Source organism: Cavia porcellus, unplaced genomic scaffold (genome assembly GCF_034190915.1).
Source record: "Cavia porcellus strain 051 isolate PalLab524CR breed Dunkin Hartley unplaced genomic scaffold, mCavPor4.1 scaffold_33, whole genome shotgun sequence".
NCBI lineage: Eukaryota > Metazoa > Chordata > Mammalia > Rodentia > Caviidae > Cavia > Cavia porcellus.
The window spans coordinates 17,680,741-17,824,919 of record NW_026947516.1 but is presented as its reverse complement, the minus strand read 5'-3'; the positions used below and the strand labels follow the sequence as shown (position 1 = coordinate 17,824,919).

The following is a 144,179-nucleotide window of genomic DNA, read 5'->3' as shown; positions in this document are numbered from 1 at the left end:
CAGGGGCCGGGAAGATGGCATCACAGGTAAATTTCTAAGAGTGGGAGACATAGGAGCTCTTTGGTTCCGCCTTTAAGGCTTCACCCACCACAGTGTCCTGTCTGGGCCAAAACCCTTTCATTACAAACTGGGGAATATAAAGCATTGGAAACAAAGCAAGTCCAACATTAAGTCTTAGAGTTTTATGCTGAGAATTTGAAGCAATCTGATTGCAAGCTCCAAAAGTCTTGGATGATTCGACCCCATGACACTTTTAGAGACTTTAGATCTTGCAGCTTTTCTCTTAAACCCTCTCTGCTCACTTTTTGCAGCTTTTCTTGGATGATCCACGTTTTTGGCTTTTCTAAATTTTGGGGGTCTCCACTGCATCTTTGGCTTTACCTTTACATCTTTACAAATTGTCCTCTCAGGGGCACACTCCTTGGTGTCCCAGGCCCTTTGCAATCAAGGTGGAAGCCTTCTTACACTTAGAATTTGTGTATTTTCCTTTTTTTTTTATTTAAGAGGAAAAAGAGAAAAACACAAAACAAACCAAAGCGGCATAAGGGTACACGCAATACAGAACTACAAACAAAACAAAACAAAACAAAACAAAAAAACATAACAGTAAGAAATCACCTGCTAGTAGATTACACACTATCTTCTTGAAAATAGTTCCTCAAATCACAGTATCAAAGAACACAAGGTGGACATTCAAACAGGGATACTGCAAACAGCTGTGTTCAATGTTCCAAAAACATTGATAAAGTCAGCTATTTAACACCCCCAAACACACTTGCTGTTATATCCGTTAGAGCTCTTTTTCTTTTTTTTTCCCTCTCTTTTTTACAACAAAATTTACACATCTTGGATTTTATTACTTCTTAGTGCTTATTACTTTCTAAATTTGTGTATTTTCCTTGCATCATTTTGCACCATGTGGATGCTGCCAAGGATTGCTGCCATCTGGAGTATTAGACAGGCTTTTTTTCCTCTTGGCTGTAGGATTGATTGCCTAGATCTCTGGGCTCTGTGAATCTGATTGTGAAGAAAAGCTTTTCTATGTTACCGCCATTTTGGAACCTCATATGGCCTCCATCGTCTTTCTGGAGCATGGTGCTCTGCAGCTTTACCCTCTGAGCAAATTCTCTCACTTTTGCAGTTTTGAGTCCACAAAGGGTGGTGACCTGCTGCTTCCTGGGATGCCCCCTTGCCATATTTTGTATCTCTCTGCTTTTTCTCAGCAATCAAAGTGTCAGCTCTATACAGCTGACAATCTACAGTTTAACTGGAGTTTTCTTTTTGGCCAAACTCAAAGCATTTTAAATTATCCTCCTGGGCTTTTTGCTCTTGATTTGCAGCATAAAGCTGTTTAAAAGCCCCCAACAATAGCCATGCCACAGCCTCAACATTTGACTGCCTTAAACATTCCTTTATCAGATTAATCAGTCTATTGCCCTTAGTCTCAGTCTCAGGCAAAGTCTCTGGGCATGGGCAAAATGCAGACAAACTTTCTGTCAAGTCATACATACATAATAGGGAGTCCAACAATCAATGCAGTGCTTCTTCCCAGCAGAAACCTCCCAAGCCTGGTCTTTACCATGAGGTTTTCTGGTCTCCTGAGCTCTGACCAGAATCTTCTCTACAAAACAGCCTAAGCTGCTCCAGCTCTATGCATCCAGGTGATATACCTTTCCAAACTCTGCCCACAAGCCATTTCCAAAGCCTCTCCAAAAACATTCTCAGGTATAGTCACAGAAAATGACCCCACTCCTGGTACTAATTTTGGTCTTAGTCACTTTTTACTCGTCACTGAGACAAAATACCTGATGCCAAAGTTGGGAAAGGAAACGTTTATTTCTTACAGTTTTTGGAGGTTTCAGTCCATACTCAGTTGGCTCTAAGGCAGGGTGGCATAGTGGGGCTGCAGTTCATGACATCTCTAGACAGCAAGCCAGAAAACTTCAAGAGAGAGAGACACACCTTTTTCCTGGCATTACATTGTATGCTGGCTCCTCCCATATTTTGGTGTAGCACTGACAACATCAGTCTAAGCTCTAGACAATGAACCAATCACAAATGAGTAATGCAAACACATGAGGCCTGAGGGTCACTGACATAAACCATGACACCTTCCTTATACTGTATGCAGACTACCTTCCCAAGGGTGGGTGCAGCACTCACACTGCCAATCCCAGAGATAAACAATGAACGAGTCACAAATTTCAGAGTCAGCCACCTCCAAAAAGCCTATCCCCCACATGACTGCATAAGTCTTTGGGTGGCCATCCAGATACAGAGTATAACATCCCACCCCTGGTCCCCCAAAGACTCATGCATATCTTTTATGCAAAAGACATTTAGTTCATTTCTAATAGTTTCCAAATTCTTAATGGTTTCAGCATTGCTGAAAAGTCCAAGTCCCAAGACTCCACCAAGATGTAAGGTAAACTCTTAGCTGCAAACTCTATACAAATGTAAAGTTAAACACTTCCAACATTCAATGGCATGCTGGAAGTGTTTAACTTTACATTTGTATAGAGTTTGCAGCTAAGAGTTTACGGCAGACGTTTCCATTTCAAAACTTACAAATGGGGGATAAAAAGGAATGAGACCAAAGCAACTTCAACATCCAGTAGGGCAAACATTATGTCCTGTAGTTCCATGTGGAACATCTGAAGCAATCGGTGGCAAGTTGTGAGTTCCAAAGGGTTTGTGTGGGCCCACAACTACAACACTTCTGGTGATTGTAGTTCCCATGGCTTCTCTCTTTGACTGGCTTTGCTCCCGTCTTGCTGGTTTCCTTAGATGATCCACAATACTGGCTTTTCCAAACTTCACTGCATCTTGGTTTCACACAGCTTCACATGCTGCCCTCTCAGAGGTACACTGCCTGACCCACAGGCCTTTTGAAATTGGGTGAAAGCTTCTTTAATCTCATAACAGTTGCATTCTGCATGCACCTAAAACCAGCACCATGTGGGCTGCCAAGGTCTGCTGCCAGCTGGAGCAGTAGACAGGCTTCCTTCTCTCTTGGTTGTAGGGGTCAAGTGCCTGGGTTACTGTGCACTCTGAATCCAATTCAGAGAACAAATTCTCTAGGCCGCTGTCACTCTGGAACATGGTGTGGCTTTCACCATTCTGGGACAGGGTGCAGCTGCTTCCATACTGGAACATGGTACTCTGCAGCTCTCTCCTCAAAGCAAAGTCTTTCACTTTTGTAGTTTTGAGGCTGCAAAGGGTGGAGACATTCTTCCTGCTTCTTGTGATGTCCTCATGTCATCTTTTGTGTTCTCCTGTTTCTCTTCAACAAACAAACTTTACTCTGCTCTATCATTTCAGTCCACAGCTTTATTGCAACTTCCCTTCTGGCCAAATTTGAAACATTTTAAATTATTGTGCTGGGTTCTTTTCTCTTGATTCTTGGCATAAATCTGCCTAAAAGTCCCCAACAATAGTCATGCCATCACCTCAACTGTTGACTGATTGAAATCTCTTTTGCCAGATTAACTAGTTCACCACCTTTAATCTCACTCTCAAGCAAAGTCTCTGAACATGAGCAAAATGCAGACAAACTTTCTGCCAAGCCATAATACACATCGTCTGGAGTCAGCCGATGTAGTGCTATTTCCCAGCAGAAATCTCCTGAACCTGGTCTTTACCAGTAGAATTTCTTTCAGCTTTCTGATATTTTGAGCTCTGACAAAAATATCCCATACATAACAGCCTAAGGCATTCCAGCAATACCCTTTTGGCAATATCCCTGAAACCTTCCAAGCTCTTCCCACAAGCCATTCCCTAAGGTTCTCGAATCACACAGTCCCGTATAGTCACAGCAAAGATCCTATTCCTGACATCCAGTTCTGTCTTAGTTAATTTTCTCTCATTGCTGGGACAAAATACCTGATGCCCAAAATTAAGGAAGGAAAGGCTCTTTTGTCTCACAGTTTGTGGAGGTTTCAGTCCATAATCTGCTGACTCCAAGGCAGAGCAGCACATGGCAGTGGGGAAGCAGTTTATGGTAGTGAGGCAGTGGAGACAGCAAAAACAACCAGAGCTAAAAAGGGGCAAATGGGAACAGCACACCTCTTTACCTTCCTTGTCTTGTATGCAGGCTACCCATCCCAGGGAGGGCACAGCACTCACAATCTCTAGATTCAACTGCCACCAAAAAACCCACCTCCCATGACTGCATGAGGCTTTGGGTGAACATTAGGACACAGACCATAACAGATGGAAAAAGAGACTATGTTCATAGATTGGGAAAGCTTGATATTGTTAAGATGGCACAATCTCTATCAAAATCTCAATTGCCTGGTTGAATAAATTGACAGAATGTTTCTAAAATTAATTCAGAAGGTCAGACTCAGAATAGACAAAAATAATCTTGTAAAGGAACAATGAATTCCTATTCTGTAACTTAATTTTTCATATAAATTGCTCATTTTTCTATTTTCCTATTTTCTGTTTATTGATTTGGATATTTTCATTATATATTGTAGATATTAGTTTATCTAATTTTTGAGTTACAAAAATCTCCCAGTGAGCCACTCACATATCATTCCAAGAGCATCTTTAGTGTTCATGTAAACAACTAATTTACCTGCCAACTAGACAATAATTATTTTTATAAATAATTGGAAAAATGCATTTACTAGTAGAAAATCATATAGAAAGATCTTGAAACTGAAGTTCTCAAAGTGAACAAGTTCAATCCATGTTTCCTTAAGGTAATTGTGACATACCTTTAGGGTTTAGTGAAATCAAACAGCTTATGTGCTCTAATTATGCACTGAACAGTTCCCAGAATTTTATTGTTGCTTTGATATTTAGTTTCACTCTTCTTTATATAAAATAATTACTTTTTTCAATCACTAATTACACTTACTGACATATTTTGTCAGTTTGTTTGTTCATTGCTATTTCTTTTCTCCATAACGTTAGTAGTTTAATATAAGCTATAATTGAAAGATATAATTAATACTCTTTTCTTAAATGTTTGTTTTTATTAGTCTATGTTTGCAGTGCATGGTGATTACCTTCGTCATGGGGAATTAGTCCATGTACATAACACATTTTCATTTTTTTGACCCCTTTCTCCTCACTTTCCTCCCTCTCCCCCATCCTCTTTTCCTCTTCCTTTTACAAGAGTTATCTCCTTGTTTCTTATTATCTTTGATTTTGCTCTCTTATTGGGGTATTATCCTATAGTATTCTTTTTCTTGTGATACCTTTGTCTTGCTTTAGTTGTCAGGACCACATAGAATGGGTATAAAGTGTTTACATTTTGAAAGAAGTTGTAAAGAATTGGGATTAATTTCTCATTAAATGTTTAGAAGACATCTTAGTTTATAGGTTACTTTGTAGGAAGTTTCTACTTCAGTTACTATTTCAGTCTCTTAATATAAGTCTATTAATACTTTCTATTGTTTCTAGAGTCAATTTTGAACTGGGCATGGTAGCACATGACTGTAATTCCAGCACTTAGGAGGCTGAGGCAGGAGGATCACTGTGAGTTCAAGGCCAGCCTGGGATACATAGTGAGTTCAAGATCAGCCGAGGCTACACAGTGAGTTTAAGGCAAGTCTGAATACATAGAAAGACACTGTCTCAAAAAAGCAAGCAAAAAGAGTCAATTTTGATAGTTTGTACATTTTAGAATTTGTTCATTTATCAATTTTATCCAGTCTACCTAATTACTTATAGAATTTTCTTATGCAGACAATCCATGAGTTGCAGAGTTTCAGTTTGTCATTTCTTGACTTGTGTGTCAGTGAGTGACTGGTGCAGATGTAACCTTGTCTTTGGTCACTTTTGTGATACATGGTTTTAGGCTATCACTCAAAAGATTTTTCTTGGACAGCCTCTCAAACTATACTCATTAGCTGAGGAAGTAAAACTATTTTCTTGGAAGCATCTAATGGCAAAGGCTACAATTAGATATTTAAGAAAACTATAAATCTAATAAATGTAATAGAAACACATAGAAGCTGAGTTTTTGAGGACATTTAGCAGTGCCACAAGATGGTTTTGGTTATATGTGAAGGGTATCTCTGGTAGCTAGGCAGACGAGACCAAGGATGCTGCTCACCATGCTAAACATACACCTGCCCTCACCACAGAGCAACTTGGTTAAACATGGCAATAGTGCTGAGATTGATAAGACTTGCTTATAGGTTAAATCTAATCTGTGAGATCAAAATGGAAGAAATAGTTAAATTTTATTACCATATGTATCATGGTTACATATTTGAAGAGTCTTGAATTTATTTCACTGAGTAAAGAAACTCAGGGCACAAGATAGAGGCACATTTTTAAAGTGAATAAAGGACAAACTTGAAATGTAGAGTATATTGCAGAAATCTATGTAAAAGATTAACATAAGACAAATAATATTAATGGAAATTGGCCTTCGATTGGCAGTAATTATTTCATACAGGGATTAATCATGTGGAAGTATGTTGCTGCCTTTAAGAATGAGGGCATTTAGAAAATCAATCAGATGTATGTCTTCTTGGAGAAGTGGTAAATATTAGAAGACTTCTACAAAGTAAGTTTGTTTTAGGTTTCCTAGACTTTGTAAGGATGTTTAGAATTCTAATTTAGTTATTTCTTTGTCCAATTATTTGCCACCATTCTGTAGAATCCATTGATGTAGATGATTTTTTGTTTTGATTTGCTACGTTTAACTGTTTTGTTTTCTAATACTTGCCCAATATCCAGAAGAAAAGTCAATAAATTGGTTTCTTAAATATACATAAAGGGTAAATATTTTCTATCACTTGTAAGCAAGGCTTAGATCTATGCAGGGCCTTGGAGTTTACTGTGAGGAGTTATAATGTCAGAGAATTTTCTTAGGAAAACAAGAATTTGCACACCAAAAAATTTCAAGAATCAAGTTTTTAAAAATATTTTATGAAAAAACAAAACAAAAATTTTGCCTTGGTTACTTTTCCCTCGTAGCTGAGACAACATATCTGACACCCAAATTAAGGAAGCAAAGATTTACTTAGTTCACTGTGGAGGTTTCAGTCCATAATCAGCTGACTCCAAGGCAGGCTGGCATGACACAGAGGCAATACTTCAAGGCTGCAAAAGACAGTGAAAGCACCGAGAGAAAAAGGGGGATAGAGCAAGCCATTTTTCCTCCCTTATACTGTAAGTAGGCTATTCACCCTCAGGTGAGTGTAGCACTCACACTGTCTGCCTGCCCTCCTCTTTCACAGGATGAGGATGTTTACAAAGTGAGAACCCTGGCCCCTTTATGAGTCAGTGAAACTTTTAAACTTCTCAGATTAGCACAATGTATCAACCACTACAATTTTATGACAAAATAATAAAAGATTAGCAATTGTTAATACACTGTATATCATTATTATCAAAGTAGTTACTCAGAGGCAAGCAAGATTCTGTCTTGCAAAGAAGAAACAGATGATAGCACAAAGCTTTCTTTTCAGTAAACTAGGAGAAACTACTAGTATAGATGAAATGAATTAACATAGATATTAAACTACTTTTGAAACAGCAGAATAGGTAATTTAGGGAATTATTTGACCTTCTTTCTACTTTCAATTTACCTAACTTCTAATTTGCTCTCTCTCTCTCTCTCTCTCTCTCTCTATATATATATATATATATATATATATATATATATCTGTATATTGATATATGTCTCTATAGATACAGATATATTTTGAGTTTCTTATATAAGAGAAATCATGCGGTATATAAGCTTGAGTGTCAGATTTATTTCATCCAGCATTATGCTCTCAAGTTGCATCCATTTGCCTCATTTATCTTTCTTTACAGCAGAACAGTACTTTATTTTGTATAAGACATTTTCCTTATCTGTTCTTCTGTTGATAGACATAACTACTGTTTTGAAAATCTAGCTATTACATATTGTGCTGCTATATATACATGTATCAATATAATATGATGATTTTAATTCTTTTGGGAAGATACCTAGAAGGGAGATTTCTGGGTCAAATAGAATTTTTACGGGTTTCTATGATGGTTGTAGTAGTTTACATTCCTGCTAACAATGTAGAATAGCTCTATTTCCCCACATCCTTGTCAGCATTTGTTATTATTAGATTTTTTGGTGATAGCCATTCTTTCTCAGGTAAGATAGTATCTCCATGTGATTTTAATTTGTATTTCTCTAGTGGCCAGCGATGTTGAATATTTTTCATGTATTTATTTGGAGTCAATGTTTTAGCCTTTACTTGAAAAAAAAAAAGCAAGTGAGTGTCACTATGTTGCTGAGGTATTAAGTGGGTCTTAAACTTCTGGGTTCAGTGTCTCAAGGCGCTGGGACTACAGGTATACACCACCACACCTGGCTAACTTTATTTTTTTGAGACAAGATCTCACCGTGTTGTTCAGGCTGGACTTGAGTTCACTATGTAGCCCTATGAGTTCACTATGTAGGGTGGCTTCAAACTTGCAGTGATCCTCCTGCCCCAGCCTCCTCCGTGCTGAGATTACAGGTGTGCACCACAACGCCCGATAGGACTAACTTTTAGATATTTTTCATCTTCATCAAGCACTTCTGTCAAATACATCTGCTTGAGTCACTGCACTGTCCCATATATAAAGAGAACAAAGGCAAAGCGGCCCGTTGCATTTTCTTAAGCTGTAGCAAATAGAAGCTACAAGGTGTGCCATGCACATATCTCTTTCAGTTGTAGCTAATCCCTTTCTTTATAATTTTTTTCTTCTTTGATCAACAAGCTGTACAGACATATGAAATATTTTAAAAGTGAACTTGTAACAAGACTCCCTCTCACCCTAGCCTCCCAAAAATAGTCCCATCACAAACACACCATCAATGCCTGGTATGTTCTTCTGGAGTGTCATTTATATTAGTTTTTCTCAATGTTAAGAGACGCAATTGCTGTTTTATTTGACAAACATTTTTTAAATGCCATTTTAACTATCCCAAAATGAAGTTCACAGATAATATAACTTTTTAGATAAATTACAATATAATTTTAATATACAATCCTCACTGTGACATAAGAGAGAAATAAAAATAAAGTGATAAAAAATAAGAGTGTTGGCCGGTGAGCAGTGCAGGCAGAAAAAGTGAATGACACACCAGGCCATGTTTCTGCAGCTGAACAATGGACCTCAGTGCTCAGCGCGCTGCAAGTGCTGATGCTCATAGGGGCAGCGAGCTGCAGGGATCTCCAGAGATTCCTGTGCCGCTGCACAATTCCAGTGGTACTTAACAGAGACTCTGTCTTCCAACAGTACAAGCAAATCCAACCCTAGCAGCAGCATGATGAAACCATTAACAACTATGGTTTCCTTGGTCTCAATCAAGGTGATGGCTGTCACCATGAAATCTACCACTCCTAAAATAGTAACATCAGGAGTCTCAACCAGTACAACTCCCAGCACCTCAAAGTTTGCATCTAAAGCAACAAGTATTTCACAAAACATATCCCAGATGTCAAAACCCATGATGACCACAACCTAAAATAGTTTGGTGACATTGCTAACAACAACTGTTCATTCTAAGGAAGTAGAGGATCAAAATTTGATACTGGTGGTTTTTTTGGTATTGTATTGACACTGGGAATTTTTATCAATTATTTATATTAGATGCAAAATGTATTATTCAGTGAAGAACCATTGATGAACATGATGCCATCATTTAAGGAAATCGAAGAACCGAAGAAAGAAGAAAGATCAATGCAGCTCTATAATTTTGATTTATTAGTTTAAGACAATATTCTCTTCTTAAAATAGTATAAATGTGTCGGGTGTATGATGTATGATGTAATATATAAATATGAAGACTCCTCATCATTGCTAAAGGTAAAAATGTCTTAGTTTAAATATTTAAATGAATAGTTGGAGCTTACAAATAATTTATACAATGATTATATTCACATTTAGCAAATACATCAAAGTAAGACAAGTCCTATCTCATGTTTTTTTGTGGCATTGGTCACAGAGGCCCAGTAACTGAAGCATCACTGAAGAGCAGGATATCATCTGGGTTTACAATTAAGGAGCTTATTATAGCACTCAGGAGTTTGAGTCTTTGTTGCTCACACAAAGAACTTCGGAGCTTTTCAGAGCTGGATATAACCTAATTACTAAAACAGGAAGTGGAAATTACACAATTGAGTAAATCAGATCTGAAGCGTAATTTAAGAAAGGCTCGATATTTTACACTTTAAAATATGATATTTAGTCTACAAACAGAATCTTCAAAATAAAACCTCAAAGCAATACTGGTGCTTTTCTGTATTAAGAGATCCAATGGGGCATCAGAAAAATTTGTATTTTTATTAATAATATAAAGATTTTAACGTCAGTTGATATAACGTTCTTTTTCTATATAATTTAGGCAAACTTAAACATTAAAATTGATGTTTTAAGAGTTCAAATGTAAGCCTGGAATTATAGTAAAAACTAGGCATTAGAATCTTTGCTGCTGTGAGAATTTATCTCACTAGAAATTGCTTTTATTTCCTATTCATGTATTAATTTTATATTTAATGAATATTTTTAAAGAAATGTAGAGCTGCTTTCAATATGTAGAAAGTGTTAATGGAATATAAAAGCAGCATCTTTAAAAAGAGATTTACAAAACAATATTAGAACTCTGTATTGTCAGAATTATTAACTAATTTTGCTATTTATTAAATCAGAGATGATAAGAGTCTCTCTCCAAGCTACTCTATTTGCAGGGCAAAAATGCTGCATTTCATACAGTGTTAATTTAAGAGAGCTAGGGAAATGACATTTTTATAATTAAATAAATGCATTTGAGTAAATTCTTATTTTAAAAAATAAAATCAATGTTTTTAAAGTATCTAAATAATACTCATGAATGCCACTAGAAGATACAATGAAGTGTATCATTGCACCGACTTTTGAAGGCTTTAAGAGAAATAAGACAATATTCAACTGAACAATTTTCAGCTTTTTATTTATGTTTGACATTTTATAATAAAAGCAAAATAAATGTTAGGTTACATACCTATGATTACTTTAAATGAGATTCCTAGAAATGAGATGACTATATTGGAGACCCAAATTTAAGGAACGGTGATGAGATTTTCTGAGTTAACCACTAAATAAGACAAAATAAAACCTAATATAGTATTTCCTCATTCTAAACAGTAATTGCATTCCTGTAAAAGTTAGTGCAAATACTTTGTATTTCTATGTAAAATACAATTACAGTTTGGTGGAATGAAAGTCTTTCAGGATATAGGATGCTAGTATCCTTTCATGACCATTTGAATAAAAACAATTGTCATCAGTGAGCAAGGCCTGCCCATTTGATAACAGCTACTCAGTCAGTGCATGGTTGAGCTTTAGCTTAATTCTCAGGGCTGAGAGTGGTATATGACAAAGGTCCACACATTTTAGAAAGACAAGAAGGCAAAGCTATCTCAGCAGTCATCAATTCCAGCAGCAAGTAGGAGACAGCAAAAAGGATCCATCAAGAGATTCATAGTAATGTAGATCGTATGTTTAAGGACTACAGGACCACTCCCCTCCACTCACTTGAAACTGAGCAATACCCAGAGCCAATCTCAAACAAAGAACCCTGGAAATGTCCTAAATTCCAAACTAGGACACATGTGAGCTAGATCTGCTGGCATGACATACTCATCACTCGGTGCTCATATGGACTGCAACTCATACATCCGATTATAACAGAGTGAATTATGGGAAAACATATGCACAGTAGATACAACAGATAAGGCTTAATGGCCTCTGAATCATGTAGTTAATCATGCTTTCAAAGATCCAATGGGAGGTGCCCAAGATCTAGTGCAACATTTTAAATCTTTAAACCCTCCGCACACTTAGAGATGGTGCCATTTTCCTTTCTACCAGTGTGAGTCTACTCATTCTGAGTGTACCTTGGCCTTTTAAAATTCATTAAACCTAGTTGCTCTTTCCTTGCCATTGAGTGTCACGTCCATTTCTTTGTTGCACACAAGAATCTGAAAACCTGACCCAGGACCTCATCAATCACGATAGCAATAGGAATGAAGATTGTTGTGTCATTTCGTCTTCCATGTTTATGGAGATCAAAAAGAGGTGTTCTTCCTAACCATATTCCAAGTGAGGAGGCAGCAATACTTCCAGGGTGCACTGGGGAGCTAATATCATAATTCACTGATTGGATGGGTTTCAAAGGCAGAGCTGTGAGCTCTGCATTATTTGTTTCCTGGAGTTGAGAGACTCAAATCAGCATGAGCAGAGCAAAAGCAATTTAGAGAAAGTTGAAAGCAGTAGAGAACTAGGCCAGGCTGCAACTGCCAAAGAAGGCACCTGGAGTTGTCCACGCTTCCTCTTGGGAGAAGAATGGGTTTTCTCTATTCCCTGAGCAGACTTCACGGAAGCCCTGGTAATTAAGACCCAGCCAGTCTTTTCCTCTCAGCAATGAATTTTGCCAAGAATAATCTTGAGCTGTTACTTTTAATAGGCACCAATATTTCTTCAGGGTAGACTCCTAAAACTCATATTCCTAAGTCAATCAGGATGTGAATTTTGATAGCTGCCAAAGTATTCTCTTTAGAGGTGTTATTAGTTTCTACATATATTTCAGTTTACCCTTGCTAGCATGGTGTTATTGAACCATATTTATCTTTACCAACCTGATAGATGGAAAAATACTATCATCAGTGATTTTAACTTATGCTTCCTAAATTAGGAAGAAAAGTAACGCAGCTTTTCATATGCTTAAAAGACCTTTGCTTTTGCTTTCTAGGAGCTGTCCATGGGTCTGTGGTGGCTTCACATGATTAAGTTACTGTTCAGCCAATACTAGCTTCCTTCTCCTTCCTAGTAGGACATTCTCTTTCCTCCTTAATATCAATTTGTCTGTGTAACTTGCTTTGGCCAATAGAATGTCAGCAGATGGGATGTGAACAAAAGCTTGACTACATGTCTGTGTGGTTGGACCTGCTTCCCTGCCATCACTATGAGAATAAGAGGCCTCAGGGAGCCTATTCTTTCAAGAGGATTGCTAAATACAGAGTTGAGGCTGTCTCAGCCAAGAATTATTCCTACAATCTAAAATACATCCATCTCAAAGTTACCTACAGAGTCAAGAATATGAAATAGCCAAATGTGGTGGTCTATGGTCTGTAATCTCAGCACACAGGAGACTGAGGCAGGAAGATCACTATCAGCTCAAAGCAAGCCTGGGCTACCTAGTGAGTTGAAGGCCAGCCCGAACTACAGAGCAAGACTGTTTTTAAAAAAGTAAAATGGAATACTAGAGGCCTGTGTTTTGATGCCACCTAATATTGAATGGTTTGTTTTGTTACTGGCATTATTGTGGCAGTAGCTAGCTGATACATGTATTCATTGTAAAATTTTTGACAGTAAGTTTATCGTTTTGTTTTTGTCATATAGAAGCTATTTTGTGTTAGACACATCAGTCCTTGATTGTTATCCCTTCTATCTTTTGATTTTGGTTGGGGTATTTTCTTGTTCATGAAAATATTTTTATACTTATGAATCTTTTTAAAGTGATGTATTAATTAGGATAGCTTTAGGATCATATATAGAGAGATGTATAACTAAAGGTCTCTGTATTTATTCAGTATTTTTATGATATCAAGGTTTGGATTTAAAAGTTTATAGCATGTTTATATTTATTTATATTTTCATTTTGCATGCTGTTCACACATACGTTTCATGTTACAGTTATATTTTCATAGTATACATTTGTATTTATTTATGAATATGAGATAAAGAACCAAAATACATTTTAAAGACATAACTCAGCAATTCCAGTGTCTTTTGTTGACCTATATTTGAAATGCTATTTTTATCATATCTTAAATTCTCATGTGTACTTAGACCTACTTCTAAAATTTCTCACATGTTCAGTAGAACTCTATATACATGTACTGCTTTTAATGACTATACTTTTACAATATTTTAATGTTTAAAAAGGCTAGTCCCTCCTTTATAGCTCTTATGTTTCAGAAATTTACTGGATTTTCTACTTGTTAATTTTTTTATACATACTTTGGATTCAGATTATATACTCCCCCCCAAAAGTACATGAAAATTTTACTGGGATTCTATTAAACTTATAGATTAATTTAAAGAGAACTAACATTTTTATGTTATTGAATCATTCCTTTCTATCCAAAGATATGGTATATATTTCTTTTGTCCCTCAAGATCAAATTGTTCTTTATATAAATTTTACACATTTCTTCTTCTTAAGTTTGTTTCTAGGTGCTTTTTTTGTCATTGTGAGTATTGTAAGTAGGGTCTCCTCTAGTACATCTTACAATTGGTTGCTGTTTACTTGTATGACATTGTTTTCTATAGTAATTTTATACATGGAAATATATTAAAACTCCTTATCATTTATGATAGCTTTTCGGATTTTCTAAAACAATGCATTGAGTTTTCTAGTTAAAACTTCATTTTATTCTCTCCAGCTTTGTGTGCTTTTAGATTTATCTCTCTGTTTTGCCTAAATTTTTTAAAGTTAAATAATAATGATAACAAAGTTTGGTGTGGTGGTACATGCCTGTAAACCCAGCACTTGGGAGGCTGAGATAGGAGAATCTCTGTGAGTTTCAGCACAGCCTGTGCTACAAAGTGAGTTCAAGTCCAACCTGAACTACATAGTGAAGCTGTCTCAAAAAGACAGCAACAGCAACCACAACCACCACAACAACAATAATAATAAAAGCTGCCTTTATCTTGTCCTCATTTTAATGGAACTGCCTTAATATTTTCCCATAAATCACTATATTGACTTTTTGGCTATATGTTATGAGGATAAGGAAGCAAATTAATCAATTCTTGGTTGTATTAATAGTTCATTTTAAGTCATGGGTAGATATTGGATTTTATCAAATGCATTCTCTAATTCTATAGAAAGTATTAATATCCTTTTAATTTGTCAGTCTTCCAATCTCTGGATGAGTTCATCTTCCAAACAAGTTTTTTACTATACTACACATATAATTTGAAACCAAACATTACAGTTTCTAAGAAAATAGCTTCCAACCTCTGCCGTTGCCCAGTTGTGATTATAGCTTTAGCTGCCCACTTAAACATGATGTCCATGGGCTGTTCTCCAGTTCACATCCTCTTGAATCGAGTTCCCTGAACAGGATTCCTTGTGATATTTTACTTTTATTTATTTATCATGCTCTGGAATTTATTTCTTTGATGTCTACAATCCCAAGGCTGTTTCCAGCCTCTCAAACTGTCACTCACTAGTTTCATGGTGGAGAATATTTATCCCCGAGTGTCTACTTGCTCTCTCATTGCAAAGTAGGATATTTGTGATGGCTTTATACTGTGCTTCCCATAATTTCCTCCACTGTGTGGTTCCAGGTTAAGATTGGTCACAAGAGCAAATTGTATCAGTTTAGAGGGCAGACGGGGAGCAGCAGTTGCATCTAATCTGTCGCAGAGTGCCAGGGAGCCTGTGAATGATCTGCTGATTCACCGTGTCAACAAAGGACAGTTCCTGGGCGCACAGCTCACTGAGCACCTGACAGGTATGCTGTGAGCATTGTGCCAAAGCCAGCTTCTCCTGAAAGTTACCCACAGACTTGAGGCTGGAGGTAGTGAGAGAGGCAGGTTCCAGGATACATTTGTTTGCACTCATGCCTAGTCAGGGCCAACATCTGGTCTGGCTGAGTGGAGTAACTTGTGCCTTAACACTGATATAAGAACAACAGCTTTGTTCGGAGTGCCTGGCTTTCCCTACAAGGGCAGTAAGTCTAGCACCAGTAAGAAACCATGATATCTACCTCATACATGGTGTTTCTGCTTCCTTCGCTGAACCCTGGTACAATGTCTTTGGATATGAAATTATTGAAATTTCATGCATTTTCTTCCATCGTATTAAAGATGGAACTGAACCATGTTGAGGAAAATCCTTTCACCTCCCAAGTGCTAACTTTTCTGAAGAAAAGCGGCATCCTGAAATTGTCAGTGATGTATGTTGATTCAGTATCTCTAATAATTGGGTTTCTGTTAAATTACTACATGACTTTCTAGGAAGACCCTTGGTAAAATTTTTCTCGTGGAGGAGTTTAAATTGTTCTCAACTACTCTGATTTGTCTTAATATTCAATACACAATTAGTGATTTTTCCATTCTTGTGAGGAAAAATGAGACTGAAAAGTGGGACTTTTTTTCTCTTATAATTTATCTAAGTCACAGGGTGTGCATATCTCCACAAACAGTTGATGTGTATTACAATAGGTGAAACACATAATGCTTTAATACTCTTGTGGAAGGTTTCTCTTAGCGCAGAGATGGTAACAATTCCATGTGTTCATGTTGACCTTACATTACAAGAGATCTGGCAATTAGACCTTCTTCCTAGGAGGTAGCAGAATTGCATTTGGCTAAGGATGTAGCCCATATTTTCTGCCACTAATACTATTTGAGAAAGTTATCCTCTATGGACAAAACCTTCTGGGTTCATCACATCCTAGCATAGCTCAATTTGGCATTATAGATATTTGGGGCTGGATCATTCTACACCAATGGGCACCGTTTAGGACACTGTTTAGCAGTATCTCAGGCATCTGCCCACTAGATCCCAATAAGGTCCCTATTCCTAGTGCGACAATAAAAAATGTCTCAAGAGGTGGAGACATAGCTTGGTGGTGAAGCACTTAACTAGCTTGTATAAGACCCTAGGTTTGATACCCAGCGCCACAAAAAAGAGAAAGACCCAGGTGAATAAAAATGTTTCCTGACATCCAGATATGCCTAGGATGGGGAGATACTTCCCACTTGAGAACTACTGAGCATTTTATTTCTGCTGGTGAAGAGAAATGCTAGTAAAAAAAGGGAAAGATTTGGTTATACTTGGCTTGAGGAAGGAGAACTCTCACAATTAGGGAATGTAAGTTATGCTGAGCACAATCTGAAGACTACTAAATATTGTTGAAGGAAGAGAATAAGGAAGCACTATGGTCCACATAGGGACCAAGTCAGTGCTGAGATCTTTGTTAATATCTCTTTAGGTGAGCCATGACAAAATACGATGCTCTCCTTTCTTATGTACTAGAAAACAAATTATACAAAAAAATACTACGTTTTGACTTTGGTTGCCAGTAATAGGGCATGAGAGTTTTACAGGTTGATTTTGCTTCAGAAAAGAATTTAAAATACTAGATGAAAAATCATTACAAGAGCTGATTACTGGCAAGAGAGAAAGGAACATGAAGGTAATAGATTGAAGGAGGAAACTCAGAGGTAAGAAGACTAAGGCAGGCTTTGACATTTTGAGTTCTGGCAAAACTGAAGTGAACTTGAGTGAAATAGGCTCAGGAAAAGAAAACAAGGGCCTGCCTAAGGGGAAGAGTCTAAAAAAAGGCCACAGTCATAACAGTAGGAGTCAAAGGACTCAGTCTCTGTGGACTGCAAGGAAAATTGCTCTCTGTACCTTGCCACGAAGCAGCGAGGGTAGAGATACCCCAGGGGAGTTGTGACTGCAAGCTGCTCTTTAGAGAACTGGCAGCCCAAATTCACAGTTATTGAGTGTTCAACACAACCTGAAACCAATAATCTAGTGGTTTTAGACAGTTTGATAAGTGTCCACAGATAACAGATAGAAACAAAAGCTAATTCTCCTCATACTAGGAGCTGTATTCCAAATCTTTAAGGATTCTAGTCAATGAAACTGTGAAGGAATACAAACAGCAGAAAAAGAAAGGATTAAAAAATGCAAGAAGATATGAGTCGTCAAGTGAAACTTAGCAGAAAAAGAAGCAAAGAGAAGCAGACCTATAACAAATTTACATGTTAGTCACAGAATATAGAATAGCTAATTATTATATTTAAAGAAATAATGGATGATGCTAAATATCCATAAGGAGGGGATAAAAATGTGAAAAGTGGCTAAGAGGATTTAAAATAAAGGTTCTGGGTGGAGTTCTAAGCAAGCAGGCGGGCACCTACTTTCCCCAGAGCCCAGCTTGTTTGGGACCCTTGCACATTCTGGGTGCACTGGAACAGTTAGGTGGGTCTGGTGCACCTGTATTCACCTCCCCATGTGCTTGGAGGACTGTGCAGTTTTAAGCAAGCAGGCGAGCGCCACCAGATCCAGAGGCCTAGCATCCTGGGGTAAGTGCCCTGTGCACTTTCCCCCCAGCCCAGTTTGTTTGGGACACTCGCGCCTTGCGTGTACATTGGAACAGTTAGGCGGGTCTGGGGCACCTATATCCATCTCCCCATTCCAGCTGTGCTTGGAGAACTGTGGAGTTCTAAGCAAGCAGGCAGGGGCCCTCTTTCCCCAGAGCCCAGCTTGTTTGGGACCCTTATACCTTCCAGGCGCATTGGAACAGCTAGGTGGGTCTGGGGCTCCTCCCGGTTCCCAGATGTGCTTGGAGGACTGTGGAGTTCTAAGCAAGCAGGTGAGCACCACCGGTTCCATAGGCCCAGCGGTTGGGTGAACTGGGTGCTAGAGTCCCAGGAGCTGAGGGCATAGAAGAGGATTTGCAACAGACCCTAAAGAAGCTTTAGAATAACACTTGAAACACAGAAATATAGGAAAATGACAAAATAAAAGACCAAATTACAATCTCAAACCTCCAGCCCATCCCAAGAAACCTTAGGAGTGATATATATAGAAGAAAATATATGCTATACACCTCAAATATCGGACATAATAGCAACTGAAATAAACAAGGAACTCCAGGAAGCTTTAAAGGAATTCAAATTAGAAATAATCTCCCAGGTAAAAAGAAATGATAAAAGAAATGAAAGAGATTCTAAATATATCTAAAGAAAACACAGTTAAAAAATTGGAGGAATGAGACAATAATATAGAATGCCTAGATGAGCAATACAAGAAACAAACAAAATACATAAAGTAGATGCACAGAGATACTCAGGAAATCAAAAATTCCACAGAAAGCTGTAAAAACCGTCTCAATGAAAGTGAAGACAGAATTTCAGACCTTGAAGACAGGATTGCAGCTAGTGAACAGTAAGGAAAGATCTTTTAAAAATAACAAAGAATCAGGAAGTAACAATTCAACAACTGCAAGATGACTCAAAGAAAAACAACATAAGATTGATAGGGATTAATGAGAAAGAAGGGGATGACATAAAGGACGTCAAGAGGATATTTAGAGAAGTAAGAGCTGAAAATTTCCCAAACATGGGATTAGAAACCGACATCAGGATCACTGAAGCATATAGAACACCAAATAGTCATAACCAAAATAAAACTACACCCAGACATATACTAATCACCATCCCAGAAATCCAACACAAGAATAGATTATTAAAAGCTGTCAGAGAGAAAAGACAGATCACTTATAAAGGAAAACCTATCAGAATTACAGCAGACTTCTCAGCACAAACAATAAAGTCAAGAAGAGCATGGAGTGAAGTATTCCAGATCCTAAAGGAAAATGATTTCCAAACTAGACTGATGTACCCTGCAAAACTATCCTTCAAAATTGATGGTGAAATAAGATACTTCCATGACAAAGAACAGCTGAAGAACTTCATGATCACCAAGCCAACCCTGCAAAAAATATTGAAAGACAGGTTAGATACACTTAGGAAAAAACCACTAAGCAAAGCAGATAATTAAACAGAACAGAAAGATAAAGATGCAATAGCAGAAAGAAAACATGTCAACAATAAAGCAGTATTTAACAGTTATAACCATTAATGTAAATGGCCTCGATGAACCAATTAAAAGAAACAGACTGGCAGAATGGATCAAGAAACAAAATCCAACCATATTCTGTCTACAAGAAACCCATCTAACCCAGAAAGTTACTCACAGACTGAAAGTCAAAGGATGGAAAACAATACTTCACGCAACAGGACCCACCCACCCCCCCAAAAAAGCAGGCGTAGCCATTCTGCTTACAGACAATGTGAACTTTAAACCAATAATGATCAGAAGAGACAAAGAAGGTCACTACATACACGTTAGGGGAAAACTTCAAGAGGAAGAGATAACTATCTTAAATATATATGCACCAAATTCCAGAGCACCAAGTTATATAAAACATTTATTAACAGAAATGAAAAATCAAATTATCAGTAACACAATTGTAACAGGAGATCTTAGCACACCATTGACAACAAGGGACAGATCAATCAGACAGAAAATCCACAAAGAAATAACAGAACTCATTCACACATGTGAACAAATGGACTTGATAGACATATACAGTGTTCCATCCAACAACATCAGAATACACATTCTTCTCAGCAGTACATGGGTCATTCTCTAAAATAGAACATATATTAGCTCACAGAACATACCTAATAAATGCAAAACAGTTTAAATTATCCTTGCATGTTATCAAATCATAGCACTTTTAAATTAGAATTTAATGATAAAAGATACTGCAAAAATCCCACAAGCACATGGAAACTGAACAACACACTCTTCAGTAATCAGTGGGTCACAGGGGAAATTAAAGAAGAAATTAAACAATACCTACAAGAAAATGAAAATACGAATACAACTTACCAGAATCTGTGGGACGCAATGAAAGCCCTCCTCAGAGAAAAATGTATTGCACTGAGTTCCCACATCAGGAAAACAGAATGAATGCAAATAAATAACCTGATGTTACACCTCAACAGCTAGAAAAAGAAGAGCAAGTCAAGCCCAAAGCCAAAAGTAGAGAGGAAATTATAAAAATCAGAGCAGAAATCAATGCAATAGATACTAAGAAAACAATCCAAAGAACCAATGAATCAAGGAATTGGTTCTTTGAAAGAATAAATCAAATTTATAAGCGCCTAGCCAACTTTATTAAAAAAAGGGAAGAAAAAGCTCAAATTCATGCAATAAGAAATGAAAAAGGAGAAATCACTACAGAGTCTATAGAAATTCAGAAGATCAACACCTATTTCAAAAACCTCTACTCTCAAAAGTTTGATGACACAGAAGAAGTAGACAGATTCCTAGAAACATGAAGTACCAAAGCTAGGTCAAGAGGATGTAAAACTGCTGAATAACCCAATGTCTATTAATGAAATTGAAAATGTAATTAAGTCCTTACCTACAAAGAAGAGTCCAGGTCCAGACCAATTCACTGCAGAATTCTACAAGAAATACAAAGAAGAGCTAGTGCCGACACTCCTCAAACTATTCAATGAAATTGAAAGGGAAGCAATCCTTCCTAAGTCATTCCTGGAAACAAATATTACTCTTGTACCAAAACCTGAGAAAGACCTAACTAAAAAAGAGAACTAGAGACCGATCTCTCTAATGAACATAGATGCAAAAATCCTCAATAAAATATTGGCAAATAGGATGCAGCAAATCATTAAGAAGATTACACACCATGACCAAGTGGGATTCATCCCAGGCATGCAGGGATGGTTCAACATACATAATCAATAAATGTAATCCACCATATCAATAAAGCCAAAAGTAAGAATCACATGATCATTTCTATAGATGCAGATAAAGCTTTTGATAAGGTCCAACATTCATTCATGATAAGAACTTTACAGAAAATTGGAATAGATGGTCTTTACCTCAATATAATAAAGACCATCTATGACAAACCAACAGTCAGTATCATACTAAATGCCCAAAAATTGAAGGCCTTTATTTTAAAATCAGGTACAAGACAAGGATGTCCTTTATCACCACTCCTATTTAATATAGTACTGGAAGTACTAGCCAGAGCAATTAGGCAAGAAAGAGAAATAAAAGGGGTAAAGACAGGAAAAGAAGAAGTTAAATTATCATTGTTTGCAGATGACATGATACTCTACATAGAAGACCCATTAAACTCCATTGATAGACTCTTAGATGTAATAAATAAATTCAGTAATGTAGCTGGACACAAAATCAATACTCAAAAATCAACAGCATTCCTATACACTAACAACAAAATCACAGAGAGGGAAATAACAGAAACCGCACTCTTCACACTAGCAAGCAAAAAAATGAAATATTTAGGAATTACTCTTACAAAAGAAGTGAAAGACCTATACAGGGAATATTAGAATACATTGAAAAAAGAAGTTGTAGATGATCTCAGAAAATGGAAAGACATCCCTTGCTCATGGATAGGAAGAATAAATATTGTGAAAAGGGCCATTATCCCAAAACTCTTATACAGATCCAATGCAATCCCATAAAAATACCATCAACATACCTCATAGATATAGAGAAATCATTCCTAAAATTCATCTTGAGCAAGAAGAAACCTAGAATATCAAAGACAGTTCTAAGCAACAAAGGCAAGGCAGGAGGCATCACAATCCCTGACTTGAAGTTATACTACAAAGCAACCCTAGTAAATTCAGCATGGTACTGGAATCAAAACAGAGCCAAAGATCAGTGGAATAGATTAGCAGATACAACCACAACTGCAAACACACCCAACCACCTTATCTTTGATAAAGGAGCCATACAGGTTCACTGGAAGAATGACAGTCTTTTTAATAAATGGTGTTGAAAAAACTGGCTCTCCATATGCCAAAAACTAAAACTAGACTCATGCCTATCACCATGTACTAAATTAAAATCTAAATGGATCAAAGATCTGAATATTAAAACAGAAACACTAAATCTATTGGAAGACAAATTGGGTAGAAACCTTGAAGACATAGGGGTAGGTAGGGAATTCATGAACAGGACTCAAACCGCACAGGAAATACTTCCCAGAATCAATAACTGGGACCACTTCTTATTAAAAAGTTTCTACATGTCAAAAGAAATCTCCAGCATAGTGAGAAGAAAACCCACAAAATGGGAAAAGATCTTAGCAAACTCCCTCTCAGACAAGGGATTTTGTCTAAAACATACAAAGAATTAAAAAAACTCAGACCCCAAAAATTCAAAGATCCAATCCAAAAATGGGCATCTGCGATGAATACACACTTCTTCGAGAAGAAATACAAATGGAAAATAAATATATGAAAAAATGTTCATCATCATTTGTCATTAGAGAAATGCAAATTAAAACCACACTGAGATTCCATCTCACTCCTGAAAGAATGGCCAGGATCAAGAAAATCAACAATAACAAATGCTGGAGAGGCTGTGGGGAAAAAGGAACTCTCCTGCACTGTGGGTGGGAGTGTAGACTGGTGCAACCATTGTGGAGGTCAGTCTGGAGATTTCTCAAAAAGCTGGGATTGGAAGTCCCATTCGTTCCAGCTAGTCCACTTCTAGGCATAATCCCAGAAGAACTGAAAACATCATACCACAGTGATATATGTGCACCTATGTTTATAGCAGCACAATTTGTAATCTCCAGATCTTGGAAACAACCCAAGTGTCCATCAACTGAGGAATAAATTAAAAAGTTGTAATATTTTTATACAATGGAGTACTACTCAGATATAAAGAAGGATCACATTGAAATATTTATAAATAAATGGACGCAGCTTGAGATCATAATCATAAGTGAAATAAATCAAACTCTCATGTATGAATACCGAATAGTTTCCCTATTGTAAGAAATGATTCAAATATATAAAAGTATGTGGTAATCATGATTTCCCATTATGTGGCTTTGAAGCCTTATAAAGTTTTCACTCATTAATTGGAATGGCTTTATTCTGGTCTGTTTGCTATTATTGCCTGTGGGAATATAAACAGCAATTTGAAGAAAACAAGACATCATAATAACTAGTGCTGATTTAATATCATCTTGTTTTGAAGTCCCACCAAACTGTTGCTTTTCTGTCTCCATTGGTTTTATCATGTTGTATCTTACTGAATTTTATTATATGTGATAGTATAAACAAAAATTTTTATAGGCAAAGAGATAATATAGAAACCATTGTTTGTTTTCCATTAGCTGGTCCTAAATACCCTGTAATACTTTCATCCTCTTGAATGGTTTCACACTGTCTTGATATGTTTGATGCCATAATATACGAAATTATATTCAAATATTTCAAGGAAAGAGACACTATGGTAACTACTATTAAGTTGGGTTATTTAGTGGTGAAGCACTAAGTTGCTGAAATTGTCATGCTTTGACCTGTACTGTTATGTTACTATGTCCTCCTTTATCTCAATCTCCCCCTTTTTCATAAAAAATTATTTTTTATTATTGCTTTTTTAACGAAGAGAAAAAATAAAAAAAATAGCAGAATATATTATGGTAACTTTTTTGATTTCCTATTAACTTGGTTTGAAGCCCTGTATTACTCCCATTATTTTGTTTTGACTCATTCGACTCTGTTCCATTCTGTTTGATAGTATCAAGTTTGAGGGTATAGGCAACTACTTTGAAGGCAATAAGATTCACTATGATGCCCATTCTGGTTTGACTATTATCTTCTTTTGAAGTCCTGTAATGTTTACAATGTTTAGGTTTTATTGGTTTTGTTCTATACTGTTTTGTTCAATTTTATTATACCTGATGATATAGCAATTCTTTTTAAGGTAGCAAGAGGCATTATGGTAACCACTGTTGATTACCTTGTATTCTGTTTTTACATCATGTGCTATGTCCATCCTTTGTTTTGATTGGCTGCTTTGTTTTGTCACGTTTAGATGTTATTCTCTTCCCCAAAAAAGTAATAAGAACTGTGGGTGCAATAAAACCCAAAATGTATAAATGTTATTGCAAAAAAGAGAGGAAAATAAAGTGCTCTAAATGACACAACTGTAAGTGTGTTTAGGAGTGTAAGATAGATGACCATATTACTAAGTTTTTGTTGGATCGTTGAACACAACTGTTTGCAGTCTCATTGTTTGAATGTCCACTTTGTATGCTTTAATCCTGTAACTTTAACTACTATTTCTAAGATGACAGTATGTAATCTATTAACTAGTGATTTCTTACCATTTTTAATAATTATGTATTACTTATACCCTTATACTGTTTTGTTTTTTTTTTCTTTAAATAAAAAATAAAGGCTCTTAAATTTAGAAAGAAAGAAACATCTCACAGAAATTGTACCTATTTGGAGGCAAAACTAATAAACTGGAAAATTTACCTTAAGAAATTTACTGCAGTGGGCCAGAGAAAGGCAAGCACTTTCTCAACAAAATAAAACCAAGCAAAAAACAAAAACCAAAAAAATATATAATGATCAGATTTAGAAATGACAAAGAGAGGGCACATGCGCATAGCCAACATATAAAAATAGACCATAAGACAGTAAAGTCGCGGGATTATTTCATTCTACAGCATAGATACAAAGTACTAAACAGGAAATATTAATTTTCATTCAGAAATACAACACTGACTCTTAGTATTTAGAAATCAATCATTGTAATCTACTCCCAAGCCTTAAAATACTTTATATAGCAACTCAATAGACACAGAAAAAACATTTTAAATAATCAGCATGATTCATAATTTTAAAAATTCCAAATTAAAAACAAATCAGAATGGGAGGAAACTACCTTAATATGAGATAATCAATAGGTTAGAATGTACTAAATTGCTATTTTGCTAAGTCAAAAGTCACTAATTTTATACCTCTTGACCTTATTTTTTAAAAAGCTACAGCAAACATCATCATGAATGGGGGCAATCTGGATGTTTTCTTCACAGTTTAACTCTAAAGTGAGGGGTTCAATCATTCTTTCCATGCAACTCTGTGCTAATAAAACTGGTTAGCACAGTAGGCAAAGCAAAAGAAACATAAAACAGAAGAACTGAAAAGGAAAATACAAAATATTATTCACAGGGGATGTGATTACATTAGCAGAAAAGACTCTGTCTTAGTTACTTTTTACTCATTGCTGAGACAAAATATCTGATGCCCAAAGATGGGAGTGGAAAGGTTTATTTCTTACAGCTTTTGGAGGTTTCAGTTCATACTCAGTTGGCTTCAAGGCAGGGTGGCATCGCAAGGCCACAGTTCATGGCAGCTGCAAACAGCAAGGCAGAAAACCAGCAAGAGAGAGAGAGACACGCCTCCTTCCTGCCATTACATTGTATGCTGGCTCCACCCCTATGTGGATACAGCACTGACATCATCAGTCCAAGCTCTAGACAATGAACCAATCACAAATGCATAATACAAATGCTTGAGGCCTAGGGGCCACCCACACAAACTATGACAACCTCAGTAAGGTATGTATGAATATCAATAGGAGAGTTTAATATTAATTGAATATATATATATATATACATACATACATTTTCTAATGGATTAACCTTAGTATATTCTTTTCCTGTCTTCTCCCCATTTTTAACTGATAAAATGTAATATATATGTTTATACTTCTCTCATATATATACAGTATACTTCTTATCAATTAAAAAATTAAGAAGGGCAGGATTCTCACATACAATAACATCAAAACCCTCTGCACTACAAATTCAATCTAACAAGCAGAATGAATTATATAACTTGAGTGAAAATTATTAAAGAAGATTTAGATCAGAGTGGTTCAGCAAAGTCATGGACTGGAAAATTCAGTATTGTAAAGGTTTAAGTCTTTTCAAATTTATCTGTAGTTTAATTTGTAGCAATAAAAAGTCCAGCGACTTTGGAAATGGTTTTCAGTGTGTCAAAGGCCAGGGGGAGGAAGAAAACTTGTAGAAGCAGAGGGAGGAAAGGCCTCGCATTGCCAGACAGCAGAGCACACAGAAAAGAAACAGTGACACGGACAATGTGATGCTGGCCTGGAGACACAGATAATACCCAGAGCTCTGTGACATGCTCATGTATGTGGATTATTAGTACAAAACTAAAAAGCCAGTAGGTCCCTGGAGGAGGATAGATTTTCAAGCTACCAAGCAGATGTGATGGGGAAAGTATACAGAAGAAAACTATTATTTCAAAGTAGAGAAACATTTTAAGAACAAGAAATAAAAATCACCAAACAGGGGCTGGGGATTTAGCGCAGTGGCATAAGCGCCTGCCTTGCAAGCAGGCAGTCGTGAGTTCAATTCCCGGTACCGATAAAAAGGAAAAAGACAGAAAAAAAAATCACCAAACTTCAAGGAAGGTGCTAATAAATTTAAGAAGAATCCTAAGGACCTCTTTAAAATCATAGAAAGTATGAAAAGCTAAGCCATATAGTGTTAGACAATATTTGCCAAACATATTAGCTAACTCTGTGAAGATAATATCCAAAATACATAAACAACTTACATAAAAATCCATAAGGAAAAAAATCCAACCTAACAAAAATTAGTGCAAACTTTAAATAGGTATCTCTCTAAAGGCTGTCTGCATCATTCGGGAAAAGTGAGACCAAACCAAACCTTCAATGAGCTATCACTACATATTCCAGGGTCTCTGTTTTGAAGGAAACTGTCTCATTCCCAATTTGGTTCTCAGAGGTTTTTCTATTTTTATTTTTCCTGTGATTGTTGCTTTACTTTAGTTTTTGGTTTTGAGACAGATCCTTGCTATGTAGTTTAACCTGGTCTAGAACTCACTATCTATAGCCCAGACTGGCTTCAAAGTCATAGTGATTCTCCTGCCTGGGCCTTCTGTTGACCGGGTTTAGGATTACAGGAGCACACCACCACACCTGGAAGTTCTCAAGTTTTATTTTGCTATTTTGAGTATTTGTGGGTATAATAGCCTCCTCAGTTGATTTAAAATGTCATAGCTGAGCATGGTGACACAAGCCTGTGCTCTCAGCTACGAGAGGCTGAGGCAGGAGATACACAAATTTAAGGCCAGCCTGGAAAGTTTAGTGAAAGCCCTTCTCAAAAAAAAAAAAAAAAAAATCTGGGGGAAAAAGATCTGGTATATAACTTGTTGCCAGAGCACCACCACTGGTTGCAATCTCCAATATTGCCAAAAGAAAAAGTGGTGCTATGAATCTGTCCTTTATTGGAAAAGCGAAGATATCTCATAGCATGTCTGCTTTACCTGGCTCCGTACAGCTGCTTTAAAAGGACTTCCTCACTCCAGTAAATACTGATGGGATGTATTATTACTGACTGGTGGGCAGGGTACAGTGGGGTGCTTGTCCTTTCCTCCATTTTGCTCGACATCCAGGCTGGGTCCTGTGTAAGAAATAGTGGCAGCATTAGATCTCCCCACAGCTCCTGAAGAGTACTTTGTAATCTGCAGATGTTCTGAGGAGCATTCCTAAAATAGGGAGGAGCGGGACAGGACCTTTTTCCCACTGCTGCAGTGGCCTCAGCCTGATGAGTGTGAAGTGGACCTCCCCAGTTACACATATCACAAAGCCCCTACCATCCATGCAAAGGACCAAAAACCCCACTCTCTCTTAGCCTCCCCTGCATTTAATCCATTTCTAGTTTCATGGATTTCACCACCAACAAAAATAGAGATCTTGCATAAAGTTGGCCGCATTATTCAGAAAAACAACTAATTTGAGTTCCTTTCGATCCTGTAGCAATGCTGTTCCCCCAAGCTACACCTTGAGTGCTGAGATGCCACCCAAGCGTCACCCTTGCCCTCAGGAAACCTCACACAAAATGCACAAAATACCTGCTGAGTGCACTGCGTTCACCCACAAGGGGACGGAGCACAGGGGTCCTTCTCAGCCCATCCCAGCTCAGATTCCACTCTGGTTTACCCTAAGGATATGAGCAGTTTTCTGTGGCAGTTGTGCTCTCTCTACTCCAAGACCCAGTCTGGGAAAGTCTAGTCCCACTGGCAGCCTCATCTACCCCCACTGCCAACCTACTTCAGCTCTCCCTTGGAGGGCAAGTAGCTTCCCACATTGTCTACTTGTCTTGTCCTGGCCATCCATACTGGGTTGCTCCTATCTGGAATCTCCTCCCTCTTCACTCCTTCCTTTGCCCATCCTTCAGACCTTCAGTTTCACTGCATCGCTCACCATGTTCAGTTGACCCGGAACTCTAACATGGGCATGGGTAAGGATTGCCAGGGCAGGGTCTACTACATGTTTGTAATATGTAACATGTACATTCCTGGTGAAGAACTGGTAAATGTACATAATACATTTTTGTTGTTGTTGTTGGTATCGGGGATTGAACTCATGAACTTGAGCTTGCCAGGAAGGCGCTTATGCTGCTAAACTAAATCCCCGGCCTCTACATAATACATCTTAGATCCTTTTTCTCTTCATCCCTTTTCCCTTACCTCCCTCCCCTCTCTATCCATTTCTGGATCCTCTCCTTTGTCTACACATCCTACAACCAGCACAAATCCTTTCAGAGAATAGATGCTTTGGAGAACAAAAGAGGCAGGGAATGCGTATTCTCATTTATGACGATTTATTTCCTTCTACATTCTTAAATAAGCTAAACAAATCCAGGTACATATCTTTTAAATTTATCAAAACACTAAATGAGGAAAAAACCCAGAAGTTTACCCGTTTTTACTTTTCTTCGCCGTGCTCTGATCCCAACTATTTCGCTGTGAGACTGTTCTACATTTTAAAAGCAAATCTCTTTTCCAATGCTGTGTTTGCTTGTACTGGGTAACAACAAAGGATGTTAGGTCTTTCAATTTGTTTTACAATACAGTAAACTTAGTAAACAGAAATAGGTGATCCATGTCTTTTACAAACTTAGATCCTAAATTTAAATAAACTCTTTAAAGAGAACACTATGGAAAAAAGTACATAAAACTACAAGTGTTTATGAATAACAGAAACACAAAGAAAATATTCACTGTGGTCTACCAAGCCCCACCTCGCTCTCCACTATTTGGAAGTGGGAACTAGGTCAGAGCACACTAAGACTGGGAGAAGGCTCTGGCTCTGGCCTCAGCAGCAAGAAGTCGGCCAGCTCTGTGTGCAATTCTGGCTTGGGCTCTCTCTTCTTGTTCTTTCAGCGCTTCTTCGTAGTAGGACTGGAAGTTACTGGGAACCATATTAGTGAGCTTGGCCAAAAACTCTAGGACTTGCATCTTGCTGGTTTCAGCATAGGCTCTGGGGCCCCACAGGAATTCATAGCAGGGAGGATCACTACCAGCCATCCGACGGTACACCAGGTACTCTTCTTGCACTAGATCTTTGGTGATGAACTTCCTGGGCTCCCCGAAGATGAAGTGCTCCTTGCCATCGTATACCCCCAGCATACTCAGGAATTCCCACACATCTGGCTCAGCTGCACAGTTGCCATTCATGAAGATCACACCCAAGAGCGGCATCAGGAGCCCATTCTTGGGAAAACCCTGGCCTTTACTCACATTTTCTTGGCCAGGAAGGGCCAGTTTGCTGATGAGGACATAGTATTGACCAGTGGGGCCAATTGTCTTCAGGTCGAGACCGAAGATCATCTCCATGCGCTCAGTGGCTCTCCGGAGGATTTCGGGGAAGTTCTTCCTAAACTTTCTGTCGATGACCTTCAGCAGATCTGCCTTCACAATGACCTCTTTTGTCTTGTACTTGCCCAGTAGGAAATGCACCAGCACATTCACCACCCGATTCAGAGGATCTTTTCTGGCATGCTCCAGCACAGACAGCCTGGAGAAGACTAGCCTTGGCTCCTCTGGGCACTCGGCTCCTTTATCGAAGCTCTGAGTTATAGCAGGAGAGCTGGTGGCTTGGGTGCTTGCTGGTCCCTGGGGACTACCTGCAGCATGGGTGCTGCTGGGTTTAGCACTCTGAGGACCTGAAGAAGATGAGGATGACTTTTTCTCTTCTGCTGCAGGGCTTTGAGCACCTTGGATAACTTGGTCTTCCTCTCGGGCCTGGCGGCGTTTCTCACGGGCACGGAGCTTACTCTTTTGACCACGAGGCATGGTGACTGTGCTCAGGGACAGCAGTGGATACCTGGAGTTGGAAGACAAGGAGTGAGTCCCTTGCTTTAAGAAGGTCCCTATGGGAGGTGTACCTTTTGCAGTTGGGAAGGAGACCTAGCGATGGAGAGAGAGGGATAGTGGCAGTAACAAGAACTAAGATGTGATCTATACATGTCCCAGCTCCTCATGATGAATGCATTTATTATGTATGACAAACATGTATGAGTAAGATGAAAAAGGCCCCTGTACAGGCATTCTCCTGGGCCCTGCTCTAGGATGCCACAAGGCTCTTGATTTGATTAGCCACCGCTTTATGAACCCTGTGAAGGAAGTGACAGTGTGCCTTAAACTGTAACCTAGCCCACCCCCCCCCCCAGCGGCCACTCTTCTCAGATCAAGACCTTCCTTTCACTATTTTCCCTGAAGAAGAACTCAGGGAGCCTTGGCCTGACATCTATGCCTGGAGGGCCTCCCAGGGCAACAATAGGAAGGGATCTTGCAGCGCTTCTGCTAATAAGGGACAGGAGGTCCCCACACTTTTAAGGGTCCGGCTTCCACCTGCAAAACGCCCTCTGCTCATCTAAGGCCTCTCCCTTCAGGTGAACATCTGCCACTTCCTGACAACCTCCCCCAATACACACAAGATGAAGACAGCAAGAACGGCCTCTGTCTCTGCTCATGGTTTCTTTGGGTTGGTAGCAAGATCTAGACTCCTGGAGTCTTTTCACATCCTGAAGTCGGTGGCCTTGTAGTCCTCACTCAAGGAGTATACAGGACTTGTCCTTCAGCCCACCGGAGTCCGCACAACCCTCTCACGTCCATCAGCTGACCTGAAGCAGATGCCCTGGAACCTAAAATTCTCTGCCTCCCTTAAATACCCAAAAGGAACTGAGTGTGTCTCACCAAGTCAACATTTCTGGAGCTCCCAGATAGAACAGAAGAAGTGGGCTTTTCATAGCTACTTCTAGCAGGGAGGGGTTTCCTCATCTCATACAGCATTCTCATCTTGACCCCTCTTAAGCACTAAATCTCCTCCCTCTGGTGAACCCAGCCTTATCCACTAGTGCAATGAGTCCATCTTTCTGAGACACCACCTCTCCTTCAGGAAATGAGGGATCACCATATCCTCCTCCCTCAGTCTCCTGGGTGCTGAGATGTCACACATGTGCCACCAGGCCTGGCTGTGGCTCCCTGTTATGAGAAGTCCCATTAATATTTAACTCCTGTCAGGGCGTTAGGTTTCTTTCCCGCTGCGGAACCAGGGCTAACCCTTTATAGTAAGCTCTCTGCTTTTAGAGCTCCTGCAGCCAGAAGTCAAACCCATAGCTTCCCCATAATCTCATGATAAAAGCGGCAGCAGCAGCCATGCTGGTGGCAGTTAGGTGCGAGGGGGGAGGGGAGAGAGCGAGCAACCGCAACATGGTGGTTCGAGCCGGACCCATTCCATTGGCCATGTGAGGGTGACCCCTTTGGTCCACATTCGTAGTCATTACCTTGACACCTGACAAGTCCTGAAACCTTCTCAGTCACTGACTTGAGGTCCCACGTCTTGGACCTACTTCCTCATTGTCCGATGATTTCAAGATGGAAGGCAAAGAACAAGTTACATCCGGGCAAGACTTTGGGGCATGGGCAGGGAGCTACGGGGCCCCATGCATGTCAGTCTGACCCTGAAACCTTGCCTTCCACTGAAGTGTCACCACCATCCAGTCACTCAGGCTGCTGCATCTATGAATCACTAGAGCGGCAGCTTGTACCTACCGCATCTGACAACCAGGGCTGGCATGAAGGGAGGGATTCCGATTAGACCTCTCTTTTGATAGGTAAAGCCTCATGTTAATATTCATGTTCTCCTTAGCCCTCTGAGTAGGGCCAAGGTTTTTTCCCTCTGCAGAACTGGTACTGTCACACATAGACCAAGGCTGTCCCCTCCAGAATGCCTTTACGGTTGTGTAAGCTTAACAGCTTTGTTCTGGTTTTCCAGTGTTAAGCCAGGGCAGAACTTTGTACAGTCCCCCTCCTCAAAGGCAATGTGGCCTCTTTGGCCCACATCCAGGATCCTTACCTTGTTACCTGAGCAGCCCTAGAATTGTACTGACTTAATGTTATGCCCCACCCCCACACCTGACGGATGTCCTCTCCGTTCCAAAACTCACAAAATAGAAATCAAAATCAACCATATCTGGTCAAGACTTCAGAGTATCCCAGGACAGCCCGAAGGAGTTGGATTCTGTGGAACTCCACAAAACCCCATTATCCACACCTGGAAAATTTCCCTCTTGAACTTAAACTGCCAACATCAATCCTCTATGCCTCCTTTGATGGAAAATTCAGAGGACACTAGATATGAATGCACTTTTCTGGGACTCCCAGTCATGATGATGGTGGGTAGGACTCTGATTGACTCCCTGTTTTGGGAAAGAGACTCATTCATCTTCAGGATCCTTACTGGCTCTTGTTAGTCTAGGTCTCTCAGCTAAACTCTTTGATAGTTACTCCTCTCCTTATACCTTCAGGCAGAAATAAGGAGCATTCTTCTCCATCTGCCAAGACTAAAACCAACGTGTTGGGAATGTATGACCCTGTCTTCTGGCGGTGGTTCCCTCATATCATTCAAGATACCCAACTGGGGGGCCACCCCCATTAAACAACTGGGAGGCCCAAATCCTTGAGACATCCTTGGCAGAAATAAGAGTCTCTAAACCTGACAGTTCTGCCAGAATTTCCTAGATCATAGGAGGACATGATCCAATAGGGTGGGGGGACTGTGAGTTCATGGTATTTCCAGGCAGGTGATTCTCTCCTTCCTTCTTAAGATTTCCTACCTTGACAGCTCACTAGTCTTGAGACACTTACCTCAATGACCTGAGCTAATCATCTCTGACTGAAGTCGTAACTTTCCTGGGCCCACAAAGCAAGAGCCAAGAGTGAGTCAAATCCAGCCCAACTATTCCAGACCTCCAAGGGCTAATAGTCAGGGTTTGTGGTGGCAGCAGTGTGTGTGTGAGGGGTTAGGGTTAGTGTCTATAAGATCTTGCTATGCTGGCTGAGTTCATTCCTTAGTCATCTGTGGGACTGTCACTTTGGTATCTATCAGATACTCATGGTACTTCCTTTACTGACTTGGGTGCTTCCTCCTTAGATCAAATCTCTTATGTCTCTGAGGTTAATTGGGGTGCTTGGCCTCACAGCTGTGCCTGTAGCTATCAAGATCTGAAAACAGCAACAAGCTGGTGCCTGGGACCCCCCTATGTGTTGGGATGTTGACTTCCCTCTCTTTCTACTCAGAGCCCACATCTTGGTGCCTGTCCATTATTTAAAAGCTTTCTGGGAAATGCCACATGCCTGCAAACTCTTGAGCAGTTTCCTCACTGTAAATCTTGGGGAGCATAGTTCCTGTCCAAGGTGTGGGGACAGATGAGGACATTGTATTCCAAGGCAGGGTGCCCAAGACGGGTAACAGACTCTCAAGGCCAGCTGATCTAGTTCTCTTCACCAGCCAGACTTAGCCTAGGCTGTAACTTCTGTTCTAGGAAATTCACTTTCTACAGAAAAATGGCAGAGCCACATGATTTTGTGAGGTCTTATCTTTTCAGGTGATCTGACATTCATATGCAGATGAGCTTCTGGTCACCAGATATGCCTCTTTCTTTTTGTTACTCAAATCTCTCATTTGTTTTGTTATTCCTATTGCTCTGGCTATGGATTCTGGGCCAGTCATTTTGATGCAATGTCTTTCTTCTCAGCATCTGAGATATAATTTGGAGTAAGGAACAGAAGAATGAGTGAAGAGACACAATTCTGCCTCAGACTGGCATGAGTGGGAAAGGATGGGACTAGTTTTATTTTACATCAGCAATACATGGGGGCTCCTGGCCAAAAAGTAATTAAACTAAACTAAACTAAAATAAAATCTTTCCATGGCTTTCCCCAGAATATTTCCTAATTAAAATGTATCTCATTGACAGAGTTGAACACTCACTAGGATGTACATTAAGGAGCTCTCAGAGCAGTCCTCTGTGTGTGGTGACAAGCCAGGGAGCCATGGCTTCTGTCCTCCTGTCTGCAGGGGGTATTATCTTTTTTATGCTGGTGAACTGGGGCAGACTTAGTTGCTGCTGCCAGTCATTGCGTGTTCCTGCCGGTTGGCTTCACTAATTGGACAGCTGCCTTTTACAGACACTGACTTCTGTTCAGTTGCTTGCACCTCATTAACCTTCTTAAGATACTCACCAGCCCCCAGCCCTGGTCCAGGGATCAGGGGCAGCTGGAAAATTCATCCTGGCATGGGAGAGTAGTTTCACGGTTGAACAGTGAGTCTGTGCACCGCAAATACCAGATATGGGAGGTTTTTTCCTATTTGTGGAAGACATGATCTTTTAAAAATTTTTGTTAGCACATATTTGCAGCTCAGGGAGCTGGTACAGGTACATCTTGATTCTTCTTACAACCCCTCTCTCCATCCCCTGGTTTGCCAGTTCCACTGGGAATTATAAGCAAGGTAAATATTAATATTTACCCAAAAGACAGAATTGATGAGCTTTAGCTCTTTCTGCTTCACCTTGGCTACTTGTGCAGTAAGCTGCAGTTGTGAGAACCTGACAAGACAGAACTCCAGAAAGGGCATTTTATGCTTTTCTCTCATTAGTTCAGGCACTGTAATAGATACTAGGGATGAAAAGAATGCAAGAACCAAAGCAGGAAGGAAAGAAGAAAGAAGAGAAGGGAGAGAGGGAAAACTGAAGGAAGGAAGAAAGGAAAGATGGACTTAAAAAATCAGGACTTGAACTCAGGGCCTTGTGCTTGCCAGGTGGGCATTTATGCCCACTGAGTTATATCCCCCATCCTCACTCTTATTTTTGCAAATCCTGATTTACTGGAGCACAGCTATTATGGTTTTTTTTTACATTATATCTATAGCTGCTTTCTCTTTTTAAATGTTTTGCTTCTTTTAGTACATGTTTGTGATCTACAATAATCCCATGCATCTTGGGGAATCATCTTGGGGAATCCCATGCATACTGAGTCCTCATTTTTACTTCCCCTCCCCCTTTGCTTTCTGTCTGTCCCTATCCTTAGATCCCATCACCATCTCTGCATAATCTACCTCCTTGTTTCCTGTCATATTTCATTTTGCTCTTTAAATTATATAGTTTGGGTCTCTCATATATAAGAAACCATGTGATCCTTAACCTTCTGTATCTGATTTATTACATTTAGTATTATGGTCTCAAGGTGCACCTGTTTTCCTACAAATGATTCAAATTTATTCTTCCTAGGGCTGAGTAGTATTCTATTGTGTATCTATGCCACGTTTTCTTTATCTATTCATCAGTAGATAGGCCTATTGGCCGTTTTCATAATGTAACTATTCAGAGTTGTGCTGCCAAAAACATTCATCTTTGTGAATATTGAACACAGTTGTGTTCATATTCAAGGGGCAGGAACCTGCTTTTGTGTGCGTGATGCTTCCCTGACAAGATGTTATCCTCTCTTTCTTGTATTAGAAGGCATCAGTTACCACTATTGAACCCAGGGAACAGAAAGGGTGCCGAGTGAGCTACAACCTTGCCCTGATCAATTCCCAGAAAGGACTGGTGACTCTGTCCACTTCATAAACACCATTTCCAAGCCAATTAGCTTTCATTTTCCCAAACTCTGATAACTGAGCAGAGACACAAATTATGATATTTTCCTATACATTTTCATTTATAAATTAAGAGGTGTGTCTGTGTACTCTCTGGGGTGTCTTCCAGCTCCAATAATCCATGTGTCTAAGAGAATATCACGTTTTCTATATTACAATCCTATGTGAACAAATCTTTCTTTTCTTAAATGGTCTGAAGAATGCTTCCAAAGAAAGTCCACACTTACTAATAAAAAAACTCACTTGGCTTTCAGCAGGAACTCTGAGTAATTAAAATTAACATGGACCAACTTTAAATGTCAGTTTGGATTTTTAATTCCTGAATATTTTCAAGATTTCCTTTTGTTTATCTTTCTATCCAATTCATGTAAACCAGAGATACAAGGTTATGACCACCTTTGACTGTTTAAAATCTTGACCCTTAGACATGCCCCAAATCAAGAGTAGAGTGTACGGCAGGGGAAGTGGTAAGATACTAGGGGCAGAAGATCTCTCTAAATGACCCCATTGTGGTGACGCTCAGAGCTCCTTTGTGTAGTTGTCAATGTGGCCCTCCAAGGAGTCTGTTGGAGTCTGTTGACTGCATTTGAGAGGCACCTTTGTGTTACCTCTACTTGCTTGGAACAGGGAGCCTTGACAGTCTCTATTTGGGTTCACTGAAGTCATGTTGTTTTTTGGCTGTCAATCTTCTTGTATTAGTCCATTAGAGTAGGTGAATTATAAGGAAAAGAGATTTATTTTAGCTCATCTATCTGGGAGTCCAAGGTCAAGGGGAGCAGGGCATCATTTGGCAAGAGACAGAGTGCACACATGTGTATGTGTCCTTTGGTCTCATTTCTTCTTATAAAGCCACTGAGATCCAGTCATGGGGGCTCCACCCTGATGACCTTATGTAATCCTTATCACCTCCCAAAGGCCCTGCCTCTAAACATCACAGCTAGATTACATTTCCATCCTCTTAATACTTCACAGAAAAGGTGAAGTTTTGACACACAATGTCTTGGGCAACTCTTAAACCACAGAACTCCTTCATTCAGAACTTCCTGACTGTGGTATTTCTGGGGCTGCCCTATGCTGGCCCTTGAGTAATTTTCATATTCCCAAAATCTTGATCACTGGCTAAGTAACTGCATACACTTCATATAGTGGGACTGGAGATGCAGGGAGAAAGAATTTGCTCCCTGGCCACTGACCCTGCAGGCATGGATAAAAACAGTTTATAAAGTAAGTGCCACTTGTCCTCACTATCTCTCCAGATCCCACCATACAGTCCATTCCTTTTTCTTCATAATAAACAGTTTGTTAGGTGTAAAGAAATAAAAATAGCATGCAGATAGAGAGTAGGCTAAACATCTGGAACTATCGGCTAGATTTCCTTACTTTGATTCATAATTTTTAAGAGCTTTCCTGCTCTGTGATTCTTAGCATAATCCCCAAAGCAAGAGCTCTCAAAATTTAGCATTCAAGTCCTAAGGAAAGTAATTTAGAATGACTATCAAAATTACAAAAGCATATAGTCCTTATTTCTTCAATGCTATATTCAGGGTTTTTCCTACAGCAATACTTGCTCATGCATGAAATGATATGTTATTCATCATGACATGACATGGTTGATTATAGGAAAATATTGAAACAACCTAAATGCTCGTCAAAGAGGACTGAGTAAATAAATCAGGATGTATTGTACAGGTGCAAGAAGGTATGATAAAGCACTTTATATACTGGTATAGAAAGATCTTCAATATATAATAGTAAAGGGATAAAACAATGAATATGCTACTGTTCCTCTAAAATGGTGACAGAACACAGGAAAATACATATCCATATTTAACTGCAGATCTGTAAAGAATATCCCAGTATTCACAGGAAGGAACTTATAACAGCTTATAATGGTCACCAGCTGTATAGAGGTGTGATGAGTTCTAAGAACTTTGAGGACAAGGGATGATGACAGCCAGGTAAGTTTTCACTGGATAAATGTCCATGCTTTTGATTTTGAACCATAAGAATAACTCGCTTATTTAAAAGGTAAATGCATATTTTAGAAATGTGACAAAACAAAGTAAAACCTTAGTTCTGAAAAATCCTCGGAGTATTTATTTTTAAAAGCAGACTGTTCCAAATCAATAGAACATTGGAGAATATGTGTTTTGCAACAAGTAGCCTGACTGACTGTGAAGCAGACAGCCCTAGGAATCCAGGAACTGAGGGACACATAGCCACAGAGTGCATGCATGCAAAACTTGTTTTTTATTGAACATTAGATACATGCATCAGTCTGTTTCATAAATTAAGCTTTATTATTTGAAGTAATAACATCAATTTCTTATCTTCTACGATGCAAACATTCAGCTTACTACACTGGATTTGACTTAATGTCACAGACCACATACAACGTGATAGAAGTATTGGAAGCATTTCTTGAAAACTAAAAAATTCAGTTCAAGGGGATACTTTGTAGAGTTTAACACAGTCACACAGGTTTTCACATTTAAAAGGGTCTGAATCATTCATATTAACATTGCAAATTTCTTATAAATTTGTCCAAGGACTCTAGGCAAAGCCAAGTCATGACACTATTTACACTAAGTACACACCTGGAACTTGTTCTGAGTTATTTAACAGAGTACATTTTCAATGCAACAAATATTTATGGCTAACAACAACACATACAATTATACTTTACAAAATATTTTTTAAAACAAGATATAAAGTGACATTAAAGACATTTGTGCTATTTATTTTTACAACTCATTCAATTGACTGTTTCAACCATCCATATCACTGCAAACCCTACCAGCTTGAATATAAGAAAGGTCATATTCAAATCAGTAAAACCTAGATCACAGCAAAAATTTTTAGAGAGAATCAGTTTCACTTTTGAAAATGTTGTAAGTGTATTGTCAATGTCGCTAGCTAAACTTGAAACAAAGTGATGAAAACTTAGGATTTACAAGAGGCCTAAATTATATGATGTACCTTACTTAAATACTGAAGTCCTGAGTACTATCAGAATTTTCAAGCTTGTCCCAGACTTACTGAGGTCTTGAATGCATAAGGTTTTCTTAAAATTATTCTTTTAAAAGACCATAACACATGTAGAGTCCTTTTATGTCACTATATGACTCTGGGAATGAATTTTAAATCTGGAGGGGAAATAAATCTTATCTTCTAGAAACATATGAGCTCACAGAAGGCAGAGGGAGGGCAGAATCTCAGTCTATGACAGGGCACCAGGGCTGGGCGCTAAGATTCCAAATTCCATACCTGAGTTCCTCACCTGGTACCTTAGTCCAAGCAGTATTTTCTAGTCTTGACACAACCATCCGTATCTTACCCTTAAGAGGCTGGGGAGAGGAGTAGGCAGTTCCACCTCTTCCTGACACTGTTTCTCCAAATGAAAGATATGGGTCCTCTCTTTCAGTCCTTCACCAAGTTTCATTTCTCTGTTTAGCTAGTCACAAGTGGGAAAATTTCCCCCAAGTGTTTGCTCCCCACTGAACCGAGTCTCTGCATGGAGGTGAGGGCACAAACAACTATACCAAGGAGCATTCCTGTTCAACAACTTTGTACTGGTTTTCCACCTCAACATCAAGAAGTCCTTAACTTATGTGTTTGGATGCATGTTGTGTGTATTCTTGGACTTCATCACTGGCTCAGGCAGCTGGACCAAATCTAGAGTAAGAAACAGAGTTTTCCATTAAGTACTGTGAACAGAGTTTCTGTCACAGGCTGGGTTTGAGAAGCAGTGCTGAGCAATAGTATGCATGTCAACTCATGATTCAAGTTCACACTTACATTGTGCCATTCAACTATTCCATATGACCTTATGATCACTACGTAATCTCCCTGAGCCACCACTTTATATGTCCAGTACTGCACTTGGAATGATGATGCTTGGTAAAATTGAGTCGCTTCTTTCCCAGTACTTCCAGAGCCACATGACTCCATGTAGGTTTGGGACAAATGCAACACATTTTGTGTCCTGTGGTGTTGCCCCCAGTGGTCCCACCTTTCTGGGCCTTTTATTTCACTATGACGTGGAGTACTGTTCCTACCACTATGCCTCTCCTGCAGCAGCCAGTGATGACCCTGTTCCTCCCTTGTGCCCAGACTCACTTCCAGGGGCAACAGAATATCCTGTGTACAGGGAGACAGTGATCAGCCCTGTTCTTTCATATCACATGTCACAAAACGGGCCATGAGAATGAAGCATGACGAACAAAATTAAATTGGACTAAATTGAACTAGATGAAATTGCCTTTTTGTAAATCAAATATGCTCTAAGATTGACGGTTTCAGGTTTCAGGCTCATAGGTCCATGGGTCTTTTAATCTAATGGTCACTAGTAAGTGAATTTAATATTTATAGATGCCCATAGTAAAGGATGTAAAGCAGCTCTTTGGCGGTCAGGGAAGGTTGGATTAGGCAAGGTAATAAGTATAACAGTGCTTTATAGAGCATGAACACTAGGTAAATGTAATATATTCTTTTGAATTAATCATGGACATGTAATATTATGACCTAAATGCTCTTAAATTTAATACACGCATCACACTGAAACTTTAAAAAAATTATTTGATTTCCACTGAATGCATTACTAATATGAGGTTTTAGCAAAGTTTGTTCTCAGAGTGTCATTTGTTGATTGCTCTGGATATATTTAGCTAGAGCTAATGCTTATCCCATCATCACCTAACAAAAGATTTCTTTGGAGGCCAGAATTATAGGAAGAGAGAGCACAATATTTCACTGTGGTGGCAGTGTTCCTGAGTGGGACTGGAAGGAACACTCAGACACAAAATGAAGTAAAACTTATGAAAGACTCCCTTCATTGAATAAATACCACAGAGAGTCTGGCCCCAAGAGTGAAGAATTCCCGTTTTTAGCTATTAATCCACTTCATGAAAATGTTGTTAGAACTTATACAAATGTGCTCCATTCCCTGAAGAAACCCAGGGCTAATTCTAAGTTCTTCTTCCAACCTCAGCCTCCCAATGTGAGGGGCACAAGCAGTGAGAAAGTTTGTATCACTGCAATTTTATCATGACACAAATAGATGTTACTCATTCAACTCTCATATAGTCAGGTTTGCCAGGGATTTGTTTCTGGCTTCTAAGAAAAGTGACACAGCCACCTTTTGGTCCACAGATGAGGATACCATTCAGTGTATCTTCCCCAAACCAAGCTAGCTCTTACAGGAACCATCTGATATATGAAGAGACTCAGAAACCAATGACTGACTGCTACTCCTGGTGCAAACAAGGAATTTGTAACCTGTTCAAGTTCATTTACTTCTGTTCATCGTGCATTTTCACAAACCGAGCTTGGTTCATTTGCAGCCTCCTGTAAGTTGTTTGTGTTTACCTAAGGGTTTTCCATCCTCCAAAGGAAACCAAATTGTTTATGGGGCAAAGAGGGAAACCCAGGGCTTGTTAATGAGGCAGAAAGCCAGTTTCGGTAGAAAGGTGAGAGCAGCCAGAAGAACAGGGCTTAGCCATTCATATTTATGGGGAATCATAAAATCATTCATCAGGGTAGGGCCTTGTCTGCACAACGCAGGGAGGATCATCTCACTGTGCAATATCGCTCCCAACAGCAGCTGCACCTTCCCTGTCTGCAGCAGTCGTTGGTGGGAAGACTGCTTTGTTTATTGCTTAATCTATCACTGTTGAGCTTCCTGCCTCAGGGAGGCTCAATTTAAGATAGATTGAAAGGTTGTATCTGTCAATTGAATAAACACAGATGGTTTTCCACAGAAAAATTGATTTTTTCCCTCACCAAAGACACAAATGCTAAACGTGATTATGTTTGGAAGCCAGGCGTGAAATGTGTTAATTCCAGCCCTTGCCACATTCTACCCTGTTGAGAGGTGCCACTACATGGGTCTTGGGGCTCTCTCATGAGATTTTAAGTTCTTGAGGTGAAATAAAACTTTGATTTCCCTAGATAAGGGCCCAATTAAGTCCTTCCTACTACGAAAATCTGAGGGAAGCCAGTAGTTAATTGACAAAATTAGTTTTGCAAGTTCTTGGTCAATGGGTGACAAACGTCTCCTCCAATACTTTCACTTGAGAGTCTCAAGGAAGTAATAAGATTTGCCTGAGGACACACAGAGCTCAGTCTTCTCACTGTTTTTCCAGATGTTGGGAAAGAGACACACAATCTGAGCCAAAATGTTAACTGCAGGAGGCAAGAAGATGAGTCTTACTCCCAAAATATCCCTGGAAGCAGACAGATCAGAGATGTGTAAAATAGTACCCAGATTCTGCACACCAGATATCTAGGTATTCAGAATTCTGTGTATGTGAGCAACTAACCAGGTATGGAATCATTTATAGCCATGAGTTTTGAAAGGAAGCCAAGGGCAAAGTTATGAACAGTAGTTGAAGATAATAGATACATGAAGTTGAAGAAAGGAAGTAGGAAGAGTACTCTTTGAATAATGAGAAGATGTAGCAATATGTTCCCTTATCTTTCTTCCCACTCCAACTCCAAAACATTGCAAGCTCATGGAAGGAGCATCATTCATGAGCATGATTCCAAGGAGTTCCTGGAAGCCACAGAACGGTCTGTCCCCTTTTATAGTGCTAATGTATGCATGAGTAGGGAATGGTGGTTGAAGAATTCCAAGAAGTTAAGTGTTGCAAGGTAAGCAAAAACAAGGTGATCACAAGCAAGTGGGCTATATAAATGCTTCCGAGACAGAATTAGAAAGCAGACTTGGTGGTGCATGGCTATAATTCCAGCACTTGGGAGGCTGAAGCAGGAGGACTGCTGTGAGTTTGAGGTTGGCTTGGGCTACATAGTAAATTCAAGGCCACCCTGGAATACATAGCAAAATCTTGTCTCAAAAAACAAAGCCAAACCAAAGAAACAGAACTAGAAACAAGGAAGAGACTCAGAGAATTTTAGTGATTGAGGGTATTTAACACTGTCTTCTTATTATCGAGAAGAGAAAATGAGTCCAGAGAAGGGAAATTGAGAGCCAAGGTCATATAGCCAGACACATTATTGGCATGTCAAGAACTTGTGGTCTTTTCAGCTATACTGTCTGTCTTGCTTTTCAAACTGTGTGATATAATTATAGACTACTGGGAAAGCAGATGTCTGCAGAATATAAGAGCAAGTGGAAAGGGGGGTCAAGAGGTTTTGTGTCAGCTAATACAACTGTAAATACATCTTTGCAACTTGTTTGGGTCCAAACTCCTAAAGTTCCACAAGCAACGAGAATTTCCTTGACGGAGACAAAAATCTTTTTATCTGTGTCATGTGGAAAAGAGAGTTGATTGTTTCTTTCTTTTCTTTTTTTTTTCTTCTTTTTTTTTTTTTTTTTTTTTTTTGAGAGTTGATTGTTTCCATCTCACCTACAGAGACGAATTCTGAACTAAAATTGCATACGATGTAAGGGCTACATTTTGGGGCACACTTGCAATATTTGGATTCATCCAAAAGTGACTCAACAAGTTTGAAATCTGTCAGAACGTGCCCATCTTCAAATCAAGAAAAATATGAAATGGGGCTTCTACAGCAAGATAAGCTAATCTTTTTAGAGCCAATTTTATTCACTCGCAGACAGAAAACAGATTTCAGCCCAGTCTTTTTCTTCACATAGGCTATTTCATAATTACTTTTTTAAAGTAGAAATAAATCTGTACCTGTTTATTAACCAGTTCTTAAAATGAAACCCCTCACACCCCTCTTATATATATTTAGACAAAAATATATGTTATTGAGATTGTGTTCCTTTTCTCCCATAAGCTTTAGGAGAAGCACAGCTTCAAGGTAAACAAGTTTCTGTTTTCCTTCAGATGTGATTCCTTTCTTATGTTAAAGGCTGTGCCTCAACATAGTAGACAAAGATAGTCAAATCTAAGTAAACACACTGGGCTCAAAACCTGTACACCAAGAATAAATACTATTCTTTATGCTTTTATAAACATTTGATGAGTTGATTGCATGGTCAAGTTTTTTTTTTTTCCTAAAGGATTTTTCTTCTATGGTAAAATGGCATCATCATGATTAAAACTGGTAACAGCAATCAAGACTTTAAGAAATAAGAAGTTAAAGTGTGAGATATCAATCTAGAGTCACTTGTGAATCTTTATGTATGTGGCTATGTATTCAGTTGTATTTTCGCCTTAAAATTACACATTGAGTATTTCTCCTGCATTCCCCATTACATCTTTTAAAAACTCAATATTTAGAGATTTGGCTTACATTAAACTGGTTTCAATTATTATAAATTTGGAGACCGCTTCTCATCCATGAGGCACTTTCAAGGAATACAGATGAAGGTTATTTCTTGGTTTATGTACAATGATATTCCTGGAAAAAAGTGTCAAGTCAGCTTTTTAAAGTATTACCTTCTGCTTAAAGCAATGAGAAGGTGAGGTCATCACAAAGTAGTCAATGCATGGTTTCTCTGCTACACAAGCTGGTGGTTCTAATACAGTGTCTGTGACTTAATTGGTCAACCCTGTAGTATCTGGGCTTGAAGTTTAAAATAATAATTTCCTATTTGTTCCCTTTTCTAAAAAAAGGGAAAGTTTGTTCTCTATTAGAAGAAGCATTCACAAGTTGAAAGGGAAATCCAACCCTTAAAGGCTTACTTTGAAACACAACAGTGATCCCCTTGGGCTGTTCCCACCCACCCACCACACACTAGCACAGCTCCAGAGCTTTCTGAAGGCTCTTTGGAGGGCGCCAAGACTACAGACTCAGGGCTCCTGCCCAGCCAGAAAGCAAAATGCGGAGCTCCTAGGGGCCAAGGTCAAAGGTTAGTCTACACGTACCCCTCATGACAGATGTTTCCATTGATGAGGCTGAAGGTAGCCACCGAAGGGTTGGTGCTCTTGAAAGAGGTCATACAGGTGGTACTTCTGCCGGTGCTGTGGGACCGGTTCATCAGGCTCGGCCGGCAACAGAGGAGCTGGGTATTGAACTGTTTCCTGAAACTCTTGCTCAGCAGGTAGAGGGCAAAGGGGTTCACGCAGGAGTTGGTGAAGGCCAGGAGGCGTGCACAGATGCTGGTGACGAAGTGGAGCATGGAGGTGTCCACTTCAGAGTAGTGGTAGGAACGGTATAGATAGATAATGTGGTTGGGAAGCCAGCAGAAAGCAAAGAGGCACACAAATACCAGCACCGTCTTGGCAAGTCGCTTCCGGGATTCAATCTGAGGAGAGAACACACAGAAGTCGGGTGAGCAGGGAACAGTATCTGAGAAAGGGAGCTAAAGAGTCAGACCAATAAATAAATAAATAAATAAATAAATAAATAACAGACAAGAAAAAGCATTAAGCAAAACAAACACAAGCTCATACAGCCACAGACAAAGAACTCAGCAAGGAAGGAAGAGAGAAAGTATAAAAAATAGGAGGAACGCAATAGAGACAGAGAACAAGTCAGAAACACACAGATGGATGAGCAGGGAAACAGAAAGCCATGAGGTAGAACAGAGTTAGAGCAGGCTGCTGAGACCAGATCTTTAAGCAAAGTTGATTACATGCTTGAATGGGTTGCACAATGAAATTCTAGTAAGTGCTCTCTTTTCCTCGGGAGAGTGGGGATGCAGTTTATCAGCCATAGAACTTCATGCCTTTTGTTGCTCCACAGTTAATTTCTTCCTTCTGATGCTCAAAATAGCACCCAGTTTTGTTCTTCCTCATAGGCCAAGCCAATGTAAATTTCATTATTAATGTATAATCTCAATTTATTTCTGGACTATATAAGAAGATTAGACAAAGTAGGATGAATATTTCCCTTTGCTCCCAACTCCCTATGTGACCTCAAGGGGAAACTTGTTTCTCATTAAGGAATTTGGGGTGCAATGCATGATTGCCAGAGAGAGCACTTTCAAGGAAGGAAACAGTTTTGCTGACAGCTGCCCACTCTTCCTTGACAATTGGGACAAAAACAAAAGTGAAAAACATTCTGAAAGGTTGAAGACTTCAACTGAGTTGGCTATTCATCCTATTTTTTCATCATAAATATCACAAGATCTGCATCTAAGCTAAAAGCAAGAAGACCTGACAAAAGAAAGCCAGAGCTCTCAGTTTCTATTATTTGAACAGAAGAGTGAAATTATTAGGGTGCATAGTGGGTGAGGGTCTAACACATATGGAGGGCATCATGCTGCTGCTAGGCATTGCATATGCTGTCTCCTGTAATCCTCCACTCACCTTGATGTGGAAATCTATGCCACAGGTAAGAAGACTGAGGCACAGAGACAGTAAGAGAGTAAGTCATGTTTAGATTTGAGCTCAAATCAGTGTGAACCTTTCTTAAGCAATTTACTGCTTTTTTCTTCAACGGACATGATTTTCTCCCTCCCCCTACTTTGCCTCCATATGGTGATAACTCTTCCTAGCCAAACAATGTGATTGGAATTAAAGAAGCATCTGGCCACAGATTCCACCTCATTTTGTTGCAAAATCAAGCAACTGGGTTACCTAAGTACTGTATTTGCCAATGGGGAACAAAAGAAATGCAAGGGTTCAAGTTTCCAGAAGGAAATGAATCTATCCTTAGTACCCACCTGCTTCTTGACATGGATATTTCCTTCCACAGGAAGATTGTAAGCACTCTGGATCAGATTTTTGGCAATGAAGTAGTAGTAGATGGAGATGATTGACAATGGGATGATGTAGAATACCAGAAAGGAAGCCATGGAGTGAATTTTGGGGTGCAATTCATTTGAATGTGGGTATGGGGCACAGCTAATGAAGGTCTTGTTGGTGCTTTCCTCATGGAATGGATGGAGGTCAGAAAACACAGCTTCTGGGATGGCCAGCAGCATGGAGATGACCCAGATCAAGGCGGCTTTGAGGCAGATCTTCAACAGGGCATGGGATGCCTGGATATCCATTGGCCGGACAATGGCTTTGTACCTGGAGCAGGAAAGAGGAATGTTTTTGCAGAAGATGCTTAATATTAAGGATGCCAGGGCTGGAACGGAGGGAAAGCAAGTTGGACTACTGAGGTGCCATAATCAAGGAGGCGTCCACTCTCAGGTTCGTGAACACTCTGACTCTGAATTCATGAGTGCCTCCTTAAATTCAGCACCCCAAGCTTGTCTCCTGCCCATCCTACCTGGGCTGTGAAAGGCGCCTTCCTCTTTCTCTACCAAAAACATTCTGTCCACATTCTTGCACTTTCTCTCTCTTTTTTTCTCAGCTTAGAGGTGTCTTTAATTTTTTTTTCATTTTTTAAAATCCATAAATAAAAATTATACATTTTTGTGTACAATATAATATTTCAAAATGAATGTATACATTATAGAATGGCTAGTTTGAGCTAATTAGCATATGCACTACCTCACATACGTATCTTTTTTTATGGCAAGAACACTTAAAATACACCCTCTTAGTGTATTTCAAGAATACAATATATTGTTATTAAGTATAGCCACCTGTTGTATAATTCACAATGGCTCATGACTCTAAGAATACTTCTAGAAAAGCTCATGCTCCTTTCATTTTCCTTATTAGAGAGATAGCAAAGCACATATCAGGAGAGATATGGAGACAAGGAACTTGTTGTTTTTTTTTTTTTTCATTTTTGTAAAACCTTCGCTTTGAATATTCAAATAGAATGCAAAGAAATTTAAGGCATTGTGTGTACTTTAATAGGCCTCCTCTTTCTTTCAAAGGATGCAGAAAAAAATTGCCCATTGAAAACTTTATCCTTCAGGAGTAGCTCTAATTGTCAAATTAATCTTTCCCTTGCCCTCCTACTCTCTTTCAGCCTTATCTTCACTTGAAGTGCACATTTAGGTCCTTATTGGTTTGTAAGCTATTTGTGCCTTTATCTTGGTTTGAGTGTCTGGGAAGCAGAAGCAGAAGCAAAGTTAAAAGCATAAAATGTTTATTAGAGAGTAACACCTGTGAAAGGAAAAGGAGAAGGAGGCAGAGTTGGGCAGAGAAACTGTCAAACATTAATGCAGACCTGAAAAAAAGTCCATGTACTATGGGTGACCAACCTTTGCAGATTTAGCATTAGAAGTCCTGTCCTGAGAAACTGTCAGTCCTGGTAAGCAAAGTGAGGCCACTGGGTCATCCTTTACCAGGCCACTTGGAAGTCTGGGAGCATAGATTGCCCAGTGGAGGAGTCCTGTTTTAGGTGGAAATGTCCATCTACTTGTCTTACTGCCTTGGCTGAGATCACTCCAAGAGTAGTGTGACTTCTGTTACTGCCTGACCCAGTCATTGGCAGAAACCACCCAAGAGATTACGGCCATGGCTTGAAAGCTGAGGTGAACTTCAAGAGAGCTGTTGCTGGCTGGAGGCTCTCAACTAACCAGTTCCCTGCAGCAGGGGACATCTCTTCTTCTAGAGTTCAGCATCACACACAGGTGCCTGATACAACTCCCTTGTTCACCTAGTCTGGTGGGCCACACTCTTATCTCGTATGCATTAGCTTAGAAAATCACAAGGGAATGGGGCTTTTCGTGGGCAGTGTGCCTTTTTTTCATTTTGGCATCCACAGGAACTGGGATGGACACATACCCAACAAATGTTTGCTCAGTGGAATGTGAACTGCTATAAATCTTAATTGCTGCTAGCAATCTTAAGGTGGTTGGGACCAACTAAATGAAGCTGTTTATTGCTAAAAAGGCTGTGTTTAATGCGGGTTCTACTTAAGTGAGCATGACTTTAGTGAGTCCCTGTACTTCCACTTGTTTCCGTATTGACTAGACAACTGTCAGATGCACCCAGACTGCTCGCTCACTTTGCTCCTGCTGCCAGGGAAGTGGGGAATGAGTTGTTAAGTAGCAAATTTGGGGGAAAAAATCTGGCTTGTGTATTGGGCTCAGGGAGGCCTGAGGTCATCCTAAATGTCCCTCAGAGGGGAATGGTATATCTACTATAGATTATTGCTATAGACCAAGACACACTCTCCAAACATAGAAGTCATTATTTTTATTATTGTCTATCTGATGTCTAACTAGAGCTGTGTTTCTAACTGAGGTAGGGAAGAAAGGGCTCTGATTCTTTGAACACCCCCCAAACCCCTGATTCTGTGTGCCCATTTGCTTTCATTTTAAACAATTACAAAAGAATATAAAAGTTCCATTTTCCTCTAGTTTATTCTCTATTCATTAGCCATTTCAAACTTTTTTATTTCTAGTTTACAATGTAGGTCAGACAAGAAATCTACTTTTTTTATTAAAAGTATGTGAACATCTTCAATCAAAGATACATATAACTAAAGGCATTGTTAATAAATTTCTAAAAGATAGAATGGTAACTGGCTTCTGTCTGCATTTTCTGACAGGTAGCAATCATAAGCACCACTGAATCTCTTGAGTAAAGGTGAGTCACTCATGCATGAGTCAAAAACCAGAGTGAACAACTTACTGTCATCGATAACATCAGCCCAATTCTGTGGTGCAAAGCTCTATAGCAATCATGACCCCATGATTAAACACGTCATAGAAAATCAGAAAGCATAGTTACAGGCAGATAAAAATGTGAAAGACATAACTCAATGCAATGTGTGAACTCTTTTTTGGATTTTCACCCAAACTAAATAACCATAGAAAGGTATTTTTGAGACTGCAAAAGAAAATCTATCATAGAGGTAGTATCGGTGATATCAAGGAATTATTTAAATGTATGGAGTGAGATAATGGCACTGTAGTTATGTATTTCTTGAGAGACTTTTTGTTTATTAAAGACATATAGTAAAATATTTCAGTGGAATATATATATATATATATATATATATATATATATGGTTTGCTTTATAATACTGATATGTTAATTATTATTTGTGCAGTTAAGTAAAAATACATTGCAAATAATTTCCTATGATAAATTATTTGTAACATATCAAAAGAATGAAAGCAATCTTAATTACTACGCCTTCATCTTGAACAAAGCAGGGAATGACATCTACATGATCTCATTTATGGTCCAGACAATCCCAATAAGTAGGTTTGATTTTCTCCATTCTGCAGGTGGGAAATTGAAGTTGTAAGATAGTGGAATCAACATTAAATTTAGGACAAATGCTTTTCTGAATCTCACAGCTCTTTCAGAAAGCAATGTGGGTAAATCCTTTCTAGAAGCAGAGAAGCAAATCAGGACTTTCTCAAAGGTATACAGAACATATTGAATGTTTCCTGCATGTCTAATGGTTCTGGGAATTTTCAATTTATTTCTTTTCTAGTTTAGACTGCTTTGCCTAATCTCTCAATACAGGGAGAACCCTTGAGTGGTTCCTGTTTTAGAATATTGGTTGATTGAACTGTAGTGGATACTCTGCCTAACCCAATTAATGCATCACCTGACCAGGCACTTAAGAGTTTCATTTTTTCTTAAACATTTAACCAGAAAAGGAAAAAGAGTGTAGTTAGTGAAGGATTGATGTTGAAAATAAAAATCTTGATACTAAAGAAGGAAGCTGAGATGATGTAGCTCTAAGTCATCCAGAGGGTCCTTGTTTTCCTGCTCATGAACTAGTCTTGAGTGTACAACAGATCTCCTGCTATAATATTGTAATTCTCTTATCCCCTTTTTCTTTGTGGTAGTTTGAGTGGAGTCTGTTCATTTGCAACCAAAAAGCCCTATCTAGAATAATTACATATGATTGCCATTTAACACTGTCACCAGATTTCAGGATTCTTTCACTATGTCATCCCCAGCTTGTTGCCCCTTGAAAGAATGATCAACCTACTTCAAGATGTGCTTGAGTGATACACAATTTCTTAAATATGCATCACTTCCTTGCTTCCCTCCTTTCTTCATTCTTGAACCCAGAGTCTCCATTCATATAGATCAAATCCTTCCAAATTCCAGGCTAAGTTTCATCTTGATAAAATTTTTGGTCACCAATATAGGCCTCAAACAGTCTCACCCTGTCTACATTTTATGATGTGAATATCAACTCCTTTCATTTTATGATTACTATTCACTGTTTTAAATTAATCTTTTGCTAGCTTCCTATGGGTATGTCTTTCCTACCTGATGTTCCTGTATGTTTCCATAGGTCATAGACATACATCTTTTCTTCTCTTTTATCCTATCTCATTAAAAATGTCCCACGTCCCTTGTTCTACATACCATCATTTTAAATTAGAGGCTCAGCAAATACTTGCTGATTAGTTGATTAATAGTATATTACTTAAGGATATTTTTCTTATTTGCAACATCTCACAAATGAGAGAGACAAGATTCACTTTTACATATTTAGTAAGAATTATTCTTTCAGCCAGGTATAGTGGTGCACACCTGTAATTTCAGTACTTGATGTTGAGGCAGGAAAATTGCCAGGAGTTCAAGGCCAGCCTGAGCTACATAGTGAATTCAAAAAACAGTCTGAACAGCATAATGAATAGCAAGATCCTATCTCAAAAAAATATTATTCTTTCAAAGACTGACAGATTCACTCCTCTGATAATATGGGGCTCAGGGAAATTCTTTCTCACTTCTGTAAACATCTGTGGTTCACTTTTCTCTTGCAAACATTGGAAAGATCAAAAAATATTCTAGCTATTCTGTCTTGCACTGTGGGACACAGGACTGTCAGAAGCGTGCAAGGCTGGACACACCCCCAGCCTGTTCCTTCTGTACCCCCACTGTTTTGCCATGCATCATGGGACACAGGACTGCCAATGGTGCACAAGGCCTTCCCCCCAAGCCTACCCCTTCCACGCCTCTGCTGTCCTGCCATCTGCCTCAGGACACAAGACCTCCAGAGGCATGCAGAGCCAGGCCAGGCTGGCCTCTTCCATGCCCCTACCACCCTGGTGCTGCCCTCTGGGACCCCTCACCTCCTGGACCTAGTATTGCTGTTGATCTTCAGCTCCCACTCCTCCCCCTAGAACCTTGGACTGCAGTGGATTAACTGTGCTGTGCTAATGAGAGACTCAGTAACCCTGCATTCAAACAGAAGACTTCAGCAGGCTTCCATCATTGCATTGAGTTTGCCCCTAAAATAGGAACACAGTTTGCCCCCTTCAGTGAGTAACAGGAATAATAGCCAAGCCCCCTCCAGAAGTAGAATCTTGGAAAGCTTGGCAAGGGTGTGGATGAGTCCTGCCTCCACAGAGAAAACATCAGGTAGGTTGAGGAGGGTGCCAATAAGGCCTCCTCCAACCTGGAGAAAATTAAAACGGTTTATGAGACACCCAGTGACACAATAGGGTCCCAGTCAAGACAAACACTATAGATAGGGAGATCTGGTGACCTGGAACAACATGAAAATATAGTAACAGCAGGAACTAAGGGCTGATTTACATCAATGCTCCTAGGTTTTTCAGCCTAGGAAGAATATAAGACTCACCCAACAGGCCCTGCAGGAGGAATTCAGGTGACTGGCCCACCTCTTCATTGTGGCACCTAGCAATTGGACAAACATCAAACTTACAGTAGGATCTTAAGATACAAATATTGGCCTGAAAAGTGAAAATGACAAAATTGAAAAAGCAAAATCCAATCTCAAATATCTAGCCCATCAGGAGCAAGTAAAGGAGACATTGAAATGGAGGACTTTAAAAGTCACACACTAGAAATCTCTGAAAAGATAGCAAGTGAAATAAAAAAACAAACCCATGAGGTTATAGAGGAAATCAAATTAGAAGTAATCTCCTATTTAAGACAGAAATAACAACCTTAGTAAAGGAGTTGCTAAGCACAGCTAGAGAAGAAATAGATAAAAAAAGTACAAGATCATGGGAAATTGATTGAAACCTTGAATGAATAATAGAGAAAACAAACAGAATTCATGAAACAAACTCAAAGAGATATTCAAGAAACAAAAAATTCTATTGAAAAGTGGCAAAACTGTTGAAATGAAATGAGGATAGAATTTTGGGCCTTGAGGACAGGATCACAATTAATAATCATGAAAGGCTAGAACTTTTAAAAACAACAAAGCAGCATGAAATGACAATAGAACAATTTCAAGATGATGCCAAGAGAAACAATATAAGGTTAATAGGCCTCAGTGACGATGCAGGAGAGAGTCAATGCAAATGACATAGCTAAACTATTCAGAGAAGTAATAGCAGAGAATTTCCCAAACATGGGGGAAAATCTGATATGCGGATAAGTGAGGAGGCATATAGAACACTAAACAGTCACAACTAACATAAATATACACCCAGAAATATAATAATTAAGATATCAGACATAACATAAAAACAGCATACTAAAAGCTGTTAGAGAAAAGACACAACTCATCTATCAAGGAAAACCCATTAGAATCACAGTAGACTTTGCAGCACAGACCCTCAAGTCAACACGAATTTGGAGTGACGTGTTTCAGGCCCTGAAAAAAAAAAAAACAGCTTTCAACCCAGATTGATGTACTCAGAAAAACTTTCTTTCAGATTTAATGGAGAAACAAGATACTTCCACGACAAAGAACAACTGAAGAAATTTATGTCAACCAAACCAACCCTGGAAAGAGTATTGAAAAACATACTAGATAGAGATAAAAATGACCACAGTCTCCAGAACAACAACAGAAAGAAACCACTAGGCAGGACAAGCAAATCAATAAGGGGGAAAAGCAGAAAGTAAACAACTGGAACATAACATGGCAAAGTCATACATGTCAGTGCCAGTACATATCAGTGATATCCATAAATGTAAATGGCCTCAATTCACCTATCAAAAGAAATAGGTTGACAGAATGGATTAAGAAACAGGATCCCATAATATGTTGTATACAAGAAACACATCTGACTCAAAAGGAAACTCATAGACTAAAAGTCAATGGATGAAAAACAGTATTCCAATGCAACAGGAGCCCAGAAAAAAGCAGGGGTAACTATTCTGGTTGCAGACAATGTGAACTTCAGCCCTAAAATGATTAAAAGACATAAAGAAGGTCACTACATACTTGTTAGTGGAAAAATTCAAGAGGAAGAACTAACAATTATAAATATATATGCACCAAATACAGGAGCACCCAACTATATAAGACAGATACTAATGGAGATGAAAAACCAAATACACAAGAACCTTATAACAGGGAACCTTAAGACCCCATTGTCACAAAGAGATAGGTCAACTAGACAAAAAGTCAGCAAAGAAATAATAGAACTGAATCATACCTGTGAGTAATTGGGTTAGTAGATGTTTACAGAGTGTTCTGTAAACCACATCAGAATATACATTCCTCTCAGCTGCATATGGAACATTCTCCAAAACAGACCAGATAATAACTCACAAAACATTCTTAAGTAAATGCAAAGGGACTGAAATTGTCCCATGCATATTATCTGACCATAGTGCACTGAAATTGGAAATTAATGGCAAAAAATTACAAAACCTGCATAAATACATGGAACTTAAATAACAACCTTCTGAACAGCCAGTGGGTTACAGATGAAATTAGAAAAGAAATAAAACAATACTTATAATTCAATGAAGATACAGAAACAACATACTGAAATCTGTGGGATGCAGTGAAAGTTGTCTTAAGAGGAAAATATTTAGCAATAAATTATCATATCAAGAAAGCAGAATGAGCATAAATAAACAACCTAATGCTACATCTCAAGTTTCTAGAGAAAAAAGAGCAAGTTAGACCCAAAACTCATAGAGGAGAGGAAATTGTAAAGAACAGAATAGAAATTAATGTAATTGAAACTAAAACAAAAAAAGCAACCAGCTCTCCCCCTTGGTAAGTGGCTGTGGCTCAGCAAGCTACAGCCACCCCAGGGCAAGAACCATCAGCGACTTCTAAGATATGCCCCATGTTGGAACTTAGGGCACTGGGAAACTAAACAACCAACTCGCCTCCCTGGTATGCAGTCATGAGCCTACCAGTGCCCGGCCTGAGAATCAAACATCCCACCCCATCCCTTGCTAGCAAGTAGAAGCCAGAGATCTGAGCATCTCTTGGGAAGTTGACCATATGCAATATAGCAAATAAGGGAATTTCCTTCTACCGTCTCTTTGAAGGCAAATATTTTTACCACTGTTTTGCTTTATTCTGATTAATGGTATTGCTCTATTCAATATTCTGTTTTCATAAGGTCTATAATGTTCTGAATTTCATTTTATTCTACTATATGTGATTGAAAGAATAACTACTGTGAAGATAACAAGATATACTGCGGTACCTATTACTGTTATCCCAGTAACCTGCTGTGAAGTTCTGTACCAATTTCACTACACTGTCTAAATTGGCTTTGTTCCATCTTGCTCTGTTGTATTTTACTACCTTCAAAATAATAAAAAAATTTAAAAAAGAAACTAAAAGAATACAAAGAATTAATGAATAAAAAAGCTGGTTTTTTGAGAGAATAAACAAAATTGATAAACCTCTGGCTAACATTATCAAGAAAAAGAAAGAAAAAACACAAATTCATGCAATAAAGACTGAAAAGAAGGAAATTACCACAGATCCCATGGAAATTCAAATTGTCACAAATACCTACTTCGAAAACCTCTACTCACATAGGATGGAAAACACAGATGAAAAAGTCAGATTTCTCGAAATGTATGAACTACCAAAGCTCAATCAAGAAGATACAACAATTTTGAACAATCCAATATCAGCTATTGAAATTGAAAATGTTATTAAAAACAAAGAAAACTTAACATAATAATACAGGTTACCAACAAAGAAAAGCCCAGTTCCTGATGGATTCATGGCTGAATTCTACAAGAAATTTAGAGAAGAGTTGATGCCAATATTTCTTCAATGAAATTTAAAGGGAAGCAATCCTCCCTATATAATTCCTAGAGGCAAGTATTACTCTGATACCAAAACCAGAGAAAGACCCAAACAAAACGGAGAATCATAGGCCATTCTCACTAATGAACATTGATGCAAAGATTCTCAGTAAAATACTGGAAAATTGAATGCAACAAATCATAAAGATTATATACCACGAGCAAGTGGGATTCATTCCAGGAATGCAAGGATGCTTTAACATATGCAAATCAATAAATGTAATACACCACATCAACAGACCCAAAAACAAAAAACCATATGGTCATCTCAATAGACACAGAAAAAGCTTTCCACAAAGTCCAAAACTTGTTCATGATAAAAAAAAACCCTTCAGAAACATGAAATACATGGTGTCTACCCCATTCTCAAAAAGGCTATCTGTGATAAACCAACAGCCAACATTATATTAAATGGACAAACACTGAAAATCAAGAACAAGACAAGGAAGCCCACTATCACAACTCCTATTCAATATAGTTCTGGAAATATTAGCCAGGGCAATCAGAGAAGAGAAAGAAATAAGAGGAATAAAGAGAGGAAAGGAAGAAGTTCAATTATCCCTATTTGTAGATGACATGATACTCTATATAGAAGACCCAAAAACTCCATTAAAAGACTACTAGAAGTAATAAACAAATTCAGCAGTGTAGCTGAATACAAAGTCAATGCTTAAAAATCAATACCATTCCTATACACAAACAAAAAACGTCATGAGAGAAATTATGGAAATGTCACATTTCACAATAGCATCTAAACAAATGAGATACTTAGGAATCAACCTAACCAAGAATGCAAAAGAGCTACATGCTGAAAATTATACTATGCTAAAAAAGGAGATTGAAGAGGATATTAGAAAATGGAAGGATAGTCCTTGCTTTTGGTTAAGAACCAACATTGTGAAAATGGCTGTACTCCCAAAACTGTTATACAGAATTTATTTATTTATTTATTTATTTACTTACTTTATTTGTTAATATTAAGAAGAAAAGGTAAAACAAATTTTCACAACAAAATAATGAAAAAGTAACAATTATTGATAAATTACACATCATTATGTTTAGTCACTCAAGTACAAAATATGGGCATAAAAGTTTCTTCAATCAATATTAGCACAACCTTTCCTATTCAGTGAACTAAGTGACACTAATGGTATAACTAACTTGCATTTTTTTCTTTTCCCTTCTATCCTTTCTCTTTTCCCCTATCTTAGTTTCTTCTTTTTATTGAACAGTTTCCTCCCATTTCACAGTGACTATTGTATATTTTGAACATTATGGTTGCACATATGTCACCATGGTGTGATGTTTTTCAATCCTTCTGGGAAGATACACAGAAGGGGAATACCTGGGTTGAATGGGACCTCTAATCCTAATTTTTTGAGGAATCTCCACACTGATTTCCACAGTGTTTGTACTAGCCTATTCTCTAACCAACTGTTGTAAAGGGTTTCTTTTTCCCTACAGACCCAGCAGCATTTTTTATTGGTTGATATTTTTTAAAAATTAAATAATTTTTTAATGAATAAGGGAGAAGATGAGATAAAAGAGGGCATAACAACATAACAATACAGGTTAAAGCATGACACTTTCAGCAACCTAGTGATTCACCACTAAATAACCTGACTTAATAGTAGCTACCATAGTGTCTTTTTCTTTGAAATATTTGAATATAACTACATATGCTATAGCATCAAACATATCAAGACTGTGTAACACCTTTCAAGTGGATGAAAGCATTGTAGAGTATTTAGAACCAGCTAACAGAAAAAATGATCGATGGTTTCTATATTATCTCTTTGCCTGTAACAATTTTTGTTTATACTACCACATACGATAAAATCCAGCAAGTTACAATATGATAAAATCAATGGAGACAGAAGAACCATAGTTTGGTGCAGCTTTAAGACAAGATGATATTAAATCGGCACTAGCTGTTATTATGTCTTATTTTCTTCAAAGTAACTGTTCATTGCATCACCGGCCATAACATCAAACAGCCCCGAATAAACCAATTCCAATTAATGAGTGAAAATTTTATAAAGCTTCAAGGCCATATGATGGGGAATCATGGTTACCATGTACTTTTATATATTTGATTCATTTCCTACACTAGAGAAACTATTCGGAGTTCACAGAGGCGAGTTTGATTTAGTTCACTTATGAGTATGGTTTCAAGCTGCACCCATTTATTGATAAATACCCCAATGTGATCCTTCTTTATAGCTGAGTAGTACTCCATTGTATAGAAGTACCACAGCTTTTTTATCCATTCCTCAGTTGATGGACATTTGGATTGTTTCCAAGATCTGGCAATTACAAATTGTGCTGCTATAAACATAGGTGCACATATATCACTTTGGTATGATGCTTTTAGTTCTTCTGGGAAGATGCCTAGAAGTGGAATAGCTGGAATAAATGGGACTTCCAATCCCAACTTTTTGAGGAATCTCCAGACCAAACTGCGCAAAGGTTGTACCAGTCTACACTCCCACCAAAAGTATAGGAGAGTTCCTTTTTCCCCACAGCCTCTCCAGCATTGTTGTTGTTGGTTTTCTTGATCCTGGCCATCCTTTCAGGAGTGAGATGGAATCTCAGTGTGGTTTTAATTTGTATTTCTCTAATAACCAATGATGATGAACATTTTTTCATGTATTTATTTGCCATTTGTATTTCTTCCTCTGAGAAGTGTGTATTCATCTCATATGCCCATTTTTGGATTGGGTCTTTGAATTTTGGGGGGTCTGACTTTTTTTAATTCTTTATATATTTTAGACAAAAGTCCTTTGTCTGAGGGGGAGTTCACTAAGATCTTTTCCCAATTTGTGGGTTTGCTTTTCACTATGCTGGAGATTTTTTTTACTTACAGAAACTTTTTAATAAGAGGTGGTCCCAGTTATTGATTCTGGAATGTATTTCCTGTGAGGTTTGAGTCCTGTTCATGAATTCTCTACCTACCCCTATGTCTTCAAGGTTTCTACCTAATTTGTCTTCCAATAGATTTAGTGTTTCTGTTTTAATATTCAGATCTTTAATCCATTTAGATTTTAATTTAGTACATGGTGATAGGCTTGGGTCGAGTTTTAGTTTTCGGCAAATGTAGAGCCAGTTTTTCCAACACCATTTATTAAAAAGACTGTCATTTTTCCAGTGAACCTGCTTGGCTCCTTTATCAAAGATAAGGTGGTTGAGTGTGTTTGTAGTTGTGGTTGTATCTTCTAATCTATTCCATTGATCCTCTGCTCTGTTTTGATTTCAGTACCATGTTGATTTTACTACTGTTGCTTTGTAGTATAACTTCAAGTCAGGGATTGTGATGCCTCCTGCCTTGCCTTTGTTGCTTAGAATTGCCTTTGATATTCTAGGTCTCTTCTGGTTCCAGATGAACCTTAGGAGTGATTTCTCTAGATCTATAAGGTATGTTGATGGTATTTTTATTGGGATTGCATTGAATCTGTATAAGAGTTTTGGGAGAATGGCCATTTTCACAATGTTTATTCTTCCTATCCATGAACATGGGATGTCCTTTTCTGAGATCATCTTCAATTTCTTCCTTCAGTGTATTATAATTTTCCCAGTATAGGTCTTTCACTTCTTTCGTAAGAGTAATTCCTAAATATTTCATTTTTTGGTTGCTAGTGTGAAGAGTGTGGCTTCTCTTATTTCTCTCTCTGTGATTTTGTTGTTAGTGCATAAGAATGCTATTGATTTCTGAGTATTGATTTTGTACCCAGCTACATTACTGAATTTATTTATTATATCTAAGAGTCTTTCAATGGAGTTTAGGGGGTCTTCTATGTAGAGTATCATGTCATCCGCAAATAATGACAATTTAACTTCTTCTTTTCCTATCTTTACCCCTTTTATTTTTCTCTCTTGTCTAATTGCTCTGGCTAGTACTTCCAGTACTGTATTAAATAGGAGAGGTGATAAAGGACATCCTTGTCTTGTGCCTGATTTTAAAGTAAAGGCTTTCAATTTTTGGCCATTTAGTATGTACTGGCTGTTGGTTTGTCATAGAGAGCCTTTATTATATTGAGGTAAAGACCATCTATTCCAATTTTCTGTAAAGTTCTTATCATGAATGAATGTTGGACCTTATCAAAGGCTTTTTCTGCATCTATGGAAATGATCATATGATTCTTACTTTTGGCTTTATTGATATGGTGGATTACATTTATTGATTTACGTATGTTGAACCATCCCTGCATGCCTGGGATGAATCCCACTTGGTCATGGTGTATAATCTTCTTGAAGATTTGCTGCATCCTATTTGCCAATATTTTATTGAGGATTTTTGCATCTGTGTTCATTACGGAGATTGGTCTGTAGTTCTCTTTTTTGGTTGGGTCTTTCCCAGGTTTTGGTACTAGAGTAATATTTGCTTCCAAGAATGACTTGGGAAGTATTGCTTCCCTTTCAATTTCATTGAAGAGTTTGAGGAGTGTCAGTATTAGGTCTTGTTTGTATTTCTTGTAGAATTCTGCAGTAAATCCTTCTGGACCTGGGCTCTTCTTTGTAGGTAAGGAATTAATTACATGTTCAATTTCATTGATAGAGATTGGGTTATTCAGCAGTTTTACATCCTCTTGATCTAGCTTTGGTACTTCATATGTTTCTAAGAATCTGTCTATTTCTTCTGTGTTATCAAATCTTTGAGAGTAGAATTTTTTGAAATAGGTGTTGATGATCTTCTGTATTTCTACTGAGTCTGTAGTGACTTCACCTTTTTCATTTCTTATTGCATGGATTTGAGCTCTTTCTTCCCCTTTTTAAATAAGGTTGGCTAGGGGCTTATCGATTTTATTTATTGTTTCAAAGAACCAACTTTTTGATTCGTTTATTCTTTGGATTGTTTTCTTAGTCTCTATTGCATTGATTTCTGCTCTGATATTCATAATTTCCTCTCTTCTTTTGGCTTTTGGCTTGACTTGCTCTTTTCTTTCTAGCTCTTTGATGTGTAGCATCATGTTATTTATTTGTATTCGTTCTGTTTTCCTGATGTGGGAGCTCAGTGCAATAAATTTTCCTCTGAGGACGGCTTTCATTGCATCCCATAGATTCCGGTAAGTTGTATCTGTATTTTCATTTGTTTGTAGGTATTGCTTAATTTCTTTTTTAATTTCCTCTGTGACCCACTGATTACTCAGGAGTGTGTTATTCAGTTTTCATGTGTTTGTGGGATTTTTGCAGTATCTTTTATCATTAATTATTAATTTCATGGTGCTATGGTCCGATAGCATGCAAGGGATAATTTCAACCCTTTTGCATTTATTTAAATATGTTCTGTGAATTAATACATGGTCTATTTTAGAGAATGATCCATGTACTGCTGAGAAGAATGTGTATTCTGTTGTTGTTGGGTGGAATACCCTGTATATATCTATTAAGTCCATTTGTTAAGAGGTGCAATTCAGCTCTTTTATTTCTTTGTTGATTTTCTGTTTGGTTGATCTGTCCATTGGTGTCAATGGTGTGTTAAGATCTCCTGTCAGAATTGTGTTACTGCTGATTTGGTTTTACATTTCTGTTAGTACTTGTTTCATATAACTGGGTGCTCTGGAGTTTGGTGCATATATATTTAACATAGTTATATCTTCCTCTTGGAGTTTTCCCCTAACCAGTATGTTGTGACCTTCTTTATCTTTTCTAATCATTATTGGCTTGAAGTTGACTTTGTCTGCAAACAGAATAGCTACCCCCACTTTTTTGGGGGGTTCCTGTTGCATGGAATGTTGTTTTCCATCCTTTGACTTTGAGTCTGTGAGTATCCTTTTGAGTTAGGTAGGTTTCTTGTAAACAGCATATGGTTGAATTTTGTTTCTTGATCCATTCTGCCAGTCTGTTTCTTTTAATTGGCGTATTGAGACCATTTACATTAATAGTAAGAACTGTTATAAATTGGTTTATTGTTGACATATTATCTTTCTGGTGTTGCATATTTATCTTTCTGCTCTGTTCAACTGTCTGTTTTGTTTAGTGGTTTTTTTTCCTAAATGTATCTAGGCTCTCAGTATTCTTTACAGGGTTGGCTTGGTGATCATGAAGTTTTTCAGCTGATCTTTGTCATGGAAGTATCGTATTTCTCCATCAAATTTGAAGGACAGTTTTGCAGGGTACATCAGCCTAGGTTGAAAATCATTTTCCTTTAGGATCTGAAATACATCACTCCATGCTCTTCTTGACTTTATTGTTTGTGCTGAGAAGTCTGCTGTAATTCTGATAGGTTTTCCTTTATAGGTGATCTGTCTTTTCTCTCTGACAGCCTTTAATATTCTATTCTTTTGTTCAATTTCTGAGATGGTCATTATTATATGTCTGGGTGTAGATTTATTTTGGTTGTGACTATTTGGAGATCTATATGCTTCATTGATCTTGATATCAGTTTCCAATCTCATGTTTGGGAAATTTTCAGCTATTACTTCCCTAAATATCCTCTTGACATCCTGTATGTTGTCCCCTTCTTTTTCATTTATCCCTATCAATCTTTTGTTGTTTCTCTTTGCGTCATCCTGTAGGTGTTGAATTGTTATTTCCTGATTTCTTGTTATTTTTAAAAGATCTTTTTTTCCTGTTCACTTGTTGCAATCTTGTCTTTGAGGTCTGAGATTCTATCTTCACATTCATTGAGGCGGTTTTTACAACTTTCAATGGAGTTTTTGATTTCCTGTATATCTCTTTGCATCTGTTTTATGTATTCTGTTTGCTTCCTATGCTGTTCATCCACGGATTCTATCCTTCCATTTAGTTCCTCTAATTTTTTAACTGCCTCTTCTTTAGCTATGTTTGGTATCTGCTTCATTTCTTTTATCAATTCTTCTTTCATCTGAGAGAGTATTTCTAGTTTGAATTCCTTCAAGGCTTCCCATACTTGCTTCTTTATTTCAGTTACCATTATTTCATGTATTTCAGTCATGTGGCATGTGTTTTCTTCTATTCACATGGCTCCTGGACTTTCATGGGATGGGCTGGATGTTTGAGATTGCATTTTAGACTTAGGTTTTGTCATTTTCCTGTTTTGGAAGCTTCAAGTGTTGTTCCAGGTGTGGGAGAGAGATTCACCAGCCTTGGATGGGGTACCCTGCGATGGCCCCACTCACTGGACCCAGCAGGGAACTATGGCCTGCTCCTCAGGCCAGGAGGGGTGTCTCCTCAGGCTGGGTGGAGCTCCCAGCCGCCGCTGCCACAGTCTCTGATCTGGCCTGGTCCCTGGGTCTGGTGGGGAACTGGCCTGGGTCTCCAGGTCAGGGAGAAAGTTCCTGCAGGCTGGGCAGAGCTCCCAGCCGCAGCTGCTACAGTCTCTGAACTGGCCTGGTCCCTGGGTCCGGTAGCAAACTGACCTGGGTCCCCAGGTCAGGGCGGAAGTTCCTGCAGGCTGGGCGGAGCTCCCAGCCATAGCTGTTACTCTCACCCTTCCGGCCTGGTCTCTGTTCCAGTGGGGAGCTGGTCTGGTCCCCCAAGTCAGGGAGAAAGTTCTTGCAGGCGGTGGTACAAGCGCCTCCGTCACTGCTTGCATTCTGTTATACAGAATTTAATGCAATCCCAATCAAAATACTATTGGCATACCTCACAGATTTAGAGAAAGCACTCCTAAAGTTCATTTGGAAACAGAAGAAACCTAGAATAGCAAAGGCAATTTTGGGCAACAAAGTTAAGAGGCATCTCAATTCCTGACTTGAAACTGTACTACAAAGCTACTGTGATAAAATAAGCATGGTACTGGCAAAGAAATAGACCAGAGGATCAATGAAACAGATTAAAAGATGCAAACACAACTACAAAGACAATCAACCACCACCTGATATTTGACAAAGGGGCTAAATATGTTCACTGGAAGAAGGAATGCCTCTGTAATAAATGGTGTTGGAAAAATTGATTCTCTACATGCTGAAGACTGAAATTAGATCCATGCCTATCACCATGCACAAAGCTAAAGTCTAAATGGATTAAAGACCTAAATATTAAAACAGAAACACTAAATCTACTAGAAGACAAGGTAGGTAGAAGTCTTGGAGACATAGGGGCAAGCAGAAAATTCATGAACAAAATGGAAACCACACAGGAAATACTTCAAGGAATCAACAACTGGGATCTCATATTATTGAAAAGTTTTTGCACTTCAGAAGAAATCATCAACAGAGTGAAAAGAAACCCCACAGAATGGGAAAATTTTTAACCAGCAACCTCTCAGACAAAGGACTTATATCCAAAACATATAAAGAATTAAAAAACATCAGGCCCCCCAAAGTCAAAGACCTTCTCCAAAAATGGTCATCTGAGATGAACACACATTTCTCAGGTAAAGACATAGAAATGATGAATAAAAACATGAAGAAATGTTCAACCTCACTGGTCATTCGAGAAATGAAAATTAAAACAGCATTGACATTTCATCTCACTCCAGAAAGAATGGGTGCCATCAAGAAATCAACTGATAACAAATGTTGGAGAGGCTGCTGGGAAAAAGGAACACTGCTCCACTGTTGGTGGGAGTGTAGACAGGTGCAGCCACTATGGAAATCAGTATGGAGAATTCTCAGAAGACCAAGATGGGAAGTTCCATTCAATCCAGCTATTTCCTTCCTGAGTATTTTCCCAGAAAAACTGAAAAAGTCATGGCACAGTTACATATGTGTACCCATGTTCATAGCAGCACAATTTGTAATAGCTAAATCTTGGAAACAGCCAAAATGCTCATCAACTGCAGAGTGGATGAAAAAGATGTGGTATTTTTATTCAATGGAATATTGCTATAAAAAGAACGATCTTGAGACCTTCATAGGTAAATGGAGCCAACTGGAGACTATCCTCATAAGTGAAATAAGTAAGAATCATATTTATAAATATCACATTGTGTCTCTAGTGTAAAAAGTAATAAGAACTGTAGGAGTAATACAACTCAAAATGTGTAATTGCTATTGTAAAAAAGAGAGGAAAAGAAAGTGCTGTAAAGGATATAACTGCATGCATGTTTAAGTGTGTAAGATAAATAACCATATTACCAAGTTTTTGTTGGATCACTGAATAGAACAATTTGCACTCTCATTGTTTGATTGTCCACTTTATATCTTTTAATTTTGTGACTTGAACAACTATTACTAAGATGACAATAAGTAATTTATCAACTAGTGATTTCTTAGCGTTAATTTTTTTGAAATTCTATATTATTTCTATCCTTATTTGTGCTTTGTTTTTTTTTCTTTAAATAAAAGAAAGATGCTGCTAAGACCATTAAAAAAATATTCTATGTAAGAAGATGTATTTGCCTTGGTGAGAAGTAGCTGCTCACATCCTCCAGGTCAGGAAGTCTGGCCCAAAACAAGGTGTATCTTTTATTTAAACAAGGATAGTTAAGGTTTATTGCTAAGGATTGTGCATTTCAGCCGTTACTTCATAATTATCAGTGGAAATCTGCAGGAATTTTTGAACAATACTATTTTAAAACTTCCACTCCAATTCAAATGCATACTCTGTGGAGAAGACTGAGGTGAAGAAACTTAAGTAAGCAAAAGTGTCTCTAGAGTAACCAATACACTGTCTGCATTTAAATTGGGATTCTACCTAATAAGATTTCATAGAACTGTTTAACACTGGCTTTAGTTTCTCCTGAGAATAAAACCACAAACTTCTCCGAAGAAATGTGAGTTAATTACTTGCAGGCTTGTAAAATGACTATAGCCCACAACAACGGACTTTAATCTCCCTTTGAGCTAGTGTTCTGTAAATAGAGAACATACTGACCCTGGGTGCACAACCAGTGCTATCTGTGAGTATGTAACAGATTAATGTCATCCTTTTATTTTTGTCTTTTCCAGGCTAAAATCTCCAATGCTATTTTCTACCCTTTTAAATTATATTTTCCTCTGGGCTTTGACATGGACATGAGAGCAGACTTTCTGGTTAGATGGCACAATAGAAGGAAAAGAAAAGAAAAGGGGAAGAGAAGAAGATAAAATGGAAGTTGAAGAACAAGGAGAAAGAAGCAAGGGAGAGAAGATGTGAAGTAAAGGGAGAGTAGGGAGGAGAAGAAAGGACCTGAAGTTATTTCCCATCTGGCAACAGGACTGGATTGTAGAAGTTGTATTTCCAGCACACAAACTCATCTGGACCTTAAAGAACAAGCTAGGGCAAGAGTAGTGTGTGGTTGGAGAGGAATAGGACACATAGAGGGCTACACAAGTCATTTTTTTCTAAGAATTCTTTAAAAATAGACAGTAATCTATCCAAGTAAAACTATCTTGATGAAGGATTAACTTTCCATGTGAAAAGCATGCTTCCCAAGCCATGGGGAAGAGCAGATACTAGTACCATATACTTACATAACCTGGGGGCTTGTAGAATTGACACAGCTATAACCCTTGTTTCCCCACCCAGGATTTGGTGGCAATGATGTCATAACAAGGGTAATCATGCAATCGCATAAAACTTGGAAAAGCTGATAAGCAAGGAGTTGAAGCTTCCCTTTTGCAAGAGTCCTAATCCCTACTGCAATAATGTTGAATGTATCTTCTTTGTCATTTAAAAAAATGAGCAAAATGATCCAAACAACTATGTCAGGGTCCTGTGAGGGTAATAATGCCAAGGACTATGGAATTTATAGTCTGACTCTGATCAAACTTACCATCATCAATAGTGGGACAAACTGGTATAATGCACCTCTGATGCACTATAATGGGAAGAACATGCATGGTCTGAAGGTAAACAGTCAACTTGAATCTGAACATGAGTAAGCAATGCGACAAATCCAGATTCTGCCATATTCCATGAGATAACTGACTTGAGCTCATGAAAAGTATTGTCATTTTTAAAAGAAAATTTAGAGCAGTTATTGCTTTACCTTGAAGGAAATTAAGCAGTTACAAGAAATGTAATGCAAAAACCCTGAGTTGATCTTCAATTTTTAAAAAAGAAGTTATAAAAGACATTTTTGGGAGGAAAAATTATGCTACATATTAGATAATATTAAGTAATTATTTTTAATTTAATTAAATGTAATAATGACATTAGGGTTGTGTAGAAGAATGTGCATGTTCTTAGGAAATATACACCAAAATACTTAGGGGCGAGAGGTCAGCATGCTTGTACCTTGCTTTCCAAAGCTCATCAAAGCAATACAAATAGAACAAAATTTGGGAAATAGTAATTGTTGAATGTGAGTGGGTATTCTAAAATGTAGAATTTTTTAAATGAACTAATAATGGCAAAATAAAAACTCAAAATAATGTTACATATTTTATTCCCTTTTATTAAGTCAACACTTTGTCATAAAAATGTAATTAAAATTATAATTGTCATGCAACTAAATGTCATACCTGATTGACACCTATATTAGGAACAAAAGCTGTGTTTTCTCTGTTCTATTCCTCCTGTTCTCTTGGGCTTGTAATTCTAATATTGTCTCCAATCTGAGGATTTGTTTTGTTTCAGCAGGAATATTTTCAAGCCACTTGTCCACTTAACGTGGTTAACTTAATTGATTCTGGATTATGCACAAACACACATCACTCTGAAAAGCCTGCCAAAAATTGAAAGAGCTAGAAGAATAGGGTGCTGTGGTTGTCAACCCTTCACCAGGTGGGGCCTGTGCTCCTGCTGCCTGAATTGCACGACAGGGAACCCTTTGACACAGGTCAGTTGGGGACATGAGTCTCAGATAGGACTGTATTTTATTTATACATCCGTTTGTTTCATTATTAATGTTTAATTATCCTTATATTTGGATAAGAAGGCATATAAATATAAGTTTGGATACTTCTCTTCTTTTACTTGTCAAATCACACATATATCCGAGCTTATACTTTGGAATCCAATATCCCAGAGAAAACTTTTCAGAAAATATAGCTAAAATTTCCAGGGACTTTCTAGGGGTCTGCAGCAGAGACTTCCTGTCTCAGGAGGAAGCAAGCATTAAACTGATGTCATTTGCATAGAATTTGAAAACATGCGACAAAATACTATATAGCCATTAATCAGTGTCCTCGGGGGATTAGTACCAGGACACAAGATGCTGAAGTGGGAGATCAGAACTGGGGCAAACTGGACAGATAACTGGGTGAAATGTGTAAAATGTAACAAAGACTCATAATTAACAGGTTTAGTGAGATGTTTCCCAAAAATAAGTCAAGCACACAACAGTAGGTCCAATCAGAAAGTGATAACTGAATTCCTTAACTTGAATCTGCTGCTGTTGGCAGAACTAATCAGAAGATGCTATTCTCAGTCATTCACCTACACATGGAGGTGATCAATCAAAAGACATTGTTTCTGATCCTTCATTTATATCTGGTGAAAGGCCAAGCAAGTTTTTTGATAGGACAACTTACATCTGGCTGAAGCCAAGTGAGTTTTAGATAGACCCTATTATGGTTTGTGTTTGGATTCGCCTCCCAAAGCCTCCTGCAGTCATGGAGTCTGGCTTCTAGAGTTTGTGCATAATGCATGGTCCAACTGCTGGGATTATGACCGTGAGTGTCACATCCAAGTAGATGTGTCCTACATACAAAGGGACAGAAAGAATCTTGTCTCCATGCTTTTCTCTTTTTGCTCTTTCACTCTTGTTGCTTTGCAGCCGACATGAACAGTTGCCCCTCAGCCACAGCATTGTTTTGGAGCCAGCTGATTATAGACTGGAACCTCCATAAACTGTAAGCTAAATAAACCTTTCCTTCCTTAATTTAGGGTGTCAGGCATTTTGTCCCAGCAATGAGAAAAAAGTAACTAAGACAGGCCCAGTTGTCCCAGTGCCATATTTGCATGAGGGGAAGGCCAATCCAGGTATTTTGGTTCCTAAAGACCCCTTTTATTTCATCCTTGGGAGCCACTCTGGGCCTTTTCCCGGCCTGTGCACCTCCTACAGAAAGTAATTCCTTTTTGCCTTCAATAAATGCCCACCCTTGCTGCCTTTAAAAATAAAATAGGCCCAGGAAGTAGATCATGTTATGGAGTGTAATCATACATTTTATTTTTATCAATTTCTTCAGATAGATTATGAAACACATCATGTATCCAGGCAGTACCACCTCCCCTGAGTAAAATCTTCAAGTGGCCAATTTGGTAGCTGCAATTTCCTCTCCATCATAGCCTCTTCCTACAAAAGCCCACTCACTGCCTTCCTGAAAGCAACTGGGCTTGGGGAGAAGATACTGGTGATTTGCTCTGTAGTAAGGACTGGAGTCAGTGTGACCACTTTCCTCTATGGAAAGTGCTACCTCCCAAGCAAGAAAGAAAGCCTGGTTTCTCTATAAAGAGTTGCTTTCTTCTTTCAGTAAGTGGAGGAGACATTTGTGGGGCAAGGATGCAGGCAGCCTGACTTGTACACACTTTCTTCAAAGTCTCACTTTACAACTGCCCTGTGGGAATTTCTTTCTTGCATACATTACAGAAGAATAAAATCACTCTGTACCTGGGTGCCAATTAACTTGATTCTATTAACAAGAGTAACCATCACCACAATGGTTAAAAAGTATGAGACATTTACTATGGACTGGGTAACTGCTGTGAGCTTTGTTTAAAGTATCACTTTTCATCCTCACCACAATCCTCTGTGGCAGGTGTTAGAACTATTACTCTTTTCCAGAGGAGGCAATTGAGGCTAAGTCACTTTTGTAATGTCATCAGTGCTAAGCACTGGAGACACAGATTGAGCCCATGCAAGCTGTTCCCAAAGCCTATCACTAGGCCATATAGCTTCCTATCAAGATGGCCTTGTGATTGGCGAAACAACACAAGCTTTCTGGTATTGAAAGTAAAGAAGTAAACCCAGGACATTATCGGAAGGTCTGCCTTCCAACTGCTCCAGTCATTGGTGAAAACAGTATATTCCTAGGCAGGCATAAAATTTCTGCTCTTCCTTGAGTCTTTTATGTAGACTCTTTAGCTTTTTCATGCTTGTGTGTGTTGGGGAGGGGGCACGACACTGCCAGTTTCCTGTGAGAACTGGCAGTTCCCTGAGATCTAGAGTCAACAAGAGTGGAATCTGGGCTTTTTAATATATATATGTTTAGAGGCATCAGGATGAAAAGGACCATCTGAGTGATACATTAGTGGTTCTAGTGTCCAGTGCACAATTTTTCAGCTTGGCAAGGTGAAAAATCATGTCAGGGAAGGATTAGAAGCCACAGACTAGAATGAGGCTAGAGAAAGAAACACTGATACTGGAAAGGTTCCAGAAGCGAAAGTCCTAATTCTAGGATATGAGGAATGTAGAGGCTTAGAGATAAAATGGAGATATACAATCAGTTGTTGGACATTTTATGTGCTTTTACATACAGAGTTGGGCAACTATTGAGTTGGGCCACTATTGAGTTGGGCCAAAAATGAATTGGAGCCAGATGATCTAATTCCAAAGCTCGATGCTAATCCCATTAGGAAGCCTATCAGAAGAGGTATAAACAGGATGAAGTACTCTACAAGCCAGTAGGCATGTTTGCACATGACAAAGGGAAGCAATAACCCAGTTCAGTTTCAGTGGATGTGCAAGCATCCTGACACAAGTTGTTCATGGATCATTCCTCAAAACGTTATGGAGGGATGGACATATATTTATATCTTATTAGGCTTTTCCAGCAATTTATGAGCCAAAAATTTGAAGAACATTTATAGATTCCATTTGCAAATTGTACCTAAGACATAATATGCAATGACTACTGTGTAGCACTGAAGACACATAGAGAAAGGGAGAAAAAAGCACAAAGACAGAAGGCTACCTGTGCTTGAGGCTGGAAAGTATAATAGGTTCTGGGTCATAAATTGCTTTTGTAAATAGCATTCACCTCCAAACCGAATTGAAGGTAAGAATTTAGGTCCAGTTAATGGAGGGGGCCCCAAGGAGCACAGGGACAGAGTAGGAACTGAGACAAGGGAGGAGTGGAGGCCAATAAAATGGGCCACTGTAGGTGCCCGGGCACATTTGTGCTGGGGACCCCTTGAGAGACTTGTGAGCACATCAGGACTATGACCATCAGGGACAAACAGGTTAAGGTGTTTACTCACCAACTCTTGTCACTTCTTGGATGATGTTTGGGACCCTCCAGCCTGCCCTAAGCTTGCCCTTGGCCCAGCAATCACTCCTGGTCTAAGAAACACTGGAAGCTCTAAGATACCTCCAGGATGCCCCAGGGGATACTGATGCAAGCTGGTACAGACATTCATTCTGGTCCTTTTGGTTTATCAAACACATCTACAGAAAAGGAAACATCTGAGTACCATTTTCAGTTCTAAATATATTTCAAATTATTGATATTAAAATAGGATTTCTATATTAAGAAAATACATTATTTTTTTTTTCTAAAACAGGATTCATTAAAGCTTAAAAATACCATCATGGCAGATGAGTCATTGTCTAATTATAAAAACTTAATAGCATTGTATTTAAATACATTTGGGTGAGAGGTTCTAGAAATGGTGAAATGGTGAAATGGTGACCTGACTTGATACTTTATTGGTTCCACTAGAAGGTTGATGCTGGCAGTATGGCATTGAGGAGATGTTTAAGACAGCAAGAAATTCAAGAATGTCTTCATTTCTTTTTTTGTTATCATTATTAGTTTTGGTACAGGGAATCGAACCCAGGACCTTGGGCTTGCCAGGCAGGGGCTTATGTTACTGAGCTATATTCCTGGCCCTCTTATTAATTCTTCTTCTTCTTCTTCTTCTTCTTCTTCTTCTTCTTCTTCTTCTTCTTCTTCTTCTTCTTCTTCTCCTCCTCCTCCTCCTCCTCCTCCTCCTCCTCCTCCTCCTCCTTTCTTCTTCTTCTTCTTCTTCTTCTTCTTCTTCTTCTTCTTCTTCTTCTTCTTCTTCTTCTTCTTCTTCTTCTCCTCCTCCTCCTCCTCCTTCTCCTCCTCCTCCTCCTCCTCCTCCTCCTCCTCCTCCTTCTTCTTCTTCTTTTATTGTCTTTTGAGACAAGGTCTCTGTACAGTTCAGGCTGCCCCTAAACTCACTATGTAACGCAGCTTGGCCTCAAATTTGTGGCAATCTTCCTGCCTCAGCTTCCAGAGTGCTGGGATTACAGGTGTGCACCACCACACCTGGCTCCTCTTTTTACTATTGCTTATTATTTTTTAACAAAATTTACATAGCACTGACTATGTGCTTGGCACAGTTCTCAATACTTTTCAAGGATTAACTTTTTAAAATCTATCTATCAATACTAGAAGGTGAATATTGCTATTATCATCTTTTTTGGTAACAGGTGAAGAAGCTGAAGCACAGAGAAATTAAATAATTTGCCCACATCCACAAGTGGCAGAGCTGGGGTCTGAACAGAGGTCAGCTGTCTCCAGAGTCCAGACAATGAGATTTTAATACTTTCATTTTCTTCGTCTGTGAAATGGAACAAATGATACCAACCTGACTTACTGTGCCAAAGAACTAATTGAGATGCTTCAAAAGAACTGTGACAATAAGAAGCACTATTTAAATAAAAGATTGCAGTTGCATTCTCTGGGGAGGAATGACTGTCCACTAGTATATCAGCTACCCAGGATTTCCAGATTTTGGTAGCCACTTCTTGGATCCCTTCTGAATATAAATAGCAGTCTGCTGGTATGATAGCTCTTGCACTCTTTTAACTCAGAATTCCAATATTTCATAAAGAAGTTAACACCTAGTTCATCATTACAAAAAATCAGAGCAGTCTTATGACATATTTAAGGTGAGTATTCATCCCCATTTCATTTCTTTCAGTTTCATGAGTCCATGTCTGCATTACATAATAATCATATTCTTCATAAAGAGTTGGTCCACATACACAATACATCTCAATCCTATTTTTTTATTTCCTTTCCTTTCTCTTCTTTCCATCTCTAGATAGCTTCTCTGTTTCCAAAGATCTATCCCTGATTCCTATTATCATTTATTTTGTTTTTTATTTATACTTTGGGTTTCTCATATAAGATAAACCATGCTATCTTTAGGCCCGTGGGTCTGATTTATTTCACTAACATGATCTCAAGGTACATCCATTTTCCTACAGGTGACTTAAGCTTATCCTTCATTATGGCAGAGTAATACTCTACTGTGCTTAAATACAGCACACTCTTTCTCCATTCATCTGTTTCTTATCCTCATTTTAAGGTTAGAAAACTGAGTTTTATGAGTGATTTGCTGAAAGTCACATAACTGACAATTAAGGTTCAAATATTCTACAAAAGATCTGTTTAAATCCAATGCTTTTGAATTTATCTCCCCTATGAATAATTCTCTGTTAAATGTAGCCCATCAGAAAATTAATGAATAAAACAAAAGAAAGGGAAGAAACAGAAAAAGGAAGAAAAGAATTATTATCTAACTGGTGCAGAGCTTCAGCTTAAGAAGATGAAAAAGTTCGGGGGATGCACGGTGGTGAAAGTTGCACATCAACATAAATGTATTAAGCCACTGAGCTATACACTCAACATGATCAAAACAGTAAAATCTTGTAATGTGTATCTTACCACAACAAAATGAAAGAGAAGTAGTTTGTAAGCATGCAACTTTAGGGGTACCTTAAGCGCCAACTGCAGTTGTTGCCCTGAGTCAGCAAAGATATTAACAAGTAAGGTGGATGGGAGGCAGTTGGCTAACCTGAAGACCTCTTTTTCAATTAAAAAAAAGTTACTGCCAGACATGGAAGCACTTCCCTATAATTCTAATACGCAGGAGGACCACCATGAATTCTAAGCCAGTCTGGGCCACACAGTGAGATCAGAGCCAGTCTAGACTACATATTGAGACTCTGTCAAAAGGAAAGAGAGAGAGAGAGAGAGAGAGAGAGAGAGAGAGAGAGAGAGAGAGAGAGAAAGAAAGAGAGAGAGAGAGAGAGAGAGAGAGAGAAGTTATCTATAAGGGCTTACTATAAAAATTTAGACAGTAGAGAGTTATAAAAACAAAAAGCAATGTGTGATCTTTTGATATATTTCCTTCTAGTTTTTCCTTGCTTTTTGTACAGAATTGAGAGTATACAATTCTTCCCCCAGTACTAGGGATTGAACCCAAGGCCTTTGCACTGACCTACATTCCCAGACCATTTTTATTTATTTATTTTTAAATTTTGATGCAGGGTCCTGTTACATCACTAAGTTATCCAGGCTGGCCTTGAACTTGTGATCCTCTTGCCTCATCCTCCCAGAGTGCTGGGATTATAGGTGTGAAACATCACACCTACCTTGTATCTTTTATCAATGATCAATGACTCAAGCACAAATGCCTGTGACCCTCCTAGTTAGCAGATGGTGCTTCGCAGGTGGTAGCAAGTCTCTTGGGGAACCATGTCTTTTCAAAGAACACTGGGGCTCTGCTTTTACAGATTCTCCCCACCCTTAGCAAAGCACCTCTGCTTCCCAAAAGCTCCACACATAGCAACACAAAGCATATTTTAATCAACTAATTTTGCACAGCGCTATAGAAGGAACAGATGAATGCAAAATCACGTATCAAGCCAGACTCTGAGTGACCTTGTTGTACATTCCATTCCAGAAATAAAGAAAACTGATTCACTCTGGGTCCTAACAGGATGAATCTCTTAAGAATCGTGTCTATGTCTTGTTTACTTTATGCCTATTTTACTTATTGCATAAATAAATCAGTGAAACTAAGAATCCCAAACTACCCATACAATTTGGCTGGCCTGTGTTGGTGTACTTTCCAGTAAGGAAACAGATTTAAGATGCCTAGAATAACCCTTTCCTCCCCTGGCACAGCCCTACCCAAACTCTCAAGTCCTCTCAACCCAAATCTCTGACCATCATCTTCTTAGCCCTTGTTTAAGAGATCTCGTGTAGCCCAAAACACTTCCCATTTCTGTAATCATTTCAAATCTAGAAGAATCACAGGGAGTAACAGGAAGTACCCAGCCCCCCCCCCCACTTTTTCTTTTTTCCCATTTTACATCAGGTTGCTCAGTGAGCCTACAGTGGAAAGGCCTTGGGGGCAAGCAGCACTGTACACTGCTGAAAAATACTTGCAGGAGGTGACGAAGAGCCCAGAGTCTGTGTACATCAGAATAGACCCTTCCTTCATTTCCACCACCCACACAAGTTGCAATCTAGCTAAGCCTTGATTTAACACCTTCTCAACTGCTGGTGGCACAGAACACATAGGGCATGCTGGGAAAGACCTTGTTTTGAGTCTCACTTTTACTGTTTTTCACTCATGTATTAGAGAACCCTCATCCCACCCCTCCAAAAAAAAAAGAAAGAAAGAAAGAAAGAAAGAAAGAAAGAAAGAAAGAAAAACAGGGCTAGTGATTGGGAGTACTGAAGATTCAGAAAACTAAAGAGCAAGTAGGGCAGTGACTCATGACCCTAGATCATCAAGGAAATGAAAGATTTTATTTACAGTATCTTCCCCAAAGTCTGTCTCAGACACTTGGAGAGAGATGATGGATTCTTTCAGATCTACTCCATTTAACTAGGAGCCTGTCCTGCTCAGTGACCACCACAGAAACAGTATACACATCCTGCATCAGGGACAGCAAACTTGGACCCACTTACCAATCTGATACCCTGCCATGAGCTAGGAATGTTTTAATGGTCAGGGGGAAATCCAGAGAAAAAGATATTCTGTGACTTGTGAAAATGACATGTAATTGCAAATGCAGTGTCCTTACCAGGCTTGACTAAAACACAGACATGCCCATCTGTTTACACATCGATTACAGCTGCTTTCATCCTACATGGACAGAATTGAGTGGTCATCACAGAGCTCTCAGGGGCCCCAAGGCCTGCCATGTTTGTCATCTGTCCTTTTACAGAAAGTTTGCCATGTCCTGGCCTGTGTGCAATGAATGCACGAATATGTGTGCTATTTTGTTGTTTGCTGCCTGTTTACCCCAAAGCTTCTCATTTCTTCTTTGGATACAGGTGAGCCCACCTTCCATCTCGTGCTACCTGTTAGACTTAGTGGTTTGTGCTAATAAAGACAATAGTCCACTGACCCCTGTCACCAGTCTTCCATATTAAGTACTCATTGCTCAGCATTATTAGCCAATTTATCTGCACATTTAAGTATTAATTTGGGGACTTTTGGGAGAACATGGCGGACAAATAACAGCAGCCACGGAGGCTCTCTGAGATTACCAGTTTAGAATCCAGGAGTGGTGCCATGTGAGGAGTCCTACACGAGGGGAGATGTACCCTGTAGACCCAGGAATGAACTAAGCTGAGAGAAACCAACTGGAAATGCAATCCTAATGCTATAACAGGAACAGATAAAATCTCAGTGCAGAAGCTGGATCCCGTGCCATTGGAAGCCGTGATTTGAATTTCCTGCTGCCGATACTGTGTCCCAATCCGCACGGCAGGGAGAGAGACGCATGAAAGCTCTGAGAACTGGAATCAGAGAACCAAACGGCATTGAGAGTGGGACTGGCAGGGAGCCCTGCATCGACCTATGGTGAGTGAGAGAAATGGGGACCCTTTCATAGACTAGGAGGCTCCAACAGAGGACATTCTGGGAACGAGCAGACTAGCTGGAACAGGGCCCTGCAGTGACTTTAGTTGGATATTCCCCTCTCAAGCGAGAGTGGTGGGGAATGCTTGGCCTGGTGACGCTGCAGACTAAGATCCAGTAGGCGAGCCCAAATCAGGTCCCTGAGCCTGGCAGTGCACCCTAGCAGTGAAGCATTCAGTAGGTTGACCTGGAGGGGCGGGTCCAGCAGAGGCTGCCCAGGTCTGTGTCTCCCTAGTACACTGCAGTGGGCGGGAACACCTAGCCAGCGGATTCAAACAAACTGTAACAGACAAAGAGAAAAAAAAATAAAAACTAGGCCTCATACATACGCTTTTATGGAAGGAACAAAAAGTATGGGAAAAGGGAGCAACAAGAAAGGGTCCTCAGCCCCCAATCCTGAGAACACTGATCCAGGAAAAGTAAATTCAAAAGAGAATGAAGACAGAAAACATGCAATATCAGACACGGCACCTATAGACATAAAGCGGTATCTCCGGAGCCTCATAGATGAGTTCAAAATTGAAATATTTAATGAAATAAAGCAAGAAATAAGTAGAATAGTTAGAGAAATGCTGAGCACCACCCAAGAAAAAACAGATGATGGAATGGAAGAACAGAATAAAAGGGGAGAGTTGTTTGATGGAGAAATTAGAGAAAACATAGAATACATGAAGCAGGTTCAAAAGATTACCAGGAAACTAAAAACTCTATTGAAAGCTGGCATAACAGCTTGAAAGAAACTAAGGATAGATTATCAGAACTAGAGGACAGATTTTTAAGGTGGGAGCATGAAATGAAAAACTTCTTAAAAATAACAAGAAAACAAACAGCAATAATACAAAGACTAGAATATGATAAGAGGATCTATAACTTAAGAATTAAGAACATAAAAGAAGAAGTAGGGACTCAAACAAATGAACTACAAAAGCTATTCACAGAAATAATCCAGGAGAATTTCCCTAATTTAGCAAAAGGTAAAGATACTCAGTTGTATGAGGCATACAGGACCCCAGCCACCTACAACCCAAACAGATCTACACCCAGACATATAATAATCATCCAGAAATCCAATATAAGAACAGAATATTAAAAGCCATCAGAGACAAGAAACAGATCACTTACAAGGGAACACCCATCAGAATTACAGCAGGCTTCTCAAAACAAACCATCAAATCATGAAGAGCGTGGGGGAAATAATTCAAGCTTTGAAAGATAATAACCTCCAGCCAAGATTGATATATCCTGCACAACTGTCCCTAGAAATTGATGGAAAAACAAGGTGCTTCCAGGATAAAGAGGAACTAGGGGAATTTGCAACCACCAATTCAACTCTACAGAGAATACTGCAGGATATTCTAAAAATGAAAAATACCAAGATTCCAGAAACAGTGGCAGAGCAGCCACAATGAATGGAGCAGAAAGTGAAATGAAGAGGACAAACTGACAACTAATGACAGAAAAAGAGCTCAACAGAAATGAGGCAGAGAAGGTTGGATGGTAGGAACAGCCATTTTAGAGAAAACAAGACATCATAATAGGTAGTGCTGATTTAATATCCTCTTGTTTTGAAGTCCCGTCAAGCTTTTGTTCTTCTGTCTCCATCAGTTTTAACTGTTGTATCTTATTGGATTTTATTACATGTGATAATATAAACAAAAACTTTTATAGACAAGGAGATTATACACAAACCATTGTTCATTTTCTGTTAGTTGATTCTAAATACCCTGTAATACTGTTATTCTCTTGAATGGTTTTACGTTGTCTTGATATGTTTGATGCTACAGTATATGAAGTTATACCCAAAGATTTTAAGGGAAGAGACACTATGGTAACTACCATTATGTCGAGATAATCTTGTGGTGAAACATTATTTTGCTTAAATGGCTATGTTTTGACCTGTGCTGTTTTGTTGTTATGCCCTCTTTTTATCTCAATCTCCTTTTTATTATCTACTTTTTCATTTTTATCCTTTTAATTAAGGGAAAAATAAATAAAAAATAGCACTATATATTATAGTAACCCACTTTGATTTCCTATTAACTTGATTTGAAACTCTGTATTGCTCTCACCATCTTGTTTTGACTGATTTCCCTGTATTCTGGTATGCTTGATAGTAACAAGTTTGAAAGTATAGGCAACAACTATGAAGACAATAAGATTCATTGTGACGCCCATTCTGGTTGACTATGATCTTCTTTTGAAGTCCTCTAATGTCTCCAATGTTTTGGTTTTATTGGTCTTATTCTTTACTGCTTTGTTCAATTTTATTATAACTGATGATATAGGCAATTCTTTTTAAGTTAACAAGAGGCATTATGGTAACCATTGTTGATCACCTTGTATTTTGTTTTGTTTTTACATTATGTATTATGTCCATCCTTTTGATTTCACTGACTCTGTCCTGGTATGTCACAGTTGGTTTTACTTTCTTCAAAAAAAAAAGTAGTAAGAACTGTGGGAGTAATAAAACCCAAAATGTGTAGTTGTCATTGTACAAAAGAAAGGAAAAGAAAGTTCTCTAAAAGATATAACTGCATATATATTTAAGTGTATAAGATAGATTACCATATTACTGAGTTTTGTTGGATCATTGAACAAAACTGTTTGCAGTCTCACTGTTTGAAAGTTCCCTCTATATGCTTTAATTTTGTAACTTCAACAACTATTTTTAAGATGACAATATGTAATTAACTAGTGATTTCCTGTTTAATTTTTCTGAAATTCTGTGTAACTTGTACTCTTTTTCTGTTTTTTTTTTTCTTTTTTCTCCTTAAATAAAATTTTTTTAAAAAGTATTAATTTGGCATTTCAGGTTCAGCTTTTTTAATGCAAAAGTCCCTGTTCACTGAAGATGTGATGTGTGACTGGTGAAGCAAAGTACAGTATGCATAAAGGCCCTCCTAAATGACATAATGCTTTTTCCATATGCCTCATAAAAGCCTCCTGGTATAGAACTCACTACATCAGCATATGAAGTGCTGTTGTCTTGATCCAGACAAATGGGTATGTGCTTAATTACAAATCTTTTTTCTACATAACTATGAAATATGAAACATAGAGGTCATCAAGCAGCATTTCTTTAACTGAAGAAGAAACGAACCCAGAGGGGTCTCAGAGCTGGTTAACTGAGAACCAAGCATGGAGCCTCTGTCTCTGGATCCTCAAGTCAGTGGTGACTTTTGAATTTGACTATTGTGCTTTAGATTCCCAGAGTTTTTAAATGCACAAGAATATTTTCAACTAAAGATTGATGACACTTGCCTTCATCCTGTAGTATTTACATTCTCTAAGTCATCAGTTTAACTTTCAATTTCACCTCTACTAACAATAGAGAAAAGAAACAATACCAAATTCTGATTTTTCTGCTCTTCTGTGATACAGTCAATCATTTAAAATAAGAGAAGAAAAGATAATGATAGAGTTTTTAAAAGATCTGTTCCAATCACTATTTTTTAAAAGTATTTTTCGGTTTCAAACATGGCAGCTTGCTAGGGGACTGGGCGGAGAGTCTCTCCAGAGAAATCATATTAGATGCTAGAATATGACAACATGAAGAGGGCCAGATGAATGGATAATGATTCTTATTAACCAAGACAGCACGGCTGGAGGATTTAAAATTGTGCTGAGACTGTGAAGGCTGATAATGGGAGGCTGCAAATCCCGCACCTTTAATGCGGCAAACTGACCAGTGGACCCAACAGGAAAAGCTGTGTTGGCTTTTGGTGACTGCTGGAAATTGAGACCCGGGACCCTGCGAAGCAGCCAGGACTGCCCAGCTGCACCAGAGGAGATTGGAGCTAGAGCTCCAAAGCCGAACACTATACAGTTTTCTGACCATTCCATGCTGTGCCGGGAATGCAGTGAAAGCAAGCTGCATAGTGTGCAGTAGACTCAAGAGGAAGACTACTAGGGATGGGGTCCCGTGGCTGCTGTGGTTGGCGCGAGGACATCTTGGAATTGGGCAGAGCCTGCCACCACGGCGACATCAATAACACAGAGAGTCTGGTGGAAGACATCTTAGAGTTGGGCAGAACCTGCGGCTCGGTGATATCACTGAGTCGTCCCTGACATAGAGAGACCTGGTGGAGGACATCTTGAAACTGGGCAGAGCCTGGTGCCGTGTTGGCTTCAGTCTCTTCCAGAGAACTAGTGGAAGACATCTTGGAATTGGGCAGACCCTCTGCCCTGGTTCTCCTGGCACAGAGAGGTCTGGAAGAGAACAGCTGGGATTGGGGCAGAACCCTGTGCCACAGTGACATTAGTCAGCTGCTTCTAGCACAGAGAGAACTGGAAGGATCTGCTGGGGCTGAACCAAGCCTCTGCTTGGGGCCCAATAAGAAGATACAAAATAGTCGCAACTCTGTGACATCCAGAAAGTACAGCCTAATTTACGATTGACTGGCACAGAGGCTGGAGGCTAGCCTGCACCATCCCTGCATCCCTGCCTACCCCAGATAACAACAAATTGAGGAAGACAGCAAAAACTCAAGTCAGCATGCTTCTGAGAGGCCCTAAGCAATACAGAGAGGGCCAGAGACCCCCAAGATACTCCAGTCTGAAAGAAACCAGAAACATGACAAGAGATAAAAATAAAAAAAATCTCCAGCTGCCCAACATGAGAAAATAAGCCCAGGAGAAGTAAACACTGAAGAGAACAAGCACAGTAACCACTCAATACTGGACACAGCATCAGCTGAAATTAAAAAAATACCTCCATGACCTCATAGATGAATTTAAAGCTGTACTCCTGATCCAAGTGAGGCAAGATATAAAGAGACTAATTAAAGAAATGACAAGCCCTGCCCAAGAGAACACAGATGAAAGAACTGAGGAAATCAGAAAAGAAAGAGAAACTTCTGAAGAATTTAAACATAACTTAGAATACATGAAACAGATCCAAAGAGATTACCAGGAAACTAAAAACTCCATTGAACACTGGCAAAATGCCTTGACAGAAACTAAAGCCAGCCTTCTGAAAAACCTTGAAGAGAGATTTATGACATATGATCGTGAAAGAAAAAACCTCTTAAAAATAACAAGGAACCAGAAAGAAACAATTCAAAAGCTAGAAGATGACAAAAGGATACATAACTTAAGAATAAAGAATGTGAGTGAGGAAGCAGGAGCAACCAAAAATGAAATACAAAGAATATTCACAGATATATTGAAGCAAAATTTCCCATGTATAGCAAAAAGAAATGATATCCAGATAAAAGAGGCATACAGAACACCACTACCTACAACCAAAACAGATCTATGCCTAGACATATAATAATCAAGATTCCAGAAATCCACCAAAAGAACAGAATATTAAAAGCAGCCAGAGAAAAGAAGCAGATTACCTACAATGGGAAAATTATCAAAATAACAACAGACTTATCAACACAAACTCTTAAGTCAAGAAGGGAATGGGGAGAAATATTCCAAGTCCTGAAAGAAAATAATATGCAACCAAGACTCATATACCCATCAAAACTCTCTCTCAAAATTAATGGAGAAATAAGATGCTTCCAAGACAAGGAGGAACTGTGGGAGTTCATGGCCACCAATCCAACCCTACAGAGAGTGCTGAAGGACATTCCAGAGAAAGAGAGAAAGGAATACCAGGATTCCAGCAACAGTGGCAGAGAGGCCTGAATGAATGGGGGCAGACAGTGGAATGAGGGAATACAGTGGACAAATTATAGCAGAAAAGTGGAGTAGCAGACATGAGGCAGAGATGGTAAGCTATAGCCTTTAGTGTAGACAGCTCTGAAACACTATTAAAAAATGCAGAGGTCATTGTTAATAGTGTATCAGGATTTAAAAGACACAGTAGTCTTATTATCATATTTAGTTTGAATTTAATTTGTTCTGGTCTGTCCATTCATCAGATTTGAGGGCACAGACATCTTACCCAAAAATAGCAGGTTATATCATGGTAACTATCCTTACTTTCCTATTAACTTAAACTGAAATCCTGTATTACTTACATTGTCTTACTATGACTGATCTTAATTGAATCTGATTCATAAGACCATGGGTTTGCCTTGGCTGATTTTATTTGAATTGGGTATGCTTGTTAGTATCAACCCTAAAGTAGAGGCAACTACTCTGAAGATGACAAGATGTAAAGGATATCCATACTTGGGAGGTGGGGATTTAGCTCAGTGGCATAAGCGCCTGCCTTGCAAGCAGGTGTTGTGAGTTCGATCCCTGGTACCGATAAAAAGGAAAAAGGAAAAAGACAAAATTTATTTAAAAAGGATATCCATACTGGTATTAATCATTAACAGCTCTCAAATCCTACAATGCTTTCAAAGTTGTGTTTTTATAAAAATAGGTAATACTATGTTTAACTATATTAAGCCGATGATGTGGGCAAATCTATTTAAAATAACAAGAGAAAACGTAGTAACTATGGAAGATCACCTATATTGTGGTCTTATATGTCTTATCCATTGCATGTTTTTCTAGGAATTTGTTTTGCTGCCTTGTTATGATTTGTTTTTCCCTATAATACAGAGAGGATAGACATATATGTAGAAATTCACACATGAGATTTTTTATAATTATTTACGGGAACAGATTATATAGTGCAAGATGTAATGAACAGATACTCTGAGGAAGAGACACTAAGAAACTCAATGCTAATTTTGTAGCATTATGATATAAATTCTAGCAATACTATTATTCACTGTTCAGAATGATATTAGTCTAGTCTCTTAAGTTCAATTTCAGCATATGTAAAGATGGGGACGGCTACCACAAAGAGAATGTGAGATGCAATAATAGTTATTATTGTCTTCCCCGATGTTAGATCTTGAAGGCCTAAAAAGCCTTCATTATCCTGTAATGATTTGATTAGTTCTATAATATGCAATATGTATATAATGTGGGTGAAGATGGGGACAACTATTTGTAAGAAACTAGAGACAGTTAAACGGTGAAGATCTCCAGTGGTCTTGCTTTGAAATCTGTATTTCTTTAAATTGTTTTTTTAACTGTTTTGTTCTGTCTTGATATGTTTAATCTTACCCTCTTTGAGATGTAAAACAAGTGTGTAGGACTGATAACCATATTACTGAGTTTTTGTTCGATCATTGAGCAAAATTGTTTGCAGTGTCACTTTTTGAATGTCATTTTAAATACATTAATTTTGTAACCTGAACAGCTATTTCCTAGATGACAATATGTAACTTATCAACCAGTCATTTCTTACCGTTTATTTTTCTGTAATTTTGTATTATTTCTACCCTTTTTTATCTCCATGTATTTTTTTGTTTCCTTTTCTTTAAATAAAAAAAGTATTTTTCATGTTTTCCTGGGGGAAATAACATGATATTGTTAGTATGTAATTTTCTACTGTCTTATTTTGTTTAAAGTGCTTCTCATAAGAGAGCTCTGACCTGCGTATGACACTGCACAACTCAATTAATAAACCATCAACAAAGGGGAAAAAAATCTTGGAAAACTTAAAGTTGACCTGTATTTCTTCTATTTGTATATAGACAGCAAAAAGAAATATAAGTGAGTCACACGGACACATTGTCATCTTAAGTACTTCTCACACCAGGAAATAAATTACTTTATGTGCTGAATTTTGTGCAGATGTTCCTCATTTAATGACTAGCCTGTTACCTACTGTTTGGACTTATGATGGAGGTGTGCTGTTCAGACTTATGACCTGTCTTTATTTTTTTTGGTATAGCTTTGTATAACTTGATTATAGAGCAGCATGTCTTGTTTATATAGCACTGTAGTTGTTGCTGATTGTATTGTAAAGTACCACGAGTTTTACACTCTGTTCTATATTACAATACTGCATGTGAGAGTTATGCAAAGCAAAGCAAAATGATCAAGTTGGAGTTTTCTTTGATCACTTTTTTGTTCTGAATATTGTAATGTATATACTATATACAAATCCTCATTTAGCGACCAATTCACTTCACGACTTAGTCTAAGGGATGTGCCTCCATCATTAAATGAGCATGATCTGGTCTGTCTGTACTTTCTTCTCTCTGCTTCTTTCCTATGATACCTTTAGCTGGCCAATTGGCCTAAGTACAATGAAAGAGAAAGGAAAGAAGTGAAAGAGGGAGAAGGAAAACAGGGAAGGAAGGAAGGAAATGAACAAAGGAAGTTTTAAAACAATTCTCAGGACCATTTCGGTCCTTCTTTCCCATGAAATCCCAGCTAGTATCACTCGCTGCCTAAGTAAATGTCAGCTTTAGCTCCTGTTTCTTGGGGTTAAGAGCCCTTGCCTTGATGCAGATTCCAGCAGCTTTGATGTACCCACTGCTGTGGGTATCAGCCGAGATTTCTGACTTTCTCACTTTGAAGCTCACTTCTCTGCCTCTAAATTGCTGAGATTGTTTGAGGCTCTTGAATGGTGATCCCACATCCCGGAATAGGCAGCTCTGAACTTCTCTTTAAAAGAATTGGGGTGTGTGGAATCTCTGCATCAGATCAGGGCTTCAAGAGAAGTGGTTTGGGATTTTTCCCTCTTGCTAATGGCAGACTAGCCTGTTGCTGACCAAGTCTCGGAAAATGAAAAGTTACAAAAAGCTCTTTGAAAACATCAGAGAAATACCAAGGCGATAATGATGTGTGGAAGCAAAATCCTGGAGAGAATGGAAGTGCAGGGAGGAAGCTGCGATTCAGCATCTTTTTCTCTCATTAAGTCATTTACAAATTTCAATCAGCAGCAGAGAAATTAAAAGCTGAGCAGAGCTGCTGGCAGCTTTAAGCTGGAGAGGGACAGCAACTGTGGTTCAGGGCTCAGCGAGAAGAGGGTCCCAGGTCAACATCCCAGGGTGTGAGAAAAGACAGCCTGAGGGGTAAACTCTCCTAGCAAACGAAACAAGAAATAGAGCAACTCCCACAAGGACCAAAACCCAGCTTCCAATCTGCTCAGTCCCTGACTGAAGCAGATAAATGGTCTCAGAATATCTATAATTCTTCATATGCAAAATCAGTCACATAAACAAAAATTGCTTCATTTTCCAGGAGACAAGATGAAATGACCAAGAACAATCAAAGGAAATAAAAAGGTAAAAAGGAATCAGATTTCTAAAGGTTTCCACATGTTAGAGTTTGTCTGAGAGAGATTTTAAAATATATTGGGACTAATTTGAGAAACTGAGTAATAAAATAGAACTAAATGTAAATACTAAAATTGCAATATATACTTACCAAAAATGAGAATTAAATGGAAGCTCCAGGACCAGACTAGAAAAAGAGAGGACTAATGACCTGAAAAGGACCAAACTGAAGTACAGTGAGAAAAAAGGATGGGAAATACAGGAAGTGGAGTAGAGATTTATGGGATGCAGAAAAATGGTAAAATTAAAATGTGTTCAAAATAATCATCAGTAACAGAGGCTGACCATAGCACGAAATGACTTGCCTTAATAACAGCAAAAACAATCAAAGGAGGAAAAAATTTTCAAAGGCTTAAAATTAACCTGTAATTATTCTAGTCATATGTGGATACTGCAAAGAAAGAAAAGCAAAATTTAAAGTTGTACCGATTGAGAACTTTGTAAAATTAACTAAAATTTTTAGGTCACAGATTTAAGAAAAGCTATGAACATTCACATCAGGAAAATAGAAACCACCTCTATGCATATCATAGCAATACTACTGAAAACTAAAGCTAAAGAGAAAAAAAAATCTTAAATCAGTCCAAAAGGAAAAACAATCAATACTCTTAAAGGAACAACAATAAAACTGACATCTGACTTCACTGAGAAAGAGGACGATGAGTGGCCATTTTGAAGAGTTGAAAACTGAGCCTGTCTGAAGGGATTTGGGATTTTTCCCTCTTGCTAATGGCAGACTAGCCTGTTGCTGACCAAGTCTCCTAAAATTCTATGCCCAGTGAAAATATCTTCTAAAATGTACATGAAATACAGATATTTTCAGACAATCAGAAACAGAAGCTAGGCCTGGTGGTGCACTCTAGGAGACTGAAGCCAGAGAATCACAAGTTTGAGCCTCATCTGGGCAATTTAGCAACTTAGTGAAACTGTCTCAAAATTTTAAAAAGATCTGCGGATGTATCTCAGTGCAAAGGCTCTGAGTTCAAATTCCAGTACCATCAAAAACAGTAATGATGACAAAAACGGTCTGAGAAAATATATCACAATTAGGCTTACACTAAATGAAATATTGAAGGGAATTCTTTCGGCAGAAGTGATCTCAGATGAAGTCACACAGATGTAGAAAGGAGTGAAACAGAACAGAAAAGATACACGAATGGCTATAAACTGAAATCTAAAGTTAAATCTAGTGGTAAGTAAGATGGAAAATAAAGTATGGACGAACAATAAAGATATCATAAAAAAATTGTGGGTTTTAGAATAAGCAGAGAGTTAAAAGTTTCGGATAAGCAAATCTACAACCAAAAGGCAGGAGAGAATATGAAATGAATTTTAAGCGTCTTAAGATGGTTGGATCTTGCAGGAAGTAGGAAAATTTTAACTTATAGTAATTCTAATAAGTCAACTCTGGGGTAGGACCTTAAAGAACACTGAGAGCCTGCATTAATAAATTCATAGAGGGGGGAAAAGAATCATTAAAATATTTAATTAGTGTGCAAGAAAGAAGAAAGGGAAGGAATATGATTATGAAACAGATGAGACCCAAACTCAAACAATAAAATGGTAGGTTACATTTAAATATAGAAGTAGAACTGAATTTATCAGTGTCTGTGTTTATAAATCAGAAATTGTAGCTGGCCTCCAGAATCATGAGCTTAATAAATTTCTATTATTTGTAATTTGCCCAGTCCATCCCATTTTGTTATTGCAGCAGAAAAAGACAAACACAGTGGTCTCCTAAATCTTGATAATAATTCTAAACATCGATGTGACATTACCAATAGGCATGAGGCATGCAGTTGGAAGAAACGTTTCTAACTTCTAATTAATAAAAAGCCAATTTTAATAAATCATTCTAGAAGACTGACTTATCCTTCTACTTGCTCTATAGAAATGAATATTACCTGGGCTGGGCATGTAGTTCGGTGGTAAAGTGCTTGTCTTGCATGGATGACTTGGGTTCCACCTCCCACGTCAAAAAGAAAAAAAGAAATATAAATGAATATGACCAAATCAGGGTCACACTTTTCTGGATTTTGTGATGTTTGTGGAATGTATCAGCTTATTTAAATGTCTAAGCTTATTTAAGATTTCTAAATATGTGTAATTTATAAATATTTAAAACATTCATTTTCTTGCCTAGTTTTTATTTATTTATTTATCTTTCTTAACCATCCTCCAGGCTCCATAAAACCTGGATGACCTCTTGTCATCTATGGCTGGAACCACCATTTTTCGATTGTCAAATAAGCAAATAAATAAGTCATACACCAATATCCAGTACTCTAGGTTCACCTAGTAGAACCTACCAGGGTTTGTCCATTCCTTTATTCCTGGTTTCCTGCATCCATCAATTTCTCCATTCGACAGTGGTTTGATGAGCACTTACTATGGGTTACAAACTGTTCTAATGCCAGAAAACATAATGAATAAGATAATCTCCCACTTTTTTGGAGCTTACATTCCAATGGTCGAAAACAGACAGTAAAAAAATGAACAAAATAATTTTCAAGAAAATAATTATGGATGATACTTACTTAAGAGAAATGATGACGTATGTCCATATAAAAACTGTATGGGAATACCTCTGCTACATTTATTCACAATCGCCCAAAATTTAAAACAAGCCTAATGCCCATTAAGCAGAGAGGGGATAAACAAACTGTGGTATATCCAGACAATGGAATACTATTGAACAAAGAAAAGTCATGGATTACTTATCCATGCATCGACATAAATTGAAAGAAGCCAGACTCAAACAGCCACATACTGCATCATGTCAGTCATGTGACATCCTGGAAAAGATAAGTGGTTGCCAGTGGAACACGGTACGGAGGAAAGAGACAGGCATAGGGACATGAGAAAAGTTTGAGGGGGAAAGATGATAGAAATGTTCTCTATCTTGATCGTGGTGATGATGTGATTGTACACATTTGCCAAAATTCATAGAAATGTGCATCTAAGGATTTACTGTAGTTAGAGCACAATAAACCTGAAAAAAAGAAGAAGGATGATGGAATTGTGTTGGTCACTCTGCTAGGCGTGTGGCAAGGAGTCTCTTACAGGAGGCAACTAAGCTCCTTTTCTCATTGGGAGGTAAACATATATTTTTTAAAAAGAGGAACAGGAGCATAAATTATTTTATTATGAAAAATGTGTTTTAATTAAGAGAGAATTTATGCAATCTCACACACCAGCAGGGTTTATAAGTGCAAGAATGCAAATGTAGTCTATTTTTAAAGGATGATATTGACAGGCGCAGTTCAAAAAAACCTCACCAGGGAGCCCTTTAGGGCTGTGCTGCCTGATTCATGATCAAGTTTGTGCTTTTTGTGCCTCCGTGCATATTAAGTTGACAGAAATGATGCTTAACTAATCACATAAAAGCCTGACACTTGAAAAGATAATGTGCAAGAGGTGAGATCAAAGTTCTCAGCCTCACCTTTCCCCTTCCACGGACAGGTGCTCCCGTGAAGAGAGCAGCGGTGGGAAAGTGCACCTCCCCCGCCCTGCCCTTTGATCACGCCCAGAACACACAGAGAGCAGAGGAAGTTTTATTGCTGTGCACAGACATGAATTTAACTAGTGTTCTTCTAGAAAAGCAGTGTGTGCCTCAGAAACATCAGACCCTAGAGAAGTCTGGACTCAAGAAAACTGCTCCGACTGAGGGAGCTATAGGAAAGATGCTTTGTAAGAAATTATGACTTGTCTTCTGAAAAAGAAGTCAACCACTTTGGAATCAGTGAAGCTGGGTATACAATAGAAGAACCTTAGAGATCACTACGGTGACCCCTTCCAAGCCCCCACAGTGGTGTTCCCCAGGATAATGTCTTCCATTCACAGTGGTGGCGTTTGCAGTCTGTAGTCCGATTGGTCAGAGAAGTGAGATGGAATCAGACTCCAGTTTCCCTGAAGGAACCAGAATGAGGGGATTAGGGTTGCCGTTTGACTCTGATTTTGTTGTGAAGGTTAAATCCTGTCACTTCTTTTGGTCTCTGTCAAATAAGGGTCTGACTTTTAAGATGACTTCTACTTCTGGCTGTTGGGTTTTTTTTTTCTTTTTATCACTTTGTCACTGCCCAAACTTTAATCTAGCTGCAGCTATTATACCCTTTTAAATTTTTATTAGTACATGATTGTAGTACATGCTGATTATACTCATTGTGTGGAATTGGTACATCTATACAACACATCTCAATTCTTTTTTTTCTTTCCCTCCCCCTGACTTCTGCCAGATCAGATTCATTTATGTATGAGTCTTTATGAGGATGATTGCCATATATACAGGTCCAAAAAGATTCATAGACCAGAAACACAGAAAACACATAAGACAATTATATTAAATCAAGGTACGCTTTTAGATTGGCCAGCTGGATTGCAATAACTTTCATTTTCTGTCTCTCTTTTCCTATTATGTGTCTTTTACTTTGTACTTTATGTATTGAGTTTTTCATATAAAAGAAACCATGTGATATTTAAGCTTGTATGTCTGATTTATTCCACTTAACATTATGGTATCAAGGTACATCCATTTTGCTGCAAATGATTCAAGTTTATCCCTCTTCATGGTAGGGTAGTACTCCACTATGTGTAAATACATTTTCTTTACCCATTTGTCTGTTGATGGACACACATGCTGCTTCCAAGACTTAGCTAGTATGAGTTGTGCTGCTCTAAACATGGGTGTGCATACATTACTATAACATGATGTCTTTAACTCTTTCAGGAAGACACCTAGAAGGGAAACAGTTGGGTCCAAAGGAGTCTCTATTTTTAGTTTTTTTGAGGAATCTCCATTACGGTTGTGCTAGTTTACACTCCCACCAATAATGAAGAAGAATTTTCTAAAAAGTCATTGCACTCTTATTAGAAGTTGGATGGGCCAGGCTTTCATAGAAGACAGACACCATCAAGCTTCCTATGCCCTTTATAAAGCAAATCTGTGAAGTAACTCTGTGGTACAAAGCAAGGTAGGTTTGGTAACTGACAAACAATACAGGCAAAAACACCTTCAGAAAGGACTTGAACTGTGCCACGCAGAGTTCACAGGACATGAGCAGATGGAGGGAACAGAGCCTAACTGGTAGGGAGGGGAAATGTGACAGTGAGAGAGGGGAGAAGTCCAGTGGCACCCACGTGGGAAGAAATGGCAGGAATTTGGATAGAGCAGTGTTTGGTCTGGTTAGTCTTAAGACAGGACTGTATAAGGATAGACTCACAGGTGGGTGAGGGCCTGAAAAAGAGCATGGAAATGTCATAATGCAAAGCTTGGTGTAGTGGCATACACCTGTAACCCCAACACTCGAGAGGATGAGGCAGGAGAGTCACTGTGAGTTTGAAGCCAGACTGGACTGCATAGTGCAGTCTTGTCTCAAAAAAGAAGAAAAACCACAGCAAAACAAAATTCATAATGCAGGCCTTGAAAGTGAACTCCTTCACATGTATTCTTCAGAAAGTCTCAAAACCCTATGCATGTGTAGACTTCTAAAAAGTTTATGAGAATAGATAAATAATGCACAATGAAATGAGCAGCTACTTTGAAGAAAAAGAGACACTAAGGTACCCAGTGCTGTTCTGTAGCACCATGGTGTGAAATCCAGCAATACTATTATTCTTTGTTCAGAGTGATTTTAGTCTGTTTTTTTTTTTAATTTCAACATACATGAAGGTATGGACAGCTATTTTGAAGAGAATGAGAATCATTATAGCATCCATTGTTGACTTCCTTATTGTCTGGTCTTCAAGACCTAACATGCCTTCATCATCCTGTTCTGATCAGTTCTATACTATCTTTTGTATGAATTCATTGTATGCAAAGATATGGACAACTATTTGGAAGAAAGCAAGAGACAATATGATAGACAGTAAAGATCTCTGATTGTCTTGCTTTGAAATCTGTGTCTCTTACATTGTTGTCTTGTGATCTGTTTGGTTCTGTTTAATTTTACCCTCTTTAGAAATAAAAAAAAAAGTCTCAGAATCCTATCAAATTAAGTACTTAAATTCTCCATGCCAGTGATGGTATTGGGCTGCAGGATTTCTTCCCTCCTCATTTGTGCGTGTTTCCAAGAGAAAGCAGATGGGAGGAGCTTGAGCAACTGGAAGGCTTTGGGTTCTGAGGAAATCCTGACAGGCTATCTGAGAGAGAGCCACATGCGTGGGTCCCAGGAGAGATATCTGGAGCCCATACACAGGGCAATCTCATTTCTGCACTACCCAGTAGAACTGGCTGCAGGGATGAGACTACTCGGTGTCTGTGTTGCTAGGGGGAGTAGCCACTAAGCTCATGTGATGTTGAGCACTTCACATGTGGCTGCATCACTGAAGAAATGGATTTTATACTAAAGTATATGAAATCTCTAATCTCATCATTCTTGGAAATCTACAAAATGTTTAAGCAATGAATACATGAGAGGATTTAAAAAAGACAAGTGAAATAATTCAAAACAGCAAGATAAAAGGTGTCACAAGATTATTCAGGTCTAGGATAATAAATCTCAGGTCTAGGATAATAGAAAAGGACCAGGAAATCTGGGCTAGAATGATTCAATTTTGGACTTTAAGGAGGAGGCTTGAGCCAGACTCTGAATGAAGCAAGATGGCAGATAAAAATCACAAGCTTTTACACTTTGGAGGTATCATAGAAATAATCTAGCTCAAATGCCATCATTTTATAGATGATTAAATTAAGACCGTAGGAGCTAAGTAGCTTAGTCCAAGTCCCTTGTGGTCAGTGATGACAGAAAATTTCTGACATGCAGGTGCACAGATACCAATTCGAGGCCAGACACCAGGAGCTGAGAAGAGGGAAAAAGCACACTGGAGAGCAGTGCGACAGGAACAGGTCAGCTGAGCCACTGTGCATGGGGACACCTATGAGTGTAAGGGCAGAAGATCTGGGAGGAAAGTGAGGAAAAGGACTGACCCCATAGGGCTTGAATGTAAGCCTGCAATTGGCCAGTTGGGATAATCCCAGAATTCCCGCTTCTGAGATTGCCTTAAAATCTCCCTTTGCCACAGTGGCAGTGGAATAAACTTTTCTAGAAGCATATTATTCTTTTCATGCTGACAAACACTCAAGTTCTTCTGAGGAAGGAGAGGACTGAAGAAAGGGAGGTCAGAATGAGCACCAGCACTGCTGGCTCACCTGCAGAGGGCAGGGATAGAGGCTTGTCACTATGGGTCCCAGTCACATGTCAGAACCCCTGATTCAGTAGAGCTGGGTCCTAAGGAGCTGTATGATTTTTCAGTTCCCCTAGGATTCTGATGATCTTTCAGTTTGGAGGTGCTTTTAATTTATCTTTTATTAGCTTCAATAATATCTGCAAAATCTATACTCCTAAACCCAGTATTCCATACTTGGACATATCCCCCCAAAGAAATAAGCTTTTATTTCCCCAAAGGCATAATAAAAACATTCAGCATGATTATTATCAACACCAAACTATATATAACCCAGTGCCTATCAGTACTAGAATAGACAAATCTACTGTGGCATACTCATGTAACACTGTCTACATGCACCAGTATAGATGAACAGTACAAAATAATAAGCGTAAGAAGACAGACATCATGGAGTAATCACTATACGATTGCACTTATGTATGACTAAAGAATTGGCATAAATATTTGCTGGTGACTGATCAGAATTACTTCTATGTGGGAGTATTAACTAGGAAGAAGCAGAAGAGAAATTCTGGGGAAAACTCTCATGTATCTCAACTGGGTAGTGGTTATGCAATTATATAGACATATATGACAGTATTGAACTGGTTTAACTCACTCGATTAACTGAGTATAAAGATTACACTTTGTTCAGAAGAACGTATAATAAAATACTTATTTGCACTGCCAATCCCATGAGGTTTCTATAAGTATCCTGCAGCTTTAAATAATGAGATAAATAGTGAAGTATATATAGTCTTTATGTTCTTAACTAGCTCAATACCTACTCTTGTTGAAATTGATTAGATGTGCTGCCTGTAACTCAGGTGGCCATCAGCTTTATAATACCATAGTGGAGCACAAGAAGTTAGTTATACAGGAGCACACAATGATTTCTCAACTTGGGACGGACCTATAGTAACTATAAACTTACTGAGGATGCACTGCAGCTGCCAATGCGTCCAAGCCAGCTTTGGAAAGAGCTTTGCCTTTCTGCTGATGGTGAGCTGGGTCTGCTTTGAAACTCTGGGAATGAGGTGCCTGCAGCTGCATCTTTACATTCCATGCCCTCACTTTCCTCTCTGTTTCCCTTCCCAAGAAGACAGTAAACACCATCTGCACCACTGCATTCATCAACCCGGAAGCTGAAATCTCGCCTTCCCAGCAAGAAAATTACCCTCATCCTGAAGTGCCCTCTGCCATTGGTAGCCAGCCACAGAGCCCCTGCCAGTTCCAAAGTTTTCCAGCCCTGAATGTACACCGAAACTGCACTGGTAGGCAAATGTCCGGGCTAAGAGCACACTGAAGGCCAGGCAAGGGAATGTAGGGACCCTGTCCCGTGGTGCAGTACACTCACTTCTGGGCCATTTCTTTTCAGTCTTTGAAAGTGCTATGTGTGCTTAGCAGTGTGCCTCAGGCAGCTGAGCATAAACACGTCTACAAATACTGATAACATTATCTTTATTTGTCCATTACTCTACAAGGTCAGCTCACCTGAGAACTATTTGTTCCCCTACAAAATGAGAACCCAGAACCTCATGTATCAAAATGTGAGACATTTTCTTCTGAGTATAAACTTTTAGGAGCTGCTTCTTTGCTTTTTCTAGCACACTCTCGGGTTCTGTGTATCTCTAGCATATAAAATACAGCTGGTTTTGAGATTAAAAACGCACAGTCTCTAGTTCACTGAACTGTTTCTTTTTGTTGTTGTTAATTTGACCATTTTGTTTATGCTGTGTCTGAAAGTCTAATCATTACTGTGTCCAGTTGGCAGAACCCAGAAATACATAAGGTATGTTCAGCAATTTGTGTGAACAATCTGCAGATTATTTCCTGCCTTGTTAATTCAAGCAAAGTGCTTTGCTACAGGCTAGATAAATGTCTGATAAATGTTAAAGAGTACAAAAAATTTTAAGAATGAATACATGCAAATTTGTATGCAATACATCCACACAACAAATGCAGTTCACAAATATACATACATACTTTTTCCAGAATAAACTCCTACACCAGTCTCTGCCCCTTTGAGCCCCAAACCAACCCCTCAAAGATATTGTGTATAGAATAATGTCAATAAAGATATGAAAATAAAAAGTGAAGCTTGAATGAAGTTTTCTCCACACGGGGGAAAAATAAACCACTTAATAGAGACTTAGAAAAAAACAGCACCAACTCTTTAGTCATAGACAGCCACACAGAAAATCAGCTTTGAGAAAAGTTAAACTGCCTGAGGAAAATACATTTCAAAGAAATGAGGCTTATTTTCTCCTCTGGGTTACTTCCGAAAGAATATTTTTGAGATGCTCAGTGAGACTTCTTTGCTCTCTGAAGGGCTTGAATTGCTCCTAAAAAGTATTTGCCTGAGGTGGAAGCTATGGGGTGTGATGGTCAATTAATTTTGCAGGAAGAGAGAAGTTAGGAAAATGTACCTCCATCCTGTACTCAGATTCTCTTCCCCCCTCATTTGTCTCCTGTCTCTACCAGTTGCCATTTTCTTTCTAGAACCAGTATGTCAAACGCAGTAAACGATTCCCAGAACAGAAAGATACTGCCTGGAATATGGGCAGTAACTAGCCTGAACGGGAATAAAACTTGCCTTTGTATCAACAGCCCTGTGGGTCATGATGCAACATGGCAGTTCATTTCCCGAGGCCTCAGCCACCTTGAGAGAGCAGGTAACTTCCGGTCAGTGCTTACCTGTCTGCAGACAGCGCTGTGAGTGTGAAGACAGACACCCCCACGGAGGTAAGTTGGATAAAGGGGATCAGCTTGCAGCCCATTCTGCCAAATAGCCATCTGTCAGCCAGGTACCTGCTGGCATCCACGGGGGCACAGGTTACCAGGAGGAGCAAGTCTCCCAAAGCCAGGCTGGAGATGAACAAGTTCGGCACATTGCGCATGGACTTGACTGTACAGAAGATCTTGATCAGTGTGATGTTGCCAATGAGGCCTATCAGGATGATAACCCCATAAATCGCAGGGATGACATAGATCCCCGGGTGGAACCAGTCTTCGCTCACAGGGAGATCCACACTGTGATTGGAGGTGTTGCAGTGCATCGAATGTTTCCTTTCCAATTTCAGAAGGAAACAATTATTTGGATCCATCTTTAGCCTTCTCTTTACCTCAAAGTGCCCTGTAGATGCTGTTTCTAAACTTTTGATTCTGCAGTTAGGTGAAGATGCAGGTGGTGGCTATGCTTGGCTTTCTAACTTCTTTACTAAACACTCTGAATGCCTATCTACTATGATATTCAAAACCCCTTCGTCACTGTTTTGACGCTAATGCTGTTCTGGCTTTCACACAGCCAGTTCGGTCCCTCTCTGAATCCAGTAAGTTAACAACAAAAACTCAGCCCAAAGAAAGGCTTCCAAAGAAACCTACTCTGGCACCTCTTTCTCCTCTGCCCTGGCCTCAGTTCCCTTACCTGCAGTTTACTGAGAACTTTTGGCTATTTTCACACAGCATTCCCTGTCTTTCCTGATATTTAGAACCTAGAGGTTTAAAGTGGGTAGAAAAAACTGCACTGAGCAAACCTCAAATCCTATAGGTAGGATGCCGTGCGCGTCACAGGCTTCACCAGCAAACTGCCGCTCTGCTGAACCGAGGACAGACAGCGAATGCCAGCCCCCTGCTGGACACTTCAATCACTGCCCAGCTGCCTGCCTTCTCCAAATGAGGAGCCACCGACCGACCCGCACACCGCACTTCTGCGCGCTGTTGCAGATCCGCTGGGCTTCTCATTTAAACACACGACATCTAAGGGAGGTATTTAATAAACGTTGCTAGCATCGCACAGGCATTGGACATGTTTCTGACACTATCTCCATGGACTCAGATGGGTCTCACTTCCCATTTTCTCATCTTTTCTAATACATTGGAGTGGCACACGGGGATTACTGTAAAAAGTATGTCTGAATTCAGAACACACAAGTGCACGAGGTGTCGGTGTGTGGCTGTCCCACTCTGGCTTTCAGAGCAGGGCTGATACTGAGAACACAGGCACAAGACTGTCCCTCAAACCTTCAGCAAAGCAATCTGGGAAAACTAGAAACCCCATGCCCAGGGGCTCTAGCCTGGGGCTTTGCTAAGCCCCTCCTGCTCCCTTTCTGGGGAGCCAGCTAGTGTATATTCTTAATTCACAAAGATTATTACTTTATCCTGGAAAAATAGGTCTTTTCTCATCTGATTGAAAAATAATGTGAATTGGCATTTTGATGTAGCTATTTGTAATTTATTATTGAATGCATGCCACATTTCACAGCAAATTTCCCCTTAGCCTTGAGTGGCAAATGAAGGACTGCAAAAGAATTACAGGTGCTCCTAAATAACTGGGTCGGGGGGAGCTGACAGAGTTGAAGAGGTGTTAGGAAAGACTTCATCAGGAAACATATAAGTCTTCTAGCCAACAACTTATACATACATTATAAGGGAACAACTTCAAGACTTCCGTGCAGCAGGGTCTTGAGGCACTTTGCTATCAAAGGCCCCCTTTTGCAGGACTCACGAGGAATAAAGACACTTGTCCTGGGCTTCTATGTCAGAGCCCCCCAGCGCAGGCCCCCAAGTGTGTTGCTATGGACATTTCTAGTGTGATGCAACACTAATGTGGTCACTGTGTTCCTACGGAAAGCCGGGTGCTGCCTGCCCAGAGGTAGAAGTGCTTCTCTCAGGAATTCGGCATCACTGGTAATGAGTCACTGACCACGAGCCTGGCAGTGTCCATCTAAGGCTGGCAGGGTCACTTAATGATGCCGTCCATGGGCTCTCGTCTGTCTCGGCTCTCTCTTCTATTACCTGGGCAAGGAACTGAGGCCCTTAAAACCCAGGCTCCTCCTCTGTACATTGGAGATAACATGTCAAGTTAAATAAAATGATCCGTGGTTAAAAGTAAATAGTGTTTGGCCCACGGTGAGTACTCAATTAATAATAGTTATTTATTACTATTATTGTGATTATTATATGGATATTGAAAAGGAAAGATTTCCTTTGGAAATGGTCAGAAGAGTGACTGACCTTAGATTCACAGGCAAGGGGTCCCACTCACATAAGTAAGTCAACAACTCCTCCATTCACTTGACAGAAATCTACAGAGAACTGAACGTTGCCAAGCACTGTGTAAGAGGCTGAAAGAAAAATCATATGAAGATATGTGTATTTGCAGCTCTTTAGATCCCCTGTCCTTTCTGGAAGGAAGAAATTACCCTTGGTTCACAAAAGGTGGTACTTGATCTTAAAAGGTAAGTATTTGGCAAGGCCTTTTGAGTGGAAAAAACAGTATATGCCTAAATACAAGCATAAGGGAAAGGCAGGGCACTAAAGTCAAGAAAGGTCAGTCAAATGGGAAGAAAGGGGCGGAGAAGGAGTATGAAGGGCAGGTTGGCTGGGATTGTGATTCAGTGGTTTGGGGTTTTTTTTTTGGTGGTACAGGAGATTGAATATAGGATCATCTCACTAAGTGGTATTCCCAGCCCTCTTTTTCCTTTTTAAAAATTATTTTGAGACAGGATCTTGCTTAGTCATTTGGGTCTCTGGGCTGGACTTGAAATTACTATCTTCCTGCCTCAGCCTCCCAAAGTGCTGGGATTGTAGGCATGTGCCACCACACTTGACTGATCCTGTATTTTTGCTAAGAAGTTTGGCTTAGAGTTTTGGTTCACAAAGAGGACACAGTATGGTTTCTGTTTATTTCTTTCCTTGTGCTTGTGTGCTGCGTTAGTCTCACCTCTCAAATCCAACTGGGCAGTTAGGGTTTCTTTCCACATCAGCTAAATGGATGCTGATGGATGTTGCTTTCTCACAGCTGGTGTTAATATTGTGTTCCACAGCATTATGAAATGTTCTAATGGTATTTTAGGAGTAAAGGTATGCTGAGGTTGGACACCTACTATTTTCCGGGATCAAGGATGTTTTAAAAAGCTAATTAGATCATTTTGATGTCATTTATTTATTTATTTATTTGGTACCAAGGATTGAACTCATGACCTTGTACTTGCCAGGAAGGCACTGTGCCACTGAGCTAAATCCCCAGCCTGATGTCATTTCAACTAATTAGCTCTAATGACTCCTTCTGTCCCCACCATTATGGTCATCCTCCAGCAGGGTACAAACACATTTGGACCTTTGCTTAGCCTTGGGTTTAGTGATGAGTGTGATGCCTGTGACACATGAAAATGATGTGGAGGAAGTATAACACAGGGTCTCTGTTCTCGGGGACTCCAGTTCTGAATAGAATTGGAGCATGACTCAGCATTTTTCTTATATGTCAGGTCAAGGCTATTACCTTTACTTTTAATTTAGTCAGTAAAGTCACATTTTTCATTCTTGCAGAAAAATTGTTGCTCAGTGTGGGATTTTAATATGAAGGAGGTAGTGACTTGGGAAAATTCAGGAGGATGGATGGATTCAGTGGGGCCGAAGAGAGAAGAGATAGATTTGGCCCTGGCAACGTGTCTTCTAGTAGTTGGCATTCTTGCTGAACAAAGATGCACACATACGGATAAATTCATTACAGCATGGGTAGAATTTCTAATTATAACCAAAATAAAAAGAAAGTGATACTCTGAGTTGGTCTGACAGATAATCTGCCTGAAACAAAAGTTTGCAGAGGAGAGAGAGAGAGAGAGAGAGAGAGAGAGAGAGAGAGAGAGAGAAAGAAAGAAAGAAAGAAAGAAAGAAAGAAAGAAAGAAAGAAAGAAAGAAAGAAAGAAAGAAAGAGGAAAACATGTATCTACTGGGAAAGATTTTTGCATTCAAGGCTTCAGGTTGGACTTCAGCCCAAGAGACGCAGTTCCTTAAAGAAAAAAATCAAGATTGCCTGAGGTACTTCACAAAAATACAAATTCTGAGGCCCTATCCCATACCTACTGAATTGAAATGCCCAGGTGCTACCATGGCATGCAGGACAGGTTCCTATGCTTTTGTGTGCAATGATCAAAGAATTAGACATAGCTCACGACAGTAAGGAAAAAGCAGCACAGTTTGCTAAGGCGGTAGTACACTCAGAGTGAGGAGCTTCATGCCTGCAAAAAGAAAATAGCATGAACACTAACTAGCAGCATAAGATGTACAGGTTTAAAATGTTGCAGCTGCTTCTGGGGCGCTTCCCCTTGGGTCTTTCAGAGCATGACTGATCACACTATCAACAGGGTGCTGGGTCATATTAGCTGTGTCTCCTGTGCATGTCCTACACATAATTGACTCTGTAATAGTAGGATGTACAAGATGCAGTCCATATACACAAACCTCAATGAGCTCCAGATGAAGAAAGGTTACTGGAGGTCATACTGGTAGGTCTGGTGTGCATGTGACCTGATTTGGAATTTTGTAATTTTCAGGGGCAGGCTCAGGGGTCTTTACTTTTCTTATCTTTGTCTCCTAGGACAAGGATCACTGAACTGGCCCTGGGGCATTGCTCAGGTTCACATAAGTGGAGGGGAGTAGCTTGTAGTTACATTTACACTGTCTATATTACAGGGATATAACCCAAGAACCAGTATTTTTCTTTTTTCTTCAGTATTGAGGATCAAATCTCTAAGACTTTCACATTGACTACATCATAAATTCTTTGTTTTTTCTTAATTTTTTACTTTGAGACAGGATCTAAGTTGCCCAGGCTGGGTTGGAACTTGTGATCCTCCTGCCTCAGCCTCCCAGAGTACTGGGATTATAGGTGTATACCTATAGGCTTGGCTACAAGCCTATAGGTATACACTTCATGAGCTCCCAGGGGGCTCTGACATACTGTTATGCTGGAGACTAGTAATGTGGGCAGTGGTATCCAGAAACCATGACAATATGACAGTGCTTTTGCTGTCTTCTTTTGGGGAAGGAGAGTAAACAAGGAAGTTTAGGAGACTATTGCTATGGACTCTTGTTACTCAAAATGTGCTCACTGGTTGAGCCAGCTGTGTGGACATGATTCGAAAGCTTGTTAAAAATGTAGACTCTCAAGCACTACCCCAGATTTCCTGATCATCTGCATTTTTAAAATAATCTGGATTTAAAAAAAGATCCTCAGGGGATTCATGGGCACATTAAAGTTTAGAATGTACTGATTAGGGAGATCTAGCAGCAATGGTTAAGAAACCAGAACAGTAACTGGGAACAGATGGGAGACTAGAATCTTAAATTCACAGCATAACCAGCACAGACACTACCTCAAAGCTAAAGTAATAACCACTGAATTGGGGCTTTTGGACATCCCTGATAGTGGCTGAGAATTGTCCTGCACTACATGGTAGAAAAGCTGGTTTTGCCATAATACAGGGTCAAGAATTCCATCAGAAATACATAGAACACAGGCAATGGAGAAGTCCAAAGATGGTGCTATATTTTGTAAGGTTTATTTGTCAGAGGATAAACAGCAAGGGCAAGAGGGAAGTCATTCTGTAAGGAAATGCTGAGTCTGCTTTTGGGCATATTGAGCTCGCTGTATGAACAAGGAGATGTAAGTTAACTCAGCGGAAATGGGAGATGAAGTCTGAAGACAAAAAGGTAAAAATAATTAACAGGGCTGACTTAGAACTTGAATGCTGAAAGCCAACAGTTTAAATTGACAGTGAAAGACTGATAGAGAAGCCAGTGAAGTTAGGTTTTGAGAAGCTCATGTGGTGAAAGTTAGTGGGTACTGAATATGATTTCAATACTAGATTTGGGACAGCACCATGGAGAAGGTGCTTAAAAGATTGCAGCAACCCTTGCTTGAGAAGAATCAGAGATGTCAAATTTTAGGGCAGCAGCAGGAACAAACAAGGCAGATGACTCTATCCAGATCCTGTAACGCTGGGGTTATTTCAGGTTCCCTTTTCTGTTCTCAACACCCTGTAGCTTTTCATGGGGCTTGGGAATGTAGACAAAAGATGAAAGCAGTCAGGACTTATTTTGAGCCCCAGGAAGCTACAGAAGTAAATGTAGATGCCCAGGGTAAGTCGAGGGAAGAGGATTACCTTCTACATCAGCCCCTAAGGCCAGGAGCACATCAGAGTACTGGTTTTAAAGTATATCCAAACTTGGTATGCTGCTCTTTAAGAGGTAGAGATTAACCTCCTTTCTACAGCATGGGAGCTACACTTAGTGATTTACTTCTAACAAGGAGGTAGCAGGAACAGTGTGTAACTTTCAACAGTGGGTGCCAAAGAATGCTGTATCTTCCCTTTTTGGGACCCCTTGCTCTGGAGAAAGTCAGATGCCATGTCAGCAGGATGCTCATGTGACCTCATTGCTATGACTGCATGGTAAGGAACTGGGCTCTCTTGATCACAGGTATGTGAGTATATCATTTTGGAAGTGAATCCTATGACTGCAACCTCAGTTGACACCTCTGACTGCAGCTTCCTGAGAGCCGCTGTTATGATTTATATCTAGATGTCCCTCTAGAACTTCATTAACTCATAGACCTGGCTTTTGTAAGGTGACTGGATGATGGGGGCTTCTGGATGACTTGCTGTTAGGAGATGGGGCCTGGTTGGAGGTGGATCATTGGAGGCATGACCTGGAATGGTGTGTCTCCCTCCCTGGTTCTTCCCTACACTCTCTGCTTCCTGGCTGCCATGAGGTGAGCAGCTTTCCTCCACCTAGGTTCTTCCACCATGCTGTTTTGGATCCAGCTCACCATGGACTGAAACTGTGAGCCAAAAGAAACCTCTACTCCTGTAAGTTTAAGATGTCAGGTATTGTATCTCAGCTAAGACAGACTTGAGCCAGAGCCCCCCAGCCAAGCCACTCCTCAATTCCTGACAGAGATAGGAGTTAAGAAGTTTTGTTATTTTTAGACCACTGCTTTATGTTATACAGCAATAGATCACACTTGGTCAGTCGAATGGACAGAGAAGAGGAAGAAAGACAACCATCAAAACCAAAAATCACACACAAAAAATAAAAAAAGACAAGTTCTATAAGACTAAGCTGAATTTTGAGCATTTGGGCAGGGTGTGAAGAGAAGGACAGTATAGTCAAACCCAGAAAAGTTATGCAGACTAAAATCCATTTGTCATCCAGTATCATCAAAGTTTCTTATCTGTATTAAAGATATATGTATATATATATTATATATAATATTTGAAATATTGTAAATGAGCTGAACTTTCCTGCTCAGTTACCCTCAATCTGGAAATTAGACAATTTATATTCCATTTCCACATCTGCTCAGTGAGCTTGGGCAAGTCCAACTGATTTAATGAACATTACTTTTTACTGAAGGATTCTTTATCATGGCTTCTCCATCCATGAAGTAGAGGGACATGTCCCCCTTGCCTGTGCACCAGGACAACTTGTAACATCAGTACCACCCAGTAACACTGAAGGTAACCAAGAGGATGTTGTCCCTCTAGGGTCAATCATCTTTCTTCAGCTCTTTCTTCCTTCCCTCTGGAAAGTCCCATCACTGCAGCCCCAGACACCCTGTGCCACAGCCCTGTGTTATATCTCCCTGCAATAACAGATGTCTGACAAGACAGCACATTGTGTTGCTGGATTGTATCCTTTTTTAAACATTTGATTTTGAAATAATTTTAGCTGTACAAAAAAGTTGCAAATCCAGTACAAAGAGTTCCCATATACCTTACACCCACCTTCCTCAATTGTGAATATCTTATAAAACTAAAAAATTAGCATTGGCACAATACTATTTTCTAAACCATAGAGTTTATTCAGACTTTGATCTTTTTACTACTGTCATTTTATGTTCCAAGGTCCAATCCAAGATACTAAGTGATATTTAATCATCATGATTCCTCAGTCTCCTCTTGTCTGTGAAAATTTCTCAGAGTTCCCTGTTTTTCATGACCTTGATTCTTTTAAATGGTACTGAGGGGGTATTTCATAGAATGTCCCTTAATTTCAGTTTTCCTGATATCATTTCATGATTAGACTGTGGATAGGATTTTGGGGGAAAAAAGCTCAGGCATCTTATCATCATATCAGGAAATAAATATATAATATAAGCTGCTGTGATAAATTGCAACAATGTTAATGGTTTGAAACAACAGGAATTTATTTGCCCTCAATCGGGATCTCAGAAGTCTAAAATGTGATTTGTTGGCAGGATAGGACTTTCTGAAAGCTCAGAGAAAATTGATTCTGCTTCTTCCAGCTTCTAGTGGACCCGGCATTCCTTGGCTTGTGGCCCTGCTTCTGTCATCACATAGTCCTCTCTCGTTCTGTAAGCAGATCTTTCTCTGCCTCTCACTTCTAAGAATCCTCATGGTACATTGTGCCCACATAGATAATCCAAGAAAATCTTCCCATCTCAAAATTCTTAAGTCCTTTTTACCATGTAAGGAAACATTTCACAGGATGCAAGGATTAGGACCTGGATATCTTTGGGAGCTGTTCAGCCTACCACGGGGTACAGGATTCCAGGGACTTATCAATGATGATGTTAACTTGGATCACTTAATTAGGGTGGTATCTGCTAGGATTTGCCGCTGTAAAACTGCATTTTGGGTGACAAATTCCCTTTAATTACTAGAAATGTGGTTTTACTCACGCCTGAACAAGAAATGAGGTTGACATATGTAATCATGTAACATCGCTTACTTGAAGTGCTCCTCCCTGCCAGACCCAGTTCTAGAGCCAGGAAATGCAAAAATTACCAAGCAATAGCTCCTAGTTTTAAACAGCTAATTGCCTCACTAGGAAAAGGCTTTTAATATTTTGAAAGGAAGCTATTGTATAAGCATGAATGAGTGTTCCTTTAAACAGTCTGGAAGTTGCTTTAGCAATTACCATTGTCTACTGGGTTTCAGGGCACATAAAATTAAAAACTAACTTTCCTATAATTTCTGAAGTCTGATTGGACTTTCTGTCTCTACTTTTCAGTTTCACATGCTCTATTGGATTCTCTTCTCAAAGGCGGAGTCTTATCTCACACGCAAACCAATAAAAATGCCAGTAGTGTTCTCATGAGAAAGTCCAGCCTTTATTTAGTTCCAGCTAACTTTATGGGACAAAATAGCCAAGTATGCACCTCCAGAGTCCCTGTACTCCTGTAACTAAAGTGAATCCATACCTCACATTTCCCCTTTTTCCTGTGGCCTATAAAATATTACCAGGTGCTTCCCTAAGGAAAATGTTAGCAAACGGGCTTATCTGTAGATTTCTCTGCCCATGCCACTAAGACACTTCAAACTCGGAGTGGTTCCCTGGGAACTGTCACTCATTATAAGACTCTGTTATCTTTACTGCTTAGAGGAGGCTCACCTTAAATTAACTCCCAATCATACTTGAAATATATATTCCATACTAGGTTCTTCAAGTCAAATACCTTTCAAGGGAAATAGCTGAGAAATACACAGGGAATTTATCACCCACATACTGCAGAACTCAGGCTTCCCCTGGCCCCACCACAGTAAGTCAAGGGCAGAATCCTATTCAAATTGTTTGTTAGCTACCTGCTTTCAATATACTCATTTTAAAATTCTATGCTTACATTATTTCCTACATAAAAGGGATTTAAATGACATTAAAGTTTTCCTCTCTACCTCTTGCTGTGAGATTTGAATGAGATCATGAATATGAAGACATCTGAAAAAATATGAAGTCCGAAAGAACTTTAAGTGATTGTGTAGTAAGTTATCATTAATTTTAGTTGAGTCATGATCTGGTATTCTAGTTGTTTATAAAAGTCTTTGTCTTTTAAAGCAGGGGTCAGTACTTTTTCTTAAGGGACAAGATGGTAAATATTTGCAGCTTTGTGGACCTCAGGTTCCCTGTCTGGGAAGGAGACAATAGACAGTAGCAAAATGAACAAGTGGGGCTGGGCTCCAGTAGACTTAGTTACAAAACGAGAGGTTGGTACATGGGGCAGAGTTCGATGATTCTGCTTAAAAGAAACTTACTGAAATATTTAGAGATTAAATGATATGGTAGCCAGGATTTGCATCACACCTACAAAAAATGGAGACATAGAAAGGGGCAAAATGAATCAGACCTGAGTTGATAGGTGTGAAAGATTGGTGAGAGGTACACAGGAGTTCATGTTATGCATTTGTCTATCTTTGTAGGTGTTTCCAATTCCCAATATAAAAAGGTTTTACAATGTCAAAAGTGCCACTTATCATGAACATGGTTAATAATGCCACCTAGTATGTTCTCACACATCTTCGAGGCCCTGGCAGAGGGTATAAGGCTGAATAGCATTCCAGGATGGTGGCAGCATCCCAGCCATTGAGATATGCATTACCCTGCTCCACATCATCTTTCTAGAGAACAAGGAGGAAGTGCAAGGAAATGCATGTGATTGGGGGTGAAACTAGTTTCAGAGTGGCCAATGGAGTGCCAGCCTAGGAAAATAGGGACCCAATAGGGACTTGGACTGATTGGCTCTTTTGACCCTTCTCCTCCAATTCTTTCACATTCCTTCCTGTAAACATATGAGTGTATTTAAAATTCCACTTGTGTCCCTCAGAAGCCAAGATAGCCAGATAGATTAGCAGTAGTACAGAAACTGAGAAAAGAGGTGGGGACACAGGATGCAATGATAAAAATAGCCACTATTGGCTCCAGGCTCTTTACTTGTGCTCTCCTCAGGAGTCCTTACAACCACACTGTGACTTAGGCTGGTTTACAGGTTAGAAAACGAGGTGCAGGGAGGGGAAGCAGCTTGCCTGCAGTTCTGTGGTTAGAAATTGTGCTCTGGCAATTAGTTGCTTAACCACCAGACCACTCTTTTTCTCAGGGCAACAGAGGTAGAAATAGCAAGACAGCCATTTTTCAGAGGTCTCCTGGGTAGTGAAAATGGACAGGGAAGAAGAGAAAAAGTGTACTGAAACATGAGTAAGTAGAAACTAAGGATAAAGAATTCGGGAGCTGAAATACTAGTGGGAAAAAAAAGATGGAGAGCTCTACACCTGTGGTTTCTTTTTTTTCTTCAGCAATAGTGCCTTGTGTTTTTGCTTCCATGTGTGTGCATGTGTGTGTGTGTGTGTGCATGCATGGGCCTGTGTGTCTAGGATTATAAACAGGATGCTCAGTTCATGTCTCTTGTCTGCAGTGACATTTTATTAATATCAAAGTAATTTAAGATATAGAATAGAGAAAAGCAGAGTGACAGGACCTCAACTTGTGCTTCCTTTTTCAATAAACAAGATGGAAAATCCTCATGGAATCAGGAAGCAAATTTGCAACATTTTGTTGAAAGCACTACTAGGATTCAAGGTGACTCTTAGCAACAGTGATCATTCTCCCATTTCTGATCTCGTGGTGGAAAGACTTTTCAGAGAATTAGGGGCTTGCTACTCTGTTTTCTGTTATCTAGCACAGCCCATTCCCTGTCCTCAGCCCACTCTTGAGCTTCTCACAAATAATGATATGCCATCTTCCCAAATGAGCATCTAGCCTGTGTTGTTGGGATTAGAAATCCCTTGCTATAGTCATTCAGAAGCATCCATTGTGGGCTGGGGATGTAACTCAGTGGTAGAGCTCTTGCTTAGCATGTGCAAAGTTCTGGGTTTGAGACCAAGTCCTGGTGGGGATAGAGACAAAAATACCATCCATTCCTCTTCCTTCATTTATAAACTCTCTTTTTCTCCTAATTATGGTGAACAATGGTCTTCTTCTTTGGGTTTTATATCATTAGAATCAATCATCAAAGCACATTTTTTTTCTTAATCAAAGGCCTGAAAATGTGGCGACCCTACTTTTGAGAAGAGCTTGGCCAGATCCTGCAGGCTTTGAGGGTGACTGAAGGTGAGGACTCCTTATGTCTGTAGCAAAGAAAGCTTGCTTGCCAAGTATATAAAGATAACAGAATAGAATTTAGCAACTCTGAGGAAGGTAATAGCTGCCTATGTATTTCTGAAGCATTTCGTTGGAGATTCAGTGACTTCAAATGGCTGGAGAAATAAAACATAATTAATAATTAATAATTTTTTAAACTTTCAATTTGAAAAATCATTGAGGTGAAAACAAGACACCAGAAAAGGAATGAGGAGATGCTTTCATTACTAAGCAATCCAGGATCAATTTAAACTGTATTCTGGAAGAAAAATACCTTTTACCCTGCCCTCAGAAACCAACACATAAAAAGCCATGCTCAAGTTTTTCCTTATATATGGTATATGATATATGGTAACTGCTGTGAGCCTAATAGGGGTAAATTAGCTCTTAAATTCGTCCTGCAAGCTCCAGGTCTATTCAAAGGTGTTTGTATGTAGGGACATATGTATGAAGAAGAGTAGGGAGTAGAGTGAACATTTGCTAGCTGTTCTCCATGTGCCAGACACTGTTCTAAATGCCTTATATCTCTTTGTATTTTGAATCCCATTAAGTACATTCTATTGTTAGTCTGATTTTAAACATGAGGAAACTGAGATCCTGAGAGATTTTATAATTCACTCAAGATTATGCAACTAGTCAGTGTTAAAGCCGGATTTCAAACTCAGGTAATCTGTAGCAGATTCTAGTGCCATGGGATTTCTGAATAATTCTTGCTAGTTGAAATCATACTTTTTAGATTTTAAAGGGATTCCCATCCCTTCATAGTTGACAAAAATGAGACCCAGGAGGTTAAGAGATGATCACAGTAAACTACTGATGAATGTAAGTCAGAAACTGGTGAGTTCTTCTAATTTTCTTCTGCCATTCCCAACAACAATGCTCTCTCAGGAGACATTTCATCAGAAGAGGCATAGCACAGTTATTTCCCAGTGGAAATTGTGTGCATATTGGGTACTGCATGACTTCTCAAACCTTGGGTGCAGATTGGTCATCATCACCTTCTGTTTTATATTGATTTCCACTTGGTGTTTACTTTTTAACACAGCAACTGATAAAAAGGAGGCTTCACAAAGATACCATGTTAACAAAGCCATGCCACCAACTCTAATGTTGAAACTCTGAACTCCACCAAAGTAGTCGTTTGCACAGTGTCCAAAAGATACTGTGTGTTCCTCAAACATTTAAAATATATTGCTGTGTCTTTGTGAATTCGTTGCAGTGTCTCAGGATACTTCAGCACATGACTCAAGAATTCAGGATTGATTGTGCTGGGGGTGTGGCTCTGTGACATAGTGTCTGCCTGGCAAGTGCGAGGCCCTGAGTTCAATTTCAAGTAGAAAAAAACCTCAGGCTTAAACTATCACTATTTTCCAGGTGCTATCTTAGGCATTTTACATATGTTTTTAATTAAATACACACAATAAGGTAATTACTTTATATCCCCAGTTTTCAGATGATGAAACTGAGCTCACAGAGCTGTAAATTGATGAAACTGGATGTAAACCATATGTCGCATCTTTATTACATAAAAAGGACACTGTTAACATATTTTGGCCCATTTTCCCATTAAATTTGGAAGAACCTAATAGTAGAGATGATACCTTATATCTTTTAGTAATCAGTGTCAGGGTACCCTATCTGATGCCATTATCAAGGCAAGATGGCCTTCTTGACGTCATCTGATCAGTTTCATTTCCTCCAAGAGAATGTAGCACCTAGAGGCATAGATTTGATTGCACATAATTTATTTTTTAGAGAATCCAAGAAATCCTGTCAAAGACAGGGCCAAAGAAGGGAGGGTTATGATAAAGATTACACTATCAAACAAGTTTCCACTGTGGCAGTTGGAGTTCAAACATACTGGAAAATTCTGGGAGTCAGGGCAAAGCGATAGTTTGAGGATTATTCTTCTGGAGAAACAAGGAAGTTGGTATTTATACACTTTCATCTAACATTGAGAAGCAACCCCAAGAACATGGCACTTTCTTGGCACTTTGAGTCTGCTTTGTGTATGGACTGAGAGGACTTTAATGGTCAGAGAAAATCCGCAGGGAAGACTGACTTTAGCAGTAGAAATCAAGCCTACTCATTAAACCCAAGCAGATATGGGTGAGAGAAAGACAATAAATGCTTCACTGACAGAGTCTAGAAAGACAGCACTTACAAAAATGAGCAGAGGGCAGAAATTTTATTTCCATAATAATGAATCACAATATCTGGGAGGCACAGTTAGTTTGAAAAATGGTATTTAAAAAAATATAATTTTATGCGGATGAAATAAAAATGCTTTTATCTCTTTGGCTGTTGTATATATAGAGAAGAGAGCACATTTCAAGAAAAGTACATCACTGGGACACATGAATCTCAGAAGGGTCATGTGAAATGCTCATGTTTGCCTTTGGTTTAAAATGTTTGAGAAGAGCTAAGCTGAATCCCCCATTACAAAATGGTACTGAAAGAGAATGCATTTGAAGAAGTAAGCTTTCTGATTTGTTTTTATAACCAGAGGAAAGTAAGATACAGATCTCTCCAATGAGAAGGAAAGTTGAAATTGGGATCCCCATTTCATCTACATCTTTAGAATCATGATGAAATTGTATTTAAGCAAGGAAAAAACAGCCCTTGGTAATGTGGAAAAATATTTTGCTAAAGGCTCATTTTCTAATCACATCCTCAATAAAGTTGAATGCATTTGCTATGTTGCAATTCAACTTAGCTTTGCCTTATAAAATTGAAAAGTTTCTGATAAATTATATTTTGGAAATCATTTTTTAAAACTCTGAGTAATAATTTTCAGGGGAGAAAAATACAAGAACTAAAATCTACTATTCATCATTAATATCTCTTTCCCAATACAAATTACTCATTCTTCTGCTGAATTCCATTGATGACAACATTTATATTGATCTAAGAGTGGTCATTCTCCAGACAAAATATGTTGATAAGGTCTTAGGTTAGACCTAAACCTTGATTCCAATAGGCCAAATTGGTTTGCATTTATAAACTATTTCAATAAGTACACTTGGCTGAAGGAAGAGAAAGGCAGTGTTTGGGCACCTGGAGGAGGGTCCAAAATGGTCTTTTGAATATACAGCTGCAACTTGGTGTTCAAGAAAAAACAAAAGACACATTTTCTAAGATATTGCAAGCACACAGGTCATAAGTAGCATTGTACACAGATCTGCAGAGGATTGTGAATGAACGCAACAGGGAATAATGGTGTCACTTTGGTGACTTGAGGGTCCACAGTTCTGGGGCACCAGGGACATCAGTATTCTCTAGAGCTGCTGGCTGTGGTGATAAGCAGCAACAAATAGCAGATATTATTGGGAGATTTAAGGAAAAGATGGGAAAACTTGTCATAAACCAGCAAAAAGATTTTGCAAAACCGGTGAAATGTGGACTTTTTTTTTTCAATGTGAACACTTCACTGTCCAAAGGCTGGAGAAACATGTGTTGACAATGAACAAAAATAGTGCCAAGTGATGCATTTTAATGCATCACTCATCATATGTCTTTGCAGATAATAATTATAGAATCCTATGGACAGCTCTTAATAATTAGGAGGACAAAAAACAGTAAATACAGATAGTATCACTGTAGTCAGTAGTACAGTATTATGTTACTGGGTTGAGTTACATTTGCCAGAAAGATATTTTAAACCTATGTGTTGCTTGTTCCACAGAGGGTATGACCAGTTAGTAGGAAAAGTCCTGGTTAGGGGAGTTAGAATTCGTGAATTCTGGTGTCCTAACTGAGCCATTACATACTGTTCTAATCTTAAGCAAGTTTTGCTTGGATGATTAAATGTTGGCCCTAATTCTTTGGCTTGCCTCTAATCCAGTGAAAGAGTACCTTTTAAATACTGAATGTCCCAACTTTAACCCAAAATCCATTAATTTATCACAAAGTGCCAACACTGCAATTGAACCTGAATACTGAATTTTTCATTTAAAAAAAAAAAAAAACCCTGTTATTTGATGCTCAGCTGCTGGGGTTACTTGAATCATGTACCAATAGAAAGGGCTCTTCGTGCCCACTGTAGATTCACCACCACTGCTCTAATCCATACCTTTGGCTTCATGGTAGACAGAGAGTGTTTCTTTAGTTCTTGACCTTGGGCCTGGCCGTGTGATTTACTTTGGCCATTGACTTTTGGGCAAAGGTAATAATATTTCAGTTCCAAGTGAGTCATTAAGAGGCTCTGTGCAGGTCTCTTGTGTCTCCACTGCTTGATAAGAAAAATCTACTCCAGTTGGCCTATTCATTCAAGGAACATGCAACTCATGCAGAGCAAACTCAAAGATCTAACCTATGAAAAATAACTGCCATGGTCACAAAAGATTAGATCAGCCAAATCATAGCTAGCCAAGAGATAAATTAGCTCAATTATGTTTATTATTGTAAGCTGCTAGGAATCTGTGGTGCTTTGTTATGCAGCAATAGCTGACTGATATATTCCGCTATTTTATAGGTCTCAGTTTTCTCATCTGTAAATTAAATGGATTTACCATAAAACATCATATCTCTTCTAACTTTAATCACGTTTGTCCTAAAGTACATTCCTCCTCCTTTATATATAGCCAATTTTTATAAAATGTTGTTTCTTTTACCTCTGAAGCATACTGATTTCAGGAAGTATTGCTCCCGTGATGCAATACATCTGTTCTATATTTAATATTCACTAGGCAGTAGAAAGTCTTTCAACCAAAGCTGGAGAGCCATGTGGAATGCACAGAAAATGTCTCAGACAAGCAGTATAGGTTGAATTTCCAGCCTTCAAAATAGAAGTTTCAGAATGATCCAGTCTTTCTTTAATTGAAAACATGTAAGTCTCCTTAACAGACAACTATGAGGGGAAGGAAAATCAGTATCTCAACCATGCCTTGTGGCATATGTGTATAATCTCAGCACTCAGAAGTCTGATGCAGGAGGATTACAGGTTTACTTTGGGGGATCAGCAATCCCCAAAGCCTCCTCTCTACAAGGTATTTCTGTACTTATTTTTTTAAATAACAGTTTCATACCATATGATTTTATCATATAACACAATTAGTGTAGTCAACCTCTTTCAATATGGAAAGTTAACTTTCTCATTCTCTTCTCCGTTCCTTTTTTTTTTCTTTTGCTACATGAGAATAATCTATAAAAACCTAATTTAACATGGGTACCATTATTACAGGTAGAAAGCAAACAGAGCCTTAAGTTGGTAAGAGTTTAGGTCATCACGCTCTATTGAGAAAGAAGAGAGGAGAAAGGGGGAAGGGAGGGGAGGGGACAGAAACGGTGTAGGGTTGAACTCTGGAGGGACTAGGGGAAGATAAAGCAATGTTTTGTTACTGGAGCCCATTTATTGGACCCAGAAATGGTAGAAATGAGACTAGACCCAGAGAAATACAGGAACACACAAAGAAGGAAGAACCAGCTCTAAGAGCAAGTGAGTCCAGCATCTTTCTGAATACAAGATAAGGGGTATGTAGTATAGAAAAAGTTCCCGTCCAGTCCTCCAGGCAAATAAGGGATTCAAACTTACAGCGTGCACAGTCCTGGCTAGTCAGTGCTAAACTTAGTTTAGGCAACTCATTTCTTGGCTTTGACTGCTCAAGTGAGGTAGATTTTCAGGACTGTGGTCTTTGCATGAATGTGTGTTTCTAGGATGTTTATAGCTGCTATATTTTTAACTCTGGGACCATGGGTCCTTATTTATGTCTTTGGTTGGTTCTGTTGTGAAAGCACAAAACAGGCACACTCTATGCAGGGCGCCTTCCCAACATTTAACTGTTCTGTCCCCTTTGGGGTGACTCTTGACTGTCTCCATGTGGATATGTAGACTGAAGAAAGCGCCGCAATCAATATATCAGGTTATGATCCCTGGAATCTGTAAATGTTACCTTACATATGAACAGGGTCTTTGCAAATGTGATTAAATTCAGGCTCCTGAGATGTGAAGATTTTCTAGAATTATCAAGTATCACTAAATACAATCCCCCATACTGTGCCTGAATAAAGGAGGGGAGGGGAAATTTTCCAGATAGCAGAGGACAAAGCAATGTGATCAGAGGCAGATTGGAGTGATGAGGCCACCAGCCAAGGAAGCTGGAATAAGCAAGGACTAGACTGTCCCCTGAATTCTCTGCAGGAGGACTTGCTGACACTCTCATTTCAGCCCAGAGATACTGTCAAAATTCTTAGCTCAATTCCAACTGGAAAGATCTTATTTTCATAGAAAGTATGATTTCTCATCTCCTTTCCTCTCCTCTCCTCCTTTCCCTCTTCCTTCTTTTTTCTCCTTCCCGCTCTCCATTCCTCACCTATTCCTTCCTTCCTTCCCTTTCCCTCTCCTTCTTTCCTTTATTCCTTCCTTCTCTTCTTCCTTCCATTTCTCCCCCTTCCATTCTCTTCCTCCTTCTTTCTTCCCCGTCCTCCCATCTTTCTCTCTTCTCTGTTGTCCATACTGATGAATAAAATAGAGATTTTTCTCTATTTATAGCTACCACCAACTGTAGGAACTATTTTAATCCTCCCCTCCTAACATTTCACATATGAAAGAGAATCATTTTATAGTTATTTCTTAATCATCATTTCTAAAACCAGATTAAGAATACAGGAAAGAATTAAGAATGTATAATTAAGAATGTATAATTCTTCAACTGGTGGAACTTTCAATGCAAAGAAACACACAGATTTCTCCTTTCTGTGAAGAATCACCACCCATGCCCCAGCCTGGAGGCACCAAAGAGCTCTGGTTCAACCCACTTTCACCCATTGTAGGATCTAAATATTTCTCAGGAGCAATTTCAGTGCTGTGCAATTTGTTTGAGGATTATAAAAATTCAAGCTGGCCTTGTGTAACTCCTTAATTGTTGGAGAGAACAAGGAGCCCTGAGGCTCCCCTAAATTGCATGGTTGCTTAATAATCACTCCTGATGGGCTTCTAATCATTTTGGGGGAAGAGTTCAGTCTTGTCTAAACCAGCTACTGTGTTATAGATGTGTTACTCTCCTCTGAGTGCTCAAATCAACCTCAACAGCAAAGATTTGTCAAGGTTTAGAGGGAAAGCTCTGTAAGCTACCAGTTGTCAATAAAACTCTATTGAATCCATCTTCTTATTCTTCTGCTTGTCTTTAAAATCTCAGATTGATCTTTATAGAATTCACAGTGTCATTCAGGTAATGCTGCTTCTAGTTGTTGGCAGGGAGTTCTTAATGAAATAGCAATAATGAGGTGCTGTGTTTGCAAATTCAGCAAATGCAGCAAGTCTATTACACAAAAGGGAAACTTGTTTGCCCCCATTGTTCTTCAAGGAAGGTGTGTGAGTGTGTGAGTGTGTGTGTGTGTGTGTGTGTGTGTGTGTGTTTCTTAGTTTAACTCCTTTCTCTGCCTGCTCCCTTTTGGCTATACACCTGCAATTTGATCTTGCACTGCAATAAACTCAGTTTTGCTTGATCTGATTATACTTGACTGAAAATGAAAAGCAGTGTTTATATGATATATTGAAAGGTTTGTAAGGGGAAACTGCTTACCTTGTTGCAGATTGTAATAGTTTAATGCAGGTTTTATTTAGCCTGGTTGCCATTGACATTTGGGGCTTGCTAATTCCTTGTTGGAGAGGAAATGTCCTGCACATTATAGGACATTTAGTATCATCTCTGGCCTCTACATACTGGATGCAAAAGTATACTAGTAGCCTTCTCTTTTTCCATTTGCAAAAATGCCTCCAAACATTGCCAGATGTCCCTGGTCTGGGAGTAGGGATGAAGACCACTAGTTTTAAAAGCTGTTTGGAGCACTCAGAGAATGATATGTACAGACGTCCATGAGAAAGTTTGCTCAGGTCCCTGGCTGGGCCTCAGTGACCCTGCTCCCTATCATTTATCCTTTATGTAGTCTTCTCCCACACTAAGTAGTGCTAACCTGAGGCCTGATAGGATATCATGGGGCTGACAGAGTGAGGTTCTTTGAGTGGGGTCACAATGACCTTGCCCTTGGCATTATTTACTGCGGTGGGATTAGTTTCCATGTCATGAGCAAACTCAGTAGCCTCATGGAGGGGGTCCACCTGACAAGAATCTCATGACATCCATCTTGGAAGTTGCTACAGTTTGGATTTGGTTTTGTAACCGGCAGGATAAAATGGGACTTTAAAAGTTAGAATATTTTCCCTTTAGAGACAAGCTGCTTCTCCAAACTTTCTCAGATGTATGGCATACGATCCTGCTTCCCTCCTCAGTCCAGATGACTAGACAGAATATGTAGATGCTGGTACCTAGAGATTGGGGTCCAGTTTCCCTTCTACAGGGAAAGAAAGGGCAGGAAAAGAACCTGGATGGAGAAGAAGCCAGGCATTGTCTCTTCTCTCTTCATATTCCTCTTCCCTCTATTCCCTATTATAAAGTGCTTTGCATGCCGGGACACAGAGAGGTGGTGATTTATGACAATATGAGGGCCTTCCATGTTCTTGGAGTTACCTTTAAAAAACGTCTTTTGCTTTTCATGGTGCCTCCTGTGACTCATTTGAAAAGTGACAAGCAAAAGGAGCTAGGCAGCCCCTAACAATTTGTCCCCCATGGGTCCATACGAGGAAGGCTTGGTCGCCAATGTGGTGGTGTTGAGGTGGGGAGGCCTTTAAGAGATGGAGCCTAATGGGAGCTCCTTTGGTTATCAGGAGTCCTGCCCTTGGGCAAGACTATGGTAGCTCTCCTGCAATGCTTTGGTAGTTCTTGCAGGAGGGCTGTTATGAAAGCCTGAGTTTGATCCCACCCAGCTTTTTAGCTTCCTGTGTGGAGATGTAACATTGTGTCCCTGTACATGTTTCAGTCATGGCCATCTTCCGGGGCATAAAACAGACCAGAAGGCCCTCACTAGAACCAGTATCAGTGTCTTGCCTTTGATTCTGCAAAACTATGAGCTCAATAAATCTCTGCTCCACTTAAGTAGACTGCCTCAGGTATTTCACTATAGTCATGACAAGCTAATATGAAAGTAGGACATCCAGCCCCCATTGGATTATGAGATAACCATAGCCCAAGACAACTCTTGACCATAACCTCATGAGAGGTCCACAGCCAGAATTACCCAGCAGGCAAGCACATCCCAAGTCCTCATGAACTGAAGCTGCTTATTCTTTGTTATTGATTTAAGCCTCTACTTTTCGAGGTAATTCACTACATAGCAATACATAACTAATAGAATGTAGAAAAAGAATCCATTTCAAACAAATAAAATACCTCTATGTTCAATTTTTTAAAGTTATAGAGAGTGTACTACTTTTCAGGTTTTAAACAAAATTTTACAGTACAGTAATATTGATCACAGCATAGTGATTGAAACAGAGATGGAAGCAGGTCAAAAGAACAAAGCTAAAGTTTTGCTAGTAAGAAACAGAAAGTATTTTTACTAAGTCTATTGCTTTGCTTTGTAAAAGGGGAGGATTTAACCCAGGGCTTTGCCATGCTAGGCGATTGCTCTACCGCTGAGCCATACTTCCCAATCCAGCTATCTAAGTTTAGCAAGATTCCTAATTTCTGAAATAATGGAACTATGCCAATAAATACATAAATTAATGGATAAAAATGTTTTATTTTTATAAATTTTGACTTTTATTTAGTAATAAATTGACTTCCACCTCAAATGTCCTTTTAGGCTACTGCAGTGTTAGTCCTTGTTAAAACTTTTAAAATACCTACCATTTATCTTGAAAGATATTTATAGATGCAATTAATATACCTAGATTATTTTTCCATTGTTGTAAAAAACAAGCTAGTCTTCATCATAGAAGTCTGCGGGGTAAAATATCGCTGCTACTAAAATATCTTTGCCTACTAAACAATTTTCAGAGTATTAAAAAATGGCAACTAATAAAGATATTGAGTTGTATTCATACAATGGAATATCATTTTGTAATAAAAAGGAGTGAAGTACAGCTATATGAAAATCAGTATGGAGATTCCTCAAAACACTGAAAATAGAATTCCATTTGACTGTACTATCTTCTTTCTAGATCTTTGCAAAAGAGTTGAAAGCATCGTATTATAGGAATATATAATATAGCAATACAATGTGTAATAGCTAGATCTTGAAAACAGCATATGTGTCCATCAACAAATGAACAGAGAAAATGTGGTATTTATGCATAATGGAGTACTATTGTACCATAAAGAAAGACAAACCTAAAGCATTCACAGGCAAATAATACAAAGATAATGTTAAATTAAATAAGTCAAACACACGAGCTTAAATATTGCATGGTTTCTCTTGTATAAGAAACTCAAAATACACATGCACAGATACACAAAAATAAAAGACCAAAATAGAAGACATACAAATAAGAAATAAGGAGAAGTTTGAATAATTTCTCAAATTATCTATTCTATTTTAAAACTATCTTAATATATATGTAAATTTGTTTCATTTATACTGCTAGTTTCTCTTAGTTCAATGAAAAGAAAGTTTTGTGCTATTAGCTGTTTGTTTCTTCTTTGCAGGAGAAAATCTTCTTTGTCTATGTCTTGTATCTGAGTAACTTCTTTTAAAATTGTAATACAAAGTATATTAAATATTGTTATTTTCTTATTTTGTTTTATTTTTTTCATGGAAGTGGAAAGAGTGCTTTTTCTATTTTCTTTATTGATGTCTACTTGTCTTATATTAAAATAAGAAATAAAAAAATAATCTGCTGATATATGCAAAAAATTTGAATAATATCATAATTATGCTGCATGAAAGACCAGAAAGAGAATATGGCTTTTATGATTTCATTTATATAATTCTACAAACCAAAAATTTGTATCAGAAAGTGCATCAATAGTTGTTTGGGAATGTGGGTAGGGTAGGGTGGGAGGAGGCATTATAAAGGGGCAGGAGAAAATGCTTGGATTGATGAATATGCAAATTATTTTAAATATGGCAATGATTTCATAGGTTTGTACATTTCTCAAAACATCCACTTATATTCCATTTACTTGTTTTTGCAGTGCTGGTGGAAAAACCTAAGGCCTAAATATTCTAGGCAAGAGCTCTCAACTGAATAACACCCCAGCCCAACATACATATGTTAGGTGTGTATGGTTTAGAACATGTTTATTATAATTTTGCATTATTCGCAAAACTCTGTTGAAAATGTGGATAATGTGCTATATGATAAAAAATGTGGATAATGTGCTATATGATATGATCATATAGAAAAATGGAAGAAATGGGGCATAGATCAAATTAGTTACCCTGTTACCTAAATTCTTAAATCTCATCCAGTGAAACTGAATGCTTGTATTGTCTGGTTGATTTTGCAGGCCTGGGGCCAGCAGTCTGAGCGTCTATTGGGAGGATAACTGTATGTAGCAAATATGGGGGATTTGCTTCTGTCTTGTCTTTAAAGGCCAATGTTGTTCTCATTGTTTTGTTTCGATTACTTGCTTTGCTTTATTCAATGTTCTGTTTTGATTGGTTGTATTCTGCTTTGTTTTGGTTTGATTTTGCTATATCTGACTGAATGGACAGCTACTGTGAAGAAAATAAGATATACTATGGTAGCCATGGTTGTTTTCCTAGTATCCTGCTTCAAAATTCTATACCAGTTTCACTGGTTTGGCTTTATTTTGTTTTGTTTTGTTGGATTTTACTATCTTTTTTATTTTAAAGAGAATAAAACCAAGCAAAATAAAACAGGACAAAACCAATCAAAACAAAACAGTGTAAGTGACGCAGGACTTCAAAACAGTACGAAACCAGGGCTGGAGATTTAGCTCAGCTGCTCAAGTGTTTCCTGGTAAGCATGAGGTCAGGAGTTGAATCCCTGGTACCAAAAGAATAAAGAATTTTTAAAAATTTAAAAAGCATAAGTAAAACAATACAAAATTAACAATGACTACTATACTGCCTCCTGTTGTCTTTAAAACAGCTGTAGATACCTTCAGACATAGTAAAAAGCAAACAAAACAGAACAGGATAGAACCAATAAAAACAAAACAATGAGTGCAATAAAGGACTTCAAAGCGAGATAATAGTAAATCCAAAATGACTACCATAATATATCTTGTTATCTTGAAATAGCTGTGCATGCCATTGGATATAATAAAATCAAACAAAACAATGCAGAATAAAACCCAACCCAACAAAGCAATTAAAATGATACAGGACTTCAAAACAAGATAATAGCGAATTAACAATGGCCACCACCCTCAGAAGGAGAGACCCCGTAGATGTCACTCTGTGTACTGTTATACTCTGACTAGATGATCAAACCCCTGGCTCTAGACCTGCCAAGTCAGTGAAAAAAGAAGAGTGACCCTCTCCCCCCATAAGCAACCAGCCGATCCAGAGAAACACAGGCTGTGACATGGAGTTTATTATCTTTAAAATTAAAAAAAAACTTTAAAAAACTCATCCAGCTTAACAAAAATAAAGGACTGTACATGAACTTTGGTTTGCTATTGTACAATTTTGTACTTCTATTCAAGGATATTGTGGAACAAATAAGTCTCACTCTTATTAGGTTCCCAGAGATAAACAGAGTGTGTACTTAGACCCCAGGGCGTCAACCAGTTTTTCCTCCCTCTGCTTCTACTATAATTTCTTGGGAAAGACTCCCCACAAGACTGCCTATGGAGTGGGACTGGTCTCCCTTGAACCTCTGCTGAACTGTCACCTCAAGACAAGGATCGACATCTTTCTGCTGGGTTCAAAGACTTTAGTAGTACTCATGTGGCTAATCAGTGAGTAGAAGTTTCAAAGTCATACACTCAGTCATGGCTCTGTTTTTCCCCCTAGGTTTCTTGTGGGATGGTAGCTAAAAACCCCCTAGAACTTTCTCTGCTTTTGTTCTTAAACACAGGACATTAAACCTTGTCTCCTTCCTTAGTCTGTCTTTTCTCATCTTGCTCCAAAATCAAAAACCACTGACTTCTTACTGTATCAAAGACCCTCTTCACAGTCATTAGGCCCGAAGAACCAATCAGGGAGGAATAATTTTGTCATTTTGAGTCAACATTGTAGTGTGAATCATATTGTTGGGCCAGAATATTGTGGTGCTTCTCTCCCTGTGATTACACTGTCAGGGTTGTGTAGCTGTTAGTTATTGGCATGCAAATGCTGCCCAACATACCATCTCTAGACACAGTGATGTATAGCAGTGTTAATTTCTCATTCACCTACCCTGGGTCAGTTAGATTACAGCTGATCTTGGCTGGACTTGGCCTCAGATTGGTTCAGTTCCACTGCACATGTCTTTCATCCTTCTTACCTGAATATTCCAACACATCTTTCATCCAGGCAACCTGAAGCATGCTTTTATGCTGATGGCAAAAAATCAAGCGCATAGAACAGAAGCATGTTAGATGTCTTAGGACTTAGATGTCCCCACACCAACTGGTGATTCAAGAAAGTCATAAGCCAAGCCTGATACCAATGGGGAAGAGAAATACATTCTTCCCTAGAGCTTTGCAAAGGTAGCACAGGAAAGCATGACTACATGCTGAACAGTAGTCTCACCTGCAGATTGTTCTAGTCTTTTTTTGTCTGCCCTCATACATTTATCATGATTATAGTGTTACAGATAAACAGAAACTGGTATCTCACAATTTGTAAGCATAGCTTATGCTTCACGATTTACAAAGTTGATTTCATAGATTATAAGGTTTCACTTTCTATTACTTTTCTGACAGGTACAATATTTTTCTTTGTTTTATCAAGCTATTATTTTAAATCATTATGGGGAGTGGGAGGTGAAAATTATATCATGAGGTAGTATCTATTGGGAATGCATTCAACAATAAATAACATGAAACTGAACTTACAGTTGCTGAAACAAATAAGAATTTACTTTTCTCATATGACAAGCAGTTCAAGGGAAGGCAACCTTGCAATATTGTCAAAGACTTTTTCCGTGCTTTGATCCACACTGGTTTGTGCACTGGCTTTTGCTTTCATGAAATAAGATGCCTAGTGTGGCTCCATACATCAAGTATACACACAAGGTAGGGAGAAAGGGGGGAAGATCATGCAGCTCACTTGGTCTTCCCTTGCATTCAGAAATCAAGATTTTCCCAGAAGTTGTTCATATTAGTTTCTTGACAGGAAATAATATTTTGAGTTTTAGCCTTTAGAGAAAAAGAAGGTAAGGAAAAAGCATACTGGAAAGGAGAGTTGATAAAACCTACAGTATCTCCCACGAGAGGACACAGTCGCCTCTTGTGCATAGTCACCCCTGAGATATCCACTTGTAACAAGTATAAAATATGTACACCATGAATACTTCCTTGCTAAATGACAATCCAGTCCCTGGGCTTCTGCTCTACTAAGAAATATGCCTACAGAGAAGTTGGTCCTGAGTTCTCTAGATTGATTTAGACATTTTGATATTCTCAAGCAACATTATAATATTTGATGAGTTGAATGCCAAGAAAGGCTATTATTTTTAGGCTGTGTCTTTGGGCAAGTTACTTAACTACTCTAGGCTTCAATGTCATCGCCTAAAACAAAAATCTATCTTGCAAGGTTGCTGTGTACGATAAGAAATCTTGTTTGAAAAGAGCTCTATATTTGCTTGGCATTTAATAGGTAAATTGAGTTCTGCTATCTGCAGCTGAATGCTTTCCTAATTGGTGTACTTGCTATACATTAAGGCCCACCACTTCCCATCATATTTCAGTGTAATGCTCCGATGAACCAAAGGAGAAAACATACTTGTCAAAAAAGAAATGCACTGTGAAGCTTTATAATCATTAGCTGACATCATTGTCATTATTTTGCTAGGGTGCATCAACTCATTCTCATTAGACTGCTAATCCTCCTTTGCTTTGCCTATAGTTCGAGCATGAAGTGGTTCTCAGTAATATGTCAAGAAACTGTACCCACCTCAGCTTTTACCTAGGTGCTAAATCTGTGCCACCACTGACTATTTACATTCTAGAGTGGCTGGATGGAATACAGGAGACTTTTAAACTAAGATGGGGAAACATAAAGAAATATAAAAATATCTTCCCTAAAACTACCTCTTAGACAGGCAGAAATTGTTTTTTTCTTTCCTTCCTGGCCCCTCATTACCACATGTCCTCTCTGCTGCTCCTTAAGGCAAGGATAGGAAGCAAACAAGACAGTTTCTATCTGTACCACCTCCTTCTAGAGATAACAGCAGTTGTTTTATCTTTTCTTCCTTTTTCTTGAAATTCACTGATCACAGCACTCATAATTTGTTATTTTCCATTCACTGTCCTATTGAGATTCAGGTCCAGTCACTTGGCAGAAAAGTTAGCTAGAGTAAGAAACAACTAGGCTATATGGCATTAATTGCACTTGATATTAACCTAGATGAATGGAAACGTGATCTGTTGCAAGCTTATTGGTAAGTTGTGTACTTATGTTGAATGGCTCTTCAGTTTACACATTGAAAGCAATCATGGTTTCCCCTGTTTTATGGATTAAAACTCAATCCCAACACTTTTAGGAGCAGGAAAAGTAACCATAAAAATTATAAAAATGAAGTATTTCTCCCTGTTGTTACTAGTGATTACTTTGAGTGTGAGAGTATAACAGTGACTCAGAGACTAAAAGCACTGACTATTGTCTTGGGCCTGCAGATATCCAATGGGTAACCAGAAGCAAGATTAAAGGTTGGCATCTCGGCCTCCATTTGTATCTGTCTCCTTTGTTCTGAGTTATCTCTCTGGTAGACATCTTGGAGTCCAGAGCCAACAAGTCTGATCTATAAACATCTTGTAAGGAGTCGGAATTACCATGCAGCCAACAGCAACTTTCTTATCACTACTGAGGAGGGCTCACATGGCCAATCCTAAGATAGCCATCAAACAGACCACCATCTGATCGAGACTGCATGACTGTGTACTTCTGGTGCCCTTCCTGACATAATCTGGAAGCTCATATCAGTATGTCTAAGGACAGGCTGAGGATGCTGCTCTCCTTGTCTTCTTGGTATGGCTATACATACCATATTCTGGGGTGCCATATCCTGAACTCCACAGTTTGAGAATCATCACTGTGCTAAGCATCACTGATGATGTCTTCTTAACTATCAGTGAGTTCTCATTGGCCCATGGGTGTCTCAAGGGCAGTCACTGAAGATTGCCAATGCATTTCTAGCACCTAGGAATAGAAATAGACATGAAACCACTAAGTAAATAGTGCTTGAACCAATAAATTATTCTTTGTGTGTGTCTGTGTGTGTACAGGGAATTGGGACCTTATGCTTGCCAGGTAGGTGCTGTGCTGCTGAGCTATATCCCTAGCCTCCAATAAAGTATCCTTATGTCAGGCATGGTACTATGCAACTGGTTTTTGTTTTTGTTTTTGTGTCTTTTTGGCGCAGGGTCTCACTGTGCAGTTCAGGCTGGCCTTGAGCTCACTTTGTAACCTAGGCTGGTCTCGAACTCACAACAATCCTCCTGCCTCAGCCTCCAGAGTGCTGGGATTACAGGCGTGAGCCACCATGCCCAGCAATAGTCCCAGTTACTTAGGAGGCTGAGGCAAGAGGATCACTTGAAGCCAGCCTGGGCAACATAGCAAGTTTTTATCTGCTAAAAAATAAATACTATTCTTGTCTAAGAACCGGTAAATTCTTTTCCTAACAGCAAAATTCAATATGGTAACACTTTGTTGAGGGAATAAGGGAGAAGGTAGTGTTAACTGTAGAATATAAAAAGAATACCAACTCCACATTTCAGGCCAGCAGTACCCTTTGTTCTTTAGAAATAATATACTTAGGAATATCATCTTAATGGTAGCATTACCAGTTGAACAAGGTTATGCATACCTGCTATGTGGAAGACAGGTGGGAGGATCACAAGGCTGACCAGCCTGGCAACTTAGTGAGAACCTGTCTCAAAATAAAAACTAAAAAGGGATGAGGATGTAGTTTAGTGATAGAGTACCTCTGGGATCAATCTGTAGTACCACAGAAGGAAAAAAAAGTAATTGCTCTGGTTTGAACACTAAGTGTCTCTCAAAGACTTATGTATTGAATGTCTTAACCAATTGGAAATTAGCCATTAATGACTTCATAACTAAATAGACTTTCAGGAAGTGAGAACTGGCTGGAAGAAGTAGGTCACCAGGGACAAAATTTGGAACAGCATCTTCTTGTCCCTGGCCCCTTCTTTCCTCTTCCCCCTTACTCTGTTTTCTAGCTGTGATAAACTAAGAGCTTTCCTCCACCATGCTCTTCTGCCATGATGTTTCTATCTTGGAACCAGCCAACCATGGACTGAAACTGTGAGCCAAAATAAACCTTTTCTCCTTTAAATTATTTATGTCAGGCTCTTGGTCCCAGCATCCCTGATTAATAATCTGATAATAGTAATCTGGTTAATACTGTACTGTTACCAATTTGTGATGCCAAACTAGGTCCTTTTTTTCTCTTGAGATAAACATAATCAAAAAACAACTGAGCAGTGAAGCATACTTTTAATCTTGGTGAAGAATAGAAATGGGAGATAAAACCCACAGATCAACTATTCGACCCATTGGAAGTTGCGGTTTATAGCCACAGGATTGAAGAATGAGGAAGATAAGCTAATAAAGGGAAGGAATACTCACGTCTTTTCTGGGAGTGGGCCAAGATTTTCAGGAAATTTAGAGGTCACCTCTTTTCACTCCTTTTATGGTTCTTTCCGGTTGTTGTCACGGCAGTCTTCAACTGTCATGGCACTGAAGGTGCATCATTTAACATGCCAATGAGTTTATAATGAAATCAGAGGTAACTGGTGGTCATACTGGCAGCCTTCTTAGATTCAATCAGTTTCAGAGAGCTGACCTGCAGCGAACTTCTGGCTTACAGATATGCTGTCCTCAAAGATCACCCACATTAGCACGAGGTGGATAAACAAGATTAGCTAGGTCAAGTAGCTAGTACAAGATTAGGATGAGGTGATAGTAGGTTCTAAGTGTTACAGAAATATATTTTGATAGTCTTTCTCCTTGCTGTTTCCCAATAGGGTCTTGGGCAGCAGATTAAAATAAGAATCCATACATACAATTTGTAACCTGTCATGAAGTTAAGAAACAACATTTTAGATTCAATACCCTTTGCATAGGAGGAGTATTCTGTTCACACAAAATATTAATGTATATGGCAAACAATGATTCTACCTGACAGTCTTTATCATTAAATATTTTTCCATTAATGTATTTTAAATAGTCTTCTAGATATTGTCATATTAGTCGTGCAAAAGAATGAGGAAAAACAAACAGCAAATAAAAATATTCTTGCTTAGTTACATTTAACCATTTCAGCATTCTGGTAAAGCCTGCAAGACCACTGTCAAGATCACCATCTGGGCAGAGATCCTCGTGGATGAGTTCCCCCCGACAGGAATGTTGGGCAATGTTTGGAGGGTTTTAGCTGTCACAACTGGGAGGAGGCTGCTACTGGTATCCTAGTAGATAGAAGCCTGAAAGATGCTAAATATCTCACAGTGTAAAAGGCAGTATCACAATGAAGATATATCTAACATGAAATGCTGATGTCACCTTAGTGGAGAAATACTGCCAGAGTCAGGAGGTCTTGCTTCCGATGGTAAGGAGATCATATAATTTATCATCTAAAGTAGGATACTCTTGGAAGTGAAGAGGGATGCTGTTAGCAGTTATAAAGGACAGTAGGCATAAACAGGAACCATTACAGGCAAAGTCCTCAGACTCCCAATCTAAGTACTCCATGAATTAAGGCAAAGAATATTTTTATCTTTAAAAAAATGATCACATTATCTCCAGCATTCCAGTTCCAGAGACATAAGCATCTGGTGCCTTGAACATATATTATTCATTGTGTGTCACTTGTCAGTCCATAAACTATTCTAGAGTAACCCTTTGTCCTACTCAATTTTCTGTCTCTTTTACTCTTTTAAACCCTGCAGAAACAATGCTTGTTCAAATAAATTTCTTCTGGTAGATTTACAACTTCTCATGCCTACAAAATGTTAACATGAAAGAGTTTAATAGCAAATATATTTTGGTCGTACTTCTCCCTGGGGAAAACAAGGGGGCTTGATTTTTCTCTCTTGATTTATTACTTCTATGGTCATGTATTTTATCTTTTAACCTAGGACACTTGTAAGAGCACAGGGGATGCTATTAATAACTGCACCAGGACAACTGACTGGGAGGTTTGAAAAGCATTAGAATTCAAACTCTCCACTAATGATATATGTATGGCTGCCAGGTATTTTATGCCCATCTTTTCTAATTGCTGACCTCACTCAATTACTTGGCTTCTTTTAAAAATAAAACACAGCCTTTCCCATCTATACTTGACAGTATTCAAATCTCTCCACTGTTTTTGCAAAACCCAAAGCTCACCTTAATTCATATACTTATTCCACATTAGAACAGGTGATCTTTCAAAGCAAATGGAAAAGGCCCAGTTTTTTAATCCCACTGAATTTGATGCTATTCCTCAGGATATATTTTTGGGCAACACATCCTTTAGAAAAGGCTGGGGCCCTTTGTAAATCACCTGGGCAGATGAGGAAAAGGAAACTCTGACTGGATCATCTCCCTCATGCTGATAGAAAGGGCAAAGCATTTATCAGGGAGACTGACAGGTAAAAACAAGTCCTCCCACTTACATGCATTTGCTTATTGACTTTTCTATTTCCTTCTTCCACAGTGTTTTGGAGAGCATTATTTATCTGAAGATCTTGCACAAAGAGGATGCTTAATGTATATTTATTAAATGAGTGAGTAGATGGATGCATCACAGGAAACTCCTCCTTGTAACTGGAAATTCACAATCCTGTTGAGGTTCAGGATGCACCACTCTAAAGTGTATCTGTGGGAGACCAGACTATATCACCTCAAAATAAATTTCTTTGGCATATTTGGAACTGGTTATTCTGAAAAGCTGCAGATACAAGACTAGCTCTGGAAAAGCTGTTGTTTTGTAAAAGAAATGCACATCTATGAAGGAAATCTACCTTAGTAAAATATCTATGAAGGTTAATCTTGAAGTCAACTTGATTGCATTGAGAGATGCCTAGAAGGTCAGTAAAGCACATTTCTGGGTGTGTCTGGGTGGGTCATGGAAACGTGATCTTGAGGATTAGATCTGGTCCCTGACTCCTCTGATTCTTCCCTGCTCATTGCTTCCCTGATAAAAAGGGTTGCCACATCCTTCCACCATGGTGTTTCCACCTTGGAGCCAGCTAGAGACTGAACTCTCCTAAACTGTGTACATCAAAACAAATTTCTTCTCTATCTTGTGGGTATCAGTTTTTTGATCACAGTGATGAGAAGCTAAGCAACACAGTATCTGTATCAGGAAGTGGACTGCTCTAAACATTCCATACTTGAGAGACTTTTTAACATCTCCACAACAAGCCAAACTTTATTCACACTTCGCCTCCCAGAAATTGGCTCTCCACCATTGCCCAGAATCTCCATGGCCCTACTCTTTGCTGCAGCTCAGGGTGCTGTATGAGCTTCAATAGTTTTTGGTTTTTTCCCCACTTTAGTTGATTTTATATCTTGATTATTCTTTTTAAAAACATTTTATTGGTACGTTTGCAGTGCATAATGAATACACTCATAGTGAGTAGTTAGTCCACGCACACAACACATTTTTGTTCTTTTTACTTCCCCTCCCCACTGTTGCATTGCTTAGTCCCCTTCTAATGGCATATGGGTCTCTTGCATGTGTACAGATAGTAAAATGGTCTTTTCTTATTAGTCTGTATTATGTCAGTTTAATTCATAGTCCAGCAAGAGAACTTAGGAGACCAAAAGGAGGTCATTTTCTTGCCCTCCCACCTCCATGCTGCAGGCACCCTGTAACTTGCTAGGAACTAAAGAACACATAAGCTGCAGCGTCCTTTTGTCTCCTCTCTTCCCTCACCCTTACTAACTTGACTGAATTGTTAGTCCTGGCACATGCCAAACTACATTCTAGCACTTCACTACTTGTCCAAGGCATAGAAAGAAAGCTCATGAAAGCACATAGCCAGTGGGAACTGAAAGAAAGAAAATGCTGCACTTCCCACTCCAAATGATAATGACATGATATCTAAACTGCAAAATATCATCAATAATTATCAACTTTAAGAGTATGTCAGTTTGTTGGTATCAGGTAACTACTCTAGGGTGCCATTTTCTGAGCAGAAGAAAAAAGCTAGATGATTAGGTTTTGTACACAGGTCCTGATGGTGCATGAGGTCCTTTCTGGGGGGCTGAGCCTTTTGTGCACAGCCTTTTGCATGCATTGCTATCCTTGCCATTGCATCCTCCATTAATCCATCCAAGAGGGATGAAAATTGGTATATTCTGGGCACTGTGTCAAGTATAAGGATTAAAAGGTGACTTAGGATCTTGATCTTTCATGAATCAACATTTTCAAACTTTAGCTGCCATATTACTTACAAGAAGTTTGAAAACACATGTAACCTCCTCATGCATTTTAACTATCTCAAATTTTCATCATAAACTTAAATAATTATAAAGGCTAGAATCACTAATGTATTATAAATATGGACACTTGAAATATACATTACTTATTTAAATGTGTCCAATAATATCTAAATATTACTTTGAAAACATTATTCTTTTTTCAAACATATGGGATGAAATTATACAGCATTCCATTTAATATCATGTTCTCATTCTACTTCTTCCACAGGATTTTATTCTAATGGATTTTTTAGACTAGAAAGACTTGGTTTTTTTTACACTTGCACTTATAACACATACACAGTCATACACACACACACACACACATGCAAACAGTTTTTCAGTGTGAATGTTCAGCTCAACATTCTTGACAAAATGTAGCTTGACTATGACACTGTTGTGTTCAAATTCAGCTCTGCTATATGATGGTTGTGTCTTTCGGTAAATTACTTAATGTTTATGAACTTCAATTTTCTCTTCATTTATATTGGAAAATTAATATTTTTTATTTTATAAGGTTGTGGCAAGAATTAAATGAATTGGTATGTGAAAACACTTAGTCTAGGACCTAGCATATAATAAGTATTTATTGAATAATGGCAAATTATTAAACTGCCATGTGAAATGGTAGCTTAATAACTTGCATGTTTTCTTCATTCATAGCATGAAAAGCCATTCTGCATGACATTTTCTTCCATGTCTAATAGACCCATTATTTTGTCTAACCTGTTTTTCTATTCCTGGAACCCCCAGTATGCACTACTAGTTGCCAAGGATTTTTTCTAAAGTACCTCAAAATTTGATAGATGAGCAAATTATTACTTTCCTCCTGACTGCCTGCCTATTGCCAAGACAAGCTGCCAAATTTCTGTATTAAAAATGTTAGAAACTGGAGTTTTCTAGCCATTCTAAGGAGCTATGAGGAATGCTAAACTAATGAACCTATGTATTTCCCCACACGTGCATTCATAAATCACACTGAAGTTTTAAATTACTTTAAAATGTTTTGTAACTTAACCTTACTATAAAGTCTTCTCTGATGATATCCATGCATGCTATTCTCTGGTAATTCCATGAGCTTAGGATAACCTTTCAAGTAAACCTTTGCTAGCAGCAGTGATCATCTGTTTGGTTTCCTTAGGAACATGCAGGGGTTGTAAAAATTGGAATAGTTAAAACTCAATTTTTTAAAGGAACACACTCAAAAGAAATGGACACAAGATGAAAAAGAAAAACAGAGTGGCCAGAATGTGGAGATCTGGATCTTTCATACAAGTTTGGTGGCAAGGTAAAATGGTACAAGTTCCAGAAATTTGGCAGCTCTTTGTAAAGTTAAAATCTATGAAACTCATAACCTAGCAATTTTACTTCTAGTTATTTATCCAATGATAACAAAACCGTGTATCTACTTAAGGATCAGTCCAAGAATATTTATTCTACCTCATTCATAGTAGTCAACAACTCAAATATGCATCAAAAGGAAAATGAATATACAAATTTGGTAAGTGCTCTCAATGGAATACAACTCAGCAATGAAACAGGGTGAACTATGATACATAAAGCAACATGCGTGAATCTCAAAAACATGCTTAGTGAAAGAAGCAATCAATATGATGAATACACATGGTATGAAGCTTGAAAATGCATGTTTATGGAAATCATAACAGTGATTACCTAAGGAGAGGGAAACTATAAAAAGGTCAGAAAGAGCTTTAAGGCATGAAAAAGAATGTTTCATGTTTTGATTGGGGAGAGGGTCACACAGGCGTGCACCTCTGAAAAAAATAATCATGTGCTGCACTTAATATCTGAACATTTTGTTAAAGATAAATTTTATTCTATTTTTAAGAGAAAAATCAGAAACTCAAGAAGCAAACAATTAAAAAAAGCAAAACGATGACAACAACAATAACAAAATAATGGCAGAATAGGATTTCAAAACAAGATGATAGGAATTTAACAATGGTTGTTATATTCCATATTGTTATCATCAAAGTAATTGCTCTGGTTTCAGATACAAGCATGCAAGATTGATCAAACAATACATTTTCCCTTTTAGCAGTTTCTTTGCCTTTTACTATATCTATTGTAACTTTTGGATTTTATTTACTCTTTCAGGTTTTATACTCGTGAGACAATACAGTGTTTACACATGCAAGTCTGATTTATTTCACTTAACAGTATGTTTTCTAGTTGTATCCATTTACCCATAAAAGCCTCGAGTTTATTGTTCTTTATGGCTGAGTAGTACTCCATTATACAAAAATACCACATCCTTTTTATCCATTCCTCAGTAAAGGAGCATTTGAGTTGTTTCCAAGATTTAGTTATTGCAAATTGTGCTGCTATAAACATGGTTGCACATATATCACTGTTGTATGATGTTTTCAATTATTCTGGGAAAATACCCTAAAGGGGAATAGCTGGGTGAAATGAAACCTCTCATCCTAGATTTTGAGGAATTTCCATATTGATTTCCACAGTGGATGTGTTAGTCTGCACTCCCACCAACAGTGGAGAAGGGTTCCTTTTCCCCACAGCCCTGACAGCATTTGTTATTGGTTGATTTATTGATGTAAGCCAATCTTTCTGGAGTAAGTTGAAATCTCAGTGTTGTTTTAATTGGTATTTCTTGAATGACCAATGATGTTGAATGTTTTTTCATATGTTTCTTTGCCATTTGTATTTCTTCATCTGGGAAATATGTATTCATCTCAGATGCTCATTTTTGAATTGGGTCTTTAAAACTGGGGAAGCTCGATTTTTTTCAATTCTTTATACATTTTAGATAAAAGTCTATTTTCTGAGGGACAGTTGGCAAAAATCTTTTCATAGACTGTGGGTTTTCTTTTCACTCTGTTGATGATTTCTTTCAATGTGTAAAAATATATTACTAGGATGAAATCCCAGTTTTTGATTCTTTGAAGTATATCCCATGCACTTTGGTTTTTGTTCATGAACTCTTGGCCTAACCCTACGTCCTCGAGATTTCTACCTTCTTTGTCTTCCAGTAGGTTTAGCATTTCTGTCTTGATATTTAGATCTTTAATCCATTTTGACTTTAGTTTAGTGCATGGCAATAGGCATGGTTTAGTTTAAGTTTCAGCATGTAGAATGCCAGTATTTCCTACACCACTTATTGAAGAGGCTATCTTTCTTCCAGGAAACATATTTAGTCCCTTTATCAAAGAAAAGGTGGCTGAGTGTGTTTGTATTGTGTCTATATCTTCTGTTCTGTTTCACTGATTCTCAGGTTTTTGTTTGTTTTTGTTTTGTTTTTTGCAAGTACCATTCTGATTCTATTATAGCAGCTTTGTAGTATAATTTCAAATCTGGGATTATGATGCCTCCTGCCTTGCCTTTGTTGCCCAGAATTGCCTTTGCTATTCTAGGTCTTTTATGGTTCCATATAAATTTCAGGAATGTTTTCTCTAGATCTATGAGGAATGCTAATGGTATTTTGATCAGGATTGCTTTTAAACTATACAAAAGTTTTGGGACTATGGCCATTTTCATAATATTGGTTCTTCCTATCTATGAGCAATGGATATCTAAATTTTCTGAATTCCTTTTCAATGTCTTTCAGAGTACTTTAATTTCCAATGTCTAAATCTTTTACTCCCTTTGTTAGACTGATTCCTAAGTATTTCATTTTTTTTTTTGGATGTTACCATGAGGGATGTTATTTTCCCTAATTTCTCTCTCAGTGAGTTGTTATTTGTGTGGAGGAATGCTACTGACTTTTGAATATTGACTTTGTAACCAGCAATGTTGCTGAATTTGCTTATTAACTCTAGAAGTCTGCCTGTGCAGTTTTTGGGGTCTTCTATGTAGAGTTTCATGTCATCTGTGAATAATGATAATTTAACTTCTTACTTTCCTGTCTTTATTCTTTTTATTTCTCTCGCTTGTCTAAATTCTTTAGCTAATGTTTCCAGAACTATATTGAATAGGAGTAGTGATAGTAGACAACCTTGTCTTGTTCCTGATTTTAGAGTGAAAGCTTTCAGTTTTTGACTATTTAGTATGATATTGGCTGTTAGTCTGTCATAGATGGCTCTTATCAAATTGAAGTAAAGACCATCTATTCCAATTTTTACTAGGGTATTTAAAGTGAATGAGTGTTAGACTTTATCAAAAGCTTTTTCTTTATCTAATTCTCTATTGAGATGATCATGTGTCTTTAGACCTGGGCTCTTTTAATATGGTATATTACATTTGTTGATTAGTGTAGGTTGAACCATTCCTTCACTCCAGGGATGAATACAACTTGGTTGTGGCATATGATCTTCTTGGCAATTTGCTGAATTCTGTTGCCTAGTATTTTGTTGATGAATTTTGCATCTATGTTCATTATAGAGATTGGCCTATAATTTTCTTTTTTGGTTGGGTCTTTCTCTAGTTTTGGTATCAGGGTAATATTTTCCACCCAGTATGAACTAGGGAGAACTGCTTCCCTTTCAATTCAATTTCATTAAAGAGTTTGAGGAGCTTTGGTATTAAATCATCTCAAATTTTTTTGTACATTTCAGCTGTGATTTCATCAGGAACTGGGCTTCTTTTGCTGGTAAATCTTTAAATACATTTTCAATTTTGTTAACTGCTAATGAATTTTTCAGAAGTTTTAAATCTTTGGTAGTTTATATGTTTCTAGGAATCTGTCGATTTCTTCTACATTTTTGATTCTATGAGAGTAAAGATTTTCAAAGTAGGTATTGATGATCTTCTGTATTTCCACAGGGTCTGTAGAGATTTTATCCTTGCCATTCCTTATTGCATGAATCTGAGCTTTTTCTTTTCTTTCTTTGATAAGGTTGGCTAGGAGTTTATCAATTTTATTTATTCTTTCAAAAACCCAACTCTTTGATTCATTAATTCTTTGTATTATTTTCTTAGTCTAACTTGCGTTAATTTGTGCTCTGATCTTTACAATTTCCTCCCTTATTTGGGCTTTTGGCTTAACTTGTTCTTCTTTTTCTATAAGTTTGAGGTGCAGCATTAAGTTGTTTCTTTGTGCTCATTATGTTTTCCTGATAGGAGAATTCACTGCTGTAACTTTCCTTCTGAGGACTGCTTTCATTGGGTCCCACAGGTTCTGATAAGTTGTGTTTGCATTTTGTTTGATTGTGTTTATTGTTTAATTTCTTCTTTAATTTCCTCTGTGACCCACTTATTGTGAAGTAAGGTGATATTTAATTTCCATGCGTTTATGGAGCTTTTGTGGTATCTTTTGTCATTAACTCCCAATTTCAGTGCACTGTGGTCAGATAGTATGGGATACTTTCAGTTCCTTTGCATTTACTTAAGAATGCTTTGGGGGTTAGTATATGGTTCATTTTAGAGAATGCCCCATGTGAAGCTGAGAAGAATGTGTATTCTGATGTTGCTGAGTGGAACACTTTGTACACATATAGTAGATCAATTTGTTCACAAGTTGGCTTCAGTTCTGTTATTTCTTTGCTGATTTTTTGTTTGGTTGATTTGTCCCATTGTGACAATGGAGTGTTAAGTTCCCCTGTTATAATTGCATTATTGCTTATTTGATTTTTTCATGTCTATTAAGATTTGTCTTACATAGTTGTGTGCTCCCACATTTGGTACATATATATTTATGATTGTAATATCTTTCTCTTGAAGTTTTCCCCTAACAAGTATGTAGTGACCCTCTTTATCTCTTTTGATCATTATTGGTTTGAAGTTCACATTGTCTGCAACAAATACCTACTTTTGCTTTTTTCTAGGTTTATTTTGCATGGAGTATTGTTTTCCATGCTTTGATTTTTAATCTATGACTTTCCTTTTAAGTTGAAAATATTTCTTTTATACAGTATGTTGTAGAATGTTGTTTCTTAATCAACTCTTCCAGTGTGTTACATTTTATTGGTGAGTTGAGGACATTTTCATTGATGTATATAACTCATATGTATTGACTTACCTTTGTCATGTTATCTTTCTGTTGTCCATTCTCTATTTTTTCTCTCTGTTTGTTTTCCTTGCTTGGTGATTGCATACTGCTGTTGTTTTTGGAATTATAGTTACCTTTATCTCTTTCTAGAGTATCTTTTAGTACTCTTTGTAGTGTTGATTTGGTGGTCAGGAATTTTTTCAGTTGTTCTTTGCCATGGATGTATCTTATTTCTACATTGATTTTGAAAGATAGTTTTGCAGGGTACATTAAATTGTTTTCTTTAGTACTTGAAATACTTCAATCCATGCTCCTCCTGACTTGATGATTTATGTTTAGAAGACTTCCATGATTCTGGTAGGCTTTTCTTTATAGGTGATCTGTTTCTTTTCTCTAGCAATTTTTAATATTCTGTTCTTATGTTGAATTTCTAGGATCTTATTATATGTTGAGGTATAGATTTATTTTCATTATGGTTATGGAGTTCTATATGCCTTGCTTATCTGCATGTCAGGTTTTTATTTCGTGTTTGGGAAATTTTCTGCTATTACTTCTGCAAATAGTCTTTTTATGTCATTTGTGTTGTCTCCTTTTTTGTCGACACCTATCAGTCTTGTATTGTTTCTCTTTGCAGCTGTTGAATTTTTATTTCCTCATTCTTTATTATTTTTAAGAGATCTTTCCTTCCATGATCACTAGTCACAATCCTGTTTTCAAGGTCTGAGAGTCTGTTTTCAGTTTCATTTATGTGGTTTTGCTAGCTTTCAATGGAATTTTTGATTTCCTGATTATCTCCTTGAATCAGTTTCATGTATTCTTATTGTTTCCTGTATTGTTATTTCAAGGTTTCCATCATTTTCCTTTACTCTTCTATTTTTTGATCTATATCTTCTTTGGATATACTCACCAGTTCTTTCATTATGTTTTTCATTTCTGTTTTTACCTGAGAGATTATTTCTGATCTAATTCATTTTACAGCTTCTTGGAGTTGTTTCTTTACTGCAGTTGCTGTCATTTCAGAAACTTCAGGTATGTGTCTTCCAAATTCATCCATGTCATTGTTCTCTGTACTTGATCAGGATGGGCTGAAAGTTTGTGATTGAATTTTGTTCTTCTATTTTGGCATTTTGTGTGAACCAAATCAGCCAGATGTGAAGTCCCAGTTGCTTCCTGCACTCACAGTCAGCCTCACTGAGGGTTGCTGATGGTTGTGAGTCTCTAGGCATCAACTTCCAGTCCCCACAGGCTTCCAAGTTGGTTCCTGGGTGTAGGCATGTCACTGGGCTCAGACTCTCAGTCTCTGTATTCTTCACTCAGGGTTCCTGGATGACTGTAGATTGCTGGGCACAGACTCCCTGTTCCTGTGAACCTCAGAGATGGTTGATCCAGGTGTGAGCAGGTCACTGGATGCAGACTTCTAATCCCCACAGGCCTCACTGAGAGTTCTGGGTGACTGTGGGTCACTATGCCCAGAATTGTGGTGCCTGCAGAGATAGTTCCTGGGCATGAGAAGGTGGTGGGTGAAGCTTCCCAGTTCCCAAGTGTCTTATCCATGGTTCCTTCTATTTTATTTTTTTTAAATATAAGGAAAAATTGTAAAAAACACAACAGCATCCAAAAGTACAGGTGTAAGGAACCTTATAGATCATTTCATCTTATTGTTCTCCATTTTGATGCCAGAAAATTCCATACAACAGCCCATGTAGATGACTACTAACTCCAACTTGAGCTTTATAGAAGGGCAAACACAAAGTTGCAGTCTAGTTTAGTCCCCATCTAAATCATACTAGTGGCTCACTTGGGCTGTGAGTTAACTAAACTTTTTGCCTCCACCAGCTAGAATTTCTTATGCAAACTTTTGTTGAACTTTAGTATCTCATCCAGTCATGTGTTAGTTTTGCACATGACCAATACTGTATTTGCACGAAATTTCAACTCTCCATCCAGTGTCTTTAGAACTTTCTTCCTTCACATGCCATTCATAGCCTCTGGAGTTGTCAAGTATGCAGATTATCTGAAATTACTTTAGAAAATTTGTGGGTAAATTGTCCACAGTCACTGAAAAGTTTAGTCCCATATAAACACCTTCTCTGAATACAGCAGGAAAGAATTGCATTACAACACAGGAAACCCACATCAGGACAAGATGATCTTGCTTGTCTAAGTAGCTTGTGTAGGAAGTCTTATAATTAGGCTGTCAAACTTGATAAAACCTGAGCTGAGAACACAGATCAAATTGTGGCTGAAGTGAATGTTTCTTCTCTCTTATGCTCAGTGACAGCTTTAGGTTATGCACACACTGTTATTGTAGGAATAACAAAAGAGCAGTGACTCTTTCTTTATGACTGGGCTTTAAGGCTCAGGAAAAGTCAAATAATTTCACTGAGGTATAGGAGAGGAGGGTTGCTGCCTACAAAGAAAAAAAATATAGCTCAGTGGCACAGCATCTGTCTGGCAAGCATGACGTCATAGGTTTGATTCCCAGTACAAAAAAAAAAAAAAAAAAAAGAAAAGAACAAGGAATACACTCATGGAAGATAATACAATTTAATAAATTGTTTCTTTCAGAGAAACAAGATATTTAACATCTTTTATTTTTGCTTTTTGTTTTTGAAAAAGAGAGATAGCCTTATTGGAGAAATTAAAATTAATATTAAAATTATTTCTTACTATGGTTTTGTGGACTATACAGTAAGTAAAGTGGAGAAAGAGCAGAAACTATTAAAGAGATACTCAAAAGGTAAGCCATATACAAAAGTGGGAAAGATTTGCATTATTTATGTATTCTCTAGTCAAGAAATAATAATAGGACCCACTTTTTGAAGACTTTGATGTCTATTAATTTTATAAGTGAAGAAACTGAAGCTTAGAGAGGTTAAACAATTAGAATGTATCTAGGAAGTAGTAGGACTGGGATTTGAACTATATAATTTATCTGGTGAACCTAAACTTTTCATCACTGCATATACTGAATTCAGTCTCCAAATCCCAACATGTCTCCATTATGGAAACACCAATGTCTCTTCCAGAAGTATCTGAGGGAAATAACAACCACAACAGATCAAATCTCTCAAAACAGGCAAAAAAGTAGTACCTCAAAATAAGATTTTGTCTTTATGCATGCCCATGGATACATGACAAACAAAGAAAAGAATCAGGAAGATTGTTTAAAATTACAAATTCTACTGAAAGCAGAATAAAAGGTCTACAGCATTTTCCTCTCATTCTTTTCTTATGAGTTTCCAGTGGGTTAGGAGAACTGTCAAGTGATGGTTTATTTTAAATTCAAAACTGACACAGACTTTAAAGTTAAATGAACTCAAAATTTCAAAAAGACATTCACCCGGTGAATGACTTTGTTCAGTTCTTTGTTATGCATTATTTCATTTCTAGCACATCTGTCTGATGATCACATTTGCAGCATTCAGAATGGTGCTATCTGGACTCGTTGACTATCATTAGAAATGAATGTTCCGGCTCTTTATCTCTAATTTGACTGTCTCAATTTTACCTCAAGATGGAAGGCTTTAACACTGTTTTATTTTTAATAGCCTTTCTTAAATTCCAAATAGTTCTCCATAAAGATTCTGACTTTTAGACCAGTTTATCAGAATTTAGCATTTTAAACATTAAAAACATGACATACAAATATGAAATAAACATATCTTGTTTACTAACTCATTACTGAGATTTTAACTCATTACTGAGAGAGTTTGGATAAATTTTCTCCAAAGGCCCATGTGTTAAAGACACGGTTCTTAGTCTACTCAGAAGGTGGTGGAACATTTAACAGGTGGAACCTAACTGGAAATCTCCTGGTCACATGGGAGTGTGGCCTTGAAAAAAAAAATATTGGGACACCAGCCCCTTCTCCTTTCTTTGCTTCCCAGCCTCCATGAGATGCAAAGCTTCCTTTCTCACGTGCTCCCTCTGTGATATTCTGCCCCATGGGAGACTCCAAATCAACATCCAATTAACTATGGACAAAAACCTTTGAAACTGTGACCCAAAACAAGCCTTTCCTCCTTATAAGTTCAATGTCTCTGGTATTTTGTCACTATGAAGGAAAGTTGACTCAAAGGGGTGAGTAGTAAAGACAATCCAAAGGAAAATTTGAGTATACATAGGTACTGATGAAAACAAAAAAAACAAAAAAGAATATGTTTACTAAATCAGATCCAAAAGAGCTAATGTGTTAGAAATACAAAAGTATTGCCTTTGTGGGTTAATCTATTTTTCTAGACAAAAATTATTTACTTCTCAATCAGATCAAAAAACAAACAAAAAAGAGAAAATATTCAGATTGTATAACCTTTCAATGTCTGGATCTGGGCCTTAATTAAAAGTAAATAGTAAATCTAATTTAGATGTGTTGCCCTCTAGGGTAAGTAATCCTTGAGTTAGCCTGTTTGGAAAAGTTGCTTTGTATCAATAAAAGAACATGCAGTGATCTTTTTGCTTTATTTCCAAGTTAAGGATAAAGCCCAAACAAATTGTACATCTAAAAAGTATTTCATTAGTAAACTGCATAGAATTCCACAATTTCACAGTCTTTAAAATTCCCAGGAGCAAAAATACTCTTTCTAGATAGACTTTGATTTGTGGCTTTAGCTTGACCCTTACAGTCACATTATTCTGGGTAGTGTTGGGTAGATGTTCTCCAATCTGATATTACCATCATCCAAGTTGGAATTATTAACCCAATTTTACCCTACTTTCAAGCCTCCTTCTAGTCTCTCCTGGGACTGATTACAAAGCCAGAAGGACATTGTGAAAAATCATAGCTAGGTGTCTTTCTGGGAAAGATGTCATACTTTTGAGTCCCCAGGCCTCACATTTCTCTCTGGTTCACTGATGTTTTTTCATCTGTTGTTTATGGATGGACCATTGGCTCTGAAAATTTCAAGTGCATACTGTGGCAGGTCTTGGTTCCTCTTCACCCCAAAGAAGTCTCGTGTGGTTCAGAAATGCTTCCTGGTGGATGTCATACTTGGCTTTTGGAAGCACTGAGGATATTCAAAACATGAATAATAATATTAAGAGAAGGGCTGGAGAAGAATAATGTAGCAACTGTAGCTTGGCTAGAACCAAGTTCTGGAAACATAGGAAAAAACAATGAGAATAAATGATGTGGGTTATACAAACAAAAGGTAGCATTTGTCAAGTACCTACTGTACATCAGATGTCAGATCCTTCTCTCCCTCCTCCCAGTAATAGGGATCAAATCTATGGCCTCACACATGGTAGGCAAGTGCTTTACCACTGAGCTACATCCCCTGCACCCCGCCTTTAAACTGTCTTTTGAGACAGGCTGTCACTGAGTTGCCCAGGCAGGCTTTGAACTTGAGATCCTCCTTTCTAACCTCCCTCCCAAGTAGCTGGGAAAGTAGATTGATTGAAACTATGTCACCATACCTGTTTTATGTCAGGCAATTTTGAGACTCATTTTGGCAAGCCAGTTTCAAATATTATTCCCCACTCCCCAAGTCAACATATTAAAGAGTAAGATATTTCACAATTAAAATATAGAAGAACACTTTTTTCTCAACACTATATGTCTCCTGTATCCCTTATTAATAGACTAACATCAAATGTCAACTTTTTCTGGAAAATTTGGCTTGAGAGTGGCTTTATCTAAAAAAAAAATGTATTCTCTGATGCTTGAGTGTTACACGACAAATCATGCTTAAAATTTGTATAGCAACAAATAATAACCTTAAGTGGTGTTTACTGAGCAATCATTATGTGCCAGGAAAACTCTAAGTACTTTATATATGTTGTCACCTTTAATTCCAATAACAACCTTAGAATTCCAAAGCAGAGAAGTTTCTGAATAGAGCATTTAATAAAAAGAGCAGAATATTCCCTTTAAGTAACTCAATTTTCCCAGTGGGTGATCCACTCATTCTGCTGATTGCAAATCACCAGCCACATACAATAATATTTCCTAAGAATGGGAATTATCTCATTTTGTATAATATGCCATCAAAACTTTGGATTGGGAGTCATAAAATCACAGGATTGTGCGTAGCTCATTAAGGAACTGTGGTGACAATATTGGTGGGCTTAGGTTTGCCACCTTAGCTAAATCCTCCTTTTATTTCTCCAAAAGATTTCTGCTTTCTACACCAAATAGGACCTTCCTTTTCCTCTTGAAAGTATTGGTTTCGTAAACCCTCCAATGGCATCTCTTTATCCAGGATGTAGACTTGATGAAATATAATGATTTTCAAAGCAGGCTGCTCCTGTGCTTCTCCTGGCTGTGTATTATAAAAGAGCTTGCCCTCATATCCTGTGGAGTTGCTCTGTTGCTCTGCTGTTGTTTTTTAATCATTCATTTCTTATTCAACTATTGCTTCTACTGCTTTGCTTCCTGAATTCCCCTCTTCTAGATCATTGCTCAAAGCCATACTTCCAGCCTCTTCAATGAAATAAGACCTTACAAGTATAGCTGTTGTAAAATATTGGAGAAAGTAGATTGATGGAAACCGTTGGGGCTTAAAAGAAAATACCTCAAGTACTTTGCCATGCTGAATTAAGGAGCAACCTCAAGGTCAGGCCTTCTTCCCACAGCTCACTCCTTACCCTTTCTCTTGAGTATCTTTCTCTGCAGAAGCACAGGAAGGGGCTTTCTCTGAAGTTTCCTTATGTACCTGATGGTGGGCTCCATTCAAGAAAAGCACCAACATTACAGTGATCTACGCATACTCATATTTATAGCAGCACAGTTCATAATAATTAAATCTTGGACACAGCCTATATGCCCATCAACACATGAATGGATAAAGAAAATGTGATACTTATGCACAATTGAGTACCATTCTGCCATAAAGAAGGGTAAACTTGAGTCATCTGTAGGACAATGGCTACTCTTTGAGACCATAATGTTAAGTGAAATAAATAAGACACACAAGCTTAACTATCACATGGTTTCTCTTATTTGAGAAACCCAAAATATAAAGAGCAAATTAAAATATAATAGGAAGTAGGGAGATCCTTTTCGAAACAGAATGGAAACGAGATAGAGAGAGGAGGAAAAAGGGGAGAGGAAATGAGGATTAAAAAAAGAAGGAAGAAATGGAAATAGAGCTTTTGCAAATGGAGGGGGGGATCAATAGATGGAAGAAGCAGGGAGGGGTGGGAGAGGTAGGGGATAAAAAAAATTAAAATGTGTTATATATGTGTACCAGCCTTCCATGGTTAATGTATTCATTATGTATTGTAAACATGTGGTAATAAAAAAATAAAAATTTAAAAACAATAACAGTTGTCCTCTCTTCTTGCTAAAACTTCATCAACAAAGGAAAATAAGGCTGAAATCACAGAAAGAGAAAAGCAACATAACACCTAAAGCCAGAGAAATTTGTCCTGGATTACTGTCTATTTTTCTGGGTCCAACCACCGCCACTAAAAATCATTTGCTACTCCTCTAAATCACCTATATTCCCATTTTTCTCCCCTCTGTGAGGAAGGTTTTTAAAACTACAACTACTTGACTCTTCTCTGAGTTTAATATTTTGTGTGACTCCTCTGCTTATGCAGGTTAACAATTTTGAGTGTCTTCTCTCTTTGTGACCTATCTACTGTTAAGTTTGTTATCAAAATTTCGGAGGGAAAGTATGATCTTCCCTAGAAAACTAAATTAGTTTTTAGTTGCAGGGAAGATTTTCCAGTTTCTAATTTAAACTTTTAATTATTGTGTCAAACAAGCTGTGTACCATAGAAAACTTTGAAGTTTCTAGAAATATCAGCAATATTTCACCAGGTTATTATTTTACGCTAAAACAGATTTTGCTGTTAAAATGTTTTTGACATCATTGAATGTGACATTCTGTTATCTTAGGTCCTACATCTTTTTTAGAGACCTTAATTTTAAAATGTTATACCAATTGATGAATGAAGCCATATTCATTTTTCAGACAATGTACCTATTGGAAATGCAACTACACCTTCACTAGCATCTGTTATTCTTTTGCTTTCTTTCCTTTTAAAGTGGGTTTATTTCTACATAACAGCTTCTTAATGTCAGTGACTCTCACTTCCTCTCAAAACATATGAAACACAAAGATTCTAAAAACAATGTTTAATTTGACTACAAACAAAGAATCCCAACAGAAAACTATGGGCCATTTCATTTATTACTGCTGATAGACTCCAGGTGTTCCTTGTCTTTTGTTAAGAGGTTATTCATACTGCATATTTTCCCCCGAAGTATTCTTGTCAGATTTATTTGTTGCCAAGTCTCTTCTTAGTATGATGTCACAAATATCCAAGGCCACCAAACACAGCCTCTGCAAAAGATGCAGTTCTTTGGTTTTTAATATCATGCTGCTGATTCACCATCAACACATGTATTGGTATTGTCCTGCCAAACACAGGCTTGGTCTCATTTGTGGTAAAGACATGCAAATGCATCATTTGTGGTAAAGACATGCATCAGTCTGTTTGCAGACTGATGTCAGAAGAGCAGGTTGTTGCCCATCTGTTGCCTTTAAGAAAAACCAAGTGGTCCACAGCATTTTTAATATGCTGCCTTATCCAATAAACAGAATTAGTGATTCTTAGTTCTAGGTCTGAAAATATTTCTATGTTTCTCCAACTGCCTCTAATCATGTCACCGATGCTTCTTAAAAATTAGCAGATCAAATAAACTTTGGTTCAACCTAAGCTTGGTTGGATGTGTTCAATTTGAAGGGCGTAACATCCATGAAATAAATACAAACATGATGGAAAACATAAATGATAGAAAAAAGTCTTGCTTTTTTCTCTGCAGTAGAAATATACTTATTTATTAATGACAGTATGCTAAAAAAGAGCAAAAACAATCTGTATGCATAAATATGTATACATTAGTATACTGAAAGCTTAATCTTTTTCTCTCCTCAGTGGATTTATAACTCTTTAAGCTGAAACATGCTGCTGCAATTGCACTGACAAAATAAAGGAAATGAACCAACAATCAGATTGTGACTGCCAAAAAATAATTAGGAAAGAAAAATATTCTTGAATATTAAATAATAGTTCAAAAGTTATATATCTGAGCACTGGAAAGACACAGTCAGTCTTGGATTGTGATGTAACAGGGACTTACCTTGGCTTGAAGTGGTCTTTGTGTTTAACTGAGATATGAAAGACCAAAATCAAACAGTCTCTTTTATCTTGATCCTAGGTGATACTAAACACCCCTAAGACTTACTTACAGCTCTAAAGTCTATAGTCAGAAAACTCACAGATGAAACAGACTTATCATAGCATCTCATGGTGCCCTTTGGTTTATATATATGTAAAACATATGGCCCAGAAAGAACATGGCTTCCCTGAATTTTGCTTTTTGCAAGATGCCATTGCATGAATTCTTAATCAGTTTTTCTACTTAAGTGCCTATTTTTCAGTCTTCTCCCATTGAATAGCATGTTATACTATAGAGGGAAAATGTTTTTGTAAGATAAAAACATAAGCATTTCAGCCACCAAATAATATGTAATTTTTATTAGTTGTTACTTTCAAAATGCTCAATATTTATGTGAACTCAATAAGGAACTAAAATGAGAATAAGATTATTATATAGCCAGTAGATC

At 38.4% G+C, this 144,179-nt stretch overlaps 1 protein-coding gene across 2 annotated transcripts; it reads right to left on the bottom strand.

The window, feature by feature from the left end:
* Positions 1–29,107: 29,107 nt before the first annotated feature.
* On the bottom strand, positions 29,108–96,215 carry Grpr (gastrin releasing peptide receptor). 2 transcript variants are annotated; one of them, XM_063242727.1, is made up of 4 exons: positions 95,289–96,215; positions 46,764–47,115; positions 45,022–45,401; positions 29,108–30,610 (listed from the first exon to the last, which is right to left on the bottom strand). In XM_063242727.1, exons 1-4 carry the CDS (start codon positions 95,696–95,698, stop codon positions 29,569–29,571), a joined length of 2,184 nt encoding a protein of 727 aa, XP_063098797.1. In that variant the 5' UTR covers positions 95,699–96,215; the 3' UTR covers positions 29,108–29,568. The 2 variants fall into 2 exon arrangements, with proteins under 2 accessions (XP_063098797.1, XP_003463071.1); XM_003463023.4 differs by lacking the exon at positions 29,108–30,610 and having other exon boundaries at positions 44,938–45,401.
* Between the last annotated feature and the right edge of the window lie 47,964 nt (positions 96,216–144,179).

Coding starts and splice junctions, on each gene's coding strand:
- Grpr (XM_063242727.1), bottom strand. CDS start 95,698: ATGGATCCAAATAATTGTTTCCTTCTGAAATTGGAAAGGAAACATTCG. Junction 47,116..95,288: donor ACAGCGCTGTCTGCAGACAG/GTAAGCACTGAC, acceptor TTCCTGCTCCAG/GTACAAAGCCATTGTCCGGC. Junction 45,402..46,763: donor ATATCCATGTCAAGAAGCAG/GTGGGTACTAAG, acceptor TTCTCTCCTCAG/ATTGAATCCCGGAAGCGACT.